This window comes from Elephas maximus, chromosome 6, assembly GCF_024166365.1.
Source record: "Elephas maximus indicus isolate mEleMax1 chromosome 6, mEleMax1 primary haplotype, whole genome shotgun sequence".
Classification (NCBI taxonomy): domain Eukaryota; kingdom Metazoa; phylum Chordata; class Mammalia; order Proboscidea; family Elephantidae; genus Elephas; species Elephas maximus.
This window is the reverse complement of record NC_064824.1, coordinates 69,967,707-70,084,924: the sequence shown is the minus strand read 5'-3', so window position 1 is coordinate 70,084,924 and position 117,218 is coordinate 69,967,707. Positions and strand designations below refer to the sequence as shown.

The 117,218-nt window shown below is 38.0% G+C and overlaps 1 protein-coding gene and 1 pseudogene across 5 annotated transcripts; one reads left to right on the top strand and one right to left on the bottom strand.

Moving 5' to 3' along the window:
* Positions 1-18,297: 18,297 nt before the first annotated feature.
* SLC25A12 (solute carrier family 25 member 12) lies at positions 18,298-114,922 on the top strand. Of its 5 annotated transcripts, XM_049887433.1 has the most exons (19): positions 18,381-18,399; positions 19,356-19,409; positions 24,537-24,610; positions 39,459-39,601; positions 52,961-53,076; positions 60,917-61,056; positions 68,560-68,706; positions 71,400-71,538; positions 72,218-72,311; positions 73,921-74,005; positions 88,161-88,242; positions 89,530-89,688; positions 92,748-92,800; positions 93,042-93,122; positions 104,342-104,482; positions 106,254-106,392; positions 109,632-109,790; positions 109,926-110,016; positions 111,500-114,921. In XM_049887433.1, exons 3-19 carry the CDS (start codon positions 24,572-24,574, stop codon positions 111,699-111,701), a joined length of 2,010 nt encoding a protein of 669 aa, XP_049743390.1. In that variant the 5' UTR covers positions 18,381-18,399; positions 19,356-19,409; positions 24,537-24,571; the 3' UTR covers positions 111,702-114,921. The 5 variants fall into 5 exon arrangements, with proteins under 5 accessions (XP_049743389.1, XP_049743390.1, XP_049743388.1 ...); XM_049887432.1 differs by lacking the exon at positions 24,537-24,610 and having other exon boundaries at positions 18,298-18,399; XM_049887431.1 differs by lacking the exons at positions 18,381-18,399; positions 24,537-24,610 and adding an exon at positions 18,619-18,753.
* On the bottom strand, positions 48,248-48,932 carry LOC126077884 (acidic leucine-rich nuclear phosphoprotein 32 family member A-like; annotated as a pseudogene).
* Positions 114,923-117,218: the final 2,296 nt, after the last annotated feature.

The window sequence follows — 117,218 nt, the reverse complement described above, 5'->3', positions numbered from 1 at the left end:
CTGTTAACCTTGTCGCGGTGGTTAAACACCCAGATGTTAACCAAAAAGTCAGCAAGCAGCTTAATCCACCAGCCGCTCTGGGAGAGGAAGATGTGGTAGCCTGCTTCTGTAAAGATTACAGCTTGGGAACTCTATGGGGCAATTCTACTCCGCCCTGTGAGATCGCTATGAGGTCACAGGGACTGGACGGCAGTGGATTAGGAGGAGCAGGAGGAGGAGGCCGCCTTTGGAAACTTCCAAGTAGACAGGCTTGCAGGTCCGAGGAGAATTTCTTCGGGTTGATTTGACTAATACACTCTGTGGCCATTTACCTTCCCCCCGACCCCGGCATGGTTTGGGGACTTGTTCAAAAGCTTTCCTTTTGGCCTAGACAGTAGATTCAAAACGTGAGTCCTAGTTTTACCTAGATAAATTTTTGGAACTAAATTGCAGTTGAGGAAGAAATTTTCAGTTTTATTTTCCTTGTTTGTTTCTACTTTTGCCGTAAATATTTTTAAAGATCTTGTTCTTTTCTCTCATGTTTTTAACAATATTTGTTGTTAGATGTCATTAAGTTGGTTGTGACTCATAGTGACCCTACGGACAACAAAACGAAACACTGCTGGTCACAATCGTTGCAGTGTTTGAGCCCATTGTTGCAGCCACTCTGCCAATCCATCTAATTAAAGGTCGTCTTCTTTTTTGCTTACCGGCTACTTCACCAAGCATGATGTCCTTCTCCAGGGACTGGTCCCTCCTGATAACATGTCCAAAGCATGTGGGACGAAGTCTTGCCATCCTCATTTATGAGGAGCATTCTGGCTGTACTTCTTCCAAGACAGATTTGTTCCTTCTTCTGGCAGCCCATATTTTAATAATATTTTATATTCAATATTATATTTTATATACGAGTTGGAATTGACTTGATGGCAACGGGTTTGTTTTTTTTTTTTTTTTTTTGGCTTATTGTGTTTTTAACAATATACCGTTGTATATTTTAACAATGTACAGTGTGATATTCAGGTACCCTACTTTCACTCCTTTTTTTTTTTAAATTGTGCTTTAGGTGTAGGTTTACAGTTCAAGTTAATTTTTCATACAAAAATTTATATACATGTTGTTTTGTGACACTAGTTACAATCCTCTGCTTTCACTCTTGAGGTTCTAGGCAACCATTTAATACACCAAAGTCATTACCTAATAGTACCTCAGATGGCCTGATTCCATTCTGCAGGTCTCAAGCCCTAGTGACCTGAATCACATCACAGGATACTACCTGGTTTTGGCCATAGACTTTATTAATATTTAGTAGCTGTTGAAACTGTTTCTTCCAGAGGATAAGTCACTATTTACGTATCCTTAAATATATAGTAACGATTGTGAGGATGGCACAGGACCAAGCAGTGTTCATTCTGTCGTACACAGGGTTGCTATGGGTTGGAACCAATTCGACAGCACCAAACAACAATACAAATATTCCCACATTGTTGTCTATATACTAGAATACCTTGTCTTAACAAATACTGGTTAATAGGCTTACAAAGATGCATGATAGAGCTAAAGTGGACCAGCAGGATTAAGTCTAGACCTAATACACCCCCTCATTTTAGAGATGAAGAAACTAAAGTCCAGTAAAGATACACTGTCCAAGTTCACATTATTTGGTATACAGCCTATACAAGTGCCTAAATCTCTAGATACCCAGTCCAGTACGAGTTCCACTACATAGAGATAGTCCTCTTAAAATAAAGATCAAAAAACGTACTGAGGGAGAATGTTCACATCACTTTTCTTTGTTTTAATGAAACACAACGATAGTCATAATCCTAAGACAGAAAACTGAAATCAGTGCTACTAATTTTTTTTTAATAACATTATGGGTCAAAAAAGAACAATTTTTTTTTTTTTTTTATAATTGCTATTCCAAAATGGCAGGACATCATTTCTTTCCAAAACCAGCTTATCTGTAGTCAATAGCTGACCAGCAATTATGATCCTTATAAGGAGCCCTGGAGGTGCAGTGGTTAAGCACTCGGCTGCTAACTAAAAGGTCAGCAGTTCAAACCCACCAGCTGCTCTGTGGGAGAAAGATGTGGCAATCTGCTTCCCTAAAGATTACAGTCTTGGAAACCCTACGGGGCAGTTATGCTCTGTCCAAAGGGTCACTGTGAGTTGGAATGAACTCGATGGCAATGGAATTTTTTGATTTAAGGAGGAATCAAGAGGAATTTATTCCTTAACTGCCCCAAACCTGAAACAAGAGAATTAGTCCTATGAAGATATGGTTAGTTATAGGGAAGAAATATGATGGAACCTATTGACGTATTGTGTAACTAGCACTTAGTACCATCTGCTTGCAGAATTGAGGTTACAGTTTTAAGTTGTTCTTGCTTTAAAACTGTTCACACATACTTACAAAAATGTTGTAGAACACACAGGTTTAGTTTATGTGAAAGATAAAAGAATGGTTTCTTTCAGAGAGCTAATAATAAAATCACCAAAAAGAAAAAGCATTTCCTTTTTTTTTTTTGTAGGGTTGTATTCTAAAGGTATTTAAGAATAAATTTGTATTTTACTTTGTTCTAAAGGTATTTAAGGAAGTAAATGTTGACACCATGGAACAAAATTTCTACAAAAAGAATGTGTGAATCTGCTGTCCTGATATATACAGGAGAGGTAACATAGTGTGGAAACCTCAATGTCATACTAGTCCCAATTCTACTATTTCCTGGTTTTTTGACCTTGGAAAATTAATTAACTTCACAGGACCTTGTCTGTCTGTTATATGGAGATGATAATACCTTCCCAGTAACCACACCGGGTTGTGAAAATTAAACGCAGTAGTATTTATAAAATAGCTTTGTAAACTCTAAAATTCTATGTAAATGCGAGATGATATTGCATGGTAATATTTGTTCTAGTATAGGAGACCTGGAAAAAGTCATTTTTTCTGGAGAAAAAGGCTACATTACACTATTAGGAATGACCTAGCCACTTTATGTTTGGTGTAGGCTCAAGAGCATATGTACTAGTAAATTTAACCATGCTGTCCTGAAACCTCCAGAGGGATGAGTTTTTACATAATATAAAAAAGACGGTCACCAGAAAGTAGATGTAGGAAATCTAAAAAGACTAATCTAAAAAGACTAATGTGTCCTTATTCCAAAATATATACCTCTCCACAGGCAAATAACAATAGCTAGTTAACTTATTTGTTTAACTCATGGTACTAATGAGGGTAGGATTATGAGTTTTAGTTCTCAGAAAAATTAACCAGAAACCACTATTCATCTAGACAACTTTGAAATGGTTTACCAGAAAGAAAATAAAAATAGACCAGCTCATACTGAAAACTACTGCTAGAAGAATAGCTTAAAGATATACACATCTCCAACATTTTGGACATTCCATTTTTTAACTTTCATACATTACCAATATATATATATATATATATGTGTATATATATATATATACACATATATATATATATAACTTTTTGAGAAGGCCTAACAACACCTAACAAAATTTTCTGTTTGTATATCCTTTTTTATATCCTTTGAGGCAGCAGTTCCACTTATAAGCATTTATCCTACAAAACTGTTTGCACAAAAATGCAAAGATATATAAACAAAGATGTTCAATAAAGCATTATTTTTACTGGCAAATTGGAAATAACCTAAATATCCATCAAAAGGGGCTAACTACTCGGATACTCCCCTGGTGTCACCCCTTCGGGAGCAAGGAAGAATGAAAAAAACTAAAGATAACAAGGGAAAGATTAGTCCAAAGGACTAATGGACCACATCTACCACAGCCTCCACCAGACTGAAACCAGTACAACTAGATGGTGCCTGGCTACCACCACTGACTGCTCTGACAGGGATCACAACAGAGGGTCCCGGACAGAGCTGGAAAAAAACGTAGAACAAAATTCTAACTCAAAAAGAAAGACCAGACTTGCTAGCCTGACAAACTGGAGAAACCCTGAGAGAATGGCCCCCATACACCCTTTCAGCTCAGTGACGAAGTCACTCCTGAGGTTCCCCCTTCAGCCAAAGATTGGACAGGCCCATAAAACAAAATGAGACTAAAGGGACACACCAGCCCTGGGGCAAGGACTAGAAGTCAGGAGGGGACAGGAAAGCTGGTAAGAGGGAACTTAAGGTTGACAAGGGAGAGTATTGACATGTTGTGGGGTGGTTAACCGATGTCATAAAACAATATGTATACTAACTGTTTAATGAGAAACTAGTTTGTTCTGTAAACCTTCATCTGCAGTACAATAAAAATAATTTTTTTAAAAGGGGGGCTAGCTGATATGTACTGAGTTAGAAAATATCTACTATATAATAGGTTAAAAAAAATTGCAGAACCTGAAAACCTATTTCCTGTCTAGTCAATTCCGACTCATAGCAAACCTATAGGATAGAGTAGAACTGGGTTTCCAAAGAGTGGCTGGTGATTTTGAACTGCTGACCTTTGGTTAGCAGCCAAATGCTTAACCACTACACCACCTAGAAGGGGAAGTTTGGAAATGTGGATGAATGGGGCATTTTTTAAAATGTATACTTAGAAACTTCTTGATCCTTTTGGATACCTTTCGACATGGTTGCTAACTACTCTCTTCTCTGTTTTCTACAAAACAAAGGGAAGCAGATTATTTAATTGAAACAAGAAATAGTTGAAAATTACTTCTAGTTTTGTATCGTGTCATTATAAGAAATGATCTGTCAAGATAAGGGAAAAGCACTATAATTGTTTATACTTCTATACAAAATGGGCAGCCAGTGATGCCTGCTCTACTTTTAGAAACTGTAATTAGAATGGCATTAATTTTATTTGTCTACTTAGGGTGAGTAATATAATAGTACCTATGGTATTTCACATTCCATGGTTAAAATATTTCAAATATTCTTTTTTTTTTTAATTTTAGCCAACAAAAAAGGCCATTACTTCTATTTTAAGTTTTTTTGCTGTTGTTTTGTTTTTTAATGTAGAGGAGCTGTAGGAGAGGGGGAGATGAAGAAAACGATAAAAGATACTTAGATGTTAAAGAAATAAGACTAAAAAGTGGTGAAAATGATGACTAGAAATATTCATTTTAAACTAGTATATTGTTTGTCAATCTGTCATTTTAGTGGATTGGTTTTAAGCCAATTCTTTTGTAACCTATTTACCTATATCACTGTATATAACAAGACTCTACTTCCCACAATCCGGACCCACAAAGTAACAAGTTTTTATGACAGGTACATAATGTTATTAGTTCAGTGTTTAGTTTATAAGTCTGTTCCTCAAAAGAATCATAAAATACAATAACATAAAATTTAGGCTTATGATAGTGCTTTTCCTAATTTTTTTTAAAGATCAGAATTTTGAAGAAATATATAAAGTTGTCGCCAAGCTAAACCAACCAGGTTCAAATCACTGTGCAAATCAGTGAAAATAAAGGAATTTTTTCTTATAATTTTGCTAGGAGGATCCAGACTTTAAGTTTAATGTCAGTAAGCTCATCAGCACAGAGCTCTCAGAATATCCCACTGCCAGTCTCCTGAATTAGCAAAGAGGGAGAAAGGGTCATGCCAGTTGGCACCATATAATACAAAGAGGACTGGCTTCATCAGGTAAGAAGGATGTGTCAATAGGGTTAGGATCCATTTAAAGAATAAAAGGTTTGCTTTTTCATATTTTTGTAAAATTTTAGTGTATATTAGGAAGTTAATATTACCATAGACGTGATTTTATTTTTTTAATATAGTTTAAGAGAAATTAACATTCTATGAATAATATAAACTCATGAATTTTAGAGTGAAGTCATTTTAGAGATCAAGTAATCTAGTCGTCATACTTTTTTACTTGATATACATATGAACGAAAACTTTTATTCATATACTCCCTATAAATATGTATCTTTTTACTATTGTTAATTCATATATTAAATATTACTATTGCTAACTTTTAGTTATTTTCTACCCCAGTAGATCACCTGTGCATTCCAGAAGAAAAGCCCAAAACCAAACCCATTGCTATAGAGTTTATTCCAACTCATAGTGACCCTATAGGACAGAGTAGAACTGCTCCATAGGGTTTCCAAGGTTGTAACCGTTATGGAAGCAAACTGCCACATCTTTCTCCTGTAGAATGGCTGGTGGATGTGAATTGCCGACCTTTCGGTTAACAGCCAAGCACTTAACCATTGCACCACCAAGGCTCCTTAGATCTCCAGCAGCCCTGGGTTTCTCCAGAGAATTTTATCTCAAATTAACTTCTACCCTTCTTACGGATCTCTAAAATGCCTAGCTATTCCCTACCAGAAGCTTATTCTCCTTCTCTACCCCTCAGTCACTAAAACCCAAACATTCAGACACTAAAAGTAAACTACTACCTCCCCAAACCCAGAGTCCTATTGGCGTTTGGCTGCTAACCAAAAGGTCAGCAGTTTGAATCCACCAGGCACTCCTTGGAAACCCTATGGGGCAGTTCTACTCCGTCCTATAGGGTCACTATGAGTCTATGAGTCGGAATTGACTCGATGGCAATGGGTTTATGGAGTCCAGGAGAGGTACTTGGGAACTGGTACAGTGGATCAGGGGCAAATTAACCAGTAAGCAAGGTATGCACGGGCTTACAGGAAGCAAGGGAGCAAGGGCTTAATTGTATGTACTTACTAATCTGTAGGGTACAATTTCACTAAAAAAGGTGAAATTGTGTGCTACAGATTAGTAAGTAAACACAAGTAAACCCGTGCGTGCCTTGCTTACTGGGTAATTAGTCCCTGCTTGAGTGGATATAACATCTTTCCTGCTCTTCTCACTGGGTTTCCCACAACAGGCAGCAACAAGCCTATGCTGTTCTCTGCAGCAGTCCCACATTTCATCCCCAGAGAGGCTTTAATACCCCTCTCTCACTGCACTCCAGTTGGCTTTGTTGAGGCCTGCTATATCTGGGGCCTGCTGTGTTCACTCACCAAGGTAGGTTGGGTTATCACTGAAGGATTACCTCACTTTCTCCTCTGTCCTCACAGGGGATAATTATGAGTCATCACCTTTCCACTCTTAAACTTCTTTACCCCTTATTGATAACTACTCCAGGGCTGGGACTATGTCATCTTCATCCTGGAGTTCTTAACTTGAAGTGAGAACAAATTTCTTTAACTAATGTTTACTAAGGACTTTTAGTCAGATTAACTGTTGTAGCCAAACGAAAACCAAACCAAACCCACTGCTATCCCATCAATTCTAACTCATAGCAACCCCATAGGGTTTCCGAGGCTGTAAATCTGTATGTAAGCAGACTGCCACATCTTTCCCCCAAGGAGCCACTGGTGGTTTTGAACCCCCGCCCTTTTGGTTACCATTCCAGTGCTTCAACCACTGTACCACTAGGGTCCCCTTTTTGTAGCTAATACATTAGTACTTCGGCTTGCCCATATCCTCTCTTCTTAGGCTCACTCTCTTAGGTTTGTTTATCCCTCTTCTTTCCTTGTCTGGCCCTTAACAACCATTCCTATATAAATGAAATTACCTATTTACTGAAATACTGGGTTACATCCTCATTTTATGGAATCTTAACTAAAAATCTAAATAACTTTAAACAAGCATGTAACTAATATTCTTATGTAAGAATTAATAATTAAAGAAATGAAAACTTCCATTAAAAAAGTTTAAGAGAAATCTCAAGGGGTTTATAAAGCCTTTTAAAATATTAACAAATAATTATAACATTTTGTTTTATGTAAGCTTTGTTAAACGAGAGTCACAAAGACCAGCAAAAAAATTCCTTTTTTCAGAAATCTGTGGCTGTACATCTACATTGTCCTTGGATATATGGATATATAGAAGCCCTGCTGAGCTAAACTGTATGTTTCCTTCATTTGGTAAAGATTTTTGCTGTTTTTTTCTTTTCAAGTAGACGTGCAAGTTTTTTTATTCTCATTTTGATCTTCACATTGTTCTTTTGAGTAAAATGCACAGAAGGCCTGCAGCAGGGAGACACGGAGTGTTCTATTCATTTAGGTAGTATCAGTATGATTTAATTATCTTAGATTTTGCTGTGCTTTCTGTTAAATGAAATAAATTAAATAATATCTTTAAATGCCAAATGACAGTTTTATTTCCTATTATAAGATTTAATTGTATATGAGCACATATATAAGCACAAGTGAAAATTGCCTCGGTATACATTTAGTACATGATAATACCTTCTCTGTTAAATATAGGTAAATACTTATCTAAATCATCATTGTAACAGATGAGAAAATAGCTGTGATTTGAAAGGGGCATTCTTCAGTGAACCTCACTTTCCCTTATTTTTATGCTATCTATTTTATGTACTTGAAGACTAAGGTGCGCCTGACCCAAGCTATGGTATTTTCAATTGCATCATATGCATGTGAAAGCTGGACAATGAATAAGGAAGACCGAAGAAGAGTTGATGCCTTTGAATAGTGGTGTTGGCGAAGAATATTGAATATACCATGGACTGCCAAAAGAACGAACAAATCTGTCTTGGAAGAAGTGCAACCAGAATGCTCCTTAGAAGCAAGGATGGTGAGACTTTGTCTTACATACTTTGGACACATTGTCAGGAATGATCAGCTCCTGGAGGAGGACATCATGCTTGGCAAAGTACAAGGTCAGTGGAAAAGAGGAAGGCCCTCAACAAGGTAGATTGACACAGTGGCTGCAACAATAAGCTCAAGCATAACAATGATTGTAAGGATGGCACAGGATCGAGCAGTGTTTCATCCTGTTGTGCATAGGGTCACCATGAGTCGGAACCGACTCGATGGCACCTAACAACAACATTTTATGTACATTTCCCATGGAGTTCATGTATGTTTGAGACTTAAGATAAATGATAACCAGGATGAATTGGTGGACCACAGGGAATTTTTAGGGGAGTGAATCTATCCTATGTGATACTGTAATGGTGGATACATGACATTATGCATTTGTTAAAACTCGTAGAACTATACAACACAAATAATGAACCCTAATGTAAACTATGGACTTTAGTTAATATCAATATTGGTTCATCATTTGCAATTAATAAAGCACAGGAATGCAAGATGTTAATAATAGGAGAAACTGCATGGGAAAAGAGGATGTATGAAAACCTGTGCTTTCTGCACAGTTTTTCTGTAAACCTAAAACTGCTTTAAAAAATCTATATGAAAACTATAATAGGCACAAACTTTTTATTTCTTGGCAGTCTTGGGCACTATTGAAGTTTGCAGTTAAGGCTAATTTTTATAAAGGGGATATGGCATTCTTAGGCATAAGATCAATATACTACAAATAATACCAGGAGAGTCGAACCCTGCTCCAGTGTCCTAAAACACTCCAGTATGGGAGGAAGACTTCATAAATTAAAGTCCTCACACAAATATTACCAATGATGCTATAGAAATTAGAGTTAGAGATGGAATAGGTTAGGGTAGATGATTTCACATCAGGTGGGCCTAGAGGAACCTTCACTAGAGTGTTCAAAGACATGTTCTCTGAAATCTCTGCGCTATTCACAATTATATGTATGGGCTCCCTGCAAACTGGAATGATTACAGATAATGGAAAAAGTCAAGAATACTACTCAGTTTTTAATGGAAAAGGGAGGAACTGAGGGATCACAGTTTTTTTCATCTGCTTCTTTGAAATACTATGGCATTAATCTTTAAAAAAGAAAGCAACAACAACCAAAAAAAAAAAGATCCCATAATTTATAGATCCACAGAGGTAGCCAAGTATCTATCATCCAGCATGGGTTTGTGAAAAGCAATCATGCCAAACTTATTTTACATCTTAAACAAATAAATACAAAAAAAAGGAAAAAAATATAATAGTAGGTTTGGTTAGATATATGGTCATTACTGACCCTATGCAAAATTGTGATTTAAGAAAAAGTCAGTTATGTGTTCCAGGCTTTTTTAAATATATTCAGAGTACTTGTGCAATTGTATTTGCCACATGCATTATAATTTCAAGTTCTGATTCATTCACTTAACATTTTATCATTAACTATATACTGCTCTTAAGTATGTGCCCAGCTTACTAAGAAATCTAAACTTGGTTGGTCTACAAGCATAAAATGTTTTATTTATTTATTTTATTTTTCTCTAGTCCCTACTCCCACTGCACTATGTTGAATGCCTCCCACCCCTACCCCCCGCCCCCCCCCCCCCCGCCCTGGCAGATTCCATAGTTTTCTGGTCTTTAAAAATATTCAAAGTCCAGCCTGGCCTAGTTTAAAACTATGGTCTTCTGTTAAAACCGCCTCCATTGCTGGCCACAATGACCTGAAGTGGGGAAGGGAATATAGTTATTTTTTTTTCACTCATTGTCCCTTTCCACGTGCTTTGTTGGGACTGTATCTGGTTATAGGACATTTTTCTTTTTCAAGGCTAGCTCCTCTGGTGTTGAGGTTAAAAGGAGGAATAAAGGAGAAAGAAACCTTTCTAGTTAGGTACTCTCTGTTTTGGTCATCTCTGCTTCTTTAGCTGACATTGACTGGCCATCCATGCCTCCCGCACAACTTGCGTTCTTAAGTTCTTCGTGGAGCCTAAAGGAGCTGCATTGCACCAATTGCCTGATCAAGTAAACTCTGGCTTCTTGCTGCTGTGGTCTCTTTCGTAAGTAGGCCTGCCTCTTGGATAGAACACTGAAGAGGCAGTTCAAGTACCAATATCTCCCTGATGTCACTTGAGCTATAAGAAATTTGTGCATCATCCCTTGTGTATGAGTTAGTGTCCTTAACACAAGGGTCATGTATAGTCCTATCAACGATCTTATCATCACAAGATGATGTCAATTCAGTCAGGCTTGCACCTGCAATTTAAAATGTTAACCAATGCCAATGCTCTTCATATAAGTTAGGAATGGAGTGGGGAATGAGAATAACATAAAACATGGTTGCTATCAAACCCAACTTCTGTAGGTGGTCATGAGATACAAGTTGATAATTACATCTTCCTTTTTCCAACCCCTATTGCCTCCTTTGGAGCCCTGGTGGTGCAGTAGTTAAGAACTATGGCAAGCTATGGCTATTAACCAAAAGGTTGGCAGTTCAAATCTACCAGCCCCTCCTTGGAAACTCTATGGGGCAGTTCTACTCTGTCCTATAGGGTCACTATGAGTTGGAATCAACTTGACAGCAACGGGTTTGGGTTTTTTACTACCCCCTCTAAGCATCTTGACTGAGAGGGATTCTTTCTTTCGTGCAGTGCCCAAATCTTAATTACCAAATAATCTGAGTCCTCTTTGGTCTTCTTTGTTGGGTTGGCTGTTTTTATCGTTGTCTCAGTTGGGTTTCAGACATAGTCCTCCTTGTCTCCATTGTATAGCAGCAACTCGGTTTCCCCTTGGTGTTTGGGATTAATCATCACACTGCTATGATGACCCTTTTCTGCCTTTAATTCTACAGTTCAAGGGGGTAGTCTCAGCTTCCAATTCATCTGAACCACGATGGTGTTCCCTGGTGGAAACATTCCTCCCTCGGACACTACCAAAAAATCGTTGCCGTTGAGTCAGTTCTGACTCATAGCACTAGAATCTCAAAATCTATAAGTGCAAGGTTGTGGGGAAGGAAAACAGTTTCTTCAGTTCCTCTTGGTTCATGGGTGGGTGCATCTGGCTATAGGAGATCCTTTTTGTTTTAATCTTGAATGTTCTGAAATTTCATGATGTGCCTTAGTGTGGAACTTTTTTCATTCATTTTTCTGGGTACTCAGAGGACACTTTCAAACTCAAAGCTCACCTGTTGGGTATGGAAAATTCTCTTATGTTATTCCTTTGATGATTTCTTCCCCATCTTTTAAAATGTTTATGTCCTCTGGAACTCCTAGTAGTCAATTATTGAGGCTTCTTGATTGGTTCTCTATTTTTTAACTTTTTCCCACCTTTCTTTGTTTATTGCTTTATTACTTTCTGAGATTTTTTTTTCAACTTTTTTATTCCTAACTATTATGAATTGAATTGTGCACCCCTGAAAAAATATGTTGAAGTCCTAATCCCCAGTCCCTGTGAATGTGAACTTGCCTGCAGATAGGGCCTTTGAAGATGTTAACATGAGGTCATAATGGAGCAGGGTGGGCCCTACTGCAATGTGACATCTTTATAGAAGAGAGGAAGAGATAGAGAGAGACAAACAGGGGAAAGCTGGCCATGTGAGGGTGCAGACAGAGATTGGAGCTGCAAGAGAAGGAATGCCAAGGATTGACAGTCATCATCAGAAGCTGGGGAATTAGGTAAGGAACATATTCTCCCTCAAAGCCTCAGAAGGAAGCGACGTGGCCAACATCCTGCTTTCAGACGCCTAGCCTTCAGAAGTGTAAGGCGATACATTTCTGTTTTTATAAGCTACCAAATTTGTGGTATTTTGTTACGATAGCCCCAGGAAACTAATACACTACCTTTTTACTTACTTTTTATTACTGCTTACTAGCTGTGTACACTTGAGCAAGTTGCTTAATCTCTCAGTCTCAGTTTCCTCATCTTTAAGATGCAAATAATAATTTGAGACATCTTTACTTCATAGGGTTGTTTTGAGAATAAGTGAATAATTCATTTAAGTCCTTAGAATAGTGTCTGACACAGAGTACTCAATAAATGTTAGCTACTATAGAGTCACTATGAGTCGGATTTGACTTGATGGCGATGTGTTTTTTTTTTTAACATTGGTTATTCATCACCCTCTTGTGCATTTGGTTATCTCTGGGCCATTTACAAGATAGTTTCTGACGTATAGAGCTGATGGCCAGACTTTGGACCTTGGTGACTTCACATGAGGCCTTTTTTCGAAGACCTAACACCTGGTCTTCAGCAATAATGCTCCTTGGTTTTTTTTTGTTTTTAGATCTCATCATACTCTTCAACAGTTTTTAAAGTCCCTTCACCAATCTCAGCTGTCTATGTTTCTGAATTTATATGTCTGCACTTTCGTCTTAATATCCTGTAAGAAACCCTTGTTCTTAAGGCGATAAGGGGGAAAAGATGACTCATGAAGATGATCTGCTCAGAAAGTCTTTATTTATTCTTTTATCAAACATTTTTATTGACTGCTGCTATATGCCTGGCCCTGTGTCAATTGCTAGGGATACAGAGATTTTTGTTTCATATATTCCTTCAATAATTATGTTGAACTCCTACTATGTTCTGGAATCTGCGAGTCTATTGCAATATTTTTGAACTACAGGTCATGACTCACTAGTGTGTCACCTAATCAATTCAGTATGTTGAAACAAGAAGTAGAAAAAAAGAAATAGAATAGTGCAGAATAGTAAATACCAGAGTGTGTTGCATGTAGTAAAGTTAAGTACTGCTTAGTGAAATTTTAATTTCAGTATACTGGGGTTGTGATGAAAAATGTATTTCTCACAGTCTAGGTCTGGTTCAATAAAGTTTAAAAGCCACTAGTGGAAAAGAGGTAATTATAAGACAGTGTGATAAATATTATGCATAAGATACAATGAGTACACAGAGGTGTACCTACCCCAGAGAGGGCTTTAGGGAGATAGAAATTCTAGAACCAAATCTTAAAGGATAGGCAAATTGAAGTAGATGTGGAGTAAAATATTTCCAGTAAAAGAAATACCACAAAAGCTCAAAATCTGGATTGAAGGAACAATTGGCTCTCCACTGACTTCAGGATAAAATCTAAATTCTCAGAATTATTCCTTTAAAATAATTCTTCAGAGTAGTCTCTTCCTGGGTACACCCCAGTTCCTAACACCCTTGTCTTGAGGTTTGTGGCCCTGTCTTCCTTAATGAATCTCTTTTTCAGGTCTCCCAGGACAAATTTTCCCTCCCCGTTTTGGAAGCCCTCTACTCACACGGGTTGGTTTCATCCTAGGATCAGTTCTCCTTCCCCTAACAGGGCAATCCAAAACAACGATTCATTGCAGGAATATTTTCCACCAAAGTATGAGTTACTAATCTAGAATTACACCCTAGGGGCACTTCAGCAAAACAGTTCTAGGGTAGGCTTGAGATTTCAAGTCTCGTTTGTTCCAAGATGTATGTCTGTATGGTATGTAAGTATTTGTCCATATTCTTCCTTTAGTTTTTGTTCACGAACTATTAGACCAAACGTATGCACATAAACGTACACAATTCCAAAGAATATATAATTACTTCCTGAATCTATATTAAGGAAAACAATTTTTTTTCTCAGCGAAATGTAATTTTCACAGATTCCCCTGCCTACAATGGAAATGTATTATTGGTCAACCAGATTCAGTTTCTTTTTCCTTCTCTCCAACAATGCACAGAGGCCTGGCATTGATTAAGAAACAAGTTCCATGACAATCTCTAGCCAAACAACAGAACTATCGGCCTGGTTAGACGTCTTTGGTAACACAAAGACTCCGCTCAGCTTTTTCCAACATTTTATTACGAAAATTTTCAAATATTTAGGGAAATTGAAAGAATTTTACAGTAAACTCCCATATAACCTGTTGCTGTTGAGTTGACTCCAACTCATAGCAACCCTATACAACAGAGTAGAACAGTCCCATAGGGTTTCCAAGGAGGGCCTGGTGGATTTGAACTGCTGCCCTTTTGGTTAGCAGCTGTAGCACTTAAACAGTATGCCCCCACGGTTTCCAGGGGAGTGTAGCGCTATATTCTCATTGTGATTTTAATTTGCAATTTCCCATGACTACTGATGATACATACTTTTTTATGTGCTTATTGGCTATTCGTACATCTTTTGTTAATTGTTCAACTCTTTTGCCCATTTTTAAATAAGGTTGTTTGCTTATCATTGAATTTTGGGAGTTTTTATGTCCTGATTATCAGCTCTTTTATATATGTCTATTTCTATATAAGATTTATTCAACATTTTCTCCAAGTTTGTGGCTAGCCTATTCGCTTTCTTAGTGGTGTCTCGATTAGCATAAATTTTAAAACTTAGTGCAATCTAATTTATAATTTTATCTTTCATAGTTATTGCTTTTTATGTCCAATCTAAGAATCTTACCTCCAAGTCAAGAAGGTATTCTTTTATGTTTTCTACTAAAAGCTTTATGGTTTCAGCTTTTGCATTTACGTCTATGATTCATCCCAAATTAATTTTTGTGCATGATGGGAGTTAGGGGTTGAGGTTCATTTATTTTCCCACATGGACATCCAGTTATTCCAGCATCATTTGTTAAAAACACTCCTTGCCCCACTGAGTTGTTTGGCACCTTTGTTAGAAATCAAATGACTTTATAATTTTGAATCTATTTTTTGGCTCTTTTCTGTTCCATTGATCTATTTATCAATTCTTATGCCAACCAGTACTATACTCTATTGATTTCTTTACCTTTAGAGTAAATCTTGAAGCTGGATAGTGTAGGCCTTCTAAGTTTGATCTTTTTCAAATTTGTTTTGGATATTCTGGAACCTTTGCTTATCCCCAGAACTGTTTTTTTTTTTTTTTTTTAATTATGATAAAATATATATAACAAAACATTTGCCAGGTCAAGCCCCAGCACAATTTTTAAAGATAAACTTTTTTCTTTACTTTGGATGAAACCCAAAGCATCCTTCCTCATCCACTTGTAAGTAGAAAGGAGGCAAAAAACAGACCCAAGTGAGCTCCCAGGGGTAGGGTAGGTGTGGGTGGCTGAGGGCCTGGGCAAGACTTGTTCTTCTAGTTACTTGTTTTTGGTTTGTAAGGACAATATGTGAAAAACCGTAGAGTACCCCAGGATTTCCCATAGCTACCTTGACCTTTGGCACATGACAATTTTATTTATTAAAAAATGAATATTCTCCATACTTCAGGAATCATGCTGTTTAATTCTCTTATATTTCCTATAGCTATGACAGTGAGCTGCAGACAAGGCACTCAAAAATTGTTTATTAACTAAAATTTGGCTCATTCCAAATCATGAAATTAGTGTATTGGAAGAAGAATTAAAGCTCACCTAGTTCAATCCTCACTCTGATCATACGATTTCCCATTAAACAGGAGCTTGTACATGACTAGTCATTCTATGAATTCCTTAAAAAATCCATTGAAAAGAAAACTGGTTGTTATTCTCTCCTAAAAAAAAAAAAAAAAGCAACGTAGAGGGAGTAAAATCTGTGGTCCAAGAAAAAAAAAAAAGATGCTTGTCATCTTCTTTATATAATTTACAGGACTTAGAGCTAGACTGTGAGGAAGCAGTTTAGGAAAACACATAACTGCAGAAGTACAACTATTTCATCTGATTTTTGACATCTCTCTTCCTTCTCCACCAAAATGAAAACTTATTTCAATTAGGGCAAATATTTATCAAGGGAGTCTAATACTTGTACAGCATAGAGAAAGACCTAACTGTGGCATTGATCTAGTATCTAATTATAAGTGGCTTTTAGATCGACTAAGTGAATAATTTCTCGTTTATTGATTTCCAGGTCCGTCTACCAAGTAGAACTTAATTTGCTCAAAGTTGGACACTTAACCCACTTATAGTCCCCTTCTCCACCCGATTTCTCCATATAGACCCTTACCAAGAAAGGAATTGAAAGCACAGTTTGTAAGGATTGCACTGATTCAGTATGATATATGGAATCATTTTATAATTCTAGGTGTAGGCCAAAACCAATCTACCCTTAAAAAGTTCCAGATGTTGGAATATCCTTTATGTGTTCCTGCCAAAACCTAATCATGCTATTTATTGCAAGTATTTTAAATGAGGTTCATCTTGATACAGAAACGTAAAATCCAGCTCGTTCTTCATCATAGTGACAGTGTGCATACCTTTAACCTAGGAAGAGCTCCATTCTTGGTATAGTCAGTGACATTCTAATGCTCTACCAAGTGTTTGTGCCCCACCTCGATTTACTTCTTACAAGAAGAGATCCATTGTAGCTGTGTGCGATATGGGAACAGGAACAAAAATGTATTTATGTCAGAAAAATAATCAAAAGAGTCCGGAAGATATACAGAAATGATATGGAAGGAGGGCCAGGACTTGTGGCAAAATAGGCTCATTGGAAATTGCCTCTTGTTTTAATTTATTAGAGTACTAGGCATTAGTATAATTCTTACTTTCGCCTACAAGGTGCCTGTATGGTTTCAAACTAAATATAATGTAAGCTGCCTGGAGTTGGACAATTGTTTCTGTGAGTTTGTGTAGCATCTGGTGGTAATAATATATTATTTCCGTGGGCAACAACTTCATAAGCAAATTTAAATTCCCAGCTCAGTGGAGCTTCATGTTGAATCTTTTATGAAACCAACTCTAAAAAATGACTATTTGTTAATGACATCTGCTGTTGAAGGTTAACAAGGAAATACAGTAAAACTGCAACTAGTCTTTTAAACTTCCAATTTTGCTTTCTGAAATGCCATTCTTTCTAGGCTATCTTAATTATCAAGTTTTCAACTTAAAGTTGTTGTTGCACAATGTTAAGATTTTTTCTTGTTTGCAAATATCATTTGCAGTGTAAAGACAGTTTTAAATTACTACACTGACATATAATTTTTATAGGTAGTTTTTTTTTTGTTGTTATTGTACTTTAGATGAAGGTTTACAGAACTAGCTTCTCATTAAACAGTACACACATTGTTTTTTGACATTGGTTACCAACCCCATGACATGTCAGTACTCTCCCTTCTTGACCCTGGGTTTCCTATTACCAGCTTTCCTGTCCCCTCCTGCCCTCTAGTCCTTGCCCCTGGGCTGGTGTGCCCCTTTAGTTCATTTTGTTTTATGGGCCTGTCCAATCTTTGGCTGAAGGGTGAATCTCAGGAGTGACTTCATTTGTGCACACCACCTCATTGCACTAGGGAATTAGGTGATTGGAAGTGTGGAGTAAGTCTATTATATAAAGCTTTATGATAATACATGCAGCAAAAAAGTATTAAGTGTAGCTGCCCATGACAGTTAAAGGGCATATTTGTCAAGTTCATTGAGTGGTTCCCAATCTTTTGTATTGTCAGTATCTGCCATTAGTTGTCATTAAGTCATTTATTATTATTATTATTATTAAGACGTATTCTTTGATCCTTAAATATCTTGCTCAGTGTAGGCCCCACGTGGTCCTTTAAGCCTTGGGGAAAAGGACTTTGGCTGAAGCCGGCGCCCAAAACCACACCCACTCAGAGGCCTTAGGAAACCCAGGCTTTCTTGGCGGCGACTCGGCTGTCGGCAGCAACTCTGCGCGTCGGAATCCCGGGCTCGCACGCCAGTCTTCCCCGTGGGAAATGCGTTCCCTCCCTCTGCCGGTCCCGCCCGCGGATCGCCGGGCCAGCTCCTTCCTGGGCGCTCCCGCCGGGACCTCGCCCCCGTCCACGCCGTCAGCCCCGAGCTTATTTGCATAGGGACGCGCACGGCGCCGGCGAGCGGGTGGGCGGGCGCGGCCGGGGTGGAGGCGCGCGCGCGCCCTGACAGCTCGGCCCTGCTCGCTCACTCGCTCGTCCCCGGCTTCCGAGCACAGCATGGCGGTCAAGGTGACTCCCAACCCTCCGCTGTTGCCTTTATTGCATAAGCGACACCGGGAGCCCTCCCTCCCACCCCTCACCTCTTCCCATTTCCTTCTTTGCCTCGTTCTTAGATAGCGCCTCCTGGGCACCAGCTCGCGGGTGGGGAAGCTGTGAGGGTTTGGACCGGAGGGAGAGGATGCCCGGCTGGGGGAGGGGAAGGAGGAGGGATTGTGAGTTCGAGGGGTTGGTGAGGACCACAGGTCGGGAAGGCAAGAGTCATGTCCTGCCCTAGGTGCATGGAATCGTGAACCCAGAGTTAGAGGGCATCGGGAAGTGGGTATGAGGAAGTGCCATGTAAAGCAGCAAATAGCTAAGACATCGGTGTGTTGCGGTGGGGGATGGGGTGAGCCATTGAGTAATTTGGGGCCGCTGTGCGGCCGGGGGCCATGGTTGGCATTTGCACTGCAGGTTGCAGGATGTAGAAATCATGTGGAAACATTGCAGTAGTTTTCATATTTTAGTTTGGGTGGGAAAAAGGGGCGCTTGGAGATAATTATACGCTAGGATTGCTTTTCACTGGAAAGAAAGGCTGCTAGGCCAAGAGATTAATCCGGGGTGTCTTAACTTTTTTGTTGTCCCACTCTTGCTGGCCTCTTGATTTGAAGGTGGGTAGTTGCTACTGCGTTGCTAGCAGGTGGAGAGTGAAGTAAAAGGTTGATTGTCATGATCTTCCCTTACTGCCCAGAAGAAGCACTGTCTGATAGATTTGCTACCTTAGGCTTTCCACACCTGTCTTTCCACCCTCTAGTCACAGATCTCCAGTTTGACGGTTGTTATCACAGTTAGTGCTTTTGGTTTGTTTTAAACTAAATGGCCTTATAAAAGATAAGAGCATTGATTGTTAGTGATGTGAACTCTTATCTGAAGAGATTGTGTAGTCTCTAGTGAAGCATTAACTGGACTTTTTTTTTTCCCCTTTACAGGTGCAGACAACCAAGCGAGGTGACCCTCAGGAGTTAAGAAACATATTCCTACAGGTAAATTGGCTTATGTAGTGTGCTTTTCATTGGCAAAAAAAAAAAAAAAGATTGTAAACCTTTAGCCTTTTTCTGGCCTTAACTTTGAAGAAATGGACTATTTTCATGTATTCTGAAAAGCATGGCTAGACAATATAGCTTATAATTCTCTTATTAAAGCTTGATTATAGGTTTTCCTTTTTATTATGGTTTGATGAAAGGTTTTTCTTAATTACTGCTTTCTTTATGTGTCCTAAGACTAAAAAGAATTTTCTGTTTTCCTTAAGCATTGTACCGATATAAAATTTCAAACTGTATTGGCATGCTTGTATAATTGATAGGTATGGTGACTACAATTCTTTCTTCCTTGCAAGTTGCATGTTTGTAAAGTTTTCATAATTATAAGCGGTCTTGCATGTAACTTGTTAGATAAAAATATTATAACTATTCTTAATTTGTGTCTTTTTCCCTTCTACTTAGATTAAATCCATAGGCCAAGGGTTTTTTTTTTTTTTTTTTTTTTAACAGAATGTTACTCTCTAAAATGCTTCCACCTATCTACCTTAACTTCGTTCAGCTTTAAGGATCAGTGACTTGGCCATAGGCTTAAAAATAAAACCAAAAAAGTTAGTTTAGTTTTCATTTCGCTTCCTTAAATTTCAAAAGTTTCCTACCTAGGAAGTTGTACTTGAGAAGTAGATTTAAAGGGAGACAAGCTAAGGTGTTTCATAAAATCTTGTTTTTTCTGTGATATTTTCTTTTGAGAACCTTCTGTTCTCGACCTGGTTTTTGTGTAGGCACTTTGACCTTGGGCAGGTCCCTGCTGGGCCTTAGTTTCCTCTGTAAAATGAGAGATGATCTTCAAGGTTCCTTCCAACTCCAAAAGTCAATGATTCTATATTAGGAACAGATTCTAACATATGCTGATGAGCCTAGAATAGATGCCTTTTTTTTTAATCTGAGACATGTGGTTGTACTTATGCTATTGTAGGGGAGGCTGCATAGGTGACCATACATATGTGTAATTCATGAAAAAGAATTAGTGAAAATAGTAATCTTAAATTTGATACGGGAAGCATCTTTTCCAGGACAAAAGTAATTGTAATAAAAATGCTCCATTATGGCTTGAAACCTTTATTCCCCATTAGTATTCTTGAGACTAGCCAAAAACATGTCAGCATTAACCAAACCGTATGATTATACTCAATTGTTTTGTGAGGAGTTCCTGTGATATAGTTAATTATATTTTCTAGATTAAATAGACATGCTGCATGATGTAGTGAAAAGAGCACCGACCTAGGTGTCAGGAACCCTGGGTTCAGTTCCCAGCCCTGCCGCTGTCTGGTGTGGCACTTTTAGGCTAATTATTTAACCTTCCTGGGCTTTGTCTCCTCATGTGTGACTTGATAGGGTATAAAGAAGTGGGAATTGAGCTCCTTCCAGCTTTAAAAGTTCTGTGAAAAAAATCTGTGATTCTGTATGGGTTTGTGTGTTTTTTGGGGATGGGAGAGCTTGGGGAGAAAGGCCAAGCTGTGACTAGCTCTCTGAAAATTTTTAAATGTTATCTTTTCATTTAATGTTTTACACATTCTCTTTTTACATATTATTTTGTGCCCTTTTTATATTTAAAATTTTTGGAATTCATAACTAAGTATTCAGCACTAATGGTAAAAGTATTGACCCAGGCATTATTGAGAGAGAGAACGTAGACACCTACCTTCACGAAGGCGTAAAGCAGCTAGAAAGATACGCTATAGCTAGTTAAATCAACTTGAAAATGGTTACCAAGTAACATATTAGATTTTGATTCCTTCCTTGATTACTTCAAATTATAGCTACTTGAAATTTTATTATAGATGCGTATGGTGTATTAATACTTCAGAGATAATAGGAGATAAACGTATATACTAATTATATACGCCTTTGAGCCTTGATGGCGCAGTAATTAAGAGTTTGGCTGCTAACCAAAAGGTTGGCAGTTTGAATCCACCAGCCACTCCTTGGAAACCCTATGGAGCAGTTCTGTTTTGTCCTATAGGGTCAGAATGGACTCGACATGAGTCAGAATTGACTCGACAACAACATTTTCTTTCTTTTTTTATGTATGTATTTAGCACTTAATGTATTTTCCCAACACATATTTACTGAGGACTGTTTGCTCTGTGCCATGTGCTTGTGTTTGGATCTGAAGCAGATATCAAGTTGAATAATGAGAGAGGATGATTGAGCCAAGATTTGAATGGTGATGGACTTGTGATTAGACTAGCTCCTACCTGAGGCTCCTTCCAACTCTAATGGTCTGTTTGAGGGGGGTCAAGGATAGTGAGGGCAAATGCATGATCTATGGTACAGCAAGCAGCTTGGCTTGCCCAGATCTGCGTGGCCATGGTAATAATAATACATGGTATAATAATGACAGCAGCTAGCATTTATTGATTATTAAGTGTGCCAGAAATTGGTCTAATACTTTAAGTGCATTATGTAGATTTTCATAACAACCTTATGAGGTAGGTTTATTATCCCTGTTACATGGATAAGATTAAATGACTTGATTAATGTTAGTTAGTCCATCAGTGACAGAGGCCAGATTCAAATCAAACTCCAGAACACATACTCTTCACCCTTGTACTATGCTGTTTGTAGGATCTTGAAACGGGGTGATTTTTGAAAGATAGAGGTATGGAAGGGGCTAATGACAGCTGTGTTTTGTTAAAAACCTAAAAAAAGATCTAGTCATTTGGTGTCTTGATGGAAAAAAGTGTCCTTACATTGTAGCTATCTAGAACAGTTGGCCAAGGCATTTGGATTTGAAACAGTGGGGAGGCGCTGTGGGTTTCTGAGTGAGTAAATCAAAGTGGTGAATTCTGGCAGCTTTTTGTGTATGTTGGATAAAGTGTGGAAAAATTGGAAGTAGGAAGGTGGTCAGCTAAGAGGCTATTGAAATAATACACATGGGAGATAATGACCTGGAGTGGCTAATAGCTGGGGATTAGAAAGGAAGGACAATACCAGGGACTTTGTAAGGGAAGAATGTATTGAATTTGGTATTAAAGATGAAAGTAAAGGAAGGAATAGTGGCATTTTTAGGATGGAGGCGAATTGATAAAGATTCTATATTGAGTTTTTTTTTAAGTTTGGTTGCTAAATAAGTCTGTCCCAATAAGTTAAAGTCAGGTTTGGACGGATACAAATTTGTATGGGTCAAGGGAATTAAATATAAAATAAATAGGGCAAAGGATCAGGGACTGATTTATAAGTGATATCCACAATTGAAACGGGAAACAGAAGGAGGTAAACAATGGAGAATGAAAGTTTAAAGAATGAAAAGGGTATAGTTGAAGGCTAAAATATAGATTATTCTGTTATTAATATGAGTTAGTTTTGGTAAGATTTTGGGGTCAGTTAAGTCCAGCATCATTTGAGCTATTTAAAGACTACAGAGGGAAGATTTAATTTTAAATTTTAGAATACAATGGAAAACTCCTCTTTGTAAAACTTAGATCTGTGGCATTAACTATCTAAATTGATATGTAGTCAGTATAGCTAGAAAATCATTTGTCTTATAAACAACAAAATATTCCTATTTGGAAGTGTTAGTGTATCTGTGTTTAGTGGATTTAATGTGTGCAGGCTTTCATGAGAAGGGCTTTATAAGAGTAAAGCATTGGGAGTACACCCACATGCGTATATAGGTTTGACTCTGGATATTTCTATTCACATGCATTTGCTGCATGTATACTCATATATATAATAGAGCGTACAGGGTGCACAGTCATGGAAACAGCCTAGACATAACCAGACACCTCGCAGGACGAGTTACTGGGCTTGAAATCTAAGGACCATAGTCTCAGGGGACATCTAGGTCAATTGGCATAACATGGTTCATGAAGATAATGCTCTACATGCTACTTTGGTGGTAACATCTGAGGTCTTAAAAGCTTGCACTTGGCCATGTAAGATACAACTATTGGTCTCTTTCCATCTGGAGCAAAGGAGAGTGAAGAAAACCAAAGACTCAAGGAAAAAATTACTCCAAAGGATTGATGAACCACAGGAACTATAGCCTCCACTAGCCCAAGACCAGAAGAACAAGATGATGCCTGGCTGCCATTACCTACCACTCTGACCGGGATCACAGTAGAAGGTTTCGATTAGAACAGAAAAAAAAAATGAAGAACAAAATTCAAATTCATAAAAAAGGCCACGTTTAGTGTTCTGAGAGAGACCAGAGCAACCCCCAAGGCTGTGGCCCTTAGACACCCTTCTGACTTAGAACTGAAGACATTCCAGGAAATCACTTTTCATTCAAATAATAGGCATGCCTATACATAAACGGAAACCCTGGTGGTGTAGTGGTTAAGTGCTTCGGCTGCTAACCAAAGGGTAGTAGGCATTTTGAATCCGCCAGGCGCTCCTTGGAAATTCTATGAGGCGGTTCTACTCTGTCCTATAGGGTCGCTATGAGTCAGGATCGACTTGATGGCACTGGGTTTGGTTTTTGGTTTGTATGCATAAACAGTAACACACATGAAGAAAGTGCTTCTTAGAACAAGCATCTGTATGTGACCAAAAGGGCAATATCTGCCCAAAGGCAAAGATAAGAAGGCAGGAAACAGCAACAACAAAAAGTCAAACCCGTTGCTGTCAAGTTGATTCTGAGTCACAGTGACCCTATAGGACAGAGTAGAACTGCCCCATAGGGTTTCCAAAGAACACGTGGTAGATTTGAGCTTTCAACCTTATGTTTAGCAGCCAAACTCTTAACCACTACGCCACCAGGGTTTCCAAAAGAAGGCAGAATGGGCAAGAAAACCTGACTAATGGAAATGGGGGATTCAGGGTGGTAATGGGGAGAGTGCTGACGTTGCGGGGATTGCAGCCAATGTCGTGGAACAATTTGTGTATAAACTACTGAATGGGAAACTAATTTGCCCTGTAAACCTTTACCTAAAGCACACACACACACACACACACACATGCACACACACACAAAATGTAAAGCATTGTTATTTTGAGTATAGGGAAATAGGTTTATTTATTTTTTTATGTTCTTCATTGCCTCTCAGATTTTGATGGGCTATATTTTCTATTGGTTTTTTTTTAAAAAGTGGTATTCACTAGGATTCTGTTTTCCCTTTGCCCCTCAAGTTCCTGAAATTGAAACACAACAAACGAGCTCTTATATGTTAGACTGTGCTATAATTTTACAACCAGTTGTCAAGGTAAGATTTCACAATTACTACCTTTGTAACTGTCATTTCTTGATTTTTCTTTTTCTTTTACCCCTCTTACCCACTCACTATCATTGACCCAACGAAGAGGGAGGTGAGATTGGGACAACAGGAGTGTCAAATGCTATTCGTTATAAGCCTGACAAATTTCAAAATGAAGAGTTAATCTGGCCTGTGCTTTGTGGGGAGCCCTGGTGGTGCAGCAGTTAAGAGTGTGGCTGCTAACCAAAAGGTTAGCACTTCGAATCTACTATCCGCTCCTTGTAAACCCTATGGGACAGTTCTACTCTCTCCTGTAGGGTTGCTATGAGTAGGAATAGACTCAATGGCAACAGGGTTTTTTTTTTTTTGGTGTTTTGTGGCAAGGTAGATTTGTCAAAAACTGTCTTAATAAGCTTTTAGAATCTTTTTCATTTAAATTTTTTAGTTGATAGAATTTCCGTTGCTTATTTGTCAGTGTATTGTATGTTGGAGAAGGGGTGCTCGCTTACACTATTTGTGGAAACAAAGACTGTTTGGAAAGCAATCGGGTGGTGGTTTAAAATAAAAAGAAACTATCATTTGAACAAACAATCCTACTGTTGGGATACTTATCCCAGAGAAATGAAAGTACTCAAGAATGTATGTACAAGATGGTTAATTGCAATGCCAGTTATTCCTCAAAAAAAGGGAAACTATCAAAGGAGGTGGTAGAAAAATTATGGAATAACCGTACCATGGAAAATTATGGAGATACTGAAAATGACTTAGGGCTGCACCTGTTGATTTAGAGGAATTTCCAACATACTATTAAGTGAGAAAAGGAAGATGTAAAGAAGTGTATGTAGCACAGTTCTAGTTTGGGGAATTGACTCGACAGCACTGTGTTTGGGTTTTAGTTTGGGGAAACAAAGTAACTTCATATATGTAGTCGTATGTATATATATTTGTGTATGATTTAATGAGCATTGGGAAAAGTATGGAAAGATACATACTAGATGGTTAGTTGGAGAAAGAGAAAAGTAAAAACAAAGTCTCAGTGTATATGTATTAAACTTTGAGGATATGAATAATTAAAAAATTAAGAACTTTGCAATTCAGAACCTGAAGATAAAAGCATAAATTGAGTTGAATAAACCCATTATGGGAAACACAAAAGAGAATCTATAGTTTTCTTAACCACATTGCTTAAGGGTTTTAGTCAGTTTTTCACAATGTAAGAATTGAAGATGAGAACCTTTATCTTTATTTTGTAAAGTGTTTACCATAAACTAGATAGACTTCTCATTAAAAAAAAAAAAAAAAAGGATTAGGAGTTAAGGGCATATTAGCATCATAGTGAGACCTTGTCCCTAAATCAATCAGAAGGATTGAAGAATAAGATAAGAAAATTAGTGTTGTTGAGTGCCATATTATGTCCTACCACCAATCAATATATTTTTAATTGCCTACTGTGTGCCAAGACAGGCATGTTGCAGGTTATAGCTTTTCGAAGATAAATGGAGTTCACTGAGGTTAGGACCTCTCATTCTAGGGGTAAAATAGACAATTTGAAAAAAAAAAAAGAGTACAGATTATAACAAGTCCAATAAGAAAATAAATAGAATGATGACAAAGGCCATTTGCCATTTTAGAGAGGGTAGTCAGTGAAGGCCTCTGAGAAAGTTATATTAGATATTACTCACTAATAGGTGAGTAAGGGTGTGGTGGTGGAGAGAATTCCAGGCAGAGGGCGCATATGTGGAAAGGTCTAGATGTGCGGAAGGGTTTGGTAGTCTGAGAAACAGAAAGGAGACCAGTGTGCCTGAAACATTGGTGAGGGAGGAGGTAAATGGCCAGTCAGAGATGAGGTTGAAGGAGTCAGATAAGAAGGGCTATGTAGACCATAGAGAAGAGCTTGGATTTTTTTCCCCTAAGAACAGTGTGGAATCCATTGAAGATCTTTCACCTTGGAAGTGGAATGATTCAATTTATATTTTAAATAGATCATATTATTAGCTAAACAATTTTTCAGCTATTTCTGTGCTTTCTCATGAATAACTGCTTTAAGTAGACTATGATTCTTCAAATTTAATTTCCTCTTGTCCACAGGATTCTTAGAACATCTTGAGCTAGGCCTCAGTTAATGTCTTTTCATCCAGGAGACAGGATGGTGTGGCTGAAACCTATATGGAGTTTGAAGCCTAACCTGGGTTTGAAGTCTCATTTGACCCCTTTTTGCTATGTGATTTTAGGTGTTTATGTTACTTTTGGAGCCTGTTTCCTCATCTGTGCGAGAAAGGATAACTGCACAACCACATAGGGATATTATAGAGATTAAGTGAAATAACATAAACTATGCTTGACACGTGAAGAACTGAATAAAGTTTAATTTCTTGTCTCCTTCCTTCTCTCCTAGGATGAGATAAATGCTTTCTTTCCTGAATAGGCTAAGTCCCTTATCTTCCCCAGATGATTGTGCTGGACCCAGATAATGATTAGGATGTTAATATGTGTTTATGATTATGTACATTTAATCAGTTAACTACTTACATTTTTGGAACATATATCTGTGATCTTCACAAACCCCCATATTCAGAAGTACCACCATAAGTAGTAATTTCCCATAAGTCTGTAGGTTCTAAGAAGCGGTATTTGTTGTTCTTGTTAGCTGCTGTTGCGTTAATTCTGGCTCATGGCAACCCCATGTGTACAGAGTAGAACTGTTCCATAGGGTTTTCAAGCCTGTGACCTTTTAGAAGCAGATCGCCAGGCCTGTGTCAGGTGGAGCTGACTCCACTCAACAGGTCCAGAGGTGAGCCTCTGGCTGGGTTCTTTCAGGTAGTAGCTGAATGCTTAACCAGGATCCCCATCCTAGAAGGGGTATAACCATGTTCTAAAGCTGAGAGAACCTAAGAGAGAAGATATTTGTAGAGTTTTCTTCTGAACCTTCTGGACTAGCCTAGACTAGGGGAGAAAGAATAGTTGTTGTAGGCTCTGAAATACCAAGACAGATCTGAGAGACTTATAGTTCCTTCCTTATGTGTGTAACTTTTTTCTTCTGAAACACCATCTCCCTACTCTGTCCAGCTCTTTTTTATTAGTCCTGCTGAAATTTCTGAAACATCTTCCACTGAAACCATTACTGTGACCAACATTGGCCTTCAAAAACTAGAAGAAACACATATTTTGAAGGTATGTTCAAAACCAAGCCCATTGCTATCGTGTTGATTCCGACTCATAGCAACCCTATAGGACTGCCGCGTAGGGTTTCCAAGGAGCACCTGGTGGATTCGAACTGCTAATCTTCGTTAGTCAAAAGTATTTCAGTTGAAGTGACAGAAATTCAGTTACACTTGCCTGGGCCCCAGAGTGCTGGTTTTACCCATGGCTGAAGAGAGGTGCTTAACTGATGACTTGGGTTCACACACTTCTTGTCTCTTAGTTTTGCCTTCATTCTCAGACAGGCTCTCCCATGTGGGGCAGCCCCAGATTAAAGTCCTATCAATATAACACTTTCGGCAAAAGAAGAGGCTGTTTTCCCAAATTTTAACTTAAATCTAAGAACAATTGTTCATATGCTCTGATTGGCCCAGCTTGGGTCATATTCCTCCCCCCACCCCCAATTAATCACGGTATACCAGAGGGATGCAGTTCTCTTACTGGCCAGACCTGAGTCACATGCTCACCTCTCAACCTGTTGAGTGAAGTCAGCTCCACTTGACCCACATGCATGAACTGAGAGTGGTGAAAGGGTGTTCCTAAAAGGAAAATCAGGGTGTAGTTGCCTATGAAGGAGGAAAGAAAGCTAGGCAGAAAAAAGCAACGGATGTACATCATAAAAGCGATTGAGAAACCTAGGAGCCTGGAGGTGGCTCGGGGAAGCTGAAGGGCAGAGGTGGAAAGAGATTCTGGGTCTCAGAGAGTTTCACCAGATCAACACTTAAATTTGCTGGGTGTGGTTCTAGCATTACTTTCATGCTGTATGCAAAGGCACCTTAACTAAAAGGACAGAAAATAGCAGAAACCAAAATGAAGATTTCTGAAAAGGAAATGTGTGATAACCTCACTTTATTCTTTCTTCAGATACCTCTCCTCATCTTCTTTCCTCTTCTCTACCCCTCTCATCCCATGGTTTATTATTTTGAGCAGTTCACTTCCACATAGATTGATATTGATTGACCTACTAAGAACCAGGTATGGGGGTATGTAGATGGATAAGCTATCCCTGACATTAAAAAACTCATAGCCTAGAGGCACTTGTTACACATTCATACATGAAGATTTTTTGTTGTTGTTGTTAAATATTAGAAAATTCTAGATAAGGTCAAAGTCCAGAAGTCCTTTCTGAACTCTACCCCAAACCCCGGTATTTCCCTGCCACCTAAGTGGACTGATTCTTCCAATTTAATTTCCTCTTGTCCATAAGGGTTCTTTCTTAGAACATCTTGAGCTGGGCCTCAATTAGCACCTATTCATCTGGGAGACAGCATGGTGTGGTTGGAGCCTGCATAGGCTTTGCAGTTTAACCTGGGTTTGAATCCTCATTTGACTCCTAAAAGGTAACCACTGTTCTTGGTTGTGTTTCTTTCCAGATATTTTCCCATGCATTTACTTAGAAAATAAGCTGTTTTGTGGTTTTTAAAAGCGTAAGCAGTAGTAATAGCTAATGCTTACTGAGTCATCGTTACGTATCGGGTATTATTTTAAGTGCTTTATACAAAGCATCATATTTAACCTTCAGAGCAACTGTATAAGGTAGGTACTATTATTGTTCCCATTTTACAGAAAGGGAAACTTGTCCAGAAAGGTTAGTAACTTGCTCAAGGTCATATAATACATAGAGGAACCTTACCTTATGTATTTTAATACAACTTGCCTTTTTACCTTAATAACCATGTTGTTCTTTTTCTGTAGCCTTTTAAAAAATCTTCCATTTTGGAAAATTTCAAACATATAAAACTTGAGAGAATATTATAATGAATTGCCACATATCCGTCACCCACCTTCTACCAATTACCATGGCTAATCTTGCTTCATCTGTATCACAGCTGCACTGGATTATTTTGAAGCAAATCCCAGACATCGTATTACTACATCTGTGAATACTTCATCTCTAAAAGATAACCCAGTGCCGTCGAGTCGATTCCAACTCATAAATATGAGTCTCTAAAAGATAAGGACTCTGAAAAACCAACCAACCAACCAAACTACAATGCCATTATCATACCTAAGAATTTTTCTTTAGTATCAATTTCCATTCAGTGTTGAACTTTCCTTGACTGTGTCATTTTTTTTTTTTGAATTGCTTTATACATTGCATTTGGTTGATCTGTCTCTTAGATATTTTAATATTTTCCACTCCCCACCAGGATAAAGATCCTTCTTTCTTTATAGCAAAAGATATTGGTGGTCAATCAAAGCTTAGCAATACAGAGGCATTCTGTCTCCCTAGGAGCTGCACCCTGATTGTCAAAGAGACCTGATTTGTGCAGGCTTATAAATATATATGCTCCTTGTATGTTCCTTTGGTTACTTAGACCAAGAAATTGAAGTATTTACTTTAAGAGCAGTGCAAATTAATTATTCAACTTAATGCCCTGGGAAGCATGCTAGTTCCAGTTACTGGGTTTTCCAGGGCCACTATTTTATTTCCATGATTCTTAGCCATTTTGAGAGGAAAATTGTTATGACAGATCTAGTTTATAATGGTAGCTTCAGTTGATTTCAGTCATTAACAAGGGTTTGACATGCCTTCCCTGGTGTTCAGGAGCTGACAGTGGGATCTGCTGTAATGGACACAGTAAAAATACATACATTAGCCAAAAAGAAAAGCAAGCACATAACACTTCATGGACACAACCTGAATTAGGAAGGTAGGCTTCCAGAGAATTATTTTTGCAAAATCAAATAGAAAATTTTATTTATCATGTATGTGAAATATGCAACTGAAAGTGCTAATTAAAATTAGATATATAAAACTGCCTTTCCCTAATGCACATGTAGTTAATTTTAGAAAATATCAGAAAACTTTTATATTACTAATTAAAATCTCTGCTTTAAAAAATTAATGTGGCCATATTACTTAACATTTTTTCTTGTTAAAATGTTCTTTGTGATAGACTATCCTTTCATTATAACCAAGCCAGGAAGATGAATTCCACATTGCAGTGTTGTAACAGGGCCCGTGTGTCAGATCTGCTGAGGTCTCTGCTCTATGCCGAGCATTTGTGCAGCAAAAGGGCAGGCATTCCTGACTAAATTTGGCTTCCATTAGAAGTAAGAGCAGGAATAGTGAAGGACAGCAAGAGGATTAGCTTCATATGCTCAGCTCCTCGCTTTGGCACATAGCATCCTCATCCATTGTTCGTGTAATTCATTTTTCTCTATTGGAAATGCTCTGTGTGATATCTACAGTTACTACATTTTGTGCCATTGTCGTTTGAGTTGTTGAAATTGAAAGGATGTTAAGATCTGAAAATGTCAGTTCATCTCAGTTGGAACAAAGTCATGGAGGAACAGTTTGTTTTGACTCATATTACAGCCCCTTGCTGGATAAGCAGAGATGAAGCAGCTTAGGCCAGTCAGGACTGATCTGGTAAGGCCAGGGTTAGTGAAGCCAAAGAAACCTTGGAGAGAGATGAAGAGTTAGAACAATGACTCCTTCATGTTTGGGCAAAAGCTGAAAACTTGAGCGAGCAAGAGGGAAAACTGGGATCCTATGCTTTTCTGTGTTTCTAAGCATTTTACAGTAACTATTTCAATATGCATGTGCTGTACAGTTTCCAAGTGCTTTGGTGTTCTAGATCTCATTTTTCCCCTCATAACAGGACAGCAATTTTCCTGTAACCCCTCGTAAGAGAAGAGACTCAGAGAAGTTTTGCCCAAGAATGTCCAACTAGTTAATGGGCATTAATTAGTCCAGTTTTTTGTGCCTGGTTTCTGTGTCCACCATGCCATTGTCTATGAGCTACTTGAGGGCAGAAACTATGCCTTACTGATCTCTGTATTCCCAATTCCAGGCATGGTGCCCAGCACATAGTTTTTAAATGAGTGCAAAATAACTGGAGAGATTTGATTTCAGCAGATTGACTTAAAAAGTGGTACTTCTAGGTATATTACCTAAGTTTTGCTGTGCATACTTGAAAATCCTTGACCCTGATGCACTGTATAATTGAAAACAAACAAACAAACCAGCCTTGTCTTCATAGCAGATCAGAATTTTACTTTATAGATAGTCTCTGGAAGATCTTTTAGAAATATGAAAATCAAAGAATCTGTTTCTGAACTTAAACCATTTAAACAAAGGCAGCTTGTATCATTTAGACTATTTTTTCTAACCCATTCGTGTCATTGAATTTTAAGTTAACCTTTTTTTCTTTCTTATTTGATGGAGATTTGGAGTTAGTGAACATAAGCTCTTGGCAAGATCTAGTTAAAATAGATAACTTGTGATGCAGATTGCATACATTCTAAACGTCACTTAAAGTTATTGTTGTGTGCTGTTGAGTTGATTCAGACTCATAGCAACTCTATATGACAGAGCAGAAATGCCCCATAGGGTTTCCTAGGCTGTAATCTTCATGGGAGCAGATCGCCAGGCTTTATCTCCCTCTGGTGGGTTGAACCTGCAGACTTTCAGTTAGCAGCCGAGTGCTTAATGATTATGCCACCAGGGCTCCTTCGCTTAAGGTTAAGTTTGGCAAATTGCAAGAGTTACTGCTACCCAATTTACTCCAGCCAAGTGAAGCCTTGGTATGCTGATCTGTTGGCTTGATAGGCAGAACATTTCTAGATATTCTAGATGACTTGATGTTCTCATATGGAGCTAGAGGTAGTTCAGTGTCATTACTACATATATCTGCATGTGAAACCCTGCCATCTTTTGTAGGCAATGATTTTTTTTTTTTTAATGTGCTTTAAGTGAAAGTTTACAGATCAAGTCAGTTTTTCATACAAAAACTTATACGCACATTGTTATGTGACCCTAGTTGCTCTTCCTATAATATGACAGCACACTCCTCTTCTCCAGCTCCTGTCCCCCCTGCCTTCTCATCTCGCCTCCCCACAGGAGCTGCCCACATAGTCTCATGTGTAGGCAATGATTTTGACTAAATGTGTAAAGATTCTAACCTCTCATAAGATCCATTTTATTTCTCAGACTTTAGAATGTCAAGGCTGTTTCAAGCACATGTGAACTATACCCAATGTAAATGTAAATATTTCTGGAAATGTCAAAACTGTATGCACTTTTATATTCAAATATTTGAGTTGGGTTTGTAAAAAGTTTAATCAAGAAAATGGACCACCTGTTTTTGCTCAGATACTGTCAGTTAGCTACTTCTTGTCACTGTCTTTCATGTGTTCTTGACTCCTTGCCCAAGAGGGATTTATAGCTGCTTAAGAGACATCTTTGAAATGGCAAATGATTAACTCTGAAGTTATTTGGAGTCTGAATATCATATTTGGTTAATTTCATTCAAAGGCACTTTAGTTCATCCTTTGAAATGATAGACAAAATGGAAATGATATTATGAAACTATTGTATTACTTGATATACTAAATATTTAGCATAGGTGGTAGCCTGGAAAACCAAAAACTTGGTTTTAAATTGCTTTAAATAGTGTAAATACCCATCACTTTCATTAGCAGAAAGAAGAGGCATCAGGAAGGCCACTTAGCATTTTCTTAATTTCTGCCTGTGTATCTGTTACCCTAGGGCATGTTTACTTTTTATGTGTTTAATGCATTATTATCCAGTTGATTAAAATAAGATGCATTAAAAGTAATTAAGTTGTTTAAAATAAGTGAGTTTATTGTATTTTAAAAGTATTAAAAATACTTTTGGCTTAAATATATCACACTTTTTGAGGTACCTGCTTTTCTCTGTTAGCATAGTACCTAGCATGTTTTAGCATCTGGACTGACTGTGGATAGATTCTAGTTTTAGCTCTAAACTCCTCTTCTGTCTGTTCAGGCAACAGGCTCACTGACATTGCCAAGTAATTGTCTCTAATTTAATGAGTTAATTAGTTAACTGCCTTCCGTAAAAGTCAAGTATTGACTCCTTGGGGATGAGACTTATGTTTTTTCCCTCTGAGTGATACACTCTTTCAGTTAAAATCAAGTTAAAATAGACTAGGAGAGCTAGGGAAAACACTAGCAAAATACCTCAGGGGAAGTGGTTTTCTGGCAACATTTATAACCCCAGATACTGGCAAAGCCTGTTCCAGTATGTGTTAACAAAACCATTTATTCTCCTTGTTGGCTGCTGTGCCCTTGGTGGTTTGTGCTAAGGCTGCTCTATTTCCTGATACTTTTAAAGTTAAGAATGTTTTGTTGTGACATCCTGGTCATTCGGTAAGTCCAGTATACTTTCATTGTGTGTGTGTGTGTGTGTGTGTGTGTGTGTTCTGTGTATGTAATGGTGGTAGTCCTGGCAATCACATTCAGGTGTTAGGGAATAGACAGCTGTATGGCAAAAGGGCACGGACAATTACTTGCTGAATTTTGTTAATACTAACACACTAACTCTGTTTTCATATCTCTTCCCTCTTTTGAAAAATTGTCATCTGCCATATATATACATATATATTATTTTATATACACACAGGTAACCAGTAGTGAAAAAAGAAACAGAGTTCACCATAACCCCATTTCTAGTACTTTCTTATTTTCTATTTTGTGTTTAGTTTTTATTTTTCAGTGAAGTTAGGCCCAGAACTCCTTGGCAAAGGATGTTAGCATTTTTATGGTTCTCTTTCTCTCTCTGTATATATTGTTAGTTGTTGTTGTGTCAGTTCTGACTCACGGTAACCCTGTGTGTGTCAGAGTAGAACTGCTTCATAGGGTTTTCAAGACTGACTTTTGGAAGCAGATTGTCTGATCTGTCTTCCATGGTGCCTCTCGGTGAGTTTGAACCACCAACCTTTCAGCTAGTAGTCCAGGGCTTAACCATTTGTGCCACAGACACCCGCACGCGCCCACGTGCGCACGCACATATGAGTCGGCTCCAACTCAGGGTTTCCTTATGTATAACAAAACAAAACATTCCCTGGTCCTGCACCATCTGCATGATCTTTGTTGAGGCTAGTATGTCACTCTGTCATTGGTGGTTTTCCTTGTTTTCAGTGACCCTCTGCTTTAGCAAACATGATGCCCTTTTCTAGCAATTGGTCTTTCCTGATGATATGCCCAAAGTAAGCAAGACAGAGTCTTGCTATTCTTGTTTCTAAGTACATTTCTGTTGTATTTCTTCTAAGACTGATTCGTTTGTTCTTCTGGCAGTTTAGGTGTATTCAATATTCTTTGCCAATGCCATAATTCAAATGCATCAATTCTTACTCTGTCTTCTTTTTTCATTGTTTTGTTTTTGAATGTATATGAGGTGATTGAAAAGACTATGGCTTGGGCCAGGTGCACCTTAGTCGTCAAAGTGACTAAAGTGCTTTTCAGAACTTTGAAGAGGCTTTTGCCACAGATTAGCCCAATGCAATATGTTGTTTGATTTCTTGACTGCTGCTTCCATGGGCATTGATTTTTGAGTACGTATACGTGTGTGTGTGTGTGTGTGTGTATGTATTGCTAAATTGCTTTTCAAAAGGACTAAATTTGAAAAAAAGGCAAGATATACAGAACAAATAGTATAAATAGGGTGCTATTTTTTGTGTAAAAAAGAGAAACAGATAAGAATCAGATATATGTGTGTATTGTTTATGCATAAGACATATCTGGAAGGATATATGTACAAGGAATTGATTGCCTCTTGGATGGGGAATTGAGTGACTAGGGGATAGAGGTAGGAGGGAGGCTTTTCATTGTATATCCTTTTGTACCCTTTGAACTTGGAGTGTAAGAATTCTATTAAAATAATAAATAAACATGGAAGCCATGAGCAGTGGGGTAAAGTACCCACCCATTGCTTTTCATTTCCACACCCAGTGCCTTGGTTCAAGTCTTGACCCCTTTCACTTGGGTCTGTGTATCAGCTACTACATGGTCTCCCTGCCCCCAGTCAGCTCCTCTCTTCTCCAGCTTATCTTTCACATTGCCACCAGGGATACCACAGATCAGATCATGTCTCTCCTTTCCCCTAAGATTTTAAATGGCATCCCAAGGCCATGGAATAAAGTTCAGCTTATTCATTTTAGCTCTTAAAGCCTTTCATCATCTGGTCTCAAATTGCCTTTTCAGCTTCACCTTGTACTGCCTTCTATTTCATACTTCTACTGTCTGTCGCCTACTATATAACTTTATGTACCCTCTCCTTGTTACCAGTTCTCTCTTCAACTGACCCTTCCCCCCAAAGGGGGAAAAAAAAAGTGTTTTCTTAATTTTGCAGTTATTTGCATTAATGTTTTTTTAACCCTTTCTCCTCAGTTGCAGTGGAAATTGGCTTTTACTTTCAAGGCCCAGCCTGAACATTATTTCCTTCTCTCTCCCTGCAACCCCACTTCATCTGTTCTTAGAATCAATCAGTCCTTTTTGGTTTCCGTAGTATATTTCTCATACCGTTGTGTGGCACTCATATTCTACTCAGTGGTTGATCTATCGATCTCCTTAAATTCTACTTTTAGATATCTTTGCATTGACCCCTCTTTCCAATTGCAGTAGTCTCCCTGACATTGTGCCTTTCCACACGCCTGTTTGTTCTTAATTCTGGTGGCTTTGAGATCTTGGTAAAACATGTCAGATTATGTCATACTTACACTGAAGAATGAGGGAGCATAGAAGCTGTTGATAGGAATTGACAGTAGAATCCACTTGCTGGTAGTATCGAGATCATTATGCAATCTGTTTTTTCTTCATCCTATGTTGGCATAACCTTTGTTTTGAGATATCAGAGATTATTTAGTGTTCATCTTATGGATGTGTGAAATATCCAGAGGCCTGGGAGGAGAAGGGACTTGTCTAAGGACTCATAGCAAGTTAGAGGTAGGATTTAAACCCAGGACTCCTGTAGAAATGGCTTTTGTAGAGAGTTACGTAGAGAGAGCATGACTTTGTTTTGGGGTGATGTTTGTTAGACGCTTTTGGTAGCACCAGCCACCGAAATGTGTGTGCGTGTGTGGGTGTGTAGGTGTATCTACCTTGGGCTGCGTCTTATGCAGACTGATACAGCATTGCTGTGATAGACCCTGTGGTATTTCTCAGAAGAGGACAAAGGAAACATTTCTGATTTAATTCTCTCCTTGTTGAAAAAGCGAATGGCTTGGTTTTGGTCAGATTTATAAATAAGGACATTTTAAATTATTAACAAAAAAAGCAAACCAACAGTCCTTTGCTTTGGTCCTTCCTATCCCAGACTTGCTTCCCAGAAGCAACTACTTGCAACTCTTTTAGCTATTTATTTTAGTATTTCCCTCCATGTGTTTATACTGCTATTTCTAGACGTTATTGACTTTCTACTGAACCCACCCAGCCGCTTTGAGGGAGAAAGACCTGACAATTTACTCCCGTAAAGATTACAGCCGAGAAAACCCAATGAGGCAGTTTTACTCTGTCACATGGGTGTCGCTGTGAGTCAGAATCGACTCAATGGCCCCTAACAACAACATCATCGGTTGAGGGCTTAGCTTCCTTATATGACTTCTCCCCTTTTTCTCCCTCCGTTCCTCTCAATATAGTTATAATTTTTGTTAAATTAATATTTGACACTTACATAATTATGACTCTAAATCCTGTTTATTTTGAGCTAAGTAAGTGTATTATAATATTTTCTATTTTTTGTACAACACGTATTTGTCCATCAAGTTAAAAATTATCTGATTTTTCCTTTGCTTCATTGTGAGTCCCTGGGCAGTGCAAGTAGTTAAGTGCTCAACTGCTAGGTGAAAGTTTGGTGGTTTAAATCCATCCAGAGGCACCTTGGAAGACAGGCCTGGCGATCTCCTTCCAAAAGGCCACAGCCTTGAAAACCCTGTGTAGCAGTTCTACTCTACACACATGGGGGCACCATGAGTCAGAATAGAGTTGATGGCAACTAACATCAACAACACACCCATTACTAACTCATTCATTTAACAAATATTTACTGAGTACCTACTTGGTGCCAGACATTGTTCTTAGTGCTTAGGATACATCAATGAACAAACCAGACTAAGATTCCTTGCCTTGAGACACTTACACTGTAGTTGAGAGATAGACAATATACATTATAAATAAGTAAAATATATAGTACATTAGAAGGTGATAGATGCTAAGGAAAAAAGAAAAAGCAGAATAAGGGGAATTGGGAACACGAAGACAGGCATGCGTTGTCATACTAAATAGACTGATAAGGGTAGGTCTCATTGAGAAGGTGACATTTGAGCAAAGACATTGTTATTTTCCGTATAGTCTAATGCCTTGGATAGACTGACATCCTGTTTTCCCCAGTGGCTGTCCTTCCTGGAGCTGTTCGTTCTGCCCCAATCAGGCCCAGGTACTCTAGAGGCCGGCTGCACAGTTATCCTGGTATTTCTCTTGGCCACTTTTCTGGGTTGGATCACCTGTCTCCTGGATCCTGCATCTTTCTCTTAGTTGATTCACTCTCTATTTTTCATAGAACAAATTCTCCTGTAGCTTCCAGAGAAAGGACACATGAAGGGAGAAAAAAGTTTTGAGAAGATAGATATCTGAAAGTACTTTTAACTTATTATTACCTTTGATTACAAGTTTGGTTCGGTTTAGAATTCCAAGTTGGAAATAATTTCTCTCAGAATTTTCAAGGCTGTAGTCCATTACCTTTAAGCTTTTTATGTTGCTGTTAAGGAGAGCACAAAGCCCATGATTCATGATTCTGTATACGTGACCTGTTTTTTATCTCTCTGAAGCGTTCAGAATTTTCTCTTTGTTCTGAAATTTTACGATGATGGACCCTGTTTTTTTTTTTTTTTTTAATTTATTGTGCTGGCACTTGGGGGGCCCTTGTATTTAGTTCTGGGAAGGTTTTTGATTTTACTGCTTTGATAATTGACTAAATAGTTAAACCGATTAGCTGCAATCAAAAATGGAGGGATTTTGATTGTTCATGTCTGGTCATGCCATAATACATAAAACCCTTAGAATAATGAGTGTTTTTTTTTGATAGGCAAGTATTATTATTTTATTAAAAATTATTGACCTAAAATGTGGATTATTTTAATATTTTTTCAGCTACTGGAACTTGGAACAAATATCTGTGATGGAAGGTCTTATTTGTTAAGGATTTCTCATTCATTTCACTTTTAAGGTTTGGCAGGTTATGTTTTTTGTTTAGTTCAGTTTTGTTTTTTCCCTACTCTTCTAAGCAGGAAGCCTCCGGGAGTCTACAGATGTTATCTTCTCGCTTTCGGATCCTAGCCATCTTGGCTGCCCTTTCACCTTTTTAAGTCTTTCTCCTATCTTACCAGTATGTTTTTTTTAATTGAGATAAAATTCACATAACATAAAACTCACCATTTTAATCATTTTGAAGTGTACAATTCAGTGTTTTTTTAAAAATATGTTTGCAGTGTTATGCAACCATCACCGCTGTCTTAATTCCAGAACATTTTTATCATCCCAACAGAAACTTAGTACCCACAAATAGCTATTCCTCATCCTCCCTTTCTCTCAGCCCTTGGCAGCCACTAATCTACTTTCTGTTTGTATGGGTTTACCTATTCTGGGCATTTCAGGTAAAGAGAATTATACAATATGTGGCCTTTTGTGTCTGGCTTCTTTTACTTAATGTTTTCAAGGTTCATCCATGATGTAACATGTAATGTATTTGTTTTTTCACTACCAGATAAGAATTCTGCATTTATTATTCTCATTTTGATTTTGATTCTGGCCTTCAGTTTACCTTTCACAAAATATTTGTCAGCTACAAAATGATGATGAATAATTTTAAGTATGCATTACTTATTTATTTTTTTAGTATGCCAGTACTGAGGTCGGTGGAGAGCATTACATGACCCCGGAAGACTTTGTTCAGCGCTATCTTGGACTGTATAATGATCCGAATAGCAATCCAATGATTGTGCAACTCTTGGCGGGAGTAGCTGATCAAACCAAGGATGGGTAAGGACCTTTATGCGTTTTCTGAAAATATTTCCTGAATATCTTATTGAAAACAGAGAAAAACCATAAGCTTAACTAGGATTGTCTAGAATTTTAATATTAAACTACGTATTTTTTAGAAGTTTATAAAAATGGTGTTATTTACTGCCATTATCAAGGATATTGGCATTTCTTCTTTTTCTGTTTTTATAATTACATGGGAAAAGTCACATTTTGTATTAAATAACCTAAGCAGAACAGGTTGCAGATAACTAAGTATTTCACTCAACAAATACAGAGTGCCTGCTATGTTTCAGGCACTGTTTTAGGTGCTAGAATTACATCAGTGAATAAACTACGCAAAGACAATGAACAAAATAAAACTAAATCATGTAGCATGTTAGGAGGTCACAGGTGCTCTGAAGAGAAATCAGGGAAGAGGTTGGGGGATGTCATTTATTAATATATCTGTCTGTATTTATTGCAAACATTTATTGAACAATCACCCTTTGCCAGGCGCTGTTGGTCCTTGAAAGTACAAACATAAATAAAATGGAGTTCCTGCCCTTAAGAAGCTCATAGCCAAGTGAGGAAAGGGGATGAGTATACAAAGAAAAAACAAACAAACAATATTTCTGGGATAAGGTGCCATAATGGCATTGTACAGAGGAGAGCATGGTTCAGCCTGTTTTGGGTGATCAGGACAGCATCATAGAAGAGTTGAAGTTTGAGTGAAATCTGGCAAGATGAATAGGAATATGAAGGTGATTGGATAAGTGGGAGGAGAATTCCAGGAAGGGACCCAACAGTGTCATGAAATACTAAGAGGTGCTTATGCATCTGTGTGTGTGTGTGCATGTGTGTTGGGGAAGTGGCAGTGGGGAGATTATGTTGCAGGTACTTTGCTGTGGCTGTGGTGTTGGTTTGCTGCTGTGGGAGATGTGGCTGGAGTGGAGCTGGGGACCTTGTGTGCTAGGCTTTGACTGTATCCTGTAGGCTCGTGACTCTCCGTATTGAAGGTATTTTTAGCCTGGCAGTGGATGGGCGTGTGAAGTCACAAAAATAACAAGGTGTGCTTACTAGAGTGTCAGTTTACTCAATTTGAGTGGGGAAAGCACACTGATATTTTTATATTAAAATCAAATATGGATGTGTTATGGAGAACCTAAAAAATTTGCATGAATTTTAAAGGAAATTTTGACTTGCTGTCAGATTTCAAGCTATATCCTTGGGCTTCCAGAGGCTCAGATTCTTTCTCTTCTACCTGTAGAGGTGCATATGTGAAAAACTTTGAAGAACTAAGCAATGAGGAGTCATTAAAAGTTATTTCTATTCAGGTGGACACTTGAGGCTATGTTGGCATCTCCTGCCTGGAGGGGAGACGAGAGGGTGGAGGGGGTTAGAAGCTGGCGAAAAGGACACGAAAAGAGAGAGTGGAGGGAGAGAGCAGGCTGTCTCATTAGGGGGAGAGTAATTGGGAGTGTGTAGCAAGTGTATATGGGTTTTTGTGTGAGAGACTGACTTGATTTGTAAACTTTCACTTAAAGCACAATAAAAATTATTTTTAAAAAGTTATTTCTATTAACAACAAATATGATCATATTTTAGAAAAATGATAGGTAGGAGTGGGACAGGACTTGAATGCAGTGAAATCCAGGAGCCTGTTGTAGTAATTAAAGTAGAAATGTTGGCATCTAAGTTCTTTGAGTCCAGGGTTAGTACTATATTTGCTTTTATTTTTCCTACTGAACCTAGCACAGTGCATTAAATTTACTATGTGCTCAACAAATGTTTGTTGTATGAAAGATTTTATGTAATTTCTAAATGACTGATATTAGGTGACTAGTGTGCATTTTATATCTAATCTCTAAAAAATCAAATCAGTTGAGAAGTCATTCTGGACCATTCAGTCATTGGGTCTGTCAATAGTGATTATATAGTAAGGCATATGAAAATTAATTATATTTAATCAGAATTCTTTCTTCAGAATTTTTAAAGGTAAAACATATATGTAATTCTCTTAGAAACTTAAATTATTTGTTATTATTAATTTGGTCTGAGACCCACTTTCAGAATATTTCCTTTCAGATGCTTCCTTTCGTGACCAACTGTTCTAGTTCCATCTGAATAGTGCGTCTTCTCTGAAGCTGCATGTGGTTCTTCCAGGCTGAGTGGCATTGTTAAAGTGGGACATTTTCATGTGGTCAAGGTTTAAGTTGCCGGAGTAAAATAGGTCAAAAATGGGTTTTGGCTAGTAAATAATCCAGTAATGTTAATAGTATTTACTCACACAAAAAAACAAAAAACCTGTTTTACTTTTCAAAAGGTAAATCTTTTCTGCTTCAGATTTTAAAACTTCTTAGACCTTCATTTTTTTTTTTTTCTTTCTCTTTAGAGTGATTTAATTTGGGATTGAGTAGGAAATCTGATTCATAGGGCTAGGTCATAAAAATTATAAGTAAGTTTATGAAACAAATTATTTTTAAAAGCAAAGGAAAGTGGAATTTTCTAGAAACAGGGATTCTTTTTTTAATTGTACTTTAGATGAAGGTTTACAAAGCAAACTGTTTTCTCGTTAAACAGTACACATATTGTTTTATGACATTGGTTAACAACCCCACAACATGTCAACACTCTCCCTTCTCAGCCTTTGGTTCCCTATTACCAGCTTTCCTGTCCCCTCCTGCCCTCTAGTTCTTGCCTCTGGGCTTTTGTGCCCCTTTATTCTCTTTTTGTTTTATGGGCCTGTCCAATCTTTGGCTGAAGGGTGAACCTCAGGAGTGGCTTCATTACTGAGCTGAAAGTGTGCTCAGGAGCTATACTCTCAGGGTTTCTCCAGTCTCTGTCAGGCCAGCAAGTCTGGTCTTTCTTTTTGAAACATAGGGATTCTTTTTTTTTTTATTGTGCTTTAAGTGAAAGGTTACAAATCAAGTCAGTCTCTCATACAAAAACTTACATACGCCTTGCTATGTACTCCTGGTTGCTCTTCCCTCAGTGAGACAGCACGCCCTTCTCTCCACCCTGTATTCCCTGTGTCAATTTCAGCCAGCCTCTGTCCCCCTCTGCCGTCTCATCTCCCCTCCAGGCAGGACATGCCAACCTAGTCTCATGTGTCTACTTGAGCCAAGAAGCTCACTCCTCACCAGTATCATTTTCTGTCTTACAGTTCAGTCCAATCCTTGTCTGAAGAGTTGGCTTTGGGAATGGTTCCAGTCTTGGGATAACAGAAGGTCTGGGGACCATGACCTCCGGAGTCCTTCTAGTCTCAGTCAGACCATTAGTCTGGTCTTTTTATGGGAATTTTGAGGTCTGCATCTCACTGCTCATCTGCTCCATGAGGGATTCTCTGTTGTGGTCCCTGTCAGGGCAGTCATCAGTTGTAGCTGGACACCATCTAGTTCTTCTGGTCTCAGGCTGATGTAGCCTCTGATTTATGTGGCCCTTTCTGCCTCTTGGGCTCATAATTACCCTGTGTCTTTGGTGTTCTTCATTTTCCTTTGTTTCAGGTGGGTTGAGACCAATTGATGCATCTTAGATGGCCGCTTGCTAGTCCCATCACCAAATGGGATGCAGAATGTTTTCTTTATAGATTTTATTATGCCAGTTGACCTAGATGTCCCCTGAAAGCATGGTCCCCAGACTCCCACCCCTGCTACTGTGGCCTTCAAAGTGTTTGGTTTATTTGGGAAACTTCTTTGTTTTTGGTTTAGTCCAGTTGTGCTGACCTCTCCTGTATTGTGTGTTATCTTTCCCTTCACCTAAAATAGTTCTTGTCTACTACCTAATTAGTGAGTACCCCTTTCCTCCTTCCCTCCCCACCCTTGTAACCATCAAAGAATATTTACTTCTGTGTTTAAACTACTTCTTGAGTTCTTATAATAGCGTTCTCATACAATATTTGTCCTTTTGCAACTGGCTAATTTCACTCAGTATAATGCCTTCGGGATTCCTCCAGAAACATAAAGATTCTTAATCCCCTGTCCTGAATGGTCTTCAGAGGTTCCTGAACTTGCTGATGTGTGATGCAAAGTGAGTGGGTCTGTATGTACATTTTTCTGAGGAGATATCCCAGGCTAGAATCATCAGGTTTAGAAAAAGTTCTATGACTTGAAAAATGTTAAATATTGTTGTTAAAGGTTCTTTTTATAATTTTAATTCAACACCATCAAAGGCTTTGATCATGTTTAACTTATTGCAAATGGTCAGCCTCCCTCATTTAAGGAAGATTAGAATAGCTCAGTTGGCAGTTTTTTTTCCCCCAACTCCAAGATGGATTCCTTGGTTCTATTGTAGTTTTTGATGATGAGTACTATAGGTATGTAACTTGAAACAGTACCACATAATATTTCTTTTAATTACCAAAGACCAGGTCTGAATTAGCAAAGTAAGTATAGACAACTTTAAGTGATTTGGTTAAGTGTATGGGAGAACCTGGTTTAGGAGTAGAAATACTATTCCCTTTTGTGCTCCCCACCGCATGTTGTCAAGCATATAAACTGTCCCTTTGCCTCCTGACACCCTCTTTCTTCCTATAGATAGTAAAATAAGTAGGAGTGTTGTGATACAAGTGCTTGCTGTGAAGGGCCATGAAAAAGCAGGATTGTATGCTATAAATAGCATGATGGGCTGTCTAAAAGTAAAAGCCATTAACAAAGTATTATTTGTAGAGTTGTGGCTTAAACTTTGAAGTTCTGGTTATATAATGAAAAGCAAAATGATCTTATGCATTAAGGGACTGTTACTTTGTGATCTGATTCTAAAATATTTAGACAGTTGCTTGTTTGAAACTGTAACTTCTAAAACCATAGTTTCTATATTTAGCTTTAGTTAGAATTCATCTGGAAGCTCTATTCCCTTTCTATAATGTGGAAAACTGTATTTTCCTCTCGTTTACTTTTTCACAAATGTTTTTCTTTAGTATTCTATATGCATGTAGAAGAACCTTTTGTGCGAAAATCCTGGGTTTTAAAAATTGCAAAAGTAACATTAATATTTTGGAATTTTATTAGCTCCCATTCATTAAATTTAAAAGGGACTTTGTAAGAAAAAAACTCAAGAGTACATATTTTAAAATTATATTACATGTTCTTTGTGAAAAGTTAAACAGCAGGGTAATATGTGGTAGAAGGTAAAATTCTTTCCTTATCCTCATTTTTTAGAAAAAGGAAACTACTAAGGTATGAACTAAGCAATGGCTTCTTTACTCCACAGTTAGTGGCTTGTGGGTTGCATTTGTTACACTAAAGACTTGATTGGGTCCTCTTACTGAGGGGGAATCCACGACAGGATAAAGGGAAAAAGAGCTTTAAAAATTGTTCTGGAACATGTTTGCTTTATGTTAACAGCAGTCTCTTTCTTTACTTTCTGACAAATATTGTTACATTGATAATGTGATATAATATCTATGGGCATAAAAATAGATAAGGAGCATATCAGAGAGATTGTCAAGTGGTCTATTTCCCCCCTCCCATTTTATCCCAACATTTTGTTAGGAAAATTTTCAAACATAAGCAAGTTGAAAGAATTTTACAGTGAACAGCCATATACCTACCACATAGATTCTACCATTAACATGTGTCTTTGCTTTTCACATATCTCTCCCTCCATCCTTCTATCAGGCCATCTTGTTTTATTGCACTTCAAAGTAAAATGCAGCCATTGATACATCTCTCTTTGGATATTGCAGCGTGCATATTATTAACTAGAGTTCAATATTTGTTTCCAGTTTTTTTAGGCGTAAAATTTTCACACAATGGAAAACATATATCTTAAAGGTTATGTTTGCTGTTTTGACAGGTGAGCCCACCTGGGTAACCTCAGTTGACTTGTTTTTAAGTTACTGACTTTTTTTTTTTTTTAAATTAACTTTTATTGAGCTTCAAGTGAACGTTTACAAATCAAGTCAGACTGTCACGTATAAGTTTATATACACCTTACTCCGTACTCCCACTTGCTCTCCCCCTAATGAGTTAGCCGTTCCAGTCTCTCCTTTCGTGACAATTTTGCCAGCTTCCAACTCTCTCTATCCTCCCATCCCCCCTCCAGACAGGAGATGCCAACACAGTCTCAAGTGACCACTTGATATAATTAGCTCACTCTTCATCAGCGTCTCTCACCTACCCACTGTCCAGTCCCTTTCATGTCTGATGAGTTGTCTTCGGGAATGGTTCCTGTCCTGGGCCAGCAGAAGGTTTGGGGACCATGACTGCCGGGATTCCTCTAGTCTCAGTCAGACCATTAAGTATGGTCTTTTTATGAGAATTTGGGCTCTGCATCCCACTGTTCTCCTGCTCCCTCAGGGGTTCTCTGTTGCGCTCCCTGTCAGGGCAGTCATCGGTTGTAGCTGGGCACCATCTAGTTCTTCTGGTCTCAGGATGATGTAGTCTCTGGTTCATGTGGCCCTTTCTGTCTCTTGGGCTAGTAATTACCTTGTGTCCTTGGTGTTCTTCATTCTCCTTTGATCCAGGTGGGTTGAGACCAATTGATGCATCTTAGATGGCCGCTTATTAGCATTTAAGACCCCAGACGCCACATTTCAAAGTGGGACGCAGAATGTTTTCATAATAGAATTATTTTGCCAATTGACTTAGAAGTCCCCTTAAACCATGGTCCCCAAACCCCCGCCCTTGCTCCGCTGACCTTTGAAGCATTCATTTTATCCCGGAAACTTCTTTGCTTTTGGTCCAGTCCAGTTGAGCTGACCTTCCATGTATTGAGTATTGTCCTTCCCTTCACCTAAAGCAGTTCTTACCTACTAATTAATCAAGTTACTGACTTTTTTGGTGCACTTTCTTAATTGGCCTTTTCTTTTTTAAATTAAATTATCCCATGTAACGAAGGTAACTCTTATGTGATAGCTGAGTATTTGCCCTAATACTTTCTTATAATAATTGTCTACTTATTATAAAAAAAAAAATAGATACCCTATTTTCAACTATAATTCTTTTAGTTATAGCATTCTTGGGATAACTTTACATATGGGGAGGCATGGAGGTATACAATAATGGGAAAACACTGAATCAAGATGAGAGCTGGGAGTTTTTGACTAGCCCCACTGCTTTGCTGAATTTTTTTTAGATTACTTGACATCTTTGGACTTTCTAAGGGTTGTTCTAGCTCTTAAAGTTGCATGAATGTATGATTTCCTTTTTTGAATATGCCGATAGACCAAACGTAGATATTTAGTAAAGTTCATAGACTTTACATTTTAAATATAAATAAATGGTGACTTAGTTGGAAACCTGTGTGACAAGAGTCTCAAATCCACAGGTCTGTCTGAAGGAAACAGTTTCTGTTGGCTCTAGGTGGCTAATGCTACTTGGGACTAGAAACCTAGTATTACTCAAGTTTGTAATTTATTAAGAGAAACCAGAAAACTGGACATGTATGTGAAATCATCTCATTTCCTAATGTTGGCAGCTAATGACAACTTTTAAAAAATCATAATACTTTTTATGCCAAAGAAAACGTATCTGTGGGCCAGGTTCAATCTGGCAGCCAGCAGTTTATGATGGTTGCTAGTTAAGGAAAAAGTCTTTGGCCTCTTTTCAAAAATACAGAGAGTTTTACTACCGAGCATGGAATATGTTTTAAAACTACTTATTCTGTATATTGGAAACCCTGGTGGTATAGTGGTTAAGTGCTACAACTGCTAACCAAGGGGCTAGCAGTTCGAATCCTTGGAAACTCTTTAGGGCAGTTCTACTCTGACGTATAGGGTTGCTATGAGTCAGAATCGACTCGACGACAGTGGGTTTGGTTTTGGTTATTCTGTATTTTCAGGGTAGTTGCATTTTTGATATTCAATTTCTGAGACTTTTTTTAAAAACCCAAGCTGTTATGGTATTTTACCCATAACCAGCCTAGCTATTTTTTTTTAATTTATAGAATTACTTTGATAATCAGAAGAAACAATGCAGATAATTCTTCGTTATAGAAAATTTAAATATTTCAGAAATATATAATGTAGAAAGTGAGGGTCTTCTTTAACTCCTCCCCCAGGTCACTGTTATGTTTGTGTTATACATTTTTTTTTTTTATAGACAAGACCATATACCATTGATGTTCTTTAGTTTTTGTTGAGCATTTAAAACTACATGTTACCCAATTGCTGTCCAGTCGCCTCTGACTCAGTGATGCCCCCCATGTGTGTCAGAGTAGACCTGTGCTCCATAGGGGTTTCAATGACTGATTTAAAAAAAAAATTGATTTTGCTGCTGTTGTTGAGAATATACACAGCAAAACATACACCAACTCAACAGTTTTGACATGCACTATTCAGTGATATTGATTACATTCTTCGATTGTACAACCATTCTCACTACCCTTTTCTGAATTGTTCATGTCTGATTTTTGGGCAGTAGATTGCCAAGCCACCTCTGAGGTGCCTCTGGGTTGACGCCAACCTTAGGGTTAGCTGCCGAGCTTGTTAAGCATTTGCACCACCCAGGGATTCCAAAACCATATTTTTCTTTTGTAAGTAAAAATATCTCATTCCACTGGCTCCCTCTCTCCTGCCCCGGCCAGCACACTTTTCCCCTCTCCTTCCCACAGCAACATGACAATCAGAAAAAAATAATTTTCAGGAGGGGGGCAGGATTAGGGGGAGGAGGTATGGGTAAAAACTGTCAAATCACAATAGGAATTTTTCAAAATGGGTTCTTCTATTTAGTCATCGTCTTCTCCCTCATCTTCAGGTTCTTGTTTTTGCTTTTGACGCCTGTCTTCTTCACCAGATCATCTTCCTCCTCGTCATCTACTTCCTGGTCATTATAACCTTCATCCTCCTCCTCTCTGCTCACGTCTTCCTCTTCACTTTCCACCTCCTCCTCTTCTACTATCTGAGCATCTTCATCGTATTCTTCCTCCTACTCATCCAGGCCCTCCACGTCGCCCTAGGCATCCGAGTCAGGGGCCTCCTGGCCGTCAGGTCTTAAGCCATCGAGATACGTGAGTTGTGGGAGGAGCCTGAGCACGTTTTCTCTGTAGTCGTTCAGGTTGGTTAGTTTACGATTGAACAGGTCTAAGCTCTTGAGGTTTTCTAACTTTTCAGTGGCTCTATTGTACTGAGGCCTTTAATTTTGTTGCCACTTAAATTTAGATGTGTGAGGTTCAGTCACTTTTCTGCCAATACTTCCAGGCCCCCTGAGATTCTGTTATTGCTTAGTTCAAGCTTCTTATGTTTATCTAACTTCGGTAAGTTTGCCACAGAGGTGAAGCCTGCATTGATTATACTTAAGAGCTCTAGTTCTTCAGATTCATCTGTGAGGCCTTCGATTTGGCCTTCCACCGACCGGAAGTTGTCCAGGACAGGCCCTTTCACCTTCCTGGAGAGCCCAGCCACAGAGGGCATTTCCCCAGTGCAACAACTTGTCCTTCCTTCGGATTGGATCCGAGTCGTTTGCATGACCCCCCATCGAGTGCCTGCTCTTGGCCCACACTCACGGCGCCCCCCCCCCCCGCAAGTCAATTTTTGAGTCATAGTGACCCCATGTGGCAGATTAAAACTGCCTTATAGGGTTGTCTCGGCTGTAATCTTTTTGGCAGGAGATCGCCAGGTCTTTTCTCTTGTGGAGCCACTGGGTGGGTTTGAACTGCCAACCTTTCAGTTAGCAGCGGAGCCCTTAACCATTGTGCCGCCAGGGTTCCTTTCATTTGTTTTTACTACCCTAAAATTTGTGTGATGATAACCACACTTTCTAGTTGTACTGTATTTTTCAGTTTCAGTGTATATTATGTAGCCTGAGGAACAGTTTTAAGGATTGGATCTTTCCTCCCAGATTTATTAGGCACTCAAGTGCCTAATTTGACCAAGGATTCTCGAGCGTGTTCAATGCCATGCATAACACAGCACAAAGCCTTTCTGTCAATAGCAAAGGCATAGTATGTATGCATCATTGCTTTGCATATAATGTAACTTGTGTAATTTAAACATATTTTGAAGTGTTTTAAGTAACAGAAACTGCAACTTTGATTGTCAAATAGGTTTTAGACAAATGGGGGCAAAAACGAAATGCAAAATGTAAAGTCATTTTCCTAATAATATGTTGGAAAACATGTCTCTCTACAAAGTCATAATTCTAAATTGAATTTATTCACAAATATTTATGAGTACCTACCCTGAATCAGGAAATCCTGGCGGCATAGTGGTTAAGAGTTTGACTGCTAACCAAAAGGTTGGCAGTTCAGACCCACCAGGTGCTCCTTGGAAACCCTATGGGGCAGTTCTACCCTGTCCTATAGAGTCTTTATGAATTGGGATCTACGCGACGATGAGTATGCTTTGGGTTTTAGTATCCTGAATCAAGCCTGTACAAGGTTCTGTGACAAGCCTGTCTTCTGTTGGAGAACTGGACTTTAAACAAAGAATTACACCAATTAATTCTTTTAATAAGAATTGTGCAAAGGGCACTGAAAAAGTTGAGTGTGTTGCTATGAGGGACTATGAAAAGGGAATGTGACGTCATCTGGGACTCAGGGATGATTCCTTGAGGAATGATATTTGAGTTGAGCTATAAAGATTGGGTGCAGATTAAATGGGGAAAAGTTTGGAGGTGGTGGGGTCATTCTAAGGAGAATGAACAGCCTGAGTAATGGCCCTGAGTGGAAGGAGCATAGGAGCTGAGACAAGCCAGTGAGTGTGCTGGAGAGTAGAGAGCAAGGGGGAGGGTAGCAGAGTGCTTGGTTGATAACTGAAAGGTTGGCAGTTTGAACACACCCATTAGCTCTGTGGGAGAAAGACCTGGCAATCTGCTCCCGGAAAGATTATAGCCTAGGAAACTCTATGTAGCAGTTCTGCTCTGTCACGTGGGGTCACTGTGAGTTGGAATGGACTTGACAGCATCTAACAGCAGAATCCACATTAAGGATTAGGTCTCTTCCTTTAGGTAAAAAACTAAATGTGTTTTTCTAAACCAGGCCACTTGAGACTAAAATGAAGCACTACTAATAACTAAGCAGGACATCTGGTCACTCTGCCTTAAGGGTGACCACTGAGTGGTTAAAGGTTAAAGTAGAGAAGTGACATGACCAAGTTAGATTTGCATTTAGAAAGATTCCTCTAGCTTCAGCTTGGAGAATGGATTGTAATAGGATTAGAAGGATTCAGGAAACTGGTTAGGAAGCTGTCGGAGGTTGTAGCTGTTGAAAATGGATGTGCCTAGGTTGAGTTGATTCCGACTCTTAGTGACCCTAAAACCCACTGCTGTCGAGTCGATTCCGACTCATAGCGACCCTATAGGACAGAGTAGAATTGCCCAGGGAGTTTCCAAACTTAGTGACCCTAGGAGACATATTTTGGGAGATGAGGAGTTTTAATATTTTTTTACTTGTAAATATTTTAGTTTCAATGCTGGGTGTTTTTATTTTTTGGGAATTTTTTTTTCTTCAATGTGGTAATTTTCCTAAGAAGTTAATCCCTCCTTAATTGTCAAATATTGATTATATCATTCAAATGTGTTAACTGCTATAGTACATCTTTCATATTTAAGAAGAGAAAATTGGCTAACATGCAGATCTGTGTACACATGTGTGCATAGAAAACAGATTTTTATAATGCCTTTACTTGGACACCAGTAGCTTACCAATAGCAACAACATGGTATAGAATCTTTACAGCAAGCTTGCTATGGGAGGTGACTCTATGCTACCGTATTCTAGCTCCATAAAATCACTGAAGGCAATTTTAGGATAGTTCTGTCCACTGGTTAATTTTTTAATCTTAAGTGTTACAGGACTCGTTAAGTTCTAGAAACCCAATACAGGTAGTCCTTGACTTAGAACAGGGTTCTGTTCTGATGTCTCCATTGTTTGTTCTGACGTAAGTTGAATACCTCTTTGTTTTGGTTTTCATTATTATTGCCTTTTATTATCAGTGCCTTTATAAATCCGATCTTTGAACATCTGAGAATGATAACATCAGGAAATTACAAATCACAAGTGATGCAACACTGTATGTAGTACATATTACTAATGATAAGAAACCAAACCTGTTGCCGTTGAGTCGATTCCAACTCATAGCAACCCTATAGGACAGAGTAGAACTGCCCCATAGGGTTTCCAAGGAGTGCCTGGTGGATTGGAACTGCTGACCTTTTTTGGTTAGCAGCTGTATCTCTTAACCAGTATGCCACCAGGGTTTCCAGTAATGATAAGGTGTACCAAAAAACACCACAGAAAAACAAAACAGTCGTAAGTGTGGTTCATCATAACTTGAATATGTCATAAGTCGGGGACTACCTGTAATGTGCTGTGCCCCCCCCCGTTTTTCCATTTTAATTCTCCTTTAAATATTTTTTATTATTGAAATTTCAAAAAGTAGAATAGTATAGTGAATTCAGTGTACTCATCACTCATTTCTAATAATTACCGAAATATTAGTAACCTTGTTTCATTTATAACTCCACTAATCCTCTGATTGTTTTGAAGCAAATCCCAGATGACTTATTTCATCTGTAAATATCTCAGTATGTGCCTCTGAAAGGTAAGAGCTCTTTCCCCCACCAAAAAAAAAAAAAACCCTCTGCAAAACGTTTACAGTGATTTCTTAATTATTTGTGTTGTATCAATATTTCCATTTCCCTGAGTGTCTTATAAATCTTTAAAAATTGTTACACAATTTGTTTGAATCAGAATCCGAATAAGATCTCTCTATTGTAATGAATTGCTCCATCTCCTAGGTCTGTTTAAGTTGAGGTTTCCTTTCCGTGTCTTTAAAAAATTTTTTTCCTTGCAAACAGCTGCAGGGTATTTGTCCTGCAGTTTACCCCAGTCTGCATTTTTGGTGGTTGAGGTCTTTGGTGGTGTTTAACATGTTTGTTTGTACCATGTATTTTCTGTAAATTGGTAATTAGATCTAGAGCAATGCTTCATTGTCAAATGTTCCTCGAGGTTGGTTTTGCCCCTTGGGGGACATTTGACAATGTCTGGAGACATTTTTGGATCTCACAACTTGTGGGCGGGCAGGGTACTGTTGGCATCTAGAAGGTAAAGGCCAGGGATGCTGCTAAACTTAAAGCACAGGAGGCCCCCATAACAAAGAATTATTTGACTCAAAATGTTAATAATGGCAAGGCTGAGAAACCCCAATCTAGAGGTTTGATCAGATTCAGGTTATTTTTGGTCTGGTTATCTCTCTTTTTATGATGCTAGAGATGGTTGATTATTACCCAAGTCCATTAATTTGTTAGGGTTTGAAAAAGGGTGATACTCTAGATTTTATCATTCCTCCTTTATTTCCTTATTAGTTGGAATACTGATATGAAGAGAAACTTCCTTCATCAATTATTTGGTTACTCTGAACTACAGTTCATACAGTAGAGGGAGGTTAAATGCCTGATTTCCCTTTATTTACCAGTCAATTACTGTTTCTGTTGTATTCCAGGTTGATCTCCTATCAAGAGTTTCTGGCATTTGAATCTGTTTTGTGTGCTCCAGATTCCATGTTCATAGTGGCTTTCCAATTGTTTGACAAGAGTGGAAATGGAGAGGTGACATTTGGTAAGAAATAAAAAAGATTATAAGTGATAAGTACAGTCAATGAGGCTGGTCCTGCCTTTAACTGCTAAATCTAGTAACTGAGTACGGATTGCTGCTTATTTAGGACCTTAGTCAATAAGTAATGTATTAATTTCCTAAAAGGATTTACACAGATAAAATGAAAATCCTTTTATTGTCTTCAGAGCATTTAGGCTATTGCGAAAGATCAAGGAACCTAGGAATGCAGTTTCTTCAGCCCATTGAGTCACTTTCACATTCCTAAAATAGGTGGTATAGGATTTTCGTGTTCTGGGCCAGCCCAGGCAAAATTCTCTATGAAGTAGACCGTGAACAACAAGGAGTAATCTCATTCTTTAAGGGATTCCTGGGTAGGGAATTCAGAGCTGCTTTGCAGCATCTTTGGAAAATTACTGCTATGTCACTTTGAACAACAAGAATGAGGCTGAAGGAGGGGGTTCATGCAGGATTAGTTAGCATTCTCTGAAGCCCCATTTTAGATTTTTGGTTTTAGGAAACAAGGCTAGAACATTAAAATTGTTGTCTGAGTGACACATTGTTGATGCCTCATAAGCATACAAAGCAGGATTACTATTTGTAGCCATATGTTCATTTTTTTAGAGATACTTGCACAAATTAGCTTATGTTTAATAAGATCATTAGTTAATTTTCCTACAATAGGCTTTTCAGTAAAAACAATGTAGTGTTTTCTATGACCTTGAGTCCCTTGTTTAGTGTGAATTGGCACCAGTATTCATAGAGAAACCATTGAAAATCATGCTTTCCTTGAGCCACAGCAGCTAAATATTTATTTACTGTGGTGTTTGAGTTATAAACCAAAAGTCCTTTAGTTAAACCTAAACGAGGTGGTAACAGTGCTGTGGTAAGAATGATGATAGAGAGTACAGGTACTCAGAAGGCCTAGGGGTGCCTTTGCTGTGATCTAGTGGGCACATTTTCTAGTTCGGCATTGATTGTCTCCTTCCTTCTGCTTGTTGACCTAATTGTCTTCTGTATGAGAAGACTTTCCAAACAAAAACTTATGCAAGGATCTTTAGGTTTCTGAGGATATCTTGGCATTCTCTCTGCTGAAGCTCTGGCTGTTCTCTCTCCTAAAGAGTGTTGACTTTCCTCAGAAACACCTAGATTGGGTAGTTTAAAACACAAAACCTTTGTCATCTCATCATTCAGCATTAAACCTGTACTACTAATAATGCTGTCTTCAGTAGATACCACACATGCTCACATGTCTTACTTCCAAATGTGGTGTAGAAATGCTTGGGAAATAACAATGGAAATGTCTGAGTTAGTGATACTATACCTATACATGTGTATTGTTTAAGAATTAGGCTTCCCAAAACCAAATTCTAATTTATTTTGTCCCTTCTACCTTGGTTTCATGGTCCTTTGTGGTGCCTCCATTTTACTGCTTTTCCCAGCTTTAATTAAAAAAAATAAGTCATTCAAGTGAGTACATCGAACATACTAATAGAGATCCATGCCATTCTTTGTTAGCAGATTAATATGAGGGTAGGAAGTAGCTGAATGGTTTACATACACCTTATTATTTCGTGCAAATGGAGGTTACGGTTACTAGATTCCAACTTTAACATCTTACGAATCTTTTGTTTTCCCCTCAGACAATGAGTTATGTGTTAAGAAGTCAAGAAAATGTAATAATTAAAAACAAAACAAATTCGTTTTAGTTTTAATGGCAACTAGTATGAACTGGAGAACATACAAATCCTCCGGAGTCCTGCTTTCATTCTCCTGCTCCATAACCTAGAGACAGGAAGATTCCTACAGAACAGAGGAGAGCTACACCCCATTTCAATGTTGCTTTTGGGGTCTCTAGCAGCTGAATGGTCCTCTTGATGAGGACCTGCCACCTTGGTTTTGAGAATCCATTTCGAGACAAATTTTCTTAACTAAAATGAAGTGGATCATATTGAATGAGAGAATGTTTAATTTTATATCCTTAAGAAAAGAGGAAAAGCATTGAAACGGTTGTAACACATGTCATTTAACAAGATTTCTAAGGCCCACTTATTTCAGGCTGTATTCAAGACTACAGAATTTCTGCATAAGGAAATAATTAACTTGGAGTTTATTTTAATAGGATTTTGGATCTGTGATGAAGGTCAGTTTCCATGTTTGTACCCACTTAATAAAATGAATTGTGCTTATATATTTGTAGACATGTTTAGGTAAAAGGAAAATTTAAATCCATTCTAACTCTAAATGCTTTTCACCAACTGGCCTTATGTTTTCTACTTTGGGGCTTATTTAAGGTATGATTTTCTCTTGTGCTCATGAGAAGAGAAAGGTGGGAGAGCATATTGAATGTAAGGTACAGTGCAGTAGGGAAAGGTATTAGGCCATCAGTTTAGTGTCTCTTATGGATTATGATGATAATGTTATCTGTGTACTTATACATATTGTTCTCATCTATGCTTTTATTTTTTAGATATGCTTTTTATACACATCAAGCTATATACTTAAATTGTGTGCATCTTTGCAAGTACTTCTATAAAAAGCAATACCAAACAACATTTACTTGAGTGCTTAACAAGGTTTTTTATTGTTAGAGGTGCTCTCACTCTGGGAGAGAGGATTTACATTTGAGGTCTTGGTAATCCATTTCAGAATGTGCAAGCTTAGGAGAGGATTCTGGAGTTTTAAAAGAGTAAATAAAACCATTAGTTAATTGTTTCCTCTCTGATGTTCCTTTAATAAAACTTCTAAGGCATGCTGTGGATACTTACTTAATGGCTTGTATATGTGTGTTTCTGCCTGGTGGCATGAGCCTTGTAGAGGCCATTGCATGATTGGTGTGTGCTAGATGCAGTGGAAATTTACCTTGGTCTTACTGTTATCCACTAGCGTGCTGGATATTCTGCTTGAGGTAACCGAGATGATCAGTTATGCTGCATAGTGTTGTTAGTAGCTGCCATGCATTTGTCTCAAATTAAAAAAAAAAAAAGAAGCCTGTTACTTTAACAAAAATGCAAGCATTCTAAAAAAAGCCCTCTTATCTGTTGACTAATAAATAAATATAAACATCTAGTATGTTCTAAGTTTCCTATTAAAAACTCGTCAACATTGTGTTTCAAAGTGCTTGCCTAGGAATGGGAACTCTCCAAAGTAAACTTTTTCAGGGTCTTCTCTTTACCCTTTAACTGTAGAATCCTCAAAAAGCAAGAATTCCTTTTGATTCAGGTTGTGGTTGATCATCAATTTGTATAGTAAATAAAAATTTATTTCATTTCTGCCTCTAAAATATGCTTTTTCTCTAAAGGGAAAAATACAATGGAATGGTTTAGGCATACCCCATATTATTTAAAGGTTCTGGAGATGGAAGTATAGATATGAAAAATGCTGTACCCTTTCTCAATGGAAACAAAGCTGTAGACAGGGAATAATATGAAATTCAAATGGTAATAAATACCTGGCTTAATCTGGTAAGAAGGAGAGCTTCACCTACGTGTTCAAGTTAAATCAGCAAGAATTGTTGGGACTCCTTTCTTCGTATGGCTTTTAGACATCACAGATAAGGCTGTATTCACACTCAAGGCTGTTAGAGTAGCTTAGAGTTTGAGGCAAAAAAAGACATGGCATTATTAGTTTTTATACTATTTGGCCATAGACTGTTGAAGCATCTAGTTTATTTAGTAACAGATGTTCTTTAAATGTAAACTCATATTTCTGGAGAAATGGACCTTTATGTATATTTGGCAGCAGGACTGCTCTATTGGTGAACTGTACAGTAGTCCCTTCTAAGGAATACATAAGGCTAATAGAAATACTTTCCCCCAGAGAAACAGAGGAGGTCGCCAAGGAAACTAATGATGCAACTGGAAATAGAACCCAGAAGTCTGGGACTGAGTGTACATGCTATATTGGTTGAGGCTTCCTCTCCAAGTTCCTGTTGTTGGTCTTTTTGTTGTTGTTTCCCTTTGTTTTCTTTTTTGATCTAGTTGTTCCTCCTCTTTTCTCTGAATCTTTCCTTCACTGAAAAAACTATTCACTTCCACAAGTCTCACCATTGTTTTTGTTCAGTTACACACAAGGATATTCATTGTTCTTACCTATGGTGGGAGTCCTTCTAAAAGCCTCTCTGACTTCACTTTAAGAACGGTGCAGAAACTCAGCTATTGAGGTATTTCCCCCCCCCCCCCCCCCGACAATAAAAATGTTTGGTCTCAAGGCTGTCAGTTGGAAGCAGTGGCTCCTGCTGGGCTGGAATCCTTGAAATCAGGATGTCGTTGGGCTGATGGTAGGTGGGCTGTGTCACAGGGCTGATGGCTTGTATACCTACAGGAGGAGTTCTCTGGCCACACCGTTGGTACAGCAGCTCCTTCCAGGCTCATTCATGGAACAGGCATGGCGGCAGTCTTGGAGAAGAGTGCCAGCCCCGGTCAGAGGTAATTTTGTACTGCAGAAAGGTGAACAAGATCAGTAGGAAGCACCCATAAGGACCAGGGGAGGGATGAGGGCGGATGAGATGGGGAGACACAGTGTGGGCTGCTTGGGAAATTAAAACCTCTGTTAAGACATATTTATATAATATATGTGCTTCAATGTGTATTTCTTCTAGACCAATCATCATAAGTGACTGATACGGTAAACTGACTAATGTTACACATCTGTGAACATTTTTACTTAATCACAGTTGTCACCATTACCTGCCCTCCTCCTGACAAATCATTGTGCTCCTCTCCTTTGAGCAAAGAGAACATAATGACAGGCTACTTTGGTATCTGGCCCAAACTCCCTTTTCAAAGGAATTATAAACCATTTCTCTCATAAGCCCATGCTCTGCAGGAAGTGAAAAAGTGGTCTATTGTTTTCTGTATATCAGAAAACGAATGGATTCCTGTTTCTCTTAGCATTGCCAACCTAGTATAAAACACTAGATCATGATCTTGCTGCCAATAAGATGTGACTGTCATATCCTATTCATCTAGACCAGAACTGTGGCCAATGAAAAAGCATTCTCGGGAGTGCTGTTTAGAGCAATAGACCCTTGTTTGCCACTGGAAAGACGGGATTCTCTCTGGGGGTTGGGAAAACTTGCCATGCAATTTTAGTTAGATGTATTGGGCATATTTGAGATTATTGGTATTCTCTTTCATGTAATGCAGGACTTAGTAAAACTAGGTAAGATAAGAACATCAGATGTTGGAGCTATTGCCTCTCAAAAGTACAAGCTTGTCAAGAAAAGAAAGGAGTAGAAAGAGACTCAAGAGGCATCTCCAGTTCTGGAGCGTTTGTTTTATATATTTTGTATATAAAATACATATATATTTTGATAAGCACATGCTGGTAAAGGCTAAATGGTGATTATGAATTGGACTTCAAAACAATGGTTGGATTAATTATTTCTATTAGTTCCTGAATCAGCTTTAGGCAGTTGGCATTGGAAATCATAACAGAAGGGAAGTGATGCCAAAGTATGTTTGAAATTGTTAGTCCTAGTAACTACAGTTACAGCCTGTGACTAGGCTAAAATAAAAGTGTCTGAGGGTAGTTAATAAACTACAGCATATAATAATGGTTATCATAAAGCTATGTACAAAGCTATCAGGTAGCCACTTTGGGAGAAGTAGGAAATGTCCAAACAAATACCAATGGAAAACAAAATACTTCTGTATTTGGAAAGGTTATTCTGAGTAACTTAGGCCATCACTTTTAATTGGTTCAAAAACATTCCAAGATTTTATTTAGAGATCACTAGGAAGTTTATGAAATAGCATTTCTAATTAAAGTTTTTACTATAAAGAGATCTTTCCAAATGTAAATTAAACATTGTAATTTTGGTTTGTAAATATCCTTTTTGTGATAGTAGAAATTTTTTATAATTAAATTTTCTGATTTTGAAAGCCTTTGAATCTTTGACTTTATTTGGTATAGTTTCATACTTGAGATTCTGATATTTTCTGGTATAAAAGGGATTCAGTTTTTTATTCTACCATTATATAAAAATTATATAGGCAACAATATATACATTTCTTATCAAATAACTGAATCTTGGGGGTTCTGACCTTTAAAATAAAGGTTACCATGAAATAACTTATTCCATTTAATAATAAACTGTAAAATTACTTAAATTAATACAGTAATTTGTTACCCTATTTTGCTTTCCATTAATTTCTTTCGTCCAAAACTTTTTTGTTACACCTTAAAAATAATAAATTAGTTTGGGAGTAGAAACAGTTAATTAATTAGAATGGTCCTACAAAAACTTTCCTAATCTGTCATAATAATTTTAGCTATAAATGTTATTTACAACCCTTATGATAAACTTCAACATATTTTGTAATTTGCTGAAATTTCACAGAAAATTTAAGGATGATCTTTTGTGTTGGTTAGAAGTCCATGAATTGCTATTGAGTTAATTCTTTTCTTTTGGTAACAAAAACCCATATATTTACTTTGTGTTTATGGAAGGTAAAAATAATTTGACATGATTTAAAAGTGCTCAAATGCTGTAGCTATTTAGGCAAGGAATGAATGCTGCATTCCATTTGAAAGAAGAGAATCCCATCTCCCCAGTGACATCCAATGCCTTCTTCCAACTTTGCTGATTGCAATGACCTATTCAGAGCTATAATATTAAGTCCGAACTAGTAGGATTTCCAATTCAGGATTTTTACCCTACCCCAACAGTGATGCTTTCCTCAATAAAAAAGGTATATAAAGGGAATCCATTAAACCATTTACCATATGAGATTAGTATCATATTCAAAGAATTTGCAGATATTAGAGAAAATAGCATAGATGGAGATTATAACATTCGACTTGTATTTACTAATTCTCTAGTATAATTAATAGCTATTGATGATAGCTTTCACTAATAAAATTGGCTTATTTGAAAATAATTTGTCCTTAAGACATCAGTAAAAGAGGCTTCCTGCTTTCTTAACTTTGTTAATGATTTTTTCTTTCTTTCTTTTTTTTCTTGGCATGAGCTTCTAAATTAGTCTATTCAGTCTATGCTTGTTAAAGTACCAGTCATTTGTGAATTGACTTTTATAGTAAGTGTTGAAGCGTGTAAGAAAGTGAATGACATTGTTATGTTAGTGCATGAAGAGAAGCTGTCAGAGGAGACCTCAGGGCTTTGGTTGTATATTATCCAGTGTGACTAGTCCCTATCTAAAAGTTAGTGTACGGTGTTTAGTCCTTTATTTAAAAGTGAATCACTAGCTTAGAATATTTTCATAATTGAGACTAATAATCATGGTTTTTACGGGAATTTTGAAGCTTTGTGTCAAGACCATATTTTTTGACAATATCAGAAGCTTTTAATAAGGTGCTTGCTGCTGAGCTAATGATATGCTTTTGGGGATATTTCTTATACCTATCTTCAATAGACATATTCAGGCTAGTGTGAATGTAATAATCAAGCCTCAATCAAGCCATACTTAGTATGACAAATATTGCATTATACTGTAATTTAGGTATTCATGCTTCTGATAAAGGCTTAATTCGACTCCTTGAGGAACCGGGAAAACACTATTGATTTTATAGTGGAATGCAAAGTAGCAGCCATTTATAGTGCAAGATATAAATCACTTCCTAATTAAAATTAAATTGAGAGAAATTAAGAATCTCGTGGCCTTAAATGTAATGGTACACCATCTTAAGTGTAAAATTATATTTTGTATCAGTTGTGTTCCTGTGCATGTGTTTCTAGGCACACACAAAAAATTGCAGTTAATCTTAATAGAAGCAGATGATATTGACTTTTAAAACTTCTCTTAATTTCCTTCTGTAGGAACATTGCAGTGGATTAAACTACTTATTCTGATATAATAGATTTATTTTTCTTTTCCCTTTTAAGAAAATGTCAAAGAAATTTTTGGACAGACTACTATTCATCATCATATCCCTTTTAACTGGGACTGTGAATTTATCCGACTGCATTTTGGGCATAATCGCAAGAAGCACCTTAACTACACAGAATTCACACAATTTCTTCAGGTGAGCTTAGTTTTTTTCTTTAAGTATTGTGTTTTTGGTGAAAATTTACACAGCAAGTTAGGTTACCAGTTAACAATTTTTGTACATACTGTCTGGTGACATTGGTTACATTTTCCACATTATGTCAGCATTTTTATGATTTCCCATCTGGCTGGTCTGTTTCTATTTTCTAGCTTCCCTGTGCCTCCCTGACCTTCTCATCTTTGTTTTGGTTCATTGACTATTTTGTCTCATATAGAGGATTTTTTTTTTTTCCAAAGGAGCACAGTACTCACAGGCAATATTGTTTATTTTATGAGCCAATCTGTTATTTAGCTGAAAGATGAGCTCTGGGAGTAGTTTCAGTTCAGAGTTTAAAGGACATTTCAGAACAATAGTCTTGAGGATTCTTCTAGTTTCTACCAGTCCAGTAAGACTGGCCTTTTTTTTTTTTTTTTTAAGAATTTGAGTTTTATTCTATAATTTTCATCCATTTTATTTGGAACCATCTCTGTTGTGCTCCTGGTCATAACGGCTGGTAGTAGCCAGGCACCATCTAATTCTTCTGGTCTCAGGATAGATGAGGCTGTGGTTCATGCAGGCAAGTAGTCCTGTAGATGAGTTTCTTCTTTGAGTCTTTAGTTTCCTTCTTTCTATTTTGCTTCAAACAAATAGAGACCAATAGCTATAGGGCTTAGTTTTTATAACTGATGTAAATAAATATTCTTCCTTTCTCCCACATTATCCCCTCTTTCTCTTTCTCCTTCCTTTTTGGCTTTATTTATATTAAACAGAAAATAGCAGTCCCCTGTGGCATTTCACCGCATTTCTCATTTCTCACCTAACTAGAGGCAACTTCCTAAAGCTCTCATAGCTGCTTCTTTCAGTGTGTTTACTTCCGTATCTCTAAACAGTAAACTTGTGCTGGCATTTCTTCTTGATTTTTCGCTGTTAAGTATTTTTGATTGCACTCTAACTATGAAGATTTGTAGCTAGTTCTTTCACCTCCTTCTCCCTACCACATACCTAGACATTACCTGTCTCCCCCACCTCCTTATAATTGTCATGATTCTGTTTAGATCAATAATCGTAATTACATTACTATCATTATGTAAACACTATTCATGACTAAGCCGTATAGCAAATGGTTTCTTAGAGTTTCTGGTTTTTCTTATTTGTTCAGTTTTCTATGTATTAATTCTAATTTGTTCTCAAACTTTCCCCCATTTATCAAAATCTCTTTTTAACATGTTTAAAACACGTTATGTATTCTGTTAATTTCATCTTCTTGAAGCTCTCCTGGTGCTCTTTTTTTTTTTTTTAATTATAGTAAGATTCACATAAAATTAACCATTCTAAAGTACACAGTTTAGTGGCATTTAGTATATTCACAATGTTGAGCAACCACCACCTCTGTCTAGTTTCAAAGCATTTTCATTACCCCACAAGAAAACTCCATACCCAGTAAGCAGTCAGTCACCGTTCCTTCTTCCTCCCAGCCCCTGGCAACCAATAATCTGGTTCCTGTCTCTATGGATTTACCTATTCTGTATATTTCCTAGAAATGGAATCATACAATATGTGACCTTTTGTGTCTGGTTTCTTTCACTGAGCATAGTGTTTTTGAGGTTCATCCAAGTTGTGGCATGTATCAGTACTTCATTCCTTTTTATTATTCAATAATTTTCCATTATGTGGATATGCCACATTTTGTTTATCCGTTTGTCAGCTGATGGACATTTGGGTTGTTTCTGCATTTTGACTATTGTGAATAGTGTTGTTACAAACATTTGTATACATGTATTTGTGTCAATATTTGTTTTAAATTCTTTTGGGAATACACCTAGAAGTGAAATTGTTGGGTCATGTATAGTTCTATGTTTAATTTTTTTTTTTTTTAATGTTGAATGGTTTAGTTTTTGATACAGTAAAGAGGTATAAATACATTATGTTGCATAACCTAATTTGTCTAGCACGTATGGGGAAAGTGATATTCTATAAGTGAATGTTCTACATAAAATTGAAGTGGGTCCCTTTGATTTAATCTAAATTATAAAATAGTGACATCATATAGTTCCCTAGCTGCTGCTTTTTTTATTCTCATTCAAAAATTTATGTACAAATTGTTTTGTGACATTGGTTGCAATCTCAGCAACGTGTCAGCACTCTCCCCCTTTCCCTTTATACCCTGGATTCCATGTGTCCGTTCACCCAGGTTTCCTGTCCCTTCCTGCCTGCTCATGTTTGCATTTGGGCAGGTATTGCTCATTTGGTCTTGTATACTTGATAGAACTAAGAAGCATGTTCCTCATGTGTGTTATTGTTTGTTTTATAGGCCTGTCTAGTCTTTGGCTGAAACTCAGTGGAGTGGCTTCAGTTCTGAGTTAGCAGGGTATCTGGAGGCCATTGTCTCAGGGGTTCTACCACTCTGGTCAGACCAGTAAGTCTGGTCTTTTTTTGTGAATTTAAATTTTGTTCTGTATTTTTTCCCACTCTGTCTGGAACCATCTATTGTAATCCTTGTCAGAGTGGTCTGACAAGCCGGGCACCATCTAGTTTTTCTGGGTTCAGGCTGGTGGAGGCTGTGGTTCATGTAATTTTGCTTGTGTCTTTGGTTTTCTTCATTCTCCTTTGTTCCAAACATGATGGGACCAATAGATGCGGTTTAGATGGCTGCTTGCAAGCTTTTAAGACCCCAGTTGCTACTCACCAAAGTAGGATGTAGAACATTTTCTTTATGAACTATGCTATGCCAGTTGACCTAGATGTCCCCTAAGACCATGGTCCCCAGAACTCAGCCCCAGTAACTTGGTCCCACAAGGTGTTCTATGACTTTGCCTTGGTCAAGTTTTGCTAACTTCTCCTATACTGTGTGTTGTCTTTCCTTTTACCAAAATTAACACTTGTCTAGTAAAAAAGAATCCCTGGTGGCATAGTGGTTGAGAGCTATGAGTGCTAACCAAAAGGTTGGCAACCCTATGGGACAGTTCTACTCTGTCCTGTAGGGTCACTGTGAGTCAGAATTTAGTCAACGGCAATTTTTTTTTTTTTTTTAATTAGTGATTTCTCCTGTCTACCTCCCCCCCACCCATAACCATCAAAGATTGTTTTTTTGTGTGTGTAAACCTTTTCTTGAGTTTTTATAATAGTGGTCTCATACAATATTTGTCTTTGTGATTGATTTATTTCACTCAGCATAACGTCCTCCAGATTCATCCATGTTGTGAGATATTTTGCGGATTCATCATTGTTCTTTATTGTTGTGTAGTATCCATTGTGTATAGGTACCATAGTTTGTTTATCCATTCATCTGTTGATGGGTATTTAGGTTGTTTCTGTCTTTTTGCTATTGTTAATAATGCTGCAGTGAACACGGATGTGCATATGTCTGTTCATATAATGACTCATATCTCTGGGAGTGGAATTGCTGAATCATATGGTATTTCTATTTCTAGCTTATCAAGGAAGCGCCATATCATTTTTGAAAATGGTTGTACCATTGTTCATTCCCACCAGCAGTGCATAAGAGTTCCAATCTCCCCGCAGCCTCTCCAACATTTGTTATTTTCTGTTTTTTTGATTCATGCCAGTAATGTCAAGGTGAGATGGTATCTCTTTGCAGTTTTGATTTACATTTCTTTAATGGCTAATGATATTGAGGCTAATGATATTGAGCATTTCCTCGTGTGCCTGTTAGCTGCCTGAATGTCTTCTTTGGTGAAGTGTCTGTTCATCATCTTTGCCTATTTTTTAATTGAATTATTTGTCTTTATGTTATTGACATGTTGAAGTGTTCTATAGATTTTAGAGACTAGACCCTTGTCGGCTATGTCGTAGCCAAATTTTTTTTCCCAGTCTATAGGTTCTCTCTTTATTCTTTTGGTAGAGTCTTTTGATGAGTGTAAGTGTTTAATTTTTAGGAGCTCCCAGTTTTCTAGTTTATCTTCTGGTGTTTGTGCATTGTCAGTTATGGTTTGTATTGAGTTTATGCCATGTACGAGGGCCCCTAGCATTGTCTATTTTTTCTTACATGATCTGTCTCATTTTAAGTTTTATATTTAGGTCTTTGATCCATTTTTGAGTTAGTTTTTGTGTATGATATGAGGTATGGGTCCTGTTTTATTTTTTTACAGATAGACATCCAGTTTTGCCAGCACCATCTATTTAAAAAGAGTGTATTTTCCCCATTTAATGGACTTTGGCCCTTTGTCAAAGATCAGCTGACCATGGGTGGATGGATTTATGTCTGGGTTCTTGATTCTGTTGCATTGGTCTATGTGTCTGTTGTTGTACCACTACCAGGCTGTTTTGACTAGCACGGCTGTATAGTAGGTTCTGAGATTAGTGTGAAGCCTCCTACTTTGTTATTTTTCTTCAGTAATGCTTTGCTTATCCAGGGCCTCTTTCTTTTCCATATAAAGTTGGTGATTAGGTTTTTCATCTTGTTAAAGAATGCTGTTGGTATTTGGATTGGGATTGTATTATATCTGTAGATTGCTTTGGGTAGGATTGACATTTTTATAATGTTGAGTCTTCCTATCCATGAGAATGGTATGTTTTTCCATTTATGTAGGTCTCTTTTGGTTTCTTGCAATAGCGTTTTATAGTTTTCTTTATATAGGTCTTTTACATCCGTGGTTAGATTTATTCTTAAGTATTTTATCGTTTTAGGGGCTAGTATAAATGGTATTGTTTTCTTGATTTGCTTTCAAAGTTCTCGTTGTTGGTGTCTAGGAATCCAGCTGATTTTTGTATGTTGATCTTATATCTTGCTACTCTCCAGAATCTTTCTATTAGTTCCAGTAGTTATCTTATGGAATCTTTGGTGTTCACAATGTGTAGTGTCATATCGTCTGCGAATAGGGATAGTTTTACTTCTTCCTTTCCAATTTGGATGCACTTTATTGCTTTTTCTTGCCTCATTGTTCTAGCTAGGACTTCCAGTACAATGTTAAGTAGGAGTGGTGATAAAGAGCATCCTTGTCTTGTTCTTGTTCTCAGAGGTAATGCTTTCAGCCTCTTTTCATTGAGAATGATGTTGGCTGTTGGTTTTGTATACCACAAAACCAAACCTGTTGCTGTTAGGTTGATTCTGACTCATATCCCTATAGGACAGAGTAGAACTGCCCCATAGTATTTCCAAGGAGCAGCTGGTGGATTCAAACTGCTGAGCTTTTGGTTAGCAGCCAAGCTCTTAACCATTATGCCACCGGGGCTTCACATTGGTTTTGTATAGATGCCCTTTATTATGTTGAGGAATTTCCTTTCTATTCCTACTTTATTGAGAGTTTTTATCAGGAATCAGTGTTGGACTTTATCAAATGTTTTTTTCTGAGTTGATTAAGATGATCATGTGAGTCTTTTCTTTTGTTCTGTTGAATGGTGGATTACGCTGATTTTCTAGTGTTGAACAATCCTTGCACCATGGTCGTGGTGTATTTTTTTTTTTAGTGTTGAATTCTGTTGGCTAGAATTTTGAGAATTTTTGTCTCTATATTCACAAGAGATACTGGTCTGTAGTTTTCTTTTTTTTGTGGTGTCTTTGCCTGGCTTTGGTGTCAGGGTTATGCTGGCATCAAAGAATGAATTCGAGAGTATTCCTTCCTTGCCTGTGCTCTGAAATAATTTGAGTAATAACTGGTGTGAGCTCTTCTCTGAATGGTAGAAATTTCCAGTGAAGCTGTCTAGGCCAGGGCTTTTTTTTGTTAGAAGTTTTTTTTTTTTTTTTTTTTGCTACTTCTCAATCTCTTCTCTTATTATGGGTTTGTTCGAATTTCTATCTCAGTTTGTGTCAGTTTAGGTAGGTAGCATGTCTCTAGAAATTTGTCCATTTCCTCTAGGTTCTCAAATTTGTTGGAGTACAGTTTTTCATAATATTCTGTTATGATCCCTTTTATTTCAATTGGGTCTCTTTGTAATCCCCCCAGTCTCATTTCTCATGTGGATTATTGGCTTCCTCTTCTGTTTTTCTTTTGTTAGTTAGGCCAGTGTTGATTTTGTTGATCTTTTCAAAGAACCAACTCTTTGTCTTCTTGATTCTTTCTGTTGTTTGAAGGAATCTTTTAAATGTCAGAACAAAGTAGAGCATCATAGATTTCTAAGTTATGATAAGTAAATGATAATGAAAATTTCTATGTTTAATCTTATCCTTGAATAATATTTATATGTTTAAATGTGACTACCGTTTCTAGAGTTGCAAATAGTGTGAAAATGGCACCCAAATGCATCATTATTGTGTTGTGTTAATAGGTTTGTTTGGATTATGTCATGAGTCCCCAGGACAGAAGTGCTCTAATTTTGAATTTTTTTATGATAAAAAAAAAGGTACCCAGGGTATTATTGGCATATTTTCTTATTTATATTGATACCACTTTGTTGTTTGTTGTTTGGCTTCCCAGTAGTTCTAAGTTCAAAAATATTCTGCATTTTTTTATAGCTTATGATTGTTTTTGTTGTTGTGTGCCATCAAGTTGATTCTGAGTCATCAAGACCCTATATGGCAGAGTAGAACTGCCCCATAGGGTTTCCTAGACTGTAATCTTTTTGTTAGCACCCAAATCTTAACAATTACACCAATGGGATGCCTTAGTTTATGATTAACAACAACAACAAAAGGCAAACCCAATGCCATGGACAGCATTGGGTTTGGCTTTTTCTCTTCCTCTTCAGTGAATAGGAACATGGGGCATGTCATTTTCTCTTACATATTTCAATTCACCTCCTTGACATCCATCCCCTACCAACTCATAGCAACCCTATAGTACAGAGTAGAACTGCCCCATAGAGTTTCCAAGGAGAGCCTGGTGAATTCAAACTGCTGACCTTTTGGTTAGCAGCTGTAGCCCTTAACCATTATGCCACCAGGGTTTCTAGTTTATGATTAGCTATGCCTAAAACCAGAGAAAGTGATAGCTGAACACTAGTTATGCAGTTTGTTATTCATAACTTTCCCATTAGAATTACTAAGTATTACACTTACCAGTTGCTAAGATTTCTCACTGTTTGTTTTTAAAAAGTGTTTGAAAAATGATCACTAATTCATTTAGAGAGAGAGAGAAACTTTGGTTGCAACATTTAAAATTGAAAAACTGAAGATGAATCTCAACTATTAATTCAAGAAGTATTCTTAGATGACAAGGATGCTTTCAATCAGGAGTGAATAAATTACTACATATTTTAAAGGCTGAAATAAGGCACTGAAAACATTATACTGTTTGTTTTCAGTAAGGAAAACTTTTCAAATAAAATCTGTGGGTGCCTTTTTCTCCCCTTTTCTTTATTTCTATGCTGTGATTCATTCTGTTTTCTGAGGAGTGATATGTAGTACATTTTTAAGAAAACAGGTACACCTTAGAAGAAATCAAAAGCTTTGTTATAAATTCAGGGCTGTGTGTTATTCATTTCTGTAGCAAGTGCATGGTGGGTGGGGGTGGGGGTGGAGTGTGTCTTTTCTTCTTTTCCAAAATATACACTTGGGATGTGCTTTAAGCAATTTAATGGCCTATTTCTAATTCTTTTCTCCAGGAGCTACAATTAGAACATGCAAGACAAGCCTTTGCGCTGAAAGATAAGAGCAAAAGTGGCCTGATTTCTGGGCTGGATTTCAGTGACATCATGGTTACTATTCGGTCTCACATGCTTACGCCTTTCGTGGAGGAGAACTTAGTTTCAGTAAGTAAAAAGCAAATGTTTTAACTTTCTACGGATGGAGGTGTGGTTCAGACTTATTTTTCACATCTCTAGGTTTTAGCTTCTTGATCAGCAATTCTGGCAAACAGGCTTGTCTGATTTTTTGATAAATCACTTGTGTAGAAAATGGAAATTTATGTCACAGACCTGCTTGTCCATGGAGAGCTGTATTTAATGTAAAGATTCTGAACGTATGAATTTTGTGAACCCGGATAAAAGTTATGTTGAAGGTTGCATGATTAGTGGTGATATGTCCAACTGCCCTCTGTGGCTGAGTCCTCTCCTTGCCCCTTCACTGTGGACCAGGCAGTTTTTTGTCCTGTCAAGCTGCTGATCTCAGCAAAGTAATCATCTGGGCTGATAGCGGACTGTTGTCATCCACTGAAAGGAAATAAAAAAATAGGCTCCTAGAATCTGAATGTTTTTGCCATAGGAAATTCTGCTTCAGAATAGGATACATGGAACTTGCTCTGAGTTTCACCAGTACTTAAATGTAGTCTCATGCGTGATGCTCATTCTTCAAACCTTTTCAACCATTGGGTCCTGGATTGCTACCCAGACCCATCCAATTCTCAGCTCTTGTAACCTTAAGCTTCACAGATAAAAGGCAAACAGGATATGTGTGTACCGGAGATGGGAGTGATGGTGAATGGTCTTCCCCAGGTCATCGCTTCATCCAGAGGCACCATTTTGCTCTCATATGCTTCCAAATTGTTTATTTCTATTTACAGAATCCAATTCAAGAGAAATAAGGGAGTTTGTAGACAAGGGTGAGCAATTACTTTTACCACTGGGGAGTACCTCTCCCAGACACTACTGCCTTCACCTTGGCCTCTTCCTGCCCCAACAGGCTCCCAGGCTCTTGCTGTAAGGATAGGTCTTTCCTTAGTTGCCTGCAGGGTCCTGTCCGCTAGAGGGATCGTCACTGGCCTCTGCACTGTTTTAATAACCATGGCCGTGGCAGAAGGTATGGAGGAAATATGTGGGCATCCGCCTCTGTGGCTCACTCCTCTCTCTGCCCCTTCACCTGTGCATTCAGTCTGCATGGACCAGACACAGTTTTTTGTTCTGTTGAACTCCTAGTCCCTACAAAATAATCATCTGGGCCAAGAGCCAACTGTTGTCATCTACTTCCTTTCAAAGAGGGTAAAACTCCCTCACTTACCCGTTTTGTTGTTCATGGATTATACTTACGTATAAGTTTTTGATTGCTGCTTGTTTTAAATGGAGGGAAGCCAATGAGCACTCTGTTGTTTCAGCTGAAGATCATTATCCCTGATTTAGACTGGGGTAGAAAGATCAACTTCTGTTCTTTCTCTTCAGTGAATTTGAACATGGGGCATGTCACTTTCTTCTTCATATTTCACCTCCTTGACACCCATCCCCCACCCCCTACCCTCACCTCATGCTCCAACAAAAAAAGTGAAAGGAGAGAGGGAGAGAGGGAAGAAGGGAAGGAGGGAAGAAGGAAAGAAAATCCTAGAGGAGAGGATTGAGTGCCTTGGGGTGAGGGGACCCATTTAATCTTTTCCAACTGGATTGGATAGACCTATTATATAGCCTCATTTTACCAAAAGCCATTTCCAATCCTTGGAGGAATGTATTAAATAATGTGAGTCCTGTTTTGGGGACACTAATATCTGAATTCAGGTTAGTACAGATATTACCTATCTGTACTACCTATATTTGGATATTACCTATATTTGGATTAAGGCATACTGGTATGTGTGTGAGGGGTGGTAAGGTGGGTACATTTGCTCATCACTACCTATACTATTTTTAGTAGACTTTTATGATTAAGATTGTCACATTACTATTTCCATAAGCATTTCTTTTAGTTTTTAATAGAAAATGTTTTTAATCATATGAGTTCTTCTGACTCCTAGCTTGGAAATTGGGCTTTTTTGTAAATTATGAAAATATTCTCTTTTGAGTTTATGTCTAAGTGGCAGACAGAGGGAGGAAGTATCTACTCATCCAGCAGAGATAATGAAGGCCAGATTCCCACCCCAAATCCCTTTAGGCGCAAGAGACCCTCTCCAGCCCTGTTCCATAACTTAAGGTGAATACGTCCTCCTGATCTTCTGTGCATTTTTTGGATTTCTTGGTAGTTGTACCCTTCATAATACAGATTCAGGACCCAGCACAGACTGAAGACATTTAATTATCTTAATTATAACAATGAGCTTAAAAAAAAAAAAGTCAGGGAGATTTAATATAGCACAGTAGTCTTAAGTTTAAACTTACCACTTATAGTTTGTTTCTGTTTTGGTGGAGAAAAAACGAGTTTCTAAAATGCTCCTTATGTTGTATATTGATGTTTGGTTTATCCAGGACTTGCAGGAGTTCCATAGTTAAGGGTCCTAAAAAACATGTTTAAATAACCATTGTTTTTGATGTGTGATAATTATATTTGTTACTTCTGACCTTATAGGTAGATGAACCTTGAAGTCCAACTTCCAGATGTTGTTTTCTTCCTTAAAACCTAAATTACATAGACTTCCCTTAGGGTATGAAATGCGCTGAGTGTTTCAGTACGATACTTTCTTTGTATTTACCAACTGGTTGTTAATCATTTTAATAATGAAGAGTCCTTTAAATTATCTTCGAGAAAAGTACAATGTCTATAACTATGTTTTTGTTTTGTTTTAATTTTTTGTGATGTCATTTCCTAGGCAGCTGGAGGAAGTATCTCACACCAGGTTAGCTTCTCCTACTTCAATGCATTTAACTCCTTACTGAATAACATGGAACTTGTTCGTAAGATATATAGCACTCTAGCTGGCACAAGGAAAGATGTTGAAGTCACAAAGGGTAAGATTTTTAAAAATATATTCATTTGTCTCTCAGCATTTTCACTTTTGTTTATCTGGGCCATGAGACTGAGCTCCGTTTACTGCTCTAAAGCTAGATCTAGAAAGTATGTTAGCATGTGTGTATGCTTCACCTGGGCCATAATGGTCTCCAGAAATCTGGATGGATTTGATGGGATGCTGAAGTCAAGAATAAAAAAATGGCTGTGACAGTTTGAAAAGAGCCTTGGCCCAATCTGTCAAGCAGGTCAGTGGCACTGTGGCAGCAGCTTGTTTGTACTGGGAAGGAGTTGCCACAGAAAGATGGGCAAGCCTACTCCTTTCAGTGAGTTGTGGAAGATGTCTTGAGTGACTGGGGAACAGCCGATTCTTTGCCTTGTAACTCTAGAGATCAAAGTAAATAAACAAGATAAGAGAGGGCATTCTAAAGAGATTGCTTATCTTCAAAGTTGATTTTTCTCCTTTTGCTGTTTCATCATCTTAACATTTTATCGTTTGCTATCTTTTAGAAATAAGTAGTTATTCTTAGGTAGTTGAAGTTAGGTTTTTAAATTCAGCTCTGAATTTTTAAAATAATACCAGAATACCTTTAGCCTTCAGATTTTAGTTGATCTAAATAGAACTTTATTGTATTTTAAGAATCTATAAAGATTTTAAAATTTGGTGTCCTTTTCTTCCAGAGGAATTTGCCCAGAGTGCCATACGCTATGGACAAGTCACCCCACTGGAAATTGACATCCTATACCAGCTTGCAGACTTATATAATGCTACAGGGTAACTATTGCAGTAATTACTCATGATGTTTTTACAGGGCAGTTCTTTTAAAATGTGGAAAAGTGATGTGCTTTCAGTTAATTTCAACAATAGTTTTTCAGTTTACTAAAATCCAAGAAATAGAGACAGGGAGATATGAAAAACAGGGAAGGAGGGAGAGACAGACAAATGGAGACAGACAGAGGGTAGGGAGAGAGAGGAGGAGGGACAGAGAGAGAGAGAGAGAGAAGAAGTGGGGAAGAAAGAAAGGAGGAAAAAAGAAGGAAAGGATGGAGGGGTAGAGGTGAGAGAAGAAAATAAGAGGGAGGAGGGATGAGAGAAGGAAGTCGGAGGAGACAGAAAAATGAGAAAGAAGGAGAGGGAAGTAAGAAGAAGAAGTAAAAGAGAGGAAAAGATCAATTTAATTTTGGTTCTTTAGAGGCATTATGAATTTCAAAAGATTTGTGGAAATTTGTCTAAATTTATAGGACTGAGGTACATGTTCAGGACTCTTACAGTCATTTTGGTTTTTGATAAATGGTCATTTAACTAAAGAGTGTATATACCATTTTGTGCTGGAGTGTATCATTTTCTTGAGATATGCCTGTGATGTTATCATCATAGTCACCATCACAGACAGGGTAGGTAAGATGTTTTATGCTTCTATTTTGTAGATAAAAGAAACCAAAGCTCATAGAAGGTGTATAATTTGCAAAGACTCATGCAAATCCAAAAGAAAAATCCTTATCTGTGGATATCCAACAGTGCCTGTGGGGTCTATTAAGAGATCAGAATCTTTTTAGTTACTTCTAGTAGATTTTTAAGTGTAGGAATAATCTGAAAAATGAGTTTTAACCCTAGAACCGAGGCCTAATAAAAGTTGACTATACATGGGCCATTTATTGCCTTTATGGTTAGTATGGTATATTATAAATCGTTGGACTGGAGATGATACTAAATGTATCAGCTGGTCTTTGGTGAATAACATGAAGTACATGGCCATGTCTCATCTATCTAAAATTCACATTTTCAGACAAAATTTTTGAGCTAGCTTTATGATAATAAATGCATTCAGAAAGCATATCTCAAAGTTTGGTCTGAAACGAACTTCTAGCTGGTTCATCTAATGTACTTATTTTTAAGAAAAATTTTTTGAAATGGTAGTTCATTCACCAGTTCACAACTCAAAGGGTTTAAAAGAATACACTGTAAAAAAATTTTTCTGTCAATTTTTGAGCCCTTCCTTGAAGGCAACCGATATTGATCAGCTTTTTGTGTAACCTTCCCTAGATACTTTCTGCCTATGTGATTAATATGTTTGCTTACGGGATATATTTAGTATGCATAGACCATCAGTATCTGTACTTCTGGCAAGAATTATTTCTTCACTTTTAACATCTAACACTGGAATCGTATTAAATTCATGCACTTCACATCATTTCTCTGAAGTCTTGCTTTTTGTTGTGGCAAGCGGAGTCTAAAGAATTTTTTTCTCTCTAAAATCTGTGTGATAGGGAAATAATACTTTTAAACTATAGTTGTTTTTTTATCTTTCCTGAAGAAAGATGATCTTGGCGTGAGGAGTTTGTTGATGTCTAACAATTCTTTCTACCCGTATTTCTGCCTGAAGGCGTTTGACTTTGGCAGATATTGAGAGAATAGCCCCGCTGGCTGAGGGTGCCTTACCTTACAACCTGGCAGAACTTCAGAGGCAGGTAGGAGGAGTCTCATAAATATAATCACCTTCAAAAATGCTGAAGTAGTATGTACATGACTGCCTAAAGCTTCTGAATACTCTGAAAATTAAAAACTACTTCCTAGACAAAGACTTTGCTTAGCTCAAATATTAAATTTATAGAAATATTTTTACCCACCCTTGTAGAGTATTTCTGTGGGGTAACTAGATTTATGTTTGTGTTTTTTTCCTTTTGCTTATCATAGGCTTGGCCCCTTACCCTGAAATTAGTAGTCCTTTCCTTTCATTTGTCTAGTCACATTTAAAGGTTAGTGTTAAGGTTCATTTTCTATAATTAAACTAATAGGTTTTTAAAAATACAAAACATTCTTCTAAGAAAACAAATCTTTCACTTGGGATTGTGCCTTATAACCAAACCAGCTGCTGTCGAGTCGACTCCCAGCTTGTGGCGACTGTGTGTCAGAGTAGAACAGTATTCCACAGGGTTTTCAATCGAGTCGACTCCCGACTCATGGCGACTGTGTGTCAGAGTAGAACAGTATTCCACAGGGTTTTCAATCGAGTCGACTCCCAAGCTCATAGCGACTGTGTGTCAGAGTAGAACAGTATTCCACAGGGTTTTCAATGACTGATTTTTGGGAAGTAGATCACCATACCTTTCTTTTGGGGCACCTCCAGGTAGATGTAAAACTCCAATCTTTCGATAAACAGCCAGGTGTTTAGATTAAAAAAAAAAAAAAAAAAATTTTTTTTTTACAACAGTAAAAAAGGAAAGCAGTATCTAATTAATGAATCACAGAGAAAACTTTGACTATTATTCCATTTTTGACAAAATATTAATTTTAGATGATTAAGACATTAGCTTCTGAATTCTGTAATATTAATGCAGTCTGCTTCTGATTTTACAAAAAAACATGAAATTACCTCGAATAGTAGAATAGAACATTTTTTTTAAAATCCTGTTTTAAACAGAAATCCTCTACTTCTATAGCACCTGGAAGTTGCTTCCGTTGTAGCAGATGGTCACATGGCTTTGTGTGGAGGTGAGGGTCAGGAGGGCAAGTCCTTGACCGCCTTGTATTTTCCTGCCCTAATAGACATGGGCTCTGTGTCCTTCATAATTCTTTGGGAGACTTCGATCCTATAGTAGTCTAGGAGACATGGGGGTTGGAGGAATATGGTGGGAGAAAGAAGAAGACAGGAGACAAGGAAAGAGAAAAAGTTAAATGGGCGTGCCCCAGAAAGAGCCCAAGTCTGCTTTTTTTTCATTGATGCTATATTGGTGAGTAGCCAGGGGTGGGCCAGCTGGTGTTCACCTTTACCAAATGTGTTAGTGAAAAATCAAGGTGTGTTAGTGTGGTCCGTTTAGGAAGATTTGGTGGGACACTTTTGTTTTCTACTTGAGTTCCATGGAATAATGATTCTGCCCCTGAAGTTAATCAGAATTTCCAATTCTGCTTTATATAATCACAAACAAGATCTTTTGTAGTCAGGTTGAAGTTAATTGAAAATGGAAAATACTGCTTTTATATCTATATTTTATCTTAATATTTTAATTGTTTGCTTGATGAGTAATAAAAAAAGACAAATATTTCTTTTTTTATTTTTTTAAAGCTTCCTGGAAATTAAAATATATCTGCAAACCATTGCAATTTAGCTTCTTTTGTAGCAAAAACAAAAACAAACCTCTCTCTGCTCCTATCACAGTTTACTTCCATTATAAGTTCTCAGATCTTTTAAAAATAGATGGATTTATTTTAGTTCAGTGAATCTTAATACAATTTTATAAACTTATTAAAATTGGAGACATGTTGAAATATTTAAAGAATCCTTATTGAATTTAATTTTATATTTTGTAGTTTACATTTGTGAAATTTGCTTTTGAATTTAGAAAAATTACGTTTTAAAGAGATATTTTTTAGTGTTACATGTCTCTATTAATAAAGTCCTGCCTGGGGACATCCTTAATATATGTACATGGGGAATATTTCATTTAGCTTATTAAAAATAATGTAAATTGAATTTAAAAGTCTCATTCTCTCTCGGCTTTTCTGTTTTCAGTTTCCTCTTTACTCACCTCTTTTGCCCCTAGCAACTTTCCTAGGGGTCAGGTCTGAAACTTGTTTTATAATCTTTGGTGCCAGAAATCTACATCCCTCATATTTCTTAGTCCTTAGAAAAGTGATACAATTTGGCTACTGGTGTGAATTCCCTTTAAGACAGACTAGGAGATGATTTGCCTGCTTTCAGTGGCAGTGCTAGCATGGATCACCTCAAAGGTCTTGTCAGATGCTTAGGGAATGGACAGTGATAAAAATCACTACTTTCTTCTCCTTCCTTGGGTCTCTGATTGGTATCCAGAGTGGTGGTGGAGTGCCTTCTCCTGCTTTTTCCCCCAGCCAGTGGGATGGCACAGGGATTTGGAGCTTCTGGAGAATGGGCAGAGGCTTTGGGTGTTCCTGTACCATCCCTAAAGGAAGAACCTCAGTGCCTACATCTTTTTATTTTTTACTCTTACATATCAGATAGATTGGGTAGTCTTACTACTGTGAGATAGGTATAGAGAAGTAATTCATATTTTAAATGCATTCTTTTTTGTAAATTATTGTAAAAGCAATAACTGAGAAAATAAAATTCAGTAGAAGCCATAAGTGATTTTTAGAATCTGATAGAAACAGATTTATGAGGATTATTTAAGAGAAATTTAAACTAATGTCCCTAGTTATGTCCATTGTGAAACCTGACCCTTATTATCCTTGGGGTTTGATGCAAGTTTCTGTGGGCTTCAGTTTTCTCTTTAGTAAAGTGAGAACCTTCAGATATTTTCAAAATCCCTTCAAGCTCTTGCATTCTGTAAAATGGTATAAATCAATGGATTTTATTTTAAAAATTCTAACTTTAACCTCCTTTTTCCTTTTTAGCATTTAAAATTTTGTAAGGAGTACAGACTAGGACGCAAGTAGAATAATATGAAAATATGCTTAAGTTCTTTCAGCAACCCAAGTAATAGGCTAAATATTCTGTAATTTTCGGTCCTGAAAAACTTTTTCCAGTTAACATGTTCCAGGATTATGAAGCATTCTAAGGCAGCGGTATAGACTGCAAGTTTAGTGACTCAGTTTTAAATTTCTTTAGTGTACATAATTCCAGTAATGCCAAACATTACTATTCTTATTTCGCTTCCAAAAGATGTCTTTATTTGATTCTCTTGTAATTTTTCCTAGATTGCCAAACTAGGAAAACATAATTCTTTACATTTAGTTTTTAGAGTGTTCCCCTGTAGGAATCTACTTGAACCTTAAATATAAAGTAGGATGAAGAACATGTCTTGTTATTATTGCAATGTTAGTTGTTTTTACCCAGTGAAAGTCATTATGTGAACACTCATGCATGGTAGAGAATTTGTTAGCACAGAAATAGAAGTTATGAGAGAGGCAGTGGTTAAGAGCTTGGACTCTACCAATGCCACAAAACAATTTATGTGTAAGTTATTGAATGAGAAACTAATTTGCTCTGTAAATTTTCACCTAAAGCACCAAAAAAAAAAAAAGAGCTTGGGCTCCAATTATATAACATCTCTCCATTCTGTTTCCTCATTTGTTAAATGGGGACAGTAGTATCCAGCTAGTAAAGTTATTGTGAGAATTATACGAGATAATGCACTTACGTTTGTCCTGGCACCTACTAAGCATGCAACAAATGTTAACTGTTACTGTTGTGGCTGTTACTATTATTGAATATAAGAAGCCTATCTGAGCAAATCCCAAAATGGACTCAAACATGTATATGACGCAAGTGGTTCATCTACCCACACCTGCTTCCTGTAGGTAGAACAGAATGGGAAGGGAGGGAGGAATTGTATCTTTGTATTTCGTTCTGTGTTGCGTGAAATGTTTTTTTGTTTTATTTTGTTTTGTACACTGGCTAAAATTCTACCAGTTACATTAAAAAAAAAAAAATTAATTAATGATGGTGTTGACCCTGCTTACTGTCAAGCCAAGGTCTGAGATCACCAAGAAAGACATGACTCACGTATAGGCATTGGATGGCATAGCACTTAGATAAAGCAGGGTCATCTTCAGGAGTGGGCATCGGTCCCCTGTGGTCAGTGAGTCGCTCTTGATGGCCAACACAGGACTGATGGTCTGCATGCACCCCTCTTTCGTGCTGCAGCCAGGAGACTTCATTCTCTCCTGCTGGGAACAGATGTAGAAATGGGGTTGGCCAGGTGCCATATAACACACTCACTTGGCTAAACAGTTCCTGGGAATGTTGACATGTGCTCAGGGCAAGAGGGGTGAGATGTGCCTATAGTCCACCAGCTGCTGTGGAATGTGTTTTAGGTCAAGAAACTCTGGGAAAGGGAATCAGCCCTCAGTCTCATCCCATTCAAAAGGCCAGGCTGACGCACCTGGTCCTAAACACGGTGTTCACTTGTGGGTCACAGGGAAACGCAGCTGCCTTCACTTGACTACCCCCCCTTCCACAGATGGATATCCATATAGAAAAAAATCCCTACCCCACATCATACACAAAAAACTATCTCGGATGGTATGTTCTATATGTGAAAGATAAGAGTGTATAGAAGATAACACACAGAGTATATTTATGATCTTGAGATGAGCAAAAATTTCATGAATATGCAGTCATAAAGGAAAAGATTAGTAAGTTGAACTTCATTAAATTTAATAACTTTTGTTCATTAAAAGATACCATTAAGAGGGTGAAAAGACAAGCTATGGAATAGGAGGAGATATTTACAATACATTTGAGTAACAGAGAATTTGTATCCAGAATATATAAAGAACTGCAAATTTATTAGTAAAAGACAGACAGTCCAATGGAGAAATGAGCAAAAGACTTGAATAGAAATCTCACAAAAGAGGATTTTGAAGTGGTAAGAGAGAATGATGTAGGAAGCATCAAAAGAAGGTGGAAGGAACATGCCAAGTCACTGTGCCAAAAAGAATTGGTTGGTGTTCAGTCATTTCAGGTGGTAGCATATAATCAAAAACCGATGGTACTGAAGGAAGAAGTCCAAGCTGTACTGAAGACCTTGGTGAAAAACAAGGCTCTAGGAACTGACAGAATACCAACTGAGATGTTTCAAATAATGGTGCAGTGCTGGAAGTGCTCACGTATCTATGCCAAGAAATTTGGGAGACAACTACCTGGCCAACTGACTGGAAGAGATCCATATTTATGCCCAGTCCCAAGAAAGGCGATCCAACCAAATGTGGAAATTATTGAATAATATCATTATTATCACACAAGCAAAATTTTGCTGAAGATTGTTCAAAAGCGGCCGCAGCAGTACATCACCGGGAACTGCCAGAAATTCAAGCCAGATTCGGATGTGAAATGAGGGTTATCATTGCTGAAGTCACGTGAATCTTGGCTGAAAGCAAAGAATACTAGGAAGATGTTTTATTGACAATGCAAGGGCATTTGACTGTGTGGATCATAACAAATTATGGATAACATTGTGAAGAATGGGGATTCCAGAACACTTAATTGTGCTCATAAGGAACCTGTACATAGATCAAGAGGCAGTCATTTGAATAGAACAAGGGGATACTGTGTGGTTTAAAGTCAGGAAAGGTGTCTGTCAGGGTTGTATCTCTTCACCATGTTTATTCAATCTGTATGCTGAGCAAACAATCCAAGAAGCTGAACTATATGAAGAAGACTGTGGCATCAGGATTAGAGGAAGACTCATGAACAGCCTGGGTTATGTGGATGACACAGCCTTGCTTGCTGAAAGTGAAGAGGACTTGAAGCACTTACAGATGAACATCAAAGACTACAGTCTTCAGTATGGATTACGCCTCAGCATAAAGAAAACAAAAATCCTCACAAGTGGACCAATAAGCAACACCATGATAAACAGGGAAAAGATTGAAATCATCAAGGATTTCATTTTACTTGAATCCACGGTCAACACCCATAGAAGTCAAGAAATCAAGTGACACGGAAGCTAGTTTGTTCTGTAAGCCTTCATTTAAAGTGCAATTAAAAAAAAAAAGATCACAGCCAGAAAAAGAAATCAAAAGACACATTGCATTGGACAAATCTGCTGCAAAAGACCTCTTTAAAGCGTTCAAAAGCAAGGATGTCACTTTGAAGACTAAGGTGCACCTGACCCAAGCCATGACGTTTTCAGTCACCTCTTATGTATGCAAAAGCTGGACAGTGAGTAAGGAACCAAAGAAGAACTGATGGCTTTGAGTTGTGGTGTTGGCAAAGAATATTACATGAACTGCCAAAAGAACAAATCTGTCTTGGAAGAAGTACAGCCAGAATGCTCATTAGAAGTGAGGATGATGAGACTTCCTCTCCCATACTTTGGACGTATTATCAGGAGGGACCAGGTCCTGTAGAAAAACATCATGCTTGGTAAAGTGTAGGGTCAGCAGAAAAGAGGAAGACCCTAAGCAAGGTGGATGGACACAGTGTCTGCATGACTGGGCTCAAGTATAACAACAATCATGAATGTGGCATGGGACCGGGCAGTGTTTTGTTCTGTTGTACATAGGGTTGCTGTGGGTTGGAACTGACTCAATGGAACCTAGCAACAATAACAACAAGAGAGAGGGGAGGAGGAACAATGGCAAGTGTTGTTCAGGGGGTAGAGAAATGGTAACTCTCATAAACCTCTGGCATTACAACTTTTGGGATCTGTGTGGCAGGATCAAGTACAATTGAAGAGACACATACCCTGTGATCTCACAGTTCCTCTCTTTGGTGAGAAATAAGTACAATTGTGCATTAAAAGACATGTGCAAAAATGTTTACAGCAGCATGATTTGCAATAGCAAATAATTGGAAACAATCCCAATAGCCCTTTGACATGGATAACATATGTTGCGGTATAGAGATAGCCTGCAGTGAAGAAAAGGGAAATTTTGATCTGGGGCAAGTGAGTTAAATAATGAGGGATGGGTTATAGAGAGGAGAAGAAGTGTACATTGTTTTGGAGCATGGAGCAATTTGGAGGTTAAAATCAGGTTAAAGACCAATTTTGGCCCTTTGTGAAAATAAATTTATTTTTCTTTACATTTTCTACAAAAAAATTGAATAATTTTTCAACTATGTGGGGTAAATGATCTTTGATGAACCAGCTTGGGCATATATGTACTTTTTAAAAAAAGGTGTTGTTTTTATTGGAAGTCGTTTTCAAGCTACTCACTCAAAAAAATTTATAAGCTGGGTTGTGTTCTGCCAAAACATTGTTGGAGTGATTTTTATCTCTATTTCACGTACGGCATTCCTTAGACATAGAACTTTGTCTCTTTTGTATAGCCTGCATTCTCAGGGACCTTCTTTGAACTTTGGACTCGTGAGCACACAGAGAAAGCATCACACTCCACTTGTTGTTAGGTGACAGCCTATTTACTCGTTACTTTTTTGGAACTTCTTACCTCTGCCTGTCATCTGTGATAGTTTTACCACAAATAGAAGTCTGCTCTCGAAAAGAAGGAAATTGGGTTTATATATTAGGTATTACTTACTAGCCTTTTAACTCATTTAAATTATTAGATTTCAAGTCTTATTACAGTTTTTAACACATTTTGACTCCCCTCTTATTGAGAAAAAAGTATATATTGTTCAGCATTCAAGGAGATAGAGATCTCTCTATACATAGGTAGGTAGGTAGGTAGATCTTACATCTTCACCTCCATCTCCTGTACTATCACAGCTTTAGATTTTAATCTTGCTTTGTAAGGCTAAGAATATTGAATTCAAATCTAAAACTATTGAATTCAGAGTTTTGGTTTGCAGTCAGAAGAATTTTGTTTTGTTTTCCCTAGGTTTCTTTTGCCATTTCAATCATAAGTCTAGTTGGTATTCAATCTAGCTTTTTTTTTTTTTTATTCCCTCCTGTCCTCAGTTAGGAGCCCTGATGGCCCAGTGGTTAAGAGTTCAGCTGCTAACCAAAAGGTGAGCAGTTCAAATCCATCAGCCGCTCCTTGGAAACCCTATGGGGCCATTCTGCTCTGTCCTATAGGGCCGTTATGAATTAGATTCAACTTGACGGCAACAAATTTGGTTCTTTTTTGTTTTATGCTCAGCATAAAAGACTTGAACTTTTCCTTCCTTTTCTTCTACCCATTAATAGTGTAATATTTGGAAGAGGCAGTTCTCTTTATTGAGCTGACATGCTACATGAAGCATCTTCTTTTGGGCAGGTTGTTTGACTTGTTAACCAACATCTAATTCTCATTTTTAAGATGAGGTGCATTAAACCAAGAAAAAAAGCAAAGAAGCCTCTTCTTTCCAAATGATGTTTCAACTCATTTCCTACCATATACGTACACTCAGGGAGCAGGTTAAAGATCATTTAATAAGCCCAACCTTGTTTTGCTTTGAAAAACAATTAATCTTGTTAAATATCAACCTTCTTGATCATAATCATACCCTTAAGAGAAAGGGTGCCTTTTCCTTTAGCCTATTTGCTCACGGTAGGTGATCTTCTTAGTGCTGAGTATTTTCTTTCAGCCTAAATGCTAAAATTTCAGTACACAGTCATTAATAGGGGTGACAGCTACAGAAGCATTGTATTTATGAATATTCATGAAATGAAATCCATAGCATTAATTACATTAATTTACATACCTGAATACAAGTGAACCATAAGTTATAGTGATAACTAACTAAACCTGAGGAAAAAAGAAAAGAAAAGAAAAACCTTGGTAATCATATATTATATGTTTTCTTATAGATGCTATTTAATAGGGTGGAGGTGACATTTCTTTCAGAAGGCATTTGGGTATTTATGGGTAAGAGATGTTTTTAGCTAAGAATTAAAGCACGATATAATCCATCAGTTTTCATAGGATTTTGTAGAGCTTATAAGCATTCATTAAAGGAAGAGAGTATAAAGGAAAATGTCTGTAACTGAACCCAGGAGAACCCTTTAATATGAAGAAGGGAATTAGTGGTTCTTTGATGCTTATTGGGGATCATAGTCCTTTTTATTCTATGAGTTTTAACTCAACATATTCTTTTGAGAGGACACATGATTGAAAATAATTAATATCTATGAGAATGAGGTTTATTTTCACCTAAATTTGTGATTGAGAAGTTCCAGTTTTGGAAAAAAGTTTTGTATGTATGTTCTTGCCATATAAATATATGTTTAATAGGTAACAAAATAGCTACATTGACTTATAAGGATTTTTAATTTAAGTCAAAATGCTATAACTTGAATTTCTTTCAAAATGATGATTTTAAACATCATCTTTGCCTTGAAGGAACAGGTTGTGTTTGTGTTTTTAGCTATATTGTCTTTGAAACAAAGTACCAGAATTAACTAAAGCTAGCCATCACTGTATTACACAGTGTTCAGTCAACATTTAAAAACTAACTGAAGCATATTTGGTCAATATAATACTTTAAAGTGATATCAAAAAGGTTTTTGTATTAATAAATGAAAAATAAAATTATAAAGTATTTCATTTTTGTCCTGTTCTTTCATGATTTCTATTTTTATATATGTGTGCATATATATATATAAGTAGTAGGATAGAATATACATATAGTTTATAAATGAAATCATATATTGGGGTTAGGCGTTTAAAAATTTGACTGCTAGGAGTGTTTGATCATAAACAATTGTTAGAGCCCATTGACCTAAAAGAATGGCGGAGAATGACGTGGGGAGATTAGGGCTACCACTCAGTTTATTTCCTATCTACAATAAGACCTTGGCAAGTGACCTGACCTGTAGGAAGCATGGCCACCTTACCTTTGATGCACAGTGGACCACAGAACAGCACAGTGTGGTCCCACTGTGGGTAGAAATTGCTGAAAGTCAGGTCCTCCTGAAGTCCTCACAAGGGAGTTTATTTACAGAAGATTGAAAAATATCTGACCCCTGAGAGCTGCATTATGGCACAGATCCTGAATACTTGGTAAATTGCTTTCATCATTTGGGAGATAGTAAATCTCTAAACAGTCTAAAGTTATTATAATTATAGTAATAGAACAAAAGTGTTTACTATCATTTTGGATAGCATATTTTCTGCTACTTTGTGAATGAATCAAAATTAGACTTATAGTAAAGGTTCTGTTAAACTATGCTACTCTTTCTCTTACTAGATTTCAAATAAAAGTATCAATTTCAAATCCTTAATGGCTCTCTTTTGTTACTGCATATAAATCAAACACTTATATGGCCATGCAGTTGCATGGGTTAACTGGATAGGAAAAATGTATTTCCTACAAGATCATTGTGATTATGGCCTACTATGTGTAATTTTTACTTTTTTAAATGATTTCTTCCATGTCTTAAATTCAGTTTTGGAGCAATAGATCTGGGTTTTCACATAAGTGGATTATTATAAAATTGGTATATTAGGATAGCTGAGATTTATAAAATATGTACTGATACTGTTTGAAGTATGTACTGATATTGTTTCACTAACTGTCCAATTTTCCAAGGGTTTCATCTTTTCTTTTCATCAAACATTTATTTACTGTAGAATTTATTGAAACAACACTATGGTAAACGTAATAGCTTTTTAAAGAACTGTCTGCAGAGATCACAATGAATATTAAATATTTAAATATCAGATGCTTTTGTTAAAACAGAAATGCTACTTCTTGTGGTGCAAAATTTACAAAACAAGAAGCAGATATAACCTTCGTATAGGCTGCTTTCCAAATTGTTTGAAATATCTGGCTTTGTCATATGTAGCTCAGTTAATTGAGGTTTGAAGAGGTTGTATCACATTAAAGCAAATCAGAGTGGACTCACTCACTTTCATCCTCCTTTTAGATTTTGTGCATGGATTCCCTCTCCATTAAATTATTTATTCCGATGAGTGTATCTGAGCTTTCCATTAAGGTGTTTGTTTTCTTTCTTTCTTTTTTTTTAATTTATTGTGCTTTAAGTGAAAGTTTACAAATCAAGTCAGTCTCTCATACAAAAAGTTATACACACCTTGCTATGTACTCCTAGCTGCTCTCCCCCTAATGAGACAGCACACTCCTCCTCTCCACCCTGTATTCCCCATGTCCATTCAACCAGCTCCTGTCCCCCTCTTCCGTCTCATCTCGCCTCCAGACAGGAGTTGCCCACGTAGTCTCCTGTGTCTACTTGATCCGAGAAGCTCACTCCTCACCAGTATCATTTTCTGTCTTATCGTCCAGTCCCATCCCTGTCTGAAGAGTTGGCTTCAGGAATGGTTCCAGTCTTGGGCCAACAAAAGATCTGGAGACCATGACGTCTGGGGTCCCTCCAGTCTCAGTCAGACCATTAAGTCTGGTCTTTTTTGAGAATTTGAGGTCTGCATCCCACTATTCTCCCACTCCATCAGGAATTCTCTGTTGTGTTCCCTGTCAGGGCAGTCATCGTCGGTAGCCAGGCACCATCTAGTTCTTCCAGTCTCAGGCTGATGTAGTCTCTGGTTTATGTGGCCCTTTCTGTCTCTTGGGCTCATCTTTACCTTATGTCTTTGGTGTTCTTCATTCTCCTGTTCTGCATTCTCCTTTGCTCCAGGTGGATTGAGACCAATTGATGCATCTTAGATGGCCACTTGCTAGCGTTTAAGACCCCAGATGCCACTCAAGGTGTTTGGTTTTTTAAAAGCTCATTTCAAGTCAGTATTTTTTAAGTTTTCTTTATGATAAAGCAAATATTTATTATTCTTTTGTTTCAGACCATTTACATAGTATAACATTTTCATGATGAAAATAGTGAAGGACAAGACAGATATACTAATGTAGATAAATTATTATTTCAGGTCCCCTCTTTATGGGATACCTGTGAAATAGCATTCTGAATCGTAATAGGATTTTCCCTTTGCTTTATTTTTATCATAGATTTTATGTTAGAACTATGAATATGGCTAGGACAGTGGCTGTCAACTCTTAATATGTATCAGAGTGATTTGTGAAATCTTTTAAAAATACCAAAGTCTGGGCCTCAGGGATTTAATTTTTAAAGCCCTGTAGGTGATTTCCCTTGAATTGAGGAATGCATAGTTGTTAGGTGCCATTGAGTGATTTTCAACTCATAGTGACCCCATGTGATGGTAGAACTGCCCCATGGGATTTTCCAGGCTTTAATGTTTATGGGAGTAGATTGCTGAGTCTTTTCCCTGCGGAGCCACTGGGTGAGTTTGAACTGCCAACATTTCAGTTAACAGCTGAGGGCTTAACCATTGTACCACCAGGGCTTCTTGTGGAATGTAGTTCTGGAAAATCAAATGCTCAGTAGCATAGGTCAGAAACACTGTATTTATTAGAGGGAACCTCCGTGGTTGAGCTACAAAGCCAGCAATAAAGGCGAAAAGGCTCTGAACTCTTGAAATCATAGTTATTAAAATTTCTCACTTTACCCAAAAGAGAAGCCCTTGCACTTACTTTATGTATAATTTTGACAATACTGGTTATGTGATTTCTTGGATTCTAATAGATGAGAGGAACCCTGGTGGCACAGTGGTTAAGAACTTGGCTGCTAACCAGAAGGTCAGCAGTTCGAATCCACTAGCTATTCCTTGGAAACCCTATGGGACAGTTCTACTCTGTCCTATAGGGCCTCTATGAGTTGGAATCAACTCGAAGACAACAAGTTTGGGTAGTAGATGAGAAGCGCTAGTGGCATGGTGGTTAAGAGCTCAGCTGCTAACCAAAAGGTCAGCAGTTTGAATCTTACCAAACTGCTACTTGGAAACCCTATGGGACGATTCTACTCTGTCGACACAACGGCAATGGGTTTGTTTTTTTTATTGTCTTAATAGATGAGAGGAGTCTCTGGGTGGCACAATAGCCCTGGGCTGCTATCTTAGTCATCTAATGCTGCTATGACAGAAATACCACAAGTGAATGGCTTTAACAAAGAGAAGTTTATTCTCTCACCAGCCCAGTAGGCTAGAAGTCTGAATTCAGGGCTCCAGCTTCAGGGGAAGGCTTTCTCTCTCTGTCGGCCCTGGAAGAAGGTCCTTGTCATCAGTCTTTCTTTGGTCTGGGAGCATCTCAGCACAGGGGACTCAGGTCCAAAGGACGCGCTCTGCTCCCAGCGCTGCTTTCTTGGTGATAAGAAGTTCCCTTGTCTCTCTGCGTGCTTCTCTCTTTTATATCTCAAAAGAGATTGGCATAAGACACTAATCTTATAAACCTTGTCAGTATAACTGGCGCTAGTCCATCTTTTTACATCGCAGTGGTAGGATTTACAACACATGGGGAAATCACATCAGAAGATAAAATGGTAGACAATCATTTAAGGGAATCATGACCTAGCTGGGTTGACAGATATTTTGGGGGTACACAATTCAGTGCATGACAGCTACTAACTAAAATGTTGGTGGTTGAAACCCACCCAGAGATGCTGTAGAAAAAAAGCCTGGCGATCTACTTCCAAAAGGCCACAGCCATGAAAAACCTACAGAACGCGTTTCTACTCTGACATACATGGGGTCACCGTGAGTTGGAAGTGACTTGACAGCAGCTGGTTTGGTTTTGTTTTTTTAAACAGATAAAAAACAAATTCATTGCCATCGAGTCGTTTCCGACTCCTGTCTGTATAGGACAGAGTAGAACTGCCCCATAGGGTTTCCAAGATAAAAACAAAAGAGGTGGCAAAATCAAACTAGGAGGGCTGTTGGTAAAAGAAGTAGTAGCTGTGGGATGAGGGAAGATAGCAAAAACAGCTGCATTAGCTCTTGATACAGTAACCGATGAGCATAATGTTGACCGTAAGTCATTAGAGATGCTAGATTATAATCAGTATTCTCTGATTTAGGAATCAAGATAATTTGTGTTCATTTTAGAAGGATCTTTAAGTTTAAGTTGGTTAAAGTAAAGAAAAAGGTTTTATACCTGAAATATTTGTATAAAAGATTCACTTCTGTAGAATAACAGTATATTCCCCAATAGTGGCAGGTAGATGAGGTGTTAATAGGCTCATAAAAAATAGAAAGTTACTATGTCTGTTCAACTGGGTATGGTTTTAATTGCTAATGATGGAGATACCTATTTTAAAATACATTCCTTCCCTTTTTAACTACATGAATATCCTATTTTCTCCTTTCAGAAAAGATGTTACCTCATTAACCACCTCATTTTTAGGTTTCGTTTTCCGTTATCTTAAAATAACCAAATACCTTTTTAAATGTGCTTTATGGTTTTCCTTTTTTTTTTTTTTTAACGTGTTTTCTTCTTTCCCCCAGCAATCTTATGGGTTAGGCAGGCCTATCTGGCTCCAGATTGCCGAGTCTGCTTACAGATTCACTCTGGGCTCAGTTGCTGGAGGTAAGTGACATGTCTTTGTGCTGTTTCAAGCTTGTGTTAGTGTAATATTATTTCAGGAGACCAGGACCGATCAGCAGAGGTGCACCTCATTGTTCCTATGGGTCATGACTGCAGGGCTTTCTGAAGTGTTCTTTATTTTTACCTCTGATCAGCGGACTTGTCACAGCATGACTGTGGCCCCTCTGGCTCCAGTCTGTCTTCAGGACACAACCTCTGTAATGATATGAACGTCTCGGATGCAGTGCTGCACTCACCTTAATTATACCAGCGCTGGCCATTGTGAAGAAATGGAGGACAAGGCTGCGGTTATGGTGTGGGGTGTGGGAAGCATAAAAATTTGGGCTACAAATCTTAGAACCTCATGAAATAGAACAACTTCTCAAAGTGGGTCAACTTTGCTTTTCTGATTATATTTTTCTCCTTTCCCCTTTCACTGGCTTAAGAAAAAAAGAAAAAGAATATTTAGGCATGTTTATTTGCTAAAATGAAGAACCCCTGCCCTGCTGAAATTTGAGAAACTTTTTTTCTTTCTTAAATACTCTACATAGAAAATGTGTAGAATCTAAAGTTGCTTTGTTGAGAAGAATCTACCAGGTGAGATTAAAATACTTCTGATTTTTCTAAAACAAGCCTGAACTGATGAGACTGACATTTTTCCTTTTCAGTCTCAGTTTTAGCAGTTGCAAAGCATGTTTTGATTTTCAGTTGAAAAATATTATACTCCAGTTCATGTAATAAATTTTTTAGTCCCTGAGAAATCCTAAAGCTCGATTAGTTAATTTTTTTAAATTAAAATCTGTACATAGGAATAGGGTAACATTGATACTTTTTTCCAATATGGCTATAACTAAAAGCAGTTTACCAACTGCTTTAGTAAGCTAACATCTATAGTCATTTTAAGAGGTAAATGGTACAATATTTAGTCATTTAATGGAAAATATAAGTATGTTGTAGATAATAGTTTGATGTTATAGAAAACCGAGTGTTGATTATTTGATGTTGGTGATGACTTACTTGATAATCTACTCTCTGATTTATAAGCCTGAGATATTAAAAAGCATTCTTGACAGTTATTCTCTGAAGCAGCTGTATTTACGGGTCCAAATGGTTGCTAGCCTGTCATCCCTCAACTGTGTATGGGAGAAGGAAAAATAATAATATGAAGTCTATTTTGTGAGAAAAGATACTGTGTTTTATTTTCTGGTCCTTTCAGATGGGATTTGTTTTCCTTGTGGGTCTCCCTTTAATTGTACTGTTGTTGAAGCCTAAAAATTGTTCTGTTTGTAGCTGTGGGGGCCACTGCAGTGTATCCCATAGATCTGGTGAAGACTCGCATGCAAAATCAGCGTGGCTCTGGCTCTGTTGTGGGTGAGCTGATGTACAAAAACAGCTTTGACTGTTTTAAGAAAGTCTTGCGTTATGAGGGCTTCTTTGGACTGTACCGAGGTGAGTAAGCAAATCTCAGCCGCCAAGATTAAGTGATTTTAACTCACCATCAGCAGATTTTAACCCACTCGTTATGGAAACCAATGTGTAGCCTGCCCAGTCAGACTAGGGCTGTTTCTCTTTTTTTTTTTTTCTCTCATTGCTCGTTTCCTGTTTTACGTTCTTGCTGGTGACTAGCAATATTAGTCTTCAAACAGGGTCTTCGTTTCCTCTTTCTGCTATTTCTGTTTCTTGGACCCCAAATCCCTTGTTTGTCCCAGCGTGGGTCTGTAGTCACTGCTCTCTCACAAACTGAGGTACATGTCTGCAGGTAGAATGCAAGGACCACAGCTAAGAAATAGAAAGCTTCTTTTCCCAAAGAATTAGAGAGGAGAAATACACCCCTTCTTTGTGAAATACAAGCCAGGCTGCTACTTGAAGGTGCGTTTACAACTGAAAGAGATAACAAAACATGTTTTTGTCTCTTCCAAGGAGACCATTCATAAGTCTTTTCCAGTGAGTCATCTGAAGTTTAAAAAAAATAAAACCATTTGGCTCCAGGTCTCATTCTTGTTCCCTTCATACCCTTGGCTCAGAGGCACAGAGTCAACGCAGAGAGATTTTCTTTTGCAGGGAATGTTATCACCACCTCTAGACCGAGCACTGTGCTGTCAGCATCAGAGGCAGCGTCCCTAGCAGAATTCTCCCGCCCCCGTCGGCTTTGTAGGAACTTGTTCTCTTTGGAGAGGGAATGACTTTCATGTACTTGCTTTCACATTAGAATTTAGGGTTTCCTTCGGGAGGGAGATTAATTTTTTTAATCCCTTTGGGCACCACTTCAGAAATACCCTCCACGTGCCCAAGTCCCAGGGCATTTATGTAATTTACTGTACTTGTTTGTTTGCACACAGTCTCATTAATCCCAGCGCATTCTGAGCCCTGTTGAACTGTTTAGCTTAGGACCTCTTCCTAAGAAAGAAAGCCTGGGTGTGAACAAAGCTCTGTTCGCCTGGACTGGAGAAAAAACACTTCTGGTTAGCATTATGTACAGATATTCAAGTGGAAAATGTAATACTGATACACTTATATTTGAATGAGAGGGTCATTAGGATGTTTATTTTTGGCATTATATATAGAATAAGAGAAGAGAGTTGTTCTGAAATCAAACTAAAACTTGGATACCCTGCTCCTGAGAATTCATGTAATTTATTTTGCTCAAACATCTGAAACGCTAGCCTCTCTGAATTTAGCTGTACACATATGCTCCATAGTATGAGGTGTGCATTGTCCAGAATGCAGATCTGTGTGTGTAAATGCTTGTCTTAAACTATTAATCCTTGCATATCTAGATTCTGTTTAATGGGGAATCTGAGGGTTTGGGTGGCAGTGAGGTGTTTTTTTTTTTTTTTCTTTGACATCTTCAGTTTTTCTTTGTTGCATAATGACCTTTGTCCTCCTTGGTATGCTTTTAAATTGCAAAGAACATGTCATCTGTTAGAAAGAACCTCCATATATACTACACAGTTTAGCTTTCTTAGTGAATGGCTGCTTACAGAAAATTTCACTGGGGAGAGATGTCATTTTAATTAAATGGGCCCAATATAGACAATGGGGGGAGGATTGTGGGCTGCTAATAAAATCAGTCCTTTAAACGAGAGTATTTTGTATTAGGGAAAAGATTGTAGGAGTCCTGTATGTGAACGCTGTAATTATTGAGAGTGTCATATATTGCTTAGAACTAGTCTATTATTCTGTCAGGTGATTGACAAAATTGTTGACAGATTAGCCTAAATTTCTTTGTAGGCAACAATAAGATGATAAAATGGCACAAATCAGTACTTTATTAAAATTCTATGAGCTTTATTGAGGCAAGTTGTAAAACAAATACACATGCTGACATGGTTGTATGGAAGTAGGGCCTGATAATCGTGAAGGTTAGAAAGTTAAGACTGCCATCTGCTGATTTATTCTTTTAAGTCAGCCTGCTACCCTTTAAAGGTGTGTGCAGATTGTGTGTTTGTCATTGATAATTCAGTTTGACTGACAGTAGCTTGTATGTATGTATACTTGTTGGCTTTCAACTCATGGAAAATCACTCGGCAGCATTCTCAAAGTAGGCTTAAGACCAGCATTGAGCGTGCAAACACGTAACTCCCCCTTGGCTGGGTGATTTAAGGGATACAAAACATTTACTGCTGGCATCTTTAAAAAAGTGTATGCTAACAATTTGGATAAGCTATGTGTTTTAGAAAGTTGAGCCCTATGAATATCTACAGATGTTGAACTGTTTATATATATTTTTTTCTTTTCCAGTTTGTAGTCAGCCTGGGAAATTTAACTTCCTAAGAATAATGATTTCTCTTGTTATAAGGGGATTCCTTTGAAATCTCTTTAAGTTTGACATCTATTAGTAAATAAGGATACAATAAGCATGTGTTTTTGCTTGTAGAAGATATTCATTAGATGATACTTAAAACTGCATTTTTCTTTGTCATTTTGGCTTCCTTTTAACAAAATGAGTACTGAATTCTGGGTTTCTCTGAAGAGAAAAAAATAATGGGAGTTGATATTCTGTAATAACCAAGCCATTGCATGCTGTTATATAGGTCATGTCATTTGCAGCGAAGTCTGGGTCTCTTCAACAGTACACTTTCCAGAGCTTTTCCATGCCTACAGCGTTAGCTTCTCTGAAGTGCCAGTGTGTGTTATGTATGTTGTTGGTTGTAACAAAGGAGGGAATTTTTTACGTTGTTATTGGCAGTGTTCCTGGGTAGAGAAGACCCAAGGCTCCATTTCTTCCTCTTGTGCTTTTTGGGAGGCATTAGATAACTAGGCTTTACAGGAAGCATCCTTAAGAAAAGGATTTATAGTCCCAAGAAAACATGATATTATACTTGACTCATAAATAGTTATTTACATACATATACAGAGTTTTTAGGATAATCCAATTTTCCCTATTTTAATGAAAACCCTAAAATGTTTGAGGAGTAAAAAAATAAGGGGGAAAACAATTCCTTGTTGGGCTTGTGTATGCATGTCCAGTACCTCTGTTTTGCTCATGATTGTTTTCGTTTACCTAGGTCTGATACCACAGCTGATAGGGGTTGCTCCAGAAAAGGCCATTAAACTGACCGTAAGTTTCTTTCTCAAATTACATCATTGGTTTAGATTCTCATTAATCTAAAAAAAAATAAAGCTGATGCAGCTGGGACTGGCACACTATCAAAGCTTTGTAAACCTTAAAGTTTGTACGTAGACATTGCCATTCTTAATTTTTTTGTGAGGCAGATGTTTTATTGGCTTCGAAAACCAAAAACATGCAGTAGAGGAAATGGCTGGCAACTCTGGTTAACCAATGTTTTCTTTTTAATTAGGTTAACGATTTTGTTCGGGACAAGTTTATTAGAAGAGATGGATCCATTCCACTTTTGGCAGAAATCCTGGCTGGAGGTTGTGTAAGTATGAATCCTGGGCCCTTTCTCACCTATGAAAAGGCAAATAGATTTCCTCTAACCTTTCTGCACATTGGATATGATATGTGAGTGACATTACCCTAAACTCCAGGGATTCTATGTAGGGAAATCTGCTCATATGAAATGAGCATTTTAATGTCGTTGCATAGTCTGACTGGTTTGGAGTGCAGAGAAGAGGTAGTATCTTCAACAGTCTGTTTTTTTGCTGCTTCTGAAGCATTAATCTTCCTGATTTCTTTTTTTAAGTTCTCATTCTGATTCCTTTTAAATATCACAGAAAATAGAGCACTGTACCTGGAGTTACCATACATTTATATTGACTGGAACTTTAAAACAACTGTGAGATGACTGATGAATTAAGCTCTTATGTTTCAGGTGTAGGACCAAGTAAGACATTGTGGTGTTATTATGCTTTCCTTCCTCAGGGACAGGAGGGTGTGGCAAACAACCTTAACTATATTGAGGCTATTGACAAAAATCCTGAACCCAGATATTTGATTATATTTACTTAGAGAGAACACATGGTTTCTGTCTTAAAAGTGTGAGCATAATATTGGATTTAGATCAAATTTCAAATCTAAGTTTCCAGCTCAACTAATTTTATTTGTGGAATTCATTTCACATTTGGTAATATACAATTTGTTTAAGACCAATTTAGTCTATTTTGTTCCTGAAAACATTGATAACTTCCAGTTGAATTGGCTGACAGGCTTGGCTAAAATCTTCTCTGTAGGTTGTGGAACCTGAGGTGATGAGGTTGATGACCTCTTCAGCTTTTAATTCAGGGAAGATCCCCTGGAGGTCAGAGAGAGGCTGCTTCAGGTTTTGGGTGATGTGATTTGTCAGCATGGCACATACCTGAGTCTTCACCTGTCTGCAACCAAAGTTCTTGTGGAAGAGGTGGCTTGGGGTGTGTGTGTGCACATGCAGATTCTTAGGAGGAAAACTCACCTTTTTGGTTGAATATTTTGCTTCATGAAGGACAAATAATGGATATAGAATTAGACCTTTGCTTAGGTGGATCACCAAAAATATAGTTTCTTCTCTCGCTCCTCTCCAATTAGATGCTGCAGTTGTTTCTCTTGTAATGAGAGAACTTTTGGACATTGTAAAATATTTTTCTCAGTGGTTTAATTTCCCTTTGACTGGGAAGCTTCCTACCTCATTTTTACCCCAGCACATGCATACGTTTACCAGACATCTTCTCAGTCATGCTCTTTCTGTTTCATGCTCATTATTTCTGTTTCCATTTCTGATATCCTGATGTTGCCCATGAAACTGACCCATTCTCATGTCTGACATGTGACCTAAGTGGTTAAAACACCATCAGATATTTGGTCCTTTTGTTCTTCCTAGGTATGGGCCCTGTTTATAGGTTTGAACTTCGAGAATTTCTATTGAAGTCTGAGGTGCCTTGAGGGTTGTGCTGACACTCTTAAGTCTCTTCTTTCATCATGACTCATTTTTGGAAGCTTTGATGGATTGTGTAGCTGGAAACTGACAGCATGAAAAATAGTCAGGTTGGGCAAAATGATTTTCTGCTTCTCCCGCCCCTCTAAATCTCTTAGTTTAGAGAGGAAAGAAAATATACATTTATTGAGTTTCTGCTGATGAATTGAATCACACTGCAGTGTAAATGATTGTTAAAACTTAATTGGTTACCTGTCCCAAAAGTCTTTTATGTATTTCAGCAAAAAGAAAGAGCCTCCATTTATAGACTATCAGGCACTGTGGAATATAGGGACTTTTTTTTTCCTGGATGATACTTGGTTAGCATCCACCAGGTCAACACCAGGAAGAGTGGCTGCCTTGATTCTGATATCAGAATCCTTACCGTCCTTGGAGGTGGTGGTGATACAATGTGAGTGTCCCTGTGGGTGTTTGACTGAGATGCTGTTAGTGTCACCAGATGAGAACAGTGCTGCTGTTCTTCCAAAAAGTACCCACTTCTAAAGATGTACCCAATGCATTAACCTAATGCAGGTTAATTACGAAGAAATGGCTTAGACTTCGGAGTGGTCAGTATCGACTTCATAGGTTTGTTCTTAGCAGAAAGATTAGCTAGGGCTGGGTGCTTAAGTTCTCTATATGTGGGAGGAAAAATCCTGGGCCCCAACTCTATGAAAGTGATTTTGTTAACCTTTAGGAAAAATGGTATTCATTGACAAGATCATGAAGTAGCCAAGAAATAAAAATCTCTGGTCCTTGGGCATTATCTGAGTTTTTTTGTTTTGTTTTATGATTTGTTTTTTAAAGTATAATATTTGATACATGCAAAAGAATACATGCTTATATAGATACAAAAAGTAATAGTGGGTATCCCTGGAACCCTGGTGGCATAGTGGTTAAGAACTGGGCTGCTAACCAAAAGGTCAGCAGTTGGAATCCACCAGCTGCTCCTTGGAAACGCTATGGGGCAGTTCTTCTCTGTCCTGTAGGGTCACTATGAGTTGGAATCAACTTGACAGCAACGGGTAATGAGTATCCATGAACCTATCCCAACTTAACTAAAATGTCACTGCTATCATTGACAGGGTTTTTTGCCTTTAATGTAGCTCATCTGCCTGGGTGGTACAAATGGTTAAGCACTCAATTACAAGCAGAAAGGTTGGTGGTTTGAACCCACGCAGAGGCACCTCAGAAGACAGGCCTGGCGATCTGCTTCTGAAAGGTCACAGCGTTGACAACTCTATGGAGCACAGTTCTACTCTGACACACTTGGGGTTGCCTTGAGTCAGAATCGACTCAGCAACTGACAACAGCAACAACAAACAGTCTGCTAGATTCCTAGTGAGCAACAGGAACACTGCCTCGTTCAATAAGCTGACTGTCAAGACAGAGAACATTTCGAGTTTGTTCCTTCCTGTGCAGGGAAGCAGACTTAGAATATGTTTATATCTTACAGGAAAAAGTTAGTTCCTATTAATTCTCATCAAATAAAACTTTAATCATATTTCACTGTGGTGACTTGAAAGTAGAGTTCTTTAACATGATTTGGTTCATTCTGCACGTCACCAAAGAAAATGTGTGCTTATGATTATAATTAATCATCATGTAGCTACCATTTCTTGAGTGTCTTGCATTGTACTGAACACTTTATAGGCATTGTCTCACTGTTATTCCCAATTGGAACTGAAGAAGCTAAAACCTCAGTGCGATCCATCAGCTAATAAATGGCAAAGTTGAGACTTAAACCACTTCCAGTTTTTGGCAAGTATTATAAATAAGGCTGCTATAAACATTTGTATAAAAATATTTTTGTCAACATGCTTTCATTTTTCTTTGGTGAATATCTAAGAGTTAAATATTGAGTACAGTCACATGCTGCATAATGTCTGTTTGAGCAATGACCGACCACATGTACATCTGTGGTTCCATAAGGTCCCATAATAAGAGTTCAGAAGTCCCGACCGGAGAACAAGACATAGTGTATATAACTTCAAAAACTGAGAAGAAATTCTCCAATGGATTGGCTGCACTAAAAGCGACAAGGCTAAGGAAAATGTGAGAAATTGCTAATGATGTGAAATGAGGACCAAACACAAAAGCGAATCCCTCTCAGCACGTTGACGATCACTGTTAAGATGTGAAGCTTGTTTGAGATGCTTAAAGAAAAAGCAGGGTGAGACTACAATATTGAATTTAGTGCTAGCTCTGGGTTGTTCAAACACTTCAAATGTTTTCCCTGCAAAGTGTGAAAGTGAGTGGTGTGTCTGTGAGTGCTGATGTGAAGGCAGCAGAATTTGTTGAAATCTTAGGTAAACCAGGTGTTCGCACGACATCCAAATCACATAATGTCCTACCTAGTTCACAGAACCTATCATGGACGTTAGAGACCCTGGTTACGTAGTGGTTAAGTGCTACAGCTGCTAACCAAGAGGTCAGCAGTTGAAATCCGCCAGGTGCTCCTTGGAAACTCTGTCGGGCAGTTCTGCTCTGTCCTGTAGGGTCGCTATGAGTCAGAATCGACTTGATGGCAGTGGGTTTTTATCATGCATGTTAAGTGATACATATCTGTAGATACATATTTAACTTATAAGAAATTGCCAATCAGTTCTCCAAAGTGGATGAACCATTTTATAGTCTCATCAGCAGTGACGTATTCTAGTGGCTTCACATCCTCACCAACATTTGATAGTCTTTTTGATTTTATTCATTCTCATCTATGTGAAATGGTATCTTAGCGTGGTTTTAATTTGTATTTTCCTGACACCAGAATGTGTTGAGTATCTTTTCATATGTTTACTGGCTATTTATATATATATCTTTTTGTGTTAAGTATCTGTTCACGTCTTCTGTCTATTTTTTATTAGGTTGTTCTTTTTTTTTTTTTTTTTAATTGTAAGGAGTTTTTTATAGATTCTGGATGTAGCCCTTTGTCAGACATACATGTTATGAATTTTTTTCCCCAGTCTGTGGCTTGTCTATTCATTTTCTTAATGGTGTCTCTGGTGGTTTTTTTTAAAAGAAAAATTATGTAGAGTTTTCTTGGGCATATCCAGAAACTTAAGTAGGAATGAATTTAGATGTCTTGCAAGTCAGTCAAGCAGAAAATGTTAATGTCTAAATGGACTGACTGATGCTTTCTAAACATCTCTCTGGTAAGTGCCAGTTTTTATGTTGTTAAACTGTAACAAGTGGTCAGTTTTCCATTTACCTGATTGACTACATTACCTATTTCAGAAGATGTTTAATATTTCAGAAGATGTTTACTTATCAGTAAATAGAAGTCATAAAACCCAGAAGTTATTTATTGCTCAGCAAAGGGCTAATGTAATCCCCTCATGTTGCAGGCAGGTTTTCTCAGTCCTGTGCAAGCACACCTTTCCTTTGTGTCTTGCTTCCAGTCTGCATCCTGCTTTCACATTAGTGCACCAGAGCTCTGTGAAGTAGGTAGGGCAGTTGTTGGGATCCCTGATTTTATATTAAGAAACCAAGGAATGGAATGGTTATGATCTATCCAAGTTTACAAAGTTAACAACAGTCTAGGTTGACAGCCTTCCAAACCTAGTGTTTCCACTCTTCTATGCTTCCTCCCTTTGGCTGACACATGCACACACATGCACTCAAACCTTACAGCTACAGCAAGGGGCCCACTTATTATTTAGAGTATTTAATAATCCTGGGTCCAAGATATATAGGTCCTTGAATAGATCCCTATGTTGAAGAAGTCTCTCTGTGTCTTTCTCAGCAACCTAAGCTTGCATATCTCCAGGAAGTTATTTGGAAACAGCTCCTCCAATTCCCATCCCCAAGAATGCATGCGGTCCCAACTTTATGCCTGCATTCTTATGTGAACACACAATACACATACATATGCACACAAGTTAAAAGTCCATATATATTTATGTCAAAAATGGCTTATGACCATTAACAAATGCATGGATAAACAAAATGTGCTATATATTTATTCAGCCATAAAGAGAAGTCCTGGTACATGGATGAACCTTAAAAACATGCTGAGTGAAATTAGTTACAAAAGGAAAAATATCATATGGTCCCACTTATATGGAATAGGCAAATGTATAGGCTGTCTGTGAGTCAGAATTGGCATGGGGTTGCCATGATCCGGAATAGACACAAAAGCAACTAGCAGCAACAACAATGTAATCAATAGTCTTGTTAGAATATGAAAACAAGAATGTAGACACCGGAGTTTATTAGTGGTTACCAAGGGGCGGGGGGGGGGGCGGGGAAGAGGGAGTCATTGCTTAGGGGACACTGTGTTTCTGTTAATGGTGGTGGAACAATTTGGAAAGGCATCATGGTAATCATGATGAACGTAATCAGTGTCACTGCATTGTACCTGTAAAAACTGTTGAATCAGCAGAAGTTTTGTTATATATTTTTACCACAAAAAACATTTTTTGAAAAGTAGCTTATGATAGGTACACAGGAACTTGACTCTCTCCTTACGGTATTTAGGAACATGTGTAGTTGTACCTGTTCATGTCCTTAACACCCTGGCATATATCATCACTCAGCAGTGAACATGCTGCAGTTTACTCCTTTTAAACTATCACTATTCTAGACGATTTTAGAAAGAAAAGTAGCATTTCCCTTTGCTTGTCAAGGGTGTTGAAGGATGTTTGGTTGGCAGTGTAAGACAGAGTCACTGTCTGTTCCTGTTCCTCTTGAGTCAGTCCTAGTCCTAGTAGTGACAACTAATTCTGTGACTTGGATTGGTTTGTCTGGTTATTTTAAATGCACATATTTTGTCCATCTATTCAAGGAGCCGTGTGGCCTTCAACAAATTGAAGTTAGATTTTCATCTGTCTCTATAAGGGAAGATGTTATAATGAGTTGCTCAGATTGGACATACAGTGGTTGGAGGGAAATAGTTCCAAACTAAAGGAGACAGCAGATCAAAGAAGGAAGTAAACAGGGCACTTGGCACAAGCTGAGCTTGGTCTCCAGCTTCTTTGTGGACTCTGCCCCTGGGGTGGGATTGTGAGGGCAGGAGGTCGGACAGGCCTAATCCTGTGTGCAGCCCCTCAGCCTCAGGCTCCCCGGAGGTGTGGTGACATCTCAGTATTACCTCCTTTTTTTCTTAACTTTTGCTGTCGGCTTTAGTTTGTTTCCCATTAAAAAAAAAATTTTAAGTGACACAGGTTAAATGGAAGTTTTTCCATTTTTGTCATATAGGGGTAGCCCTCATTCAAAATGAAATTTGTTCCCTTTTGTAATTCACTTCTAGAACAAAGAAATATCAACTTAATGCTGAAAAATAAAAGTATCTAAGCCTGTTTTAATATTAGTGCTTGCCTCTCTTTAATAAGCAGCAAGTTTGATGAGGGAAATACAGTAATTAGAGGGTGAAAAGCTAATTTTGGTGAAAAATTCCATGGTGAATGGTATGTTATCTAATGTAAGCATCAGTACAAGAAGCAGCAAGATGTCAAATTAGACAGTGACCTTTTAAGACTGTAGCAGTGTATCATTGTGGCTTAATTTAAAATTGTGTATGTTTTGGTAACTGTTATTTCAGATCGGTAGCTATATTTGGTTAGGTTTTCTTGATGTTCATGTATACATAAGGTAGATAAATTTTTTGTTTTTTTAATTTTGGATCCACAGATTTGGTGTGAACTAGGTTTTTTTTTTTTTTTTTTTAAATGCATTTGACATATATAAATTACCAAATTTACCATGGTAAAGAATATGTGAAAGAGAGAACCTAGTCTATAAAGAAGCCATTGTTTCTAAGACCAGTTGTCTCTTTTTTGGGCGGGCAGTTAATACATTCATATGATACAGAATTTAAAAGGTACAGTAGGGTATGCTATGAAACTTCTTTCTCCCAGCTACTCAATTCCTCTTTCCATGAGGCAGCCAATGTTTTCATCTTTAAACCATCCTGATTTTGATAAATTTAGGTATATTTTGATGGATTTATGATCAATGTGTACCTAACATTTTCTGTTCTGTTTATGTCACTTGGCATGATTTTATTACCTAATTATATTGTTTGATTAAGGACATATTATGGTTTCTATTTAACCATTTCCTACTGGGCACTTGAATTTTTTCTGTTTAATTTTATTGCTATTAGAAATAGAAAACATTAACATACTAGTACAAATATACCATATTTTTACGCAAATAACACATGCCTTCTGCATTGGTTTACTGGCCATGCCCTCCCTCCATGAGGCACCCTCACAAGCACTGCCATGCCAATTCTTTTCCATGTGTTGCTGTAAAAAAAAAAGTTAGCATAGCACACTTAAAAAATACCTTGCTGGGGGAGGATGTGGCCAGCAAACCAATGCAGAAGACACATGTTATTTGAGTAAAAATATGGTAGGTACTATTTTTTCATTGAAAAGTTACCACACTTTAACTTTATAATTTACCACTTTTGAAATTCCATATATTAAATGATTATTTACTGTAAGTGATTTTTTTTCTGCCCACAAAGAAATGCCTTGGAACATAGGCCTGGTGATCTCCTTCTAAAAGGTCACAGCCTTGAAAACCTTATGGAGCAGTTCTACTCTGCACTCATGGAATCACCATGAGTTGGACTAGCCACAAAGGCAACTAACGACAACAACATAGTCAATAGTCTTGTTGTTGCTATTAGTTGACATCAAGTAAGTTCTGACTCGTGATGACCCCATGTATGCAGAGTAGAGCTGTGTTCCGCAGGGTTTTTAAGGCTGTGACCTTTTGGAAGCAGACTGACAGGCCTTGCTTCTGAGATGCCTGTGGGTGGGTTTGAACTGCCAACCTTCAGTTAGTAGTCTAGTGCTTAACCATTTGTGCCACCCAGGAACTCCTATTCGATAGTCTTGGAATAAAGGAAATATGTTATTGTCCTCTATTGATTTCTCAGAGGGGAATATTCAGTTAAAGGGTATGATAATTCTCATTCTGTCGTCACTAGATTTCTTAACAGAATAACTGAACTAATTTCAGATTTTATTTCCTTTCCCTGTCTCCAGTTTAATATAGATGAGATAATAACTTCAGAGTTTAAAAAAGGGCAGTACACCTTTGGCATGTATGTTTCTCTTTAAGTGTTATGAACATCTAAAGTCCTAGACAAATAGCAGACTTTATTTTTCTAAAATTATCCAGTGTTCTGGATAACATTTGCTTACATATTCCTAGGTCTGTTATAAGATTTTAAAATACGTATACTGATTTTTAAAGCATCTACAAACTGTGTAATTGCTAGAGGTTTTCCTCCTTCAAATATAGTGGAGCACGTAGGCATGAAACACACTCATAGATGTGACTGGCTACAGTGTCGTTGTTTGCCCCACTTGGCAGATCACACACACACACAAGCTACAGTATGTATTTAAAAGTCATGAGTATGTATCTAGTTCTGTGGTTATGTCCAGTGCTTTGTTGGGACTTAATATTATGGGGAGCAATTAACGTATGTATGTTTTAAAATATAGTCGTTTCCTTAATTGTACCATTTCAGTATTGAATTTTAGTAGAAAGCCTATTGCTTGTATACTCAGAAAGAAACCTGAAGAATTGTTAGAAGAGTACAAATCTCAATAAAATGGCAATTATTTCCAAAGGGTCCATGGGAGTAGGAGGGAGAAGGGGCTGTGGGGTGGGGGGTGGGGGGCAGGCAGGTTGGAGTGCTGCCTGCTCTGCAGGATGTCACAGTTCACTCAGGATTAACAACATGAAAGAACTTCGTATTTGTTTAAACATAATGTGCACATTTAATGAGTTGGACCCAGGGACTGATGTCGTCTGGTGGTGGCAAGTTTTCAAAATTATAATAAAAATTTGTGGTTTTGTTCTTTTTTTAATCTGCTTTAGAACATAAAGCGCATTTTTCCCAAAGATGGCCTTTGCAACCATTATTTAAACAAGAGATTTCAGGGAAGTCTTAAACTTTATCAATTGGTTTTGGTCTTTAATACAAGCTACAGGAGCAATTACTTGGATTATCATTTTAACATAATTTGTCACCTGACAATCCTTTTGAAAGTATTGTTTGCTTAGATTGAAACATTGAAATGCTTCCTCCTGCCTGCAGTGCAGCAGATTAAGAGAGAGAGAAATGAAAGCAAATCAACCTGTAAAATTGGTTCAGTACGTTGTTCGGGGACCTGTGTACCAGTGGTCTGGTTTGTATCAAGTTGGGGAGTTGCAGGCAACTAAGAGGGAGACAGCAAACTCTCTATGTCCCTGCTCTGTGGACAAAAAGGGATTGCGGCCCTGGGGAACCTGGGACAGTAGGCTTCTCATGAAGAGGAAAGGAATCTAGTGTCAGTGTTGGCGACCCTGGATGTTGATAGGAGTTGGGGTCAGGATTGGAACAGGAGTAGTTGGGGGGACTTATAGCGCTAGGACTGTTGGGAGAATGGGCTGAGATGGGTGTTGTCGCCATCCTTTTGGAAGGGGATCTGGGAGGGTTGTTGGTTTTAGAAGAGTGAATGTGGGTGAAGCAGAGTATTCAAGTGCCGTGGAATGCTGCACACGGCTTTCTGGGTATTCTTGATGGTCTTTCTCTACGTTTGGATTTCCAGTGTTCCAAAGAGGCATACCTTTCACATATGTGATATGCATGTGATATGCAGTTATTATATAATGTGTTTATGTACATATGAACTAATATTAATATATGAACTAATTTCAGATTTTATGTATGAGGTAGTACTCAACCTCAGAGCTTAAAAAAGGGCAGTACACATTTGCCATCTAAGTTTCCTTTTAAGAGTTATAAATATTTAAAGTTCTAGTCAAATAGTGATCTTTATTTTTTCTAAAAATTCTTTATGTGAATGTGGTTATGGTTATATAATGTAAACAGCTACAGTTTGAGATGAAGATGTGCCAGTGGGAACTTTCCACTTTACAAATGAATGAATATATATATGTGTATATTTTTAATAGTCACACATACACACATACATACGCATATTTTTTCTTACCGAAACAAACAAAAAAAGAGTAGCAGTTTTGTTGAATACTGTGTTTTTTTTCTCTCTCTACTAGTTAACAAATTTCAGATGCAAATATGTTCTCGTTATCTACACTCAGATCTGTCACTCACCACTGGAGAGTGTGGACTGTGGCTTTGATTGGAGGGTGTTGTATTCGTGGTAACTAGAGGCTCTGTTTCCAAGCTTTATCTGGTTTTGTCTTGAAATGATACTGGAATTTGCCTTTCTAAGTTCTCTCCTTTTTTATGGGCGTAGCTATGTACCTGTCTCAGTGCTCTGCTCAGGATAATATGTTTTAGGATTTGAGCCAGAGACTTTACCCCTCTGACTTCAGGTACCTCTGTGGGACCAAACCTCCAGCCCAACAAGGGGGAAGCAAGTGGCTGAGCTAAGGAGAAACACTTGTAGGTAGGAATTTTAGGTTTCAGCTTTATACTATTCTTGCACCATGTCTCTCCTTTTCGTTGGGGGAGCTCCCCGCTGCAACATCTGGCTTCGCTTTTGTTTTCCAAATGAGTTTATTAGTTTAGCTATTTTGATGTGGTTGGGGTGGTCCTCAAAAGACTAGTCTCAGAAAAACTCTTGACATTTCAAATACAAACAAACCCAGACGCAGATTGGCCTGTGAGAGTGTCCACCAGAGCATCCAACTGTCATTCCCTGTAAAGAGGGAGGTGTTTAGGTGGTAAAATGTGGAGGCTTTACTACATTTTTCTTGTTGAAGCTGTTAGTTGGCTCCGATGTGGAGTAGTGCCTCTGTCTCTCCTCCCTTGTCTGCAGGCTGGAGGCTCCCAGGTCATCTTTACTAACCCACTGGAGATAGTGAAGATTCGCCTGCAGGTGGCTGGAGAGATCACCACAGGACCCAGAGTCAGTGCTGTGAATGTGCTCCGAGACCTGGGCCTTTTTGGTCTGTATAAGGTGGGTAGATTCCATGGGCTTTCTCGGTAGAGAGCTTGTCACCTCTCGATGTAAATGTGAAAGGATGCAGAAACCAGAGCCTAACTCCTGAATTGAAAAGCAGTCTTGTCTAGCAGGGTATTTCCTGGAGTAGAAAATCAAACAAAAAGGAAAAACCAAGGCACAAAAACTCTTTCTTTTTGTTTTTTGACTGTCACGAAGGGCCGGCAGGGAGGCCAACCCTACAGCCATGCTGGCCTCAGGCTCGCTGCCTTTTTCATTTGATGGGAGTTCATGAGGTTTCTTTGGTGTTCTATTTGGGCTGGTTTGGGACTTCAAAATAGTCTTATGTTTATTTTGAGTTTGAGTTATCTCTCTTGTTATCTTCCCAGTGGGAGCTTTTCTTTGTCTTAATAATTTGACCACAGTGAAACAGTAGTAGAGTTTGGTAGGATTTAGGTCTTTAAGAAGTTAAGTGGTGGGATTTGTCAATAATGAATTCCATTAAAAAAAAAAAAAAAAGACTGTACTGTATTTTAGCAAAATGCCAGTCAACAGATTCCTTCCCTGCAGGTACGCTTACTCCCATCATTACAGATCAGATGTAATGGAGCAGAAGGTATTATTTTTCTTAAACAAGGAAGAGTGTTTCTTTCCATTCCTTTGCTTGGTATAAGGGGGGGAATACCTAAATGCAGCCACTATAGGCAACTGTGTTTCCAAAGCATCCGATTTCTCTACAGATGTATCACAGCAGTAATATGTAAATTTGCTTCTATAGCTACAAATTAGAAATTCTGTAGATTGGAATCTCCTGGCTATAGGGCTCTTTGGAAACCAGCAAACTGATGATGTCTCACTCCAGAGAGTTTTATACATGGTTTTGACCCCCTCCCTCAACTTCTATCCTTTTTGGAATTTCCTTTGAGAGCTGAATTTAATAATATTGTTTCTCTCTCTATCATCTGTTAGAGAGTCCCTGGATTTTTTTTTTTTTTTTTTATATACGAGTTTGCCTTTTAAAAATAGAGCTGTTAAGGGAAGCAAGTGCCAAAGGTGGCCTGTTCTGCTCAGCAGAGCCCTGGGCAGTGGACTAGCTTGGGTTACTGACAAAGCTGAGGAGAGTGTTTGTGAGACCTCAGTCACTGAGACAGCTGTCCCTGGTGGTTTTCTCCTCCATGGGAACCTTCTGCTGAAATATTTTGTCTGTTTTTTTCCTACCCTGTCCTATTTAGGACACAGGGAATGAGGAGAGAAGGTTTGTGGTTTTCCCTTCTCAAAATAGTCACCCTCTCTCTCCACCACAACTGCCTGTAGCTTCTTCCCTGGCACTGGGAGGACTCTAACTTGACACGGGTTGAATTGGTCATTCATTAGTCTTTTCTGGCTGACTTTACTAGTTGTTTGGGAATCAAGCTATTAATCTTGGGATTTCAATGGTATTCGAGGCCACCACTAAAGCCAAACAGCACAAACAACCTACTAGGTTTGAGAAGTGAGTTTTTATTTACCTTAAAAGTCAAATCTATAATGGAATTTCCAGAAAAGGGTTAGTTGTAAGATTAATAGCATTACCTAATTATTAACTTTAGGACTCCAGGATCGACCATCCTCTCTCAAACCTTGGGCCGCACATATTTTCCTACTCCCCGCTAAGCCCCCATTTCCGTTCCACAGCAGTCTCTATACTGTTTGAGGGATGCCTGGCTTGTCACCCAGAGCCCCTGGATCCCACTTGGGCATTTATTCTGTTTACACAACTGTTTTGCACTATTTCCTCATTGTGTGACAGGGTGCCAAAGCGTGTTTCCTCCGAGACATTCCCTTCTCTGCAATCTATTTTCCTGTTTATGCTCATTGCAAACTACTTTTGGCTGATGAAAATGGACACGTGGGAGGTTTAAATCTCCTTGCAGCTGGAGCTATGGCAGGTAACTACATTTTTTTTTTTTAAACAAAAAGAACCCTACCCCATTCTCCTTAAAAAGCATAGAATCTCCATGTACTTTTCCTCTTTATTTCTGGAAGGATTATTGTTTGTATCTGACTTAGTTTAAATATGATCACTTTTTCTCCTTTGTGGGATGTGCTGTAATTCTGATGAGAGTTAATTACATTTGCATAATGTGGATAAACAGCTTAATGCAGCTTAGCAACTTCGAGCCAAATTAGATCTGCCTATCCAAATTGGGCTTTCAGCATTAACTTGTTTCTTAGCCTCCTGTGCCCCTGAAACCTTGGGTGAAGCCAAACCAAGCGTTAAGGTGGAAGAGGTCTTCATCACATCAGTCGCTTTTTTGTACCTCATGCTGAAGCAGAGGTCTAGCGTACCTCCCTCTCTATCTCTGTCTATTGGAATCTACATGATTCAGCTCAAAACTGAGCTTTCTTCTCAGAGCTGTTCCTGTTCCCCCTACCATGCGTTCCTCCTACCATGCGCTCAATTAGGCCAAAGTAACAGCCCGCCCCTCATCAAACCACCCTGAACTCGATTTGCATCTCTTCTGACCCTAATGCTTTGTGTAAAGGTGTTTGCATAAGGTGTATCCTCTGTATTAGGCTGGAAGCTCATTAGGTTTATCCTTGCCTTCCCTACCCTGGCCAGTATAGCAATAATAACCCAAACTAAACCTGCTGCCATGGAGTCGATTCCAGCTCATGGCAACCCCCTGTGTTACAGAGTAGAACTGAACTCCATAGGGCTGTCTTCCATGATGCCACTGGGTAGGCTCAAACCACCAGCCTTTCAGTTAGTAGTCGAGCACAAACTGTTTGCACCACCCAGGGACATAGCAACAATAGGTGCTCAAGTAAATGCCAATGGAATAAATGAAAACTTACATCTAGACTAAGATACCAAATTATGCACAGAAAAGATTCCTAACCAAAAACATTCCTTGAAAGAAGAACCTAACAAATGCAGGGGGTACTAAGATGCTTCCTTTGATCCTATGGAGATGGCCTTAGTCCTGAGTCATGAAGGAGCTAATCTGGAATAGAATAGGAGAACCAGTTGACCTTGGCCAGACCAGCCCTCAGAAGTGACAGAGGAAGGAAGGAGCATGTGTTTGCTTTCCCTTACTGCCAGTCAGGGATGAAATGTGAAGGACGAGAACGATGCTTGAAGGCTGGTCCCTAGATGCCCCCACAGCTCCGACCAGCTAGGCTTCTGTTCACCATATGGCTGTAACTTGCTGAGCTCTCTCTCCTCTGGTGGCCCTGGCTAAACCCAGCAGGCCAGCCTGAGTACTTCCTGAAGTGTGGTGTGTGGCGGTATGTAAACTACATGTGTGGTTGTGGTGGTGTTGGGGAGGACCGTGTTGTCTTTCTTGCGTGGACAGTGAACCTGAGGGGACAAGGAATGACTTGTGATGATTAAGAAACTATCCTAGGAGGCTTTGATCACTTATCCTGCATCCTCTGCGTCTCTAATTGCTGTTGAGCCTATTCCAACCCATAGCGACCCCAAGTGTGTCAGAGTAGAGCTGTGCTCCATAGGGTTTTCAGTGGCAGATTTTTTGGAAGTAGATCTCCAGGGCTTTCTTTTGAGGTACCTCCGGGTAGACTTGACCTCTAACCTTTCAGCTAACTGCCAAGCACTTCAAACATTTGCACCGCCCTGGGCAAACGTTATCTCCTCAGTCCTTGGTACTGAGTGAGTGCTTGCCCAGCCCCTCTCTGGTGCCCGTCAAAGTCTCCCAGTTTAAAGAGGCAGCATTTCCTTTCAGGCTTTTCCCTATGCTTTCCGATCAGCAGCTGGAAGCAGCCAGAGAACCGTCATAGACAGGTCTTTTGCCAGTGGCTGACTGAACCAAATAAACATTACCATGAAACTGTCAGCACTAGCATCTTGCCCACAGACGTTTGATGTCAGTTTTCAGAATGAGAGATGAGTTTTTCTAATTTTTACCAGTAAAGCTTTGCTGGCAGGTACTGAATGAGAACATTCAGAATCCTGCCTCTAAAGGCAGGCAATTTACGTAGTTTCCTCTGAATGGGGTGCAGGGACGAGCTGCGGGGAGGTATTTGCTTCGTTTTCTAGCCGTGCCTCCCACCAGTCCCCCAGCTTCATCTGCCTGGTGATAATACAGTGATAGGCCAAATTGAATTTCTCCCCCCTAGGGAAGGCTCTGTTGCTCCTTTGTTCCCTGTTTTGTTTTATAAGTAAAAGGTGTGGTTGTGAAATCTATTTTCTGTGTCCTGCTGCTGACCAATCTCAACATGGCCCCAGGGAGCTCAGGCACAGGGGATAGATGATAAGGCCTTTCCATGATCAGCTCACCTATTGTTCCTTAACTGGTTGCCTGGCCTTTCCTCACCCCAGTTGTAATGACTTCTGTCATGTAGCATGTCTGAAAGGAGTCATAGTCAACTCACAAGTTAGCCCTCAAACAGGTGAGTGGTTCTGAGTGTTAGTATTTATCTCGCACAATGAGATTGACAAACAAACAAACAAACAAACAAACAAAAAACCAGATCTGTTGCCATGAGTCAATTCCAACTCATAGGACAGGGTAGAACTACCTCACAGGGTTTGCAAGGCTATAGGGTTTACAGAAGCAGATTGCCACATCTTTCTCCTGTGGAGCAGCTAGTGTGTTCAAACTGCTGACCTTTTGGTTATCAGCTGAGCACTTAGCCACTGCACCACCAGAGCTTATTGAGGTTGACAAGAATTGATAAAAAACAGTAGAGTTTGGTATTAGATACGTTTAGCAGCTCCTTAAATTGACATTATCCTCTTGTTTCTTATTATACGTGAAAATATTTATATTTAAGGGAAAAATCAAAAGGAGGTAAAATAATTGATAAAGGGGGACATTTGGGAACTGTCCTAGTAATATCACTTCATTTTTTTTCTTTCACAGTTCTTTAGATCATGCAGTGTAGAGACATTTTCTTAATTCAGAAAGAAGAACAGATTTTGTACTGACTACTGAAACAGCTAATAGGCTTCTATGTCCTCCTTTCTGTTAGAGCCCAGGCATCAATTTAAGGAACTTCGGGATCACGTCAAGTGGTCAGAGGTGCAATAGGGTCGCTATGGGTCAGAATGGACCCAGTGGCAATGGCTTTGGTTTGATTTTTTTTTGGTGTTGTTGGATGTTAGCAGTATGTCTATCCTTGATAAGGTACTTCGGATAAATTAAATGTAGTTTTCTCCTGAAAGGTGTGCCTGCTGCTTCTCTGGTGACCCCTGCTGATGTCATCAAGACAAGACTGCAAGTGGCTGCCCGTGCTGGCCAGACGACCTACAGTGGTGTTATTGACTGTTTTAGGAAGATACTCCGGGAAGAAGGGCTGTCAGCATTTTGGAAGGGAACAGCAGGTAGAGGCTGGATCCATATGCACGGCTGGCTGGCTGACTGGCTTTCATGACCTGCTCCTCTGTAACTCAATGGTTGTTGATGTCACAGTCATCCTGGTCTTAATTCTACCCACTATCCCCATCTGTCTTTTTCAGCTCGAGTGTTTCGATCCTCTCCCCAGTTTGGTGTGACCTTGGTCACCTATGAACTTCTCCAGCGGTGGTTTTACATTGATTTTGGAGGCCTGTAAGTGCAGCTGCGCAGATCTTACATAAAGACAGCACCAAAACCAACACAAATCTTTGTTCGGTTTACTATGTTTTTGGAATTCTTGGATTACTAATAGGATGGAGAATCCTTTAGGACCAATGCATTTGAAACAAATGGTGTTCTTGAGAGGCTTCAATTTTGAGGAAGTGGTGTCTTGACAGGGTGACATCATACATAGTATTGGGGGAAGTATAAGGTGGCAGCAAATTAAAATGTCTGCTTTTAATGAAAGCAAATACTGAGCTATATGGATTTAGGTCCTTATTGTGTGGATTTTAAAGGGCCTTTCCTTTATGGCCTTCTCACCAGTAGTAATGTAAATTTGTATTAGTAATATTTTTGTGAATTTTCGTTTGCCCTTTCTCACCTCTGATATTTCATTTTTCAAATTATTAGGCAGGTATAGATGTTCTTGAAGCCCTGATGGCAGATGGTTAAGAGCTATGGCTGCTAACCAAAAGGTCAGCAGTTCGAATCCACCAGCTGGTCCTTGGAAACCCTATGGTGAAGTTCTACTCTGTGCTATATAGGGTTGCTATGAGTTGGAATTGACTTGATGGCAATGAGTTTGGTTTTTTTTTAAAAGATGTTCTTAGATATAATTTATTGGAAAAACAAAACAATGAGTTCAAAGAGAGGGTGTGCCCATGCACATAGTCACTGGGAAGGCCCAGGCCAAAACTGGGACTTCTTGGGCACAGCCTAATGGCTTGAAGCAAGTGCTGGGCAGTAGAGGAATTACTTGCTGAATTTGCGGGGTGGGAAATGTTGTACCAAGAGTAAGCAATTAACAGTTTTCAGTAGAGGACCAAGTCCCATATCTGAGTCTTCACTTCATAAATCTGCTCAGAGGCCAAGTAGGGAATTAGCTGTTGAACCCTGAAGTGGAGAAACCTATCCAAAGAAAGAACAGCAGCCTTACAATTCCAATGAGAACTGTTGAGGTTCAGGCTTTTCGGTGCTTTTGCATTCTGTAAATGGAAGAATTAAATCTATTTCTCTTTAAATGATTGTAGTAAAAATCTATGAGTCTGCTATTTAAAAAGTTTAAAATTATGTCAAAATAAAGCATTAAAAGAAAAAATGTAACCTTTTTTTAAGATCGATTTAATATGTGCTCAGTACAGAAACTTTTGAAAATACAAAAAATATAAAGAATACCATCCATAATCCAACTTCCTACAGAGTATTAATATTTGAGTGTATTTTTTCTATGAATCTGTTTAAATGTTTGTAAGCATTGAAACTGAGGCCATTTTTCTTCTGTATCCATTATGTGACTGTATTGCTTTCAAAGCAACTATATAAATCATGACTGACTAATACAGCATATATGACATGGGCATGATTGAAACAAACCCTCTTCTTTTTGGTACATGGATCAGATTGAAAATGGTCAGTTGTAAACCACTCTCATCAGTCTTGAGCTCACTAACCATTTGCTTTTTCCAATCAACAGCAAACCCTCTGGCTCAGAACCGATACCTAAGTCTCGCATTGCAGACCTTCCTCCTGCCAATCCTGATCACATCGGTGGATACAGACTCGCCACAGCCACTTTTGCTGGCATTGAAAACACGTTTGGCCTTTATCTTCCCAAATTTAAGCCTCCTGGTGTTGCTGTAGTTCAGCCAAAGGCAGCAGCGGCAACAGCTCAGTGATGTGACGACAGTTGCATGTGGCCGAGTGGTGCCCTGAAGAGAGAGGCCCAGGAGAGCAGCCCTGTAATGTATCCAGTCAGCTGCATGGTGCTGGCTGAGCTGAGGAGTCAAACTACTCTTTCTATATGACATATACATATATTTGTTTATAAAGTAATCATTGGCTGGGGGCGGGGGCGGGGGGAACACAACGCAGTTTCAAGCTTTAGTCTTATGTGTTGAAATGTTTTTCTAAGTCTTGGCATGAATTTTAGTGTTCTAGACTCTGCTTTGCACAGCTTGCACTTAAACAGTGACTGTACATATTGTACATCTTTGTACAGAGACATCTTGGCACCTCATCCCAACGAATCACGTTTATAGAAATGTAATGCAGTTCTGAGTGGCTTGAAATGTACAGAATGTTTCGAAAGTGTTTTATTAAGAATCACATGAAAATAAATGTATTAACATTAAATTCATTCTCTTATTGGTGACTTATAGAAATAAAGCATCAATATTGGATGTATTTAATTCACAGTTTGTTTTCCATTCTGGAATAAAAAGGTATTTGCTGATAAAAGGCATAACGAGACCTAGTGCTGACACCATTGAGTAGGAGGTACTTTGGAAAGATGCATGCCAGTGGATGCAGGAGGACCAGACTGACGACTTGTGTGTGCTGATGTGTTTTCATTTGTATTTAACGTGTGTGTAGATAATCCTCTGTTCATCCATCAAAAGGCATTTCCTAGGCAGCTCCTCTCCTGTCAGTGTGCATATGGAAGCAGGCATGTCTCCAGTGGTACTGGCTTAGTTTTGCCTTCCTCTGACACAGCAAGGGTGAGGGCCAAGCTTTGGAAAGAGTAAAGAATACTTGGACGATTTCCCTTCATATGGATATGATTCCAATCAAAAATAAATTGAACACCAAAATGTATGCACGGAGTTGGATTTTCCTTCATAAATACACTGAAAGTATTTTTTCTTTAGATTCAGTACTGATTCCAAATATCTCGTGATCAGGTTTGCCCTTGCTGTCACCTTTATAGGAAACAGACAGTTTGGTTTGGAAGGGCTACGGTGGAGAGAAGGGAGAGAAGGAGAGAGAGGAGGAAGCTCCATCATGTGATTTAGTTGGATCTGGATTCTTACTTATGAGTCCGAGTGCAAACTACTTATTCCAAAAGTCTCTCACCCCGGTGTGATTACTAATTTGGATCTAAACATGCATCTTGACAGCCACATCCACATATTGCTATGGTTCTGATTTGATGGGTAGCATCAGAGTTTATTTACTTTAGCAAAGTGCTTTGGGGAGCCACTATTGCTATTTGCAGTAAGCCAGGGTATGAGAATGTATGCAAATATCTTTAAGGGGCGAGCCTGGAGAGAGACCAAGTCACTTAGTATCCAACACAGTGCTCATCAGTTGATGCCTGACAGCATCGATAGCCACAGCTATAGGCTGTCTCAGGGCTCTCCAGGAACAAAAGAATTTGCTTCAAAAGCAAGTTTTTTCCAAATGTATAAGGTTGTTCTTATTAGAATGGGACAAATAATACAGTTGTTAAGCTACTGCTGCTTGTTGAAAATACACAAGTAGTACATTGATACATTCTTACACAAGATTCATATAATATGTACAGAGAGTAAGATGTGGAAGTGTCCTCTTCTCCTCCCCCCCCCCCACCACTCAGAGGTTATCACTGCTAAAACTAAATTCAATTTAGAGTATAAATTTGTACTGTGTTTTTCCTCTGTCTGCATAAACAGGTTGTTGTTGCTAGGTGCTGTCAAGCTGGTTCTGACTCATTGCAACCTTATATACAACAGAATAAAACACTGCCCAGTCCTGTGCCATCCTCACAATCGTTGCTTTGTTTGAGCCTGTTGTTGGCAGCCACTGTGTCAGTCCATCTCACTGAGGGTCTTCCTCTTTTTCACCAAGCCTCTTACTTTACCGAGCGTGATGTCCTCCTCCAGGGACTGGTCTCTTCTAGTAACATGTCCAAAGTACATAGAAACATATGTACATATTTATATTGTAAAAGCAGTATTATGCTATGTATATGTTGTTCTGTGACTTGTTTTTGTTCACTTAGTATGTCTTGGAGATCTTTGCATGTCAGTTCATAAAGATTTATTTTTTAAATTATACTTTTCATAAGTACTCCTTTATTGACATTTATTCATTTATTTCACCATTAGAAACAATGCTATAGGTGGCACAGTGGTAGAGAGCTTGGCTGCTAACCAAAAAGTCGGCAGTTCAAATCCACTAGCTGTTTTTTGGAAACTGTGGGGCAGTTCTGCTCTGTTCTACAGGGTCGTTATAAATCAGAATTGACTTGATGGTACCTGGTTTGGTTTTTTTTTAATTTTATAGGAATGGTAAACATCCTTGTACATACATCTTGAGTACATGTGGTAGTATTTCATTAGGACAGAAGTTTTAAATTGAAATTGATAATTCACAGGATATATGGTTTTTACATTTTGATAGATATTACTACATTGTTATTCAAAAAGGCTTTACTAATTTACTTTCCTCCTAACAGCATATGAGAATACCTATTTCTTTGCAACCTTACCAGAAATGAATGTTATCAATCTCTTACATTTGAGGCAGGTCATGATAGGGGATCACTGTTGTTTTAATTTTCTTTTTCCTAATTACCAGTCAGGTTGAATGTTTTTTCATATTTACTAGCCATTTGTATATTTTCCTTTTATAAAGGAATATAAAGTACATGAAACCTACATATATACTGACATATATGTTTGTATATGTAGACATATTTTTAAACAAAGTGAACACTAATGTTACCACTCAAGTCAAGAAATAGAGCCTTGTCAGCACCTCAAGGGTTTCTCACATGCTCCTCCCCATCATAGCCTCCTCTTTCTCTCCTCAATACCAGCCTACTCTTCATTTCTTTTTTTTCTTCTTCTTTTTTGTGTTTTGGGTGGAAGTGTACAGCTCAAGTTAATTACTCCTTCAAAAATTCATACACATATTGTTTTGTGACATTGATTGCAATCCCCACAATGTGACAGCATGCTTTCCCTTTCCACCCTGGGTTCCCTGTGTCTGTTCATCCCGTTCCTGTCCCCTCCTGCCTCCTGCTCTTCATTTCTTTGCTTTCTGTTGTAGTTTGACCACATGCACGTGCGCACACACACATGTACTCACACACCCCTAATGGCTATATTGAGTTCCTGTTTTTGAAATTTATATAAATCAAATTATATATATTCTTTTAAGAGTTTTTGTTTTGCTAAACATTATAAGGTATATCCATATTATTGTTATGTAACTATAGTTTATTTCATTGTATGAATATACTACAATTTTTTCCATTTTACTCTTGATGGACATTTGGGTTGTTTCCAATTTGAGTGTATTACAAAGAGTGCTGCTATGGATATTTTGTACCTGTATTCCAGAGTATGCTTTTTTTTTGGAGGATATACGTCTATGTGTAGAGTTATGGAATCACAGAGTATGTTACATTCAACTTTACTAGATCATGTCGAACTGTTTTCCCCAGGATGTGTTGTCAGGCTTTTAAATTTTTGCCAAATTAGTGGGTGTATAATGGTATTGTGATTTTAATTAGGTTTTTCCTTTTAACAGCACCTTCCATTTATTTATTGGCCATTTGGATTTCATCTTTGGTGAATGAAATATATGGTAAAAGTCTTTTGTCCATTTTTTCTCTTATTGATTTGCAAGGGTTCTGTATATATTCTGGATAATTTTCTGAGTTATTTATGTTGAAAAATCTTTCACACACTGTGGCTTGCCTTTTCACAATGTTTTTGAGATGTTAAAATTTTAATTTTAATAATTTTAAATGTATCAATTTTTCCTTTAAGCTTAGCACTTTTTGTGTTTTGTTCTTTAAAAATTATTTTCTCCTAAGTCATGAAGATAGTCTATGTTTTCTTTTTACATCCTTTGTAGTTTTGCCTATCATATTTAGGTTTCATCCCACTTGGAACTGTCTTTGGCATATAGCATGAAGTCTTTTTGTTTTGTTTCTTCTTTATATGGCTAGTCTGTTGTCCTAGCACTGTGTATTTAAAAGACCTTCTTTCCCTATTGTTTTGCACTGCCTTCTCTGTCATATTTAGTGACGATATAGTCAAGTGTCTATTTCTGGACTCTCTACTTTGTTGTATCGATCATTTCCTGTACCAATATGCTCTCTCTTAATTACTCTTTTAAAAGTTTTGATATCTAGTATAGCAAGTCCTTCACCTTGGTCAAGAGTGTGTGGCTCTTCTGGGTTCCTTGCTCTTCTATATAAAATTTAGAATCAGCTTGCCAAGTTCCATCCAAAAAAGAGATCACATTGGGATTTTGATTTGAGTTGCGATGAATCTATAAGCCATTTTGGGACAATTTACGTTCTTATAATATTGGGCCTTCCAATCCACAAACATGATATATCTCTATTAAGTGTTTTAATGTCTTAATAAAATTTTATAATCACCAAAGAGACCTTGTACATCTTTTATTATATAGATTCCTAGGTATCTCATATATTTGGATGATGTTTTATGTTGTCTTTTTTAAACATCATTTCTGCTACGCAGGAATATAATTGAGTTTTTTCTCCACTTTTCAAAAATTTCAAACTTACAGAAAAGTTTAAAGAGGTAAAATGAACCCCTGAATACCTTGGACGTAGGCTTACTTATTTATATTTTTCCACATTTATCTTTATAAATACATATTTATTTTTTACTGAATCAACTGAAAGTTGCAGATATCATGGTACTTCATCCCTGAATATGTTAGCATATGTCTCTGAAGAATAAGGATGTTTTTCTACCTGAACAATACCATCACACATTTAAAAAATTAAGCAGAACTTCTTTGTATCATCTACTATTCAGTCTAAATTCAAACTGCCCCAACTGCTCCAAAAAGCTTTGATTTGCAGATCCAGGGTCTAATCAAGATTGGTGCAAAACATTTTGTGCATGTTCAGTCTCTTTAATTTTGGAATGGTCCCTCTATTATTATAGTGCCTTTTTGTCTTTTTATTACGTTGTCTTTTTGGAAGGGTGTAAGCCACTTGTAGGAAGTCCCAAATTCTTCATCTGATTGTTTCTTTGTGGTGGCGTCTAACTGTTGCAATATAAAGTGAAAGTAATCTAATGGTGCAATTGTTTATTAACAGATTTATTGAGGTATTCTTTACCCCATCCAATTTTAGTACAGTTCTATCCCTCCTCCCCCCAAACGTGAAATGTGTCATTTAACATTCCCATCAGTCATCTGAGTGCTGCAGTTTCTCCACATCTGTCTGCACCAACACCTTAGTATTGTCTTTTTTCTCAAATGCTTTTTCAGTGTCTGTTGGGTTTTGTCCTTTATTTTACTAATATGCTGTATTACATTACTTGTTTTTCACATGTTAAACCAACCTGCATTCCAGGGGTAAATCTCACTTGGTCATGGTGTGTAATCCTTTTTATATGTAGCTGGGTTCAGTTTACATGTTGAGAATTTTTGTATCTATA

What these genes read in the sequence shown, in the direction of transcription:
- SLC25A12 (XM_049887431.1), top strand. Translation starts at nt 18,712, where the DNA reads ATGAGGAAGTGCCATGTAAAGCAGCAAATAGCTAAGACATCG. An exon ending in AAATGGAGAGGTGACATTTG is followed by an intron (nt 53,077 to 60,916) that starts GTAAGAAATAAA and finishes TTCCCTTTTAAG; the next exon opens with AAAATGTCAAAGAAATTTTT. An exon ending in AGATGTTGAAGTCACAAAGG is followed by an intron (nt 71,539 to 72,217) that starts GTAAGATTTTTA and finishes CTTTTCTTCCAG; the next exon opens with AGGAATTTGCCCAGAGTGCC.